This window comes from Octopus bimaculoides, chromosome 1 (assembly GCF_046866305.1).
Source record: "Octopus bimaculoides isolate indiv1 chromosome 1, ASM4686630v1, whole genome shotgun sequence".
Lineage (NCBI taxonomy): Eukaryota > Metazoa > Mollusca > Cephalopoda > Octopoda > Octopodidae > Octopus > Octopus bimaculoides.
In genome coordinates this window covers 140,490,724-140,634,902 of record NC_142928.1, presented here as the reverse complement: position 1 = coordinate 140,634,902, position 144,179 = coordinate 140,490,724, and the positions used below count along the sequence as shown (strand labels likewise).

General features: G+C 39.4%; 3 protein-coding genes across 3 annotated transcripts; 2 read left to right on the top strand and 1 right to left on the bottom strand.

Moving 5' to 3' along the window:
- Nucleotides 1–34,709: 34,709 nt before the first annotated feature.
- Nucleotides 34,710–62,981, top strand: LOC106870676 (periodic tryptophan protein 1 homolog). Its single transcript, XM_089359214.1, has 15 exons — nucleotides 34,710–34,844; nucleotides 37,231–37,280; nucleotides 40,656–40,897; nucleotides 44,018–44,100; nucleotides 46,095–46,191; nucleotides 47,428–47,532; nucleotides 50,481–50,602; nucleotides 51,274–51,335; nucleotides 52,738–52,834; nucleotides 54,555–54,616; nucleotides 56,734–56,848; nucleotides 58,485–58,575; nucleotides 60,372–60,493; nucleotides 60,945–61,047; nucleotides 62,325–62,981. Exons 1-15 carry the CDS (start codon nucleotides 34,782–34,784, stop codon nucleotides 62,531–62,533), a joined length of 1,623 nt encoding a protein of 540 aa, XP_089215340.1. The 5' UTR covers nucleotides 34,710–34,781; the 3' UTR covers nucleotides 62,534–62,981.
- Nucleotides 62,515–99,334, bottom strand: LOC106870674 (hsp90 co-chaperone Cdc37). Its single transcript, XM_014916823.3, has 11 exons — nucleotides 98,983–99,334; nucleotides 83,024–83,157; nucleotides 81,560–81,611; nucleotides 77,823–77,927; nucleotides 75,421–75,471; nucleotides 71,909–71,971; nucleotides 68,570–68,728; nucleotides 67,215–67,330; nucleotides 63,895–64,027; nucleotides 63,230–63,298; nucleotides 62,515–63,142 (listed from the first exon to the last, which is right to left on the bottom strand). The coding sequence occupies exons 1-11, from the start codon at nucleotides 99,016–99,018 to the stop codon at nucleotides 62,954–62,956; spliced, it is 1,107 nt and encodes a 368-aa protein (XP_014772309.2). The 5' UTR covers nucleotides 99,019–99,334; the 3' UTR covers nucleotides 62,515–62,953.
- An 8,679-nt stretch (nucleotides 99,335–108,013) lies between these two features.
- LOC106870675 (cytochrome P450 20A1) lies at nucleotides 108,014–136,058 on the top strand. Its single transcript, XM_014916829.3, has 11 exons — nucleotides 108,014–108,320; nucleotides 117,096–117,145; nucleotides 119,356–119,525; nucleotides 120,809–120,951; nucleotides 123,808–123,972; nucleotides 126,333–126,408; nucleotides 127,665–127,844; nucleotides 129,674–129,791; nucleotides 132,004–132,115; nucleotides 133,094–133,158; nucleotides 134,908–136,058. The coding sequence occupies exons 1-11, from the start codon at nucleotides 108,249–108,251 to the stop codon at nucleotides 135,161–135,163; spliced, it is 1,407 nt and encodes a 468-aa protein (XP_014772315.1). The 5' UTR covers nucleotides 108,014–108,248; the 3' UTR covers nucleotides 135,164–136,058.
- The last annotated feature ends 8,121 nt before the right edge of the window (nucleotides 136,059–144,179 follow it).

The following is a 144,179-nucleotide window of genomic DNA, read 5'->3' as shown; positions in this document are numbered from 1 at the left end:
TTTTTTTTGTGAAATCTCCCTATATATATATATATATATATATATATATATATATATATATATATATACCGGAATAAGCAGTTTTTCTAACAAAACTGTCCGATGAACGGGAACGTGAAACTCAGAGTAACGGTTTTTTTGTTATATTTCTGCTGCTTTTAAATAAAGTATATATATATATATATATATATATATATATATATATATATATATATATATATACACCTTCAAAAATCTACCAAAAACTCCAGATAAATATACGCATGATTGAAAGCGGAATAGTGAAAGAATATTAAAAAGTCCTCATGCTAGTTGTTAATTGGTTCCAATTTCTGGATTAAAGCAAATAATAAGCTTTCTTCCTTTGTCAATACAAAACACGGGAAAATATAAATTATTAATTTAATGTATAAATTGCCTATAAATTTTATTTGCATTTACTACTTGGCTATTCTTATAATATACACGTTGGCTGTCGTGAGGGGATTTAAAATTGACTTTTCTTGGATTTATACGTGCAAATATTTGTATATAGACGTGTGAACCTGCTTTGTACGGTATGTACAGTTATTTGAATTTATATTTCCCCGTGTATTGTGTTGACGAAGGAAGAAAGCTTATTTTTTGCTTTAATCCTGAAATTGGAACCAATTCACAATTAACATGAGGTCTTTTTAATATTCTTTCACTAGCCCGCTTTCAGCCATATGTATATTTACCTGGAGTTTTACATATATATATATATATATATATATGGGAGAATTTACGAAAAAAACAACAGACGAAGACAGGTAGTGTAAACAACAAATGGATGTATTAATTTAACGCTCGGGAATAGAGAAAGTATTTGACGTTTCGAGCTACGCTCTTCAACTGAAAGGAACACAGAAAGAAATAAGGAGAGAAACAAGGAGAAAAAAAGGAGAGAAAAAGGAGAAAAAATATATATATATAATGCTATTATAGCGTCGTATATTATCGGGTGTTATTTCCAGTATATATTGGTGCACTGTTCTACCCCCATTCTATATATATATATATATATATATATATATATATATATCTTTTACTCTTTTACTCTTTTACTTGTTTCAGTCATTTGACTGAGGCCATGCTGGAGCACCACCTTTAGTCGAGCAAATCGACCCCAAGACTTATTCTTTGTAAGCCTAGTACTTATTCTATCGGTCTTTTTTGCCGAACCGCTAAGTTACGGGGTCGTAAACACACCAGCATTGGTTGTCAAGCGAAGTTGGGCGGGGGCAAACATAGACACACAAACATATACACACACATACATATATATATATATATATATATATATATATATATATATATATATATATATATATATATATATATATATATATACATATATATACGACAGGCTTCTTTCAGTTTCCGTCTACCAAATCCACTCACAAGGCTTTGGTCGGTCCGAGGCTATAGTAGAAGACACTTGCCCAAGATGCCACGCAGTGGGACTGAACCCAGAACCATGTGGTTGGTAAGCAAGCTACTTACCACACAGCCACTCCTGCGCCAATATATATATATATATATATATATATATATATATATAGATAGATAGATAGATAGATAGATAAAAGATAATAAAGAGTGAAAAAACTACTGAAGGTTTGTGTTACATGGTTAAAGTATATATTTAAATTATGTCAGAAAAATGTTATAAAAATGTTATAAAATCCTTTTGGTATATAAACATTGTATAGTTGAAATTTACAGAAAAAAAGACAAAGACAGGTGTATAAACAACAAGTAGGTGTATTAGTTTGACGCTCGGGAAGGTGAGAAAGGAACACGATGAAATAAAGAGAGAGAATATATATATATATATATATATATATATATATATATATATATATATATATATATATATATATATATATATATATATATATATATACATATATATATACGTAAATGTCGAACGATGAAAATGAGTGCTCAACACCGCATTGAAGAATATAATTTCTTTAATTGTGTATTAAGACGAGCATTAGTTTCCTGTTAAGAAAAATATCTTAACATCTTAACAATTTTTCAAGCCGATCACATGGAGGAATGGTGTTCGTCTCCATTGTGGATAAAAACACAATATATTCTTTATGTTTTGCTATGAATAGATATAAGTATATCAGAAACTTTCGAAATATGGTGCGCACATTTGTGGATTTCTGTATTCACATGGTTGCAAATTGAAAGGGATGTAACTTTTAATTTTGATTTTATGTTTTAAAAAGGGCACAACACTTTAAAGCAAATAACCATGTGTGTGTATGCATGATTTGCTTTTTCAATGTTTTGTTATAAACAAGTATAAAATATATCAGAAGCTCCTAAAATAAGGTGCACACATTTGTACATTCATTAGATAATTTACAGGGTTTACCCAAGGCAGTTCGTAAAAATGAGCCAAGAACTCTGTCCATAAATATCGTAATTTATTATTGTTCTTTGCCCACCTTTTGTTACGAATCTTAAAAAAATATTCTAATCAGTTGCTTAATTGTTTCAATTTTACTTTGTGTGTGTGTGTGTGTGTGTGTGTGTGTGTGTGTGTGTTTATATGTGTGTGCTCTTATGCATGTATGTATGTATTTTTCATTCATTAAAAAATGCTTTAAACATTTTAATTTCATCGTTCGTTTTTTGGAGGCGGGAGAAATTAAATGGAGTCTTTGATAATTTAAATCAAAGATTGTTTTAATTTATTTTTTCAATTTATCTTTCGGTTATATTTTAAATTATAGATTTAATTAAATCCAAACTTTAAAATTTACGTTTTTTTTTTTTTAGTCGCTAGATTTAAATAATTAAATGAATAATGAATGGTTTTAATTCTAAATAATATAGTATTTAAACCAATTTCTAATTAAATGAGAAATCAGCTTAAAAATCTATCTCACACAAAAGCTCACTAGTTATTTTGTTGCAAAGTTCTTTGAAAAAATGTCGAAATCAAGGAAGAAGTATGAATTTTTTTTCTTTTAGTAAAAAAAGGGTTATGAGTTTTACAAATCTATTAAAAGTGCACGTTAATTGTATTGTATATGGCAAATATTTCTAAGAAGTCATATTTTTATTGTTTCTGTAAAAGGTAAAGGTGTCATGTAACAGTATACATAAATTTAAGGACTTTTCAAAGAAAAAGTTATCAAATAAAACATCTTTCATTAGCACAGGAACAAATAATTAACGTTAGGGAGGATAGAACATTAAATGCTAAAGTTCATCAGATTTCTTCATAGGCGCACGAATGGCTATGTGATAAGAAGCTTGGTTCCCAACCTCAAGGCTCCGGGTTCAGTCCCACTGCGTGACACCTCGGGTCGACCAAAGCCTTGTGAGTGGATTTGGTAGACGGAAGTTAAAAGAGCCTGTCGTGAATGTGTATATGTGTGTGTGTATTTGTGTCTGGTTGTGTACCGCATCACCGCTTGACAACCGGTGTTAATGTGTTTACGTCCTAGGAACTTAACGGTTAGACAAAAGAGTCTGATAGAATAAGTACCAAGCTTAAAAAATTAAGTACCAAGGTGGATCCATTATTCAACTAAAAATTCTTTAAGGCAGTACTCCAGCATGGCCGCAATCTAATAACTGAAATAATTAACAGATACAATTAACGTAATAAATCAAGACTAAGTGAAAATACTCTACCAGTTCTGACAGCAATTGAAACTAAATATTGGAATATTTCGTCTTATAGTTTTCATTTGCTCATAAATGCGCCTTGATTTGCTCTTTCAATTCCTAATAGAATCGTTGTGATATATTGTATATCATGGAAATTTTTAGACTTGATAGAGTTCATCCTCCAGTTCAACCCACAGTAAATTTCTTTCAGAAAGAGAAAGATAGACAAACAGATAGATGGAAAGTAAAGAATCAAACACAGAACATAAATATTATGTGACGAAATTTCTATGTATTCTCTGGTTTCAGTCATTGGCCAGTGACCATTGTGGGCGCCACCTTAAAAGGTTTGTCTAACAAATTGCCCCCAGTGCATACTTTATATAAGTGTATCTATCATGTCTCTTTTGCCAAACTGCTGAAGTACGGAGTTATTAAACCCCAACACCAGTTGTCAAACGATATAAGGACAAACACACACACACACACACATACACACACACATACACACACACACACACACACACACACGCACATATATATATATATATATATATATATATATATATATATATATATATATATACAACGGGCTTCCTCTCAGTTTCCTTCAAACAAATTCGTTCAGAAGGTATTGGTCTGACTGGGGTTATAGTGGAAGACACTTGCCCAAAGTGAAGCACAATAGAACTGAACTTGGAATCATATAGTTTGGAAGCCAATTTCTTAACCACATAACCATGCCTATACTTTTATATTGTTTTTATTTTAAAATTTATTTTTACATGAACGATAACTATAAATTCAATAATGAATCGTTCATGTTATACTTGTTTAATGTGTTGTTCCGTGTGAGTGTGTGTGTGCGTGCGTGTGTGTGTGATTTTAAATATTTTTGACTAATAATTTCAACTAAAAAAATATAAATTTATTAATGTTTTTTTTTAATTTATCAATTGGCTCTGAACTTTTTTTGAAAAGTGATGACATCAATCAGCAAAAGGAAATACCAAGCAGAGTTCATTAACTATGGCTTCACAGAAATACAGGAGAGAGAGAACAAATAAAGCCACAATGTGTTGTCTGTCTGAATGTTCTGACTTCAGAGTCTTTCAAAAAGAATCAACTAAAGAAACACTTTGACATTTTACACACACGTCTCTTGTCCAAACAGCAGGAATACTTTGAGACTTTGGAAATAACGTTCAAAAGGTAAACATTAGAATGAGATAAGAAAGCTGCATCAATGCTCAGAATCAAGGGTTAGCTTTGAAGTAGTCTCGTTGATGCTTTCCTTCCTTCCTTTTTTTCTGCCCTCAACTCCTGATTGAGTGACAGATGGTGTCTCCACATCTAAACATAACCGATTTCTTCCAGAAAAGAGAGAGAGAGAAAAAAAGAGAAGAATCAACCTCAATGTTGTTACTTTAAATTTCGATAACGAAGGATGAAAGGCAAAGAACATAGCTAGGCGTTCTATCCGCGACATTGCCAGAAGTTGTACTTATACTTGCGACGGCATTTACCTGTGATGGGTTGAGCCGGCTCCGACAATATTCGGACTTTCAGTTGGAATACAAGTTCACATGTGGTCCCTGGTGTCATGCATATATACTTTGGGATAGTGTGATCCGCAGCAGCACATCAAGCTGCAAAGAATTCACTAAGCAAGTCACCGCCGATTATCGGAGCAGTCGTCGCCTTGATTTAAAATGGGTTCTAGAGACATGCTTTAACAAAAGTTAAGGGATACCTCAATCTCAGTGGTCTTCCAGTACATCGGACATCAACCCGGAATTTCTTATGGCTCATACTATTGCTAGATAGTCAATGAGCCTACATCAGGTTAATCCAACCTTTTGACAGGTTTTGTTTTTTGTCCCACTGAGTTTCTAGCAACCCTCCTCACCAAACAAGCCTAATGGGAGTGCTGGTTAAGTCACCAATAACCCGACCATGCAACAGGTCATACTGGATTCCATGTTACCAGCAGCACTCATGAGAGACGTCACAAGTAACCTGAAGCATAAAGTCGATCTCAACTAAATTTGAACTCAGGTCTTCAAGAGTAGTAACTGAATATTGCAGACATTCTAACGATTCTGTTGATCCATAATTTTGGTTACCTGAAACGAAACTCCGTTCACTGTTGCAGAAGAGTTGGTCAAATCTGCAGCTGAAGTCATCTGTGACAAGAAAGAAGCCGTGTAATAGTGAGAAGAGATTCGTATCTACAAAAGTTGTAAATGAGCAAATTTCTATTTTGAGAGATCATGTGATTTCTTCAATTAATCAAAGATGGCAAATATTGTGCTTTACAAATTGATGAGATACCATAAATGCTAACAGTAATTCACAAGTGACAGTATATGTTCGTTAGAGGGATTCTCACTTATTTGAAGAACAAATGGTCTGTTCTCTATTTGCATTGAAGCCTTGTGTATTTGATGCCTTTAACAAGGTTATTAAAGCCTATTTCAACATGCAAGGGTTGATGTGAAATAGTCAAGCCGTGTCAGTGTGTCTGGTGATAGACCTACAACCATTGGGTCATGCAGAGTTTTATAAATTTGACAAAAAAGCATTATTCTAAAGTTCAAGTTACTCATTGAGTGAGCTACTGCCAAGTATTGGATATGAGGCGCAGTTGGAACCTAATTGGAGGCTGTTGTGAATGTGTGATTAAGATTTGCAACGCTGTCAAAGAGGATTCACTAAAAACGTGACGGCTGCCTCGTGATTTATGTGAGGATGAGGGAGTTCAATATTCACTCAAAGCTAAGTGGTTTCCATGTGATGTTCCTAATAGAGCTTGGGGTATCACAACTGAATTCAAAACTTTTAACTAAGACGAAAGCATACCCTTGAAAATAAATTCAGTAACTTCATTTGATTAGCACATTTCTCATTTTTAGTTGATACCTTCCGGTATGTTAATGCATTGAAGAAGAAATTGCAAGGAATAACTTATCAATGCCATTTTTTTGCAAGTGAAAAGATTTCAGCATCTGGATCAACGCTTCTGTACAGGTACAGGAAGTGTACAGATGGCTACGTTTCAAAACTAGTATGGTTTTTAGAACATTGCAAATATCAAAATGTCTGAAGGCATCTAATCAAATTCAAACGGTGATTTTCTGACTACGAAAACCAGAGTTTAGTTCACTTGCTGTCAGTTAGGTTATGAATCTCTTTCTAACAGTAAAATTGTTGGTGTAAACTGACTGTAATTTACTGAATTGGTAGAGGCACTTCTTGGGCTTCGCCTCAACAATGGAAAACCATTCATGGAATTTCAGAACAAGGCAGATTACTTATCCGTTTGAATGTTTAAGTTGAAAATACCTTCAAAACTGTGCTTATAGACATGATAAAAATATTGCTACCTTTTCCTATGACTTTGGGAAGAAAGATTTTCAGCATTTGTGACTTAAAAAAGCAAAGTACAGGAACACGCTGGGCTCTGAAGACAGCATTCCAATTGCTCTGACATCAAAGATTTCTAATTTTGATGTTATATCAAAAATTAAAAAAGCATTTTTCCCTAAATCAAAACTAAAGTTGTTTTAAATAAAATCCTTTAGGTTTTTAATCCTTTTTATTAATTTTTATTATCAGCTATTTTCATGTAAGCATCTTTCAGCTTTTATTTCTCCATGCTAAAATCTGTGATCTTGGAAACTGATCCATAATAATCTTTATGAACTTCAAAATTGATCCATAACAATTCTTATGAAATTGAATATTGATCCATAATTTTTGTCAACTTTTTTTTTATTATTTCTCCATAATAATCCTTATTATTTGAAAGAAAAGTACAAAAATTGGTTGGACATTGATAATAGCATCCAAGCTGCTCTGATATTTTAAGGTTCTGTCTTTGATGTAGCTATATCAAAAATGAAGCAACGTTATTTTTCACAAATCTGAAGCGATAATGTTTTGAATAGAATCCCTTAGTTCATCAATCCGTTTTAATAATTTCGCTTCTGTGCTATTCTTTATGTCATCGTGTTTGACTTTTTATATTTATTGATATTAATTAATCTAATAGATGACTTTTTTATAATTTAGATTTTTATATCCTATAAGAAACATTTTTAAAAGCAATTGAGATGGTCTTTGTTTACTTTGAATCCTGGGTTATTTTACGTGTTTACTTAAACAGATTTTGGAGCCTTACTTTTAAAAAATCTCTTCGCTGTCGCTCTACCTGCTAGATATAACAGCTAAATTTACCTCGACTCACACTCTACTTGTTGTTACAAAAATGGAAAGACACATTGATTAATGTAGCTCAAGATACACTATATCTGAAAATAGAAGGGATGATTATGGTTGAACGCTTTTGATCAAGGTCTGTTACAGAAAAATATTTATCAGTTTCTTTATGCATGGACAAGATTTATGAGTACCAGAATAGAGTAGAAAGGAGTACAATTTGTACAACGTGTATAGTCAAAGGCGAGGATGGATCCTGACAAACTTGTGTTAGAGCAGCGGTTCTCACACTGACAAGTACCAGGACCCCTCCTAAATATCGGTTTCAGATTTTGTCCCAATGCCAGCAATTTCGGGGGAGAGGGTAAGTCGATTACATCGGTCTCAGTGCACAGCTGGTACTTATTTTATCAGCTCCGAAAAGTTAAAAGGCAAAATCAGTCTCAGCAACATTTGAACTCAAATCATAAAGACGGATGAAATGCCGGTTAAGCAGTTTGCCTGGCGTGCAAACGATTCTGTCAGCTCACCGCCATTTCTTCTCTCCCAAATACGGGTTTCAAATTATGACACAAGGCCAGCAATTTCGAGGGAGGGGCTAGTCGATTACATCGACCCCAGTGCACAACTTATTTTATCGGCCCTGAAAGGATGAAAGACAAAGTCAACCTCGGTGAAATACTCTCACCCAAATATTTGTGAGATTTTTGCACCAGAGATTTTTCCTGCTTCTAGTTTTTATTAATGAAAATATGAAACAAAGTTTGCCTCCATATAATTCTTCTTTCTTCGCTATATCAAATAGTTGGAAGCTATCTTAACTTTATCAAACACCACAGTTTGTCCATCCTTTTTCACCTCTCACGGAAACCCTAGGTGGGCCTTCCCCTCCATATCAGAAAAATTATGGAATACAACATATGGGTACAAGTATGGCTGTGTAGGTAAGAGATTCACTTCGTAACCACGTTATTCCAGGTTCGATACCACAGTACAACGCCTTGAATATCCGTCTTGTAATCTAGCGTCAAGTTAACTATTAATTGTCTGTGGAATTCGGTAGTTGGAAACTGTGCAGAAGCCCGTCATATTAGGTTGTGTGTGTGTGTGTGTGTGTGTGTGTGTGTGTGTGTGTGTGTGTGTGTGTGTGTGTGTGTGTGTGTGTGTGTCGGCGAAAAATTATGACACCAACGAGAAAACTGAAAAACTGATGATTTATGAAAGAAAACTTTTGATGCATTTGTTCTGCAGGAAATCACTGATAGTCTCTTGTCATTGGAAACCTGTTAGCAAAGACGTTATTGTTCACAAATTGAAATATCCAGTAAATTAATTAACATTCGTTTTTATTATTCAATAAGAGTAAGGAAAAAGGTGGCGAGCTAAGAGAATCGATAGCACGTCAGACAAAATACTTGGCAGCATTTCATCGGTCTTTAAGCTCAAATTCCGCTGTAGTTGACTTTGAGGGGTCGATGAAATAAGTACCAGTCTAATCGACTTACCCTTTCCTCGAAATTGTAGGCCTTGTACCAAAATTTGAAACCAATTAAGAGAAAGGAAAGGAAATGTAACCTTCACCTTTGTAGATCATTCCTGACTGATGAGATCGATGTTGTTAGTTGATATCTGTATGAAAATATGGACGGAGAGAAAATTCCAGAGGATTACAGCTCTGAGGCGAAAAATGATTTTGGAAAATGTTTGGTGATGGACGTAGGATTTACGACAGAGCAAGGATGATTCATTGAGGGAAGTCGGGTGCATTGAAGGATTTGTTAGCCATGAACCTGGAATAATGCTAAACGCTTAGAGAAGAGGATATTGTAGTTGTAGAGAAGATAAACTGCGTGTCCGTCAGCTTGTGGTTTTGCCGCAGTGGTTTCCAAACTTGGTGTATGGTGATGTCACGAGTTCTTAAATTTAAATAACACAACTGACAGAAAATGCCATTTAGTACGTTGTGTATCTTGAACATAGAATGATATGGCGGCGAGGTTACAGAAATGCTGGGAACCATTGGTGTAGCGTATTAAATAAAATAAATGCGCCCATTTAAAGCTTAGCCAGGCTCATGGACCCGATTTCCCGGTTTCTATGGAATATGTGTTCCCCAGCTGGACGAGACGCCAGTCCATCGCAGCGTTACTCATTTTTGCCAGCTGAGTGGACTAAAGGAGCAACATGAAATGAAGTGTTTTGCTCAAGAACACAACGCGTCGCCCGGTCCAGGAATCGAAATCACAATCTTACGATCATGATGCTGACACCCTAACCACTAAGCCACGCGCCTCCACGGTGTAGTGTATTTGTGAATTAATATTTGCCTTGCTTTCGCACTACCTTCTTTCAGATGCAGCATATTTTCTATATAGCGTGAAAACGTGTTGATTAGCGGTTAGTGTATTTGACTCACGATCATAAGGTCGTTAGTTCAATACCTAATGTCGCGTTGTGTCCTGCAGCAAGACACTTTATTTCCGTTGCTCCAGTTCACTCAGCTGGAAAAAATGAGTTATACCTATAATTCAAAAGGTCAGCCTTGTCACGTTCTGTGTCACACTGCATCTCATTGAGAACTATGTTAAGGGTACCCGTGCCTGTGGAGTGCTCATCCACTTGCGCGTTAATTTAACGAACAAGCTGTTCCGTTGGTCGGATCAACTAGAACACTAGTCGTTGTAACTGACAGAGTGTCAGCATTATTTTGTATGTGGCACACATATATGTATATATATATGTGTGAGCTGTATACCAATGTGGATCTTAATTGAGATTTTGAAATGGATTTGGGTTGTAGAGTTTTCTGGTCCGGAAGAAGAAACTAGTCTTTGTGAAGTTGTCTTGGTATTGTTACATATATAAGATTCTGGGAGATCCCCTTAGGCACTGGATTGGCAGAATTGTTAGAACATTTGAAAAATGCCTTGCAGTGGGTCCCTCGAAATCCTTTGTTAGGGAATTATTGATGAATAGCGTTAGAATATGATCATGAAACATTAATAGAATAAGTACCAAATTTTAATTAGATAAGTACTGATGGTGATTTTATTTATCGAACCTTTCAATGCGGTGCCCAGTATGGCTGCAGTCCAATGACTGAAACAAGTAAAAGATAAAAGGATACTGTTGCTTTTGAAGGAGACTAAGTCGCCACATTCTCCTAGAAGAATGTTGTGATTCAGTGAATAATCAGGCATTGCGAATGACAACTATATAAGGAAGATTAAGGAGTGAAGACTATTATCTGCATCGGAGTTGTGTTAGAAGTGACAGCAAATAAGTCATAGATATACTGAAGGAATTATGTAGAGGACATAACCAAAACTCGGAGTTCACTAGAGTTGAATGTGTGGGTTTGTGGTCACGGATAGGCCTCTCGAAATGTTCTCATTTAGGAGAATCAGTCAAGAATAGGGTTTCAATGGCATACAGTATTATACGCGCCAATAGAAAAGGCAGCATTCCAAGGCATCATCTACTGGTTCGTACCCCTTTCTTATCTGAAGGAGAGTTTCTACACAAGGAAATTACCATCGGAAGGAAAAAGCGAAAAGACTCTCATCTTTAGTCCGACAAAATAAAAGCATCTAACCGCGACTATCTCAGTTTATTGATCTACGTCTACATAATCCAACGTGTAACTTCCTTTCGTAAGCTCGCCAAGTATGATTTGAAAGATATTTAGTTGTTGTTATTAGATATTCAGTGATGCTATTGTGATTTTCAAATGAATAATGAAAGGAATTACCATTTCTTAATATGGGGCTTAATCTTTTGATTTTGTTTTGTTTTGTTTTGCTCTTTACTGTTTAAGAACTAAATTTTGTTTTTCATAGAATTTTTTACACTCGAGCTCTAGGACTCATAAGGCAGATTACTCGGTCTCTGTTCTCTTGAGCGGAATGCCGATCCGTTGCAGGATTCAAAGCCAGTAATTTTTCATCGACTCCAGTCCTGGACTGGTGCTTTAGTTTATCAACCCTGAAGGAATAAAATGCAAAGTTAAGCTCGGCGGGATTTGAACTCAGAAAGTAAAGAACCGGAAGAGATATCCCTAGGGATTGTGTCTAACATTCTAACGGTTCTGCCAGCTCAGCGCCTTTTTTCACAGATTAAGAACTAAAATTTTGGTTTTTTTTTGTTTTTTTTCGAAATATAAGAACTAAATTTCTTTCGTTTATATGCTTAACAAGGCCTGAAAGATTGCTGTGTTAATTATATTTGACAGGGAAAATATTTCAGCGAGACAACTGATTTATAACTAAATACCGAAAGGAATATTCTAGACACCGGAATATATATTGGCTCATCCTCAAAAAAAAAAAGACATTAAAAAAAATTACTTATGATATTTCTAATTTGAATATTAGCAGTATAAACAAATCTGTTGCTTACCATGAACATTATCCGACGTCAACTTAAGAATTACAAATACCAGTTATTGATTATAGGAAGAAATAAAAGAAAATATGACGGCGGCGGTGGTGGTCATCGTCGTTGTCATAGTTGCAATGGTGGTGTTGTTGGAGGCGGTGTTGTTGGAGGTGGTGTTCTTGGAGGTGGTGGTTGATGTTATGATGATGAGGGGGGGAGGTGGTGGAGGGGGAGGGGGATAGGGGAGGTGGTGGAGGGGGAGGGGGGTAGGGGAGTGGATAGGGGAGGGAGGGGTAGGGGAGGGAGGGGATAGGGGATAGGGGAGGGGATAGGGGAGGGGTAGGGGAGGGAGGGGATAGGGGATAGGGGAGGGGATAGGGGAGGGGAGGGGATAGGGGAGGGGAGGGGATAGGGGAGGGGAGGGGATAGGGGAGGGGAGGGGATAGGGGAGGGGATAGGGGATAGGGGATGGGGAGGGGATAGGGGAGGGGATAGGGGAGGGGAGGGGAGGGGATAGGGGAGGGGAGGGGAGGGGATAGGGGAGGGGAGGGGAGGGGATAGGGGAGGGGAGGGGAGGGGATAGGGGAGGGGAGGGGAGGGGAGGGGACCGTTGTGGTTATTGTTGTTGCTACTCTTATTATTATTCCTAGATTAGAACTGATCAAGCAAACCTGTGCTCAGAGGCGTTCCTATCGTGACCACTTTGTCTTTTGCTCAGACATAATATATATGTAGGAGGACTACATTATCTGAATCTTTTTTATTTTATTTTTTGTTGTCGTTGTTGTTTTGGTGTTGTTGTTGTTTTGGTGTTGTGTTGTTGTTGCTGTTCTTGTCGTTGTTGCAATCGTCGTCGTCGTCGGTGTTGTTCTCTTTGTTGTATGGCCATGTTTTTTCAGAAGTTTGTATTGAAATTACAAGATTTCAAATCGAGTTCGATTCCACCGCACATCATGACTAAACCCTTGGACACATGTCTTCTATCATAGCCTCTTATACAGGGTCTTCTACTAAGCTTCTCTTTTTTAAAATGTAATTGGGTAGACCCAAGCTGTGAGGGCGGTAGATTTCATCCGTAATTCGGATTGAACCCGACCACCTGGCTCATTGCAGTCCTTTAGTGGAGACTTCTGTGTTACAAGTATCTGGTCGAGGCTTCCGGTATGGGAATTCCTTCATGTCTTGAAGGCCTAATTCTTTTTGTTGAGGCACAAGAGTAAAGGTTTCACTTCCTCTTTCGTCCCTACCAGTCACAAAAGTCCTGCAAAAGGCCATGAACGCCACCTGTCCATCTTGAATTCAGTTACATAAAAAGAAACTGCTGCTGCTATGTTATTGTTGTTTTTGTTCTTGTAATGGAGACTACTGTGTTACAAGCATCCTGTCAAGTCTTCCGATGTGGGAAATTACTTTGCCTTGAAGGCCTTGCTTCGTTTTGTTAAGACCACTTCAACTACTGGTACTACTTACACAAAGAATTTGTTTTCTTTTTTTGCTTTGTTGGGATGGAAAGTAGGACCCGTGACTCTTTACAGGGTCTCCAAGACCGGTAGGAGAGGAGAGGGAAAAAGGAATCTCAGACCGGAAAACTGGGGTCCAAATGCTTGCAACAGAGTCGACTCTGCTAAAGGAACCTAAAGTGTCAAATGCTGGTATTAAATCAGGTGATAGATTAAGTCAACGAACCAAGTAAGCCACAGCAGGATTTGAACTCAGAATGCAAGCAGTCAGAAAAATATACCGCTGGGCATTCCACCCGACGTCCTTACAATTCGTTCATACACCGCCCTCGATTGTTACTTTTTGTTATCGATCCTGAAAGGATGAAAAGCAAAATTGGCTTCTGTGGAAACTGAACTCAAAACGTCGAGTTTCAGAACGAATACCGCGTGGCATTCTATCTGACGCAGCGGCGACGGCGGCAGCAGAAGCCGAGGCGGCGACGGCAGCGGCGGCAGCGGCGGCGGCAACGGCGGCGGCAGCGGCGACGGCGGCGACGGTAGCGGTGGCGGCAGCGGCGGCAGCGGCGGCAGCGGCGGCGGCGGCGGCGGCGGCGGCGGCGGCGGCAGCGGCAGCGGCGGCAGCGGCAGCGGCGGCAGCGGCAGCGGCGGCGGCGGCAGCGGCGGTAGCGGTGGCAGCGGCGGTAGCAGCGGCGGTAGCGGCGGCGGCGGCGGCGGCGGCGGCGGCGGCGGCGGCAGCGGCGGCAGCGGCGGCAGCGGCGGCAGCGGCGGCAGCGGCGGCAGCGGCGGCAGCGGCGGCAGCGGCGGTAGAGGCGGCGGTGGCAGCGATGGCAGCGGCGGCAGCGGCGACAGCGGCGACAACGGCGACAGCGGCGACAGCGGCGGCAGCGGCTGCAATGGCGGCAGCGGCGGTAGAGGCGGTGGTGGCAGCGGCGGTAGCGGTGGCAGCAGCGGCAGCGGCGGCAGCGGCGGCAGCGAATGCAGTAGAGGCAGCGGCGGCAGCGGCGGCAGCGGCGGCAGCGGCGTCAGCGGCGGCGGCGGCGGCGGCGGTAGCGGCGGTAGCGGCGGCAGCGGCGGCAGCGGCGGCAGCGGCGGCAGCGGCGGCAGCGGCGGCAGCGGCGGCAGCGGCGGCAGCGGCGGCAGCGGCGGTAGCAGCGGCGGCAGCGGCGGCGGCGTCAGCGGCGGCAGCGGCGGCGGCGTCAGCGGCGGCAGTGGCGGCAACGGCGACAGCGGCGACGGCGCCGTCGGCGGCAGCGGCGGCAGCGGCGGCAGCGGCGGCAGCGGCGGCAGCGGCGGCAGCGGCGGCAGCGGCGGCAGCGGCGGCAGCAGCGGCAGCGAAGGCAGCGAAGGCAGCGAAGGCAGTAGAGGCGGCGACGGTAGCGGTGGCGGCAGCGGCGGCAGCGGCGGCAGCGGCGGCAGCGGCGGCAGCGGCGGCAGCGGCGGCAGCGGCGGCAGCGGCGGCAGCGGCGGCAGTGGCGGCAGCGGCGGCAGCGGCGGCAGCGGCGGCGGCGGCGGCGGCGGCGGCGGCAGCGGCAGCGACAGCGGCGGTAGCGGCGGTAGCGGCGGTAGCGGCGGTAGCGGCGGCAACGGCGGCAGCGGCGGCAGCGGCGGCAGCGGCGGCAGCGGCGGCAGCGGCGGCAGCGGCGGCAGCGGCGACAGCGCCGTCAGCCGCGGTAGAGGCGGCGGTGGCAGCGATGGCAGCGACGACAGCGGCGACAGCGGCGACAGCGGCGACAGCGGCGACAGCGGCGACAGCGGCGACAGCGACGACAACGGCGGTAGCGACGGCAGCGGCGGCAGCGGCGGTAGCGGCGGCAGCGGCTGCAACGGCGGCAGCGGCGGTAGAGGCGGTGGTGGCAGCGGCGGTAGCGGTGGCAGCAGCGGCAGCGGCGGCAGCGGCGGCAGCGAATGCAGTAGAGGCAGCGGCGGCAGCGGCGGCAGCGGCGGCAGCGGCGGCAGCGGCGGCGGCGGCGGCGGCGGTAGCGGCGGCAGCGGCGGCAGCGGCGGCAGCGGCGGCAGCGGCGGCAGCGGCGGCAGCGGCGGCATCGGCGGCAGCGGCGGCAGCGGCGGTAGCAGCGGCGGCGGCAGCGGCGGCGGCGGCAGCGGCGGCGGCGTCAGCGGCGGCAGCGGCGGCGGCGTCAGCGGCGGCAGTGGCGGCAACGGCGACAGCGGCGACGGCGCCGTCGGCGGCAGCGGCGGCAGCGGCTGCAGCGGCGGCAGCGGCGGCAGCGGCGGCAGCGGCGGCAGCGGCGGCAGCGGCGGCAGCGGCGGCAGCGGCGGCAGCAGCGGCAGCGAAGGCAGCGAAGGCAGCGAAGGCAGCGAAGGCAGTAGAGGCAGCGGCGGCAGCGGAGGCGGCGATAGTGGTGTTTCTTGTGTTATTATTGAGATGGAAATGAGGAGGAGGAGGAGGAGGAGGAGGAGGAGGAGGAGGAGCCGGAGGGGGAGATTTTAGCTATGGCAGTGGTGGTGGTAGTAATGGTTGCATGCGTGATTACTATTATGATGAAGGGATGGTGTATTTGTGATTATTGTTTCTGTTGTTGTGATGGCCATGAGGGGGCTGGTCATGATTGTTGCTGTGGATGTGGTGATGCTGGTCGCTGGTTTTCATTCGAAATTTCCGCTCGTTGGTAATCTCTATGAATAGTCGGTGTAAATGTTGGTCAATCGGCCGGTCGGTCGGTTAGTTTCGCCAGTCACGCTCTACGTCGTATAGAAGAAATGGGGCGAGGGTAAAGAAGACATACAGAACGAGTTAACATAAAAGGTGTAGGATGAGCGCACATACTAGGCTTGGTGGCAGGCAACGAGTAAAGGAATACTACACACACACGTATATGTACAGTGAGGAAGAAAGAATCATAGACAGAGCAAGTGATAGAATAGTTTTCGGAGGATTTCAAATTTTACTGAGATTGGTTTTCGGTAGACCAGATAATGATCATATTGATAAAATTTAGAAAAATAATGACAATATATTTATTGCAAAAATACAAATAAGAGATTTGTTTGATTAAATTTTTTTTATTTTAAAGTAATAAATATTTTTCTCATCACAATTAGTATTCATTTCATGATTTTGCAGAAGCACCAAGAAATTTGATAGCAGTTAAATTAAATTAATGTATGTTGTGTCTGGGGAGAATCATATTGTCTTAATGTCTTATTATCTAACACACTCACCGGTTCGATTTCCACTCATTTATTATTTATATCTTTTCTTCAAAAATTTTCGTTGCTTTTGCACCTTTGTCAATGGATACGAAGTAAATACATGCATGTGTGCCGTATTTCCTGATACTATCCATGGCAACAAATGTATACTTCCAAAGTTACCTCTCATATGATGGGTAGCAGTCTCCTTCATTAATAATTCTTTCTACTATAAGCAACGTTAGCCCTCGACGGGCATTGAACTCAGAACGTAAAAGCTGAAACAAATACTGCGCAGTATACTACTAATATGTCTACGTGTGTAAATTCCAAACGAGCCGAGATTGCGAGAGGAGGGTTTCAATCCCGATTTTCAGTCATTTCACTATACATATGCCACTAATTCCCATAATATTTAATATTCTCTCTACGAGGGTTTGCTGAAAAGTTCCTGGCTTTAAGGGTGTCGCGATAGGCCTGGCTGGAGGCCCAACCTTCCGAGTTCTTTTACAGGGCTTAGAAAACTGAAGGATTGCTGCAGCAAGTGTGTGAATCTGAGAGGGGAATACGTTGAATAAAATCATAATTAACTGATCCTTCCGTATTTTCTTTGACCTAAAGCCAGGAACTTTTCAGCTGCTCCACGTGTGTGTTTGCTTGACTTACCATGAACTGCAGCCAAATCTTTCGCAAATCACACTTTTGGAAAGAGAAGGATACATTAAACCATGTACTCTTAAATTTATAATGGCTGAGAGAAAAAAATGGGATGGTCATGTTTGAAAAGCCTTTGATCCTAGGTCTGCTCTGTTAGGGGTTGACCTGAAGCTAAACAACAGCGACAACGACGATGACGCTTGCCTAAAAAAAAGCAGAAAGTGAAATGATAAGAGAGGAGATGGCGGGGGGGGGTGAAATGATGGAATGTTGATAGGAAATAATTATATTTTTAATCAAAGACAAATCAGCTTGATCTGATGTCATGTTGGTTCATAATTAGATTTAAAAAAATCTTTTAAATGGCTCCCTTTTTAGAAATTATCAAACCCTCGAAATCAGTGAACCCTTTGATAAATGACAACCACAGAAATCCAACCAAGCTTTATTTTTATTTATATTTTTAATTTTTTGTTCAAATAATATATTTTTAGTTTGATTTTCATGTGATTCGTTCTTCTAATGCAAAATTAAATTAAAATTATCTCTATTCCGCAGCGAGTTGTATTTTAATGCAAGGTGCTGGCTTTACTCCGAGGTCATCTTTGGTTTGGGAAGAATATCAGTGGAAATGTTCTGATTGTAATAGAGAAAGGTTAATCAATGATTGAATAAAGAAGAGGAATACAGACCATCACCGAAAAACTTAATCGACTACAAGGATTTCTCGGGATTTATATAGACAGGAACACTATAATCCTTACTGCGACAATAACTACAACAATCACTGGAATCGTTAAAACTACTACAACCAGTGCAACTACAAACTCACCTACTACAACAAGCACTACAAGTCCTACATTCTCTAACTTGACCATTACGACTGTTGTTGTCTGTGTGCAATCAACTGGTTATACTTCTAATACACAAAATATTACATTTTTTTTTATATAATTCTTAATAATACTTTCTGCTATCGGCACAAATTTGGGGGATGGAGCTAGTCGATTACATCTACCCCAGTGCTCCACCGGTACGTATTTCATCGACCCCGAAAGGATGAAAGGCAAAGTCTACCTCGACGGAATTTAAACTCAGAACGTAAGGACGAACGAAACGCCGCTAAGCATTTTGCCCGGCGTGCTAACGATTCTGCGAGCTCACCACCTTTACTATTCTTAATAATACTAACTTAACCAATACAACTGTTGTTGTTTAAATTTATGTGCAATGAACTGGTTATACTTCTACAATGCACAACATATTTTAGTAGTTTTTCATACAATTCTTAATAATACTAACTCGACCGTTTCAACCACTACAAACATCATAACCGCTACCGCCACTGCTTCAATCACTACAACTATTATTACAGCCACTACAACCATTAACTCAACTACTGCAAGCACTACTGTTGCGACCAACACATCCCCTGTACTTGGCTGATCAGTCATTGATACAACAGAAGCGTGATACGTTGAATTTTCCAAAGTTTCCCACTTGACCCGTCTTGGTACAATGAACATTTGCTAGAAATGCCCCGTAAAGCGATTAAGTATTTGCCCTTTCACCTAGAACATTATTCATCCATCAGCTAATCTCAGCTTAGCAGCACCCATTTTCTGTGGTTGGTATACGTCGTTCAGTCTAGCATAGAAATTTGTACATGTCATTGAAATCGGCAGCCATTTGCAGCTCAATTGTATTGTTTGCCTCACTAGTATAATATCATTCTGCGGATATTCAGTTGCAGAACTGAATGCTGGAAGCTTGGTTACGTGGTTCTAATAGTAAAACAACAGCGATATCCTGGTAAGCAAACCAGTCTTGGTCTCTCCTTATCGCTTTAGCTGTGTCATACACTATAGTACAAAACGAGGATCCTCTTGCATTCAAACTGCCTGGTTTCCAATTTGGTTCCCACGATTCTGGAGTCTCATCCATTTCTCTTTCCAGATTGATCTGTATATTTCTATCCGCCAACGTTCCTGTTCCGTTTTAATGTGTTTGGGAAATTTGATAGTGTTTCATTTGAAAACTAATGAGAAAGTTATCTTCAATAAAAACACTCCGTGGTCTTTGCTAGAGTAGTTTCCTCTCTCAACTCCGAAACGATTAGTACATCACTTCTACCCAGCTAATTAGTTGTGATGTAGGCAAGAAGATGCCAATACATCGAGTGGGTTTGCATCAAAGGCATCTTCAGTTATTCTATTTGAAAATGGTGTTGGTAATAATAAAGTTCTTTTGGAGCGTAAATAAGGAGCAGTTCTTTTAAGATATACATCTTCATACTACGCCAGCATTGAAAATCGCTCATTATTATCAACTTGTATCTCTGAGGCACACAGCATGTGTTCATTCGCAAAGTACTGTAGAGCTCTTCCTATGCATTATTGGGATTCTTCTTCGTCTATGCTTATTTATTCCGGATTTTTCATTTTCAGTTCAAACCTTGCTATGGTCAGCTTGGTTTTTAATCCTCTTGGTGTCGATAAAATTAAGTACGAAACAAATATTTAAGTCGATTAATCGAGTTACTCCACCACAAATCTCTGGCATTGTGCATGTAAATTATTATTAACTGTAACATTATTAACTGTAAAAAATTTTAACTGTAAGTCAGATATGGTCTAGTGCCGAAAAACATTTCTGACAATATGTAATTACATCTTATCAAGCATACATACATACATACATACATAGAGACAGACAGACACTCAAAGCAGAAACTATCAAAATAATGATGTGTTATTCAAATCAATCCTTAAACAGCGAACATCATCAGCTGATGTTTCAAAAGTGTTACTTGGATACGGCCATCATCAAAGGAAAGTGAATATTTTACGGTAGTTTCGATAATGAGATTGTAAATTTTATTGTGCGAGAGACTAACAATTATTATAAATTTAGTACTTATTTAAAGTGAAAATAAATATAAAATTTTTTTTTATTGCCCGTTTGACAAACATTCATGCAACTCTTTGCCACCGTTTAAAGGTTAAAACGCTTCTGTACACCGAAACGCTCTGTGAGGGACTCTTATCTCGGAGATAAATTTTTCTCCTTACGGACTTTGTAAAAACTCATCAAGCTGAACTCCGAATGATGTATACAGACTACCATACTTGTGTTTCAGTATATTTATGCCTCCTCAGTGACGGATATCATATCAGTCGTTAACTCGATCGAAACATTTGTCCTATATGTAAACAGTAAAAAAAATACATTGATATTTGTTTTAACGCATAATCTATACATATAAATTTGACATGGGTGATTCTTTCTTGTCTTGGGATTCACGGTCAAACGGCTGGGTGGAATTATGCGAAAAATTACACAGATGTGTAGAATGATCTGGTGGTGATGCTGGGCTATGTATTTTTTCATAGCTCCCATGGTTACCGATATAATCTACTATAATAATACTCATGTGTTTATGAATGAGAAAGGAAGGGGTGATAGATGAATAAGGAAGGAAGGGGTGATGTCATATTTTTTCATAGCTCCTATGGATACCGAGATAATCTACTATAATAATACTCTTGTTATATATAAAAAATAGTCAAACATTTCACTGAATGATTAGTCGATACTTTTCAATAGAGTAGGATATTTATTCTATTTCTACAAGGAAAAGATTGACAGTAACTTCGAGGTTTCGTGGATTGTTATCATATACTCCGATGGAGGTTACACAGCCGAAACTTCATAACAGCTGTTAACCTTTAACAAAGAAAAATTATACAAACGCACACGTGTGTGTGTGTGTGTGTCTGTGTGTGTGTGTGTGTGCGTGCGTGTGTGTGCGTGTGTGTGTGTGTGAGATAGTAAGAAAAATGAAACACAATAATAGATTTAGTTGGCATTTTTAGCAGGACGAACAACCACGTGAACTGAGACTCCAAGCTGCTTCAAAGAGATTGACACGGTCCACACAGCTTTCTCGTAATCTTTTATACGAACTCTCCCCTTCTCTCTCTCTCTCTCTCTCTCTCTCTCTCTCTCTCTCTCTCTCTCTCTCTTACACGCGCGCGCGCATACACACTCACCTATATGTGCATACATTCATGTATGTGGTGGAGTGTAACTTGTTGCATTTCTCTTTAACCTTATAAAAGTTATCTGCAGTTAACTGAGTCAAAGTAGTAGTAGTAGTAGTAGTAGTAGTAGTAGTAGTAGAAGTAGTAGCAGCAGCAGCAGCGGTGGCAGCGGCGGCGGCGGTAGCAGCGGCGGTGGCGGTAGCAGCGGCGGTGGCGGCGACAGCGGCGGACGCCGCGGTAGCGGCGGCAGCGGCGGCAGCGGTGGAAGCGGCGGTAGCGGCGGTAGCGGCGGTAGCGGCGGTAGCGGCGGCAGCGGCGGTAGCAGCGGCGGTAGCGGCGGTAGCAGCGGCGGCAGCGGCGGCAGCGGCGGCAAAGGCGGCAGCGTCGGCAGCGGCGGCAGCGGCGGGAGCAATGGCGACAGAGGCGGCGGCGGCGGCAGCGGCAGCGGCGGAAGCGGCAGCGGCGGAAGCGGCAGCGGCGGAAGCGGCAGCGGTGGAAGCGGCGGCGGCGGCGGCGGAAGCGGCCGCGGCGGAAGCGGCGGCGGCGGAAGCGGCGGCGGCGGCGGAAGCGGCGGCGGCGGAAGCGGCGGCGGCGGAAGCGGCGGCGGCGGAAGTGGCAGCGGCGGAAGCGGCAGCGGCGGCAGCGGCGGCAGCGGCGGCAGCGGCAGCGGCGGCAGCGGCGGCAGCGGCGGCAGCGGAGGTAGCGGCGGTAGAGGCGGTAGCGGCGGTAGAGGCGGTAGCGGCGGTAGCGGCGGCAGCGGCGGCAGCGGCGGCAGCGGCGGCAGCGGCGGCAGCGGCGGCAGCGGCGGCAGCGGCGGTAGGGGCGGTAGCGGCGGTAGGGGCGGTAGCGGCGGCAGCGGCGACAGCGGCTGCGGTAGCGGTAGCGGCAGCAGCGGCGGTGGCAGCGGCGGCGGCAGCGTCGGCGGCGGCAGTGGCGACAGCGTCGGCGGCGACGGCGGCAGCGGCGGCGGCGGCGGCAGCGGCGGCGGCAGCGGCGGCGGCGGCAGCGGCGGCAGTGGCGACAGCGGCGGCAGCGGCGGCAGCGGCGGCAGCGGCGGCAGCGGCGGCAGCGGCGGCAGCGGCGGCAGCGGCGGCAGCGGAGGCAGCGGCGGCAGCGGCGGTAGGGGTGGTAGCGGCGGCAGGGGCGGCAGCGGCGGCAGCGGCGGCAGCGGCGGCAGCGGCGGCAGCGGCGGCAGCGGCGGCAGCGGCGGTAGCTGCGGCAGCGGCGGTAGCTGCGGCAGCGGCGGTAGCTGCGGAAGCGGCGGCAGCGGCGGCGGCGGAAGCGGCGGCGGCGGAAGCGGCGGCGGAAGCGGCGGCGGAAGCGGCAGCGGCGGTGATGGCCGCGGCGGTAGCGACGACAGCGGCGGTAGCGACGACAGCGTCGGTAGCGGCTACAACGGTGGCAACGGCAGCAGCGGCGGCAGCGGCGGCAGCGGCGGCAGCGGCGGCAGCGGCGGTAGCGGCGGCAGCGGCGGTAGCGGCGGCAGCGGCGGCAGCGGCGGCAGCGGCGGCAGCGGCGGTAGCGGCGGCAGCGGCGGCAGCGGCGGCAGCGGCGGCAGCGGCGGCAGCGGGGGCAGCGGCGGCGGCGGAAGCGGCGTTAGCGGCGGTAGCGGCGGTGGCAGCGACGGCGGCAGCAGCGGCGGCAACGGCGGCGGCAACGGCGGCGGCAACGGCGGCGGCAACGGCGGCGGCAACGGCGGCGGCAACGGCGGCGGCAACGGCGGCGGCAACGGCGGCGGCAACGGCGGCGGCAACGGCGGCGACAGTAGCAGCAATAGCAGTTGTAGTAGTAGTATTAGTAGTAGTAGTAGTAGCAGTAGTAGTAGTAGCAGCAGCAGCAGCAGCTTCAAGTTTCGGCACAAGACCTGCAGCTTTTGAGGGGAGTTGATTATATCGACCCCACTTCTTGACTGGTACTTATATCTATCGATCCCGAAAGGTTAAAAGGCGTAGTCGACCTCCAGCTGCATTTAAACCCGGAGCGTATAGAACTGCACACGTTTATTAATCCAAAAATGATTTCATAAACTTCAACAAAAGAAATACTACAGGTGTGCAAGATAATTACTCTTACGATGTAAGGAAGAAACAGAGAACTCCACGGCGTTTCGGACTGTGGTACTTCGTCAAAATACAGACAAGTCAAAGGTGAGAAGAAAATTTAAATTTAGAGTAATTGGGTAAAGACGATTCTTATCTTATGTTCAAACCCATAGAAAACATAGTCGAACTCAGTGTGATTTCAAAAAGCTTGCTTTCCAGCTATGTGGTTCCGGGTTCAGTCCTACTGCATGGCACATTCGACATGTGTCTTCTGCTATAACTCCGGGCCGATTAAAGCTTTGTGAGTGGATTTGGTAGACAGAAACGGAAAGAAGCCCGTAGTGTGTGTGTGTGTGTGTGTGTGTGTGTGTGTGTGTGTGTGTGTGTGTGTGTGTGTGTGTGTGTGTGTATGTATGTGTGTGTTTGTGTGTGGTTGTGTGTGTGTGTATGTGCGTGTTGTGTGTGTGTGTGTGTGTTTGTCCACCACAACAGCTTGACAACCCGTGTTGGTGTGTTTATGTCCCCGTAAATTAGCGGTTCGGCAAAAGAGATCGATAAAATAAGTACCAGGCTTAACAAAAGATAAGTACTGGGTTCGATTTATTTGACTAAAAAAAGTCGTTGAAGGTGGTGCCCCAGCTTGGCCGCAGTCTAACGACTGAAACAAATAAAAGATAAAAGATAAAAGAAAAGACAAAAAATATAACATCTTGATCGACAACCATCACATCATTCATGTGAACCAAAAGGGGAGCCTCAAGCTGGCCGATAGACCCACTAGAAACAGCAGCTAAATATCTCTCCAATAACCTTTTGCAGTCTTTATATATATAGCGACGACAGCGGCGGTAGCGACGACAGCGTCGGTAGCGGCTACAACGGTGGCAACGGCAGCAGCGGCGGCAGCGGCGGCAGCGGCGGCAGCGGCGGCAGCGGCGGCAGCGGCGGTAGCGGCGGCAGCGGCGGCAGCGGCGGCAGCGGCGGCAGCGGCGGCAGCGGCGGCAGCGGCGGCAGCGGCGGCAGCGGCGGCAGCGGGGGCAGCGGCGGCGGCGGAAGCGGCGTTAGCGGCGGTAGCGGCGGTGGCAGCGACGGCGGCAGCAGCGGCGGCAGCGGCGGCGGCGGAAGTGGCAGCGGCGGAAGCGGCAGCGGCGGAAGCGGCAGCGGCGGCAGCGGCGGCAGCGGCGGCAGCGGCGGCAGCGGCGGCAGCGGCTGCAGCGGCGGCAGCGGCGGCAGCGGCGGCAGCGGCGGCAGCGGCGGCAGCGGCGGCAGCGGCGGCAGCGGCGGCAGCGGCGGCAGCGGCGGCAGCGGAGGTAGCGGCGGTAGAGGCGGTAGCGGCGGTAGAGGCGGTAGCGGCGGTAGCGGCGGCAGCGGCGGCAGCGGCGGCAGCGGCGGCAGCGGCGGCAGCGGCGGTAGCGGCGGTAGGGGCGGTAGCGGCGGCAGCGGCGACAGCGGCTGCGGTAGCGGTAGCGGCAGCAGCGGCGGTGGCAGCGGCGGTGGCAGCGGCGGCGGCAGCGTCGGCGGCGGCAGTGGCGACAGCGTCGGCGGCGACGGCGGCAGCGGCGGCGGCGGCGGCAGCGGCGGCGGCGGCAGCGGCGGCGGCGGCAGCGGCGGCGGCGGCAGCGGCGGCAGTGGCGACAGCGGCGGTGGCGGCGGCAGCGGCGGCAGCGGCGGCAGCGGCGGTAGCGGCGGCAGCGGCGGCAGCGGCGGCAGCGGCGGCAGCGGCGGCAGCGGCGCCAGCGGCGGCAGCGGCTGCAGCGGCGGCAGCGGCGGCAGCGGAGGCAGCGGCGGCAGCGGCGGTAGGGGTGGTAGCGGCGGCAGTGGCGGCAGCGGCGGCAGCGGCGGCAGCGGCGGTAGCTGCGGCAGCGGCGGTAGCTGCGGCAGCGGCGGCAGCGGCGGCAGCGGCGGCAGCGGCGGCGGCGGAAGCGGCGGCGGCGGAAGCGGCGGCGGCGGAAGCGGCGGCGGCGGAAGCGGCGGCGGCGGAAGCGGCGGCGGCGGAAGCGGCGGCGGAAGCGGCGGCGGAAGCGGCGGCGGAAGCGGCGGCGGAAGCGGCGGCGGAAGCGGCGGCGGAAGCGGCGGCGGAAGCGGCAGCGGCGGTGATGGCCGCGGCGGTAGCGACGACAGCGGCGGTAGCGACGACAGCGTCGGTAGCGGCTACAACGGTGGCAACGGCAGCAGCGGCGGCAGCGGCGGCAGCGGCGGCAGCGGCGGTAGCGGCGGCAGCGGCGGCAGCGGCGGTAGCGGCGGCAGCGGCGGTAGCGGCGGCAGCGGCGGCAGCGGCGGCAGCGGCGGCAGCGGCGGCAGCGGCGGCAGCGGCGGCAGCGGCGGCAGCGGGGGCAGCGGCGGCGGCGGAAGCGGCGTTAGCGGCGGTAGCGGCGGTGGCAGCGACGGCGGCAGCAGCGGCGGCAGCGGCGGCAGCGGCGGCAGCGGTGGCAGCGGCGGCAGCGGCGGCAGCGGTGGCAGCGGCGGCAGCGGCGGCAGCGGCGGCAGCGGCGGTAGGGGTGGTAGCGGCGGCAGGGGCGGCAGCGGCGGCAGCGGCGGCAGCGGCGGTAGCTGCGGCAGCGGCGGCAGCGGCGGCAGCGGCGGCAGCGGCGGCAGCGGCGGCAGCGGCGGCAGCGGCGGCAGCGGCGGCAGCGGCGGCAGCGGCGGCAGCGGCTGCAGCGGCGGCAGCGGCTGTAGCGACGACAGCGGCTGTAGCGACGACAGCGGCGGTATCGGCGACAGCGGCGACAGCGGCGACAGCGGCGACAGCGGCGACAGCGGCGACAGCGGCGACAGCGGCGACAGCGGCGGCAGCGGCGGCAGTGGCGGCAGCGGCGGCAGCGCCGGTAGCGGCGGCAGCGGCGGCATCGGCGGCGGCAACGGCGGCGGCAACGGCGGCGGCAACGGCGGCGGCAACAGCGGCGGCAACGGCGGCGGCAACGGCGGCGGCAACGGCGGCGACAGTAGCAGCAATAGCAGTTGTAGTAGTAGTATTAGTAGTAGTAGTAGTAGCAGTAGTAGTAGTAGCAGCAGCAGCAGCAGCTTCAAGTTTCGGCACAAGACCTGCAGCTTTTGAGGGGAGTTGATTATATCGACCCCACTTCTTGACTGGTACTTATATCTATCGATCCCGAAAGGTTAAAAGGCGTAGTCGACCTCCAGCTGCATTTAAACCCGGAGCGTATAGAACTGCACACGTTTATTAATCCAAAAATGATTTCATAAACTTCAACAAAAGAAATACTACAGGTGTGCAAGATAATTACTCTTACGATGTAAGGAAGAAACAGAGAACTCCACGGCGTTTCGGACTGTGGTACTTCGTCAAAATACAGACAAGTCAAAGGTGAGAAGAAAATTTAAATTTAGAGTAATTGGGTAAAGACGATTCTTATCTTATGTTCAAACCCATAGAAAACATAGTCGAACTCAGTGTGATTTCAAAAAGCTTGCTTTCCAGCTATGTGGTTCCGGGTTCAGTCCTACTGCATGGCACATTCGACATGTGTCTTCTGCTATAACTCCGGGCCGATTAAAGCTTTGTGAGTGGATTTGGTAGACAGAAACGGAAAGAAGCCCGTAGTGTGTGTGTGTGTGTGTGTGTGTGTGTGTGTGTGTGTGTGTGTGTGTGTGTGTGTGTGTGTGTGTGTGTGTGTATGTATGTGTGTGTTTGTGTGTGGTTGTGTGTGTGTGTATGTGCGTGTTGTGTGTGTGTGTGTGTGTGTTTGTCCACCACAACAGCTTGACAACCCGTGTTGGTGTGTTTATGTCCCCGTAAATTAGCGGTTCGGCAAAAGAGATCGATAAAATAAGTACCAGGCTTAACAAAAGATAAGTACTGGGTTCGATTTATTTGACTAAAAAAAGTCGTTGAAGGTGGTGCCCCAGCTTGGCCGCAGTCTAACGACTGAAACAAATAAAAGATAAAAGATAAAAGAAAAGACAAAAAATATAACATCTTGATCGACAACCATCACATCATTCATGTGAACCAAAAGGGGAGCCTCAAGCTGGCCGATAGACCCACTAGAAACAGCAGCTAAATATCTCTCCAATAACCTTTTGCAGTCTTTATATATATATATATATATATATATATATATATATATATATATATATATATATATATATATATATATATATATATATATATATATATATATATATATATATATATATATATTCACAGGCTTATTTCCCATTTTTTAGTGGGGGTAGCCACAAGACACACACCTGGCATTCCATTCGTTTCCCAGCTGAAAGAGGCGAGTCCCGTTTTATGCTCGGGTCAAGGCATAGAACGCAACCTCCAATATCAGCAACGGGGCCCGACAACATATACTGGTTTGCCCCCGCCGCATCATACTGGTTCACTACCCCTTTGAGCAACATCAAATTCACTCATCCGTCCACAAATACTCTCCAAGCTCCCCTATCATTTATGAATTGTCTTGCCTCTCTCACTCCAACACTTATAACCACCAAAGCTTTCCTCACTCCATCCATCAACACAAACCGAGATCTGCCGCTGGTTCTGCTGCCCACCACTTCAGCCTTCATCACCCTCGCTATCATCCGCTTCTCATTCATCCTCTCCATGTAGCCAAACCACCTCAATAATCGTCTGTCCATTTTGATTGTTAGTTCACCTTCGCACTATCTCATTCCTCATCCTGTCCATCCGTGTCACACCAACCATAGCCACCAAACATCTAATCTCAAACACATCTAGTCGCCTACTTTCCGCCTCTCTCAGTCCCCACGTCTCCGCACCAAATAACATTGTCGGCACAATCACGCCCTCATACATACCTCTTTTCGCTTTCACGCTCAACCTCTTATTTCTCAGCATACTTTTCACAACTCCAAGTATGTTTGCAGTCTTAAAAACTTAAAAAGGAAAGGACACCATATTCTGATACACTGTTTAAAATATAGAAGGATAGTTAATCCCCGAAGGAGTTTAATTATGCGTCTATTCGTTCAGATCTCAACTGGAGATAAACCAAGATTAATCTAACTATAACTTGTATAATGACTTCTTTTAAACGCTAAGGAAGTTTCAATGTGGCCACTCGACATCCATGTAATACTTGCTGCATTACTCATTATTAAATTTAGATGATGTGCATAATAGTGGATGAAATGTGCATTATTTTTGCTTGAACTCCTGCTGTTTTACCTTTCATGACATTTGCACCATCAAATGTCTGTGCTATGGGGTTTTTGTCCGTTGTTCACTTACTGCCACAGAACTTATTTCTTGGGGATGCAAGGAGGTCATGGTTAAATTATTTAAATTTTCTATACAATAAAACAACAGAAGAAAAAAACGATGAATCAAATAGAAAAGCTGGAAGCGTGATAATCATCTGCAGTTTACCACATTCAAGAATACAGTACACGGTTTTCAAGCACAAAACATGCTGAGTCAAAAATAAACACTATCCTACACTCGGACAACAGGGTCAGCACTGCATGAGCGACGATGCTCCCTCTAACCAGCGTGCAGCGTCTTCCCTCGGGTATGTGCTCATGCGCACAACAGCCAAACACCGCATCGCTGGAACTGTGAAGCACACTGTTCCATACAAGGATTTTTATAATTTTTCATGAACGAGGGTATTGCTACTGACATTAAGTTTAACGATTATATAATGTCCAAGTATAAAGAGAGAATTAATGAAAATAAAGACTTATTATATTGAATGTTATCGATAATATTGAGTGAAAATAGGGGGTGCTGCAATTCTGCAGTCTCTATACACGAGTCGCCACAGCTTGATATGCTACAAATCTTTAAAAGGTGCAAGTGTGTCATTGCTGTTAAGAAGTTCGTTTCGCAAACACGTGGTTTCGGTTCAGTCCCACGGCGTGGGACATCGGGCAAGTAGCTTCTATCCTTGGGAGAGGATTTGGCTTTGCAGAAACTGTAAACTTGTTGTGTGTGTGTGTGTGTGTGTGTGTGTGTGTGTGTGTGTGTGTGTGTGTGTGTGTGTGTGTGTGTCTGTCACCGCCGCACCACCGCTTGAGAACTGACGTTGGCTTGTTTACGTCCCAGAACTTAGCGATTCAGCGTGAAAGAATGATAGAATAAGTACCAGACTAAGTAGTGAAGTTGATTTTTTTCGACTAAACACCTCAACGCGATGTTCCAGCATGGAAATCGTCCAGTGACTGAAACAAGCAAAATATAAACGATGAATGGTATTGAATAGTATCGTCTGAGATATATTTTGCTTTAAAAGATTGGACGATCACATCTGGAAAGTTTTTGTTTATAAGCCTGATCGAATACGGCTAACCAGGTTATAAACAACAGCATCTGGAACCCCTATCTTGCTCAGCATATAAATCTCCTGGAAACTGTTCAGAAACGTGCAACAAAACGAATACCCGCTTTCAGACATCTATCATATTCTGAACGTCTTGTTTCCCTGGATATGGATACATTGAAGCTCAGACGTCTGGCAACTGACTTAGTAAACACCCACAAGATTATCCACCATCTTTCCAACGACAAGCCTTGGGCACCTTTTTGAATTTCATATGACAAGCACGTATCTGTTTCAGACACATCTCTGATGAAAAATCGGTTTCAAACTCTGCCACAGGATCGCACATTCATATGAGGAGTATAGTTGTTTCAAACAGCACACAGTCATGCCTGATAATGGCTTTCGTCGGCCCAGGGCTATAATAAAAGACGCCTGCCTATGGTACCATGTAATGTGACTGAATATGAAACCACGAGGGCAGATGCCTTCTATTATAGCTCTGGGGTGACCAAAGCCTTGTGAATGAATTTGGTTGACGAAAATTCCGTAGAAGCCTGTGGTATATATATATGTGTGTGTGTGTGTGCGCGCGCACATTGCTTAACAACCACTATCGGTCTGTTTACGCCCAAGTAACATAGCGGCTCGACAAAAAAGACCGCTAGACTAAGGACCAGACTTTCAAAAAAATTTGAACTGGGATCGATTTGCTCGATTAAACCCTTTGAGTCATTGCCTCAACATGACTGCTGTCCAGTGACAGAAACAAGTAATAATATAAAAAATGATAAAAAGTAAAGAATCCGGAAAACTGAGAGAGTCACGGTTGATCCTGGCAGGATTTGAACTCACAGTATGAAATGTGACGTTACTAATTGCTTCAATGTCCTTAGTCCTGCCTCTCTATCTATTCAGCTACTTACTGCTCTACAAGAAATAAAATATAAATGCATCCGTTAACATCTTTAAAGTAAACTGACTGAATTACCCGGCGTTGCCCGGGTTAATACTGCTCTTATTCAGATTAATGAACAATAAATATGAAGATATATTATTTTCTCATAATTATTTCCAAATATGTATATTTTATTTAAAAACATCCAAATTGTAAAGATAATAGAATTTCGAAATGAAAATCTGTCAATCTTGAAGTATCTCAGGATAAACAATATTCATTGTGTAATTTTTTGTTGGCGTCCAAATGAATAAATTGTTGCTGCTTCCAACTCATGAGCAACCAACATAGAATTGGCCGTGGGAAAAGCATGTAGTAGAGATATGAAGTCCAACTACCTTGAAGGACTGACTCTGAGATTTGTTAATTGAAATACCAAAACTTAGTTTGACTGGAAACTGAAGCCTCTTAAATTCAAATGGAACATCTGTAAGTATGAGAAGAAATTCTGGAATAAAGACATTTTCTTCTTTGTGACTACCTATTATGATTGTTGCCTATAGGACATGGGGCTTCATGGAAGTAACAATTAAGTGAGTTCCATTACACAGGTGAGGTGTGTGAAGATTACTAAGCAACATAATGGGAGCATCCAGCTTTAGTGTCAAGTTATATGGTGGCATCCCAGTGGGCTTAAGTATGTTCAGAAATTCAACAGGGTATTGAACTGCCTGATTTGATCGACTATTGTGTGAATTGATGGAAAAGTCATTTCTGATGTATCTGTTAACTTTTGAAGTGCATGATTGAGTTCATCAAACATTTCATTAGTTGGAGCCAGTATAGCTCTTTGACATAGCCAGTTTGCATCAGTGTAATTGACAATCACACATACACTGACACACACATACACTGACACACACATACACTCTCACATACATTGACATAGACATACACTGTCACATACACTCACCTACATATATTAAGACAGACACAGACATACATTTACGTGATGAACGCGCAAAAACACACACTCACAGACACATACGCATTCATATACCAAATGTATCGTGGTAGTGGTAGTGGTGGTGGTGGTCGTCGTGGTGGTCGTCGTCGTCGTCATGGTGGTGGTCGTGGTTGTGGCGGTGGCATAAAATCTCCTTTACTATGTCGTACGTAACGAACGCGCAAACACGCGCAAACACGCGCGCGCGCGCGCACTGACAGACACTTACACACTCGTATACAAAATGTCGTCGTCGTGGTAGAAATGTCCTTTACTATCTCATACATAACGAACGTGCATAAACATACACACTGACGGACACGTACACACACATATACAAAATGTGTCGTAATCGTCGTCGTTGTCGTGGTTTAAAATGTCCTGTAGAAAGATTATTTCCGAGAAAATATTATATTGTTTTAATCCAAACGGAAATAAAAATTACATGTTGACACTCGTGGGGTGTAATAGTATTACCTTGTAAAATTTGATTTGATTTGGTGGAGCCGTTTGAGAATGCATAGGGAACAGATAGACAGACAGACAAACAGACAAAGAATTTTGAGAGATAAGAACTTCTGTCGTAATCACATAATAAATTAGCAGGGTTGTTTGAACAGTGGGTAGAATTCCTTGCAGTATATGTGTTGGATCTCTACGCTTTACGTTCACATCATGCCGAGGTCAACATTGCTCTGCATGCTTTTGGGATCGAAAAATGAAATTGCAATCCAGGAAGCAACGAATTGGTGTTACCGAAGTTGTGGGTTCAAATTCCGATGCGATACCATTGCCCAGGTTAGTCACAGCGGTATCTCATTCCACTCGAAATCGACCAGTGTGAACAGGTAGGACTACTGTACAGCTGGCCGTCAATCGCAAAAGAGTATGGATTGATAACATGCACCATGCTTTCGCTAATTGTTTTAAGTCCCTGTGTAGTCACGAGTAGACCTAGACACCCTCTTGACTCTCTCTTCACAGTGAAACATCCACGATGTTACCACTGAAATAAGAGGGGATTGCGCTTGCAAACGACTGGTACTCGTTTACAGGTTGAGTACGTAAGAACTTAAGGGCCTTCTTTAAGAACAAAACGCACTGCCTGGTCTGAGAAATGAATCCACGATCTTCGATCATAACCCGAACACTTTAACTATTAAACCACGTACCTTCACTACAACCATGATAGAGAAGCCATTAATGGGATGTCGAGGCTTTCATCCAGCAATTCATCGATCATGGTTGAATGGAATAGAATGTGGGTTTGAAAGGTAGCTACAATCGATCAAATTGAGCAACTCAATACCTGATTTAGTCCTTTATTTTATTGATCCAGAAGGAGAAAAGACCAAGTAACAAAGTTAAAACCTTCAGGGAAAAATAACTCAAATCATAAAGAGGAGTAAATAAATACGGTAAGAAATTAATGTCCGACACCATATTGATTATGTCAACCTGGTAACCTTTATCTCTACTTCCAGAGGAGACCCTTATGAAACCTTTTGGCAAGATCCTTCAAATTGCCTCAACTTCATCGTTTCAAAATACTCCTGCTTCCTGCAGAAAGTAACTCACTCATTCACTTATTTCCTGATTTTGTTTTGTTTTTGTTGACTATTTGGTTGTTCTTTGTTTTGTTTTTACTTTATTGTTTTGGCGGGGGGTGTTTTTTGTCGATCATAATTATAGTGAACATATTTCGGTATCCCCCCCCACCTCCAACAAGAGCTCTTATTCCCTTTCTCCCTCTTTCATTCTCTTATATACGCATGCATACATACATACATACAGCATTTCCTCCATTGCTCTAATCTGCTAGAAATACTAACCAAATTCCTCTTATACCACACGGAACTCTTTGAAAAGAAAAAGAAAGTAACAATTATATAATGATACAGAAATAAATTTATTTCTCAAACGCGTGATAATGCTATAAATAGCGTGATCAGAATAAACTATCCATACATTGCAGAAAAATACGCTACTGGCCAGCCATGAGACTTGAACTCACATCTCTGTGATTACGCGTCAAGTGTTTTTGGCGCAGAGTTAAGCAACAACAACCAGCTTGCACGATAAAAGTAGGTACCAGTCTGGTATATAAATACAAAGTTGTTTGTAAATAGAGAGACACGGATCAAGCAGATTTTAACGCATTTGTAAAGTTACACTTGAACTGGAGGTTAGCGCAGGGGCTAGCAGTATTTTCAGATATTCCTGGAAAATTATTTTTAACATCGGCGGCAGAATGCTGTCGGTCACAAGAGCTAACAGTAATTAGGTTCGCCAGTTACTTATCAGATATTTTCAATATTTTCAAGGGAGGTAACTCGTTATAGAGTGGCTTCCCCTGAATTTAAGCTGACGCTTTTTTTTCCCCCCCATACAAATGATTAATTAGCGTAATTGCGAGCTCATATGATAGTGTGCCTTATGGTAATTATTCTACATCTCAACGCGTTGAGTTCAAATCCCCCCCGAAGTCGACTTTGCATTTCATACTTTTAGGGTTGTTAAATAAAACGCCAATCAAACACAGGGCGTTGGTTTATATTTCTGCAATGCATCTTATAATAGATGAGTTTAATTTCACGATGAAGAGGCAGCTGATTTCAGATTCTCAAAAGACACTCTACAACAAAGGAAACTAATTACATTACCGAATAGTTTTTTTTTTTAAGGGAAGACTGTTAGATATGGAAATCTTAGTGGCTGGTTATAAAAGGCCAAATGATTTCGTAGAGCTTCCCTCGTTAGTTCAATCTATATAGTTCTTGTTCGTTAACATTAAGTACTTGTTTTATCTACTTATGCGGAAGAAATACCAAAAATCACTCTGGGAAGAATCGAACTCAGAGGAGTGGCACAAAGTACTTCTCACCTCTCGAGACCAAGGGAAGTAACTCTAAAGATTATTCAACGCATGCGTATTGCTGTCTTTACCTTTCATCTTGCTCCTGACTACACGTGGTAATTCGTCAACACTGAAAAATATTGCGTTGCTGCTATGAGTGTCGTTCCGTGCCTTGCTTGGGTGAAGAGAGGTATTGCTAAACGCATACCTGATAAAGTGAGTACAGTTATAATCCTCTTGTTTCTAGTTTTTATTCGTCCTTTAAAATTAATGAACGTAAGTTATTTTCCACTCCCACAAAAAGAAAACTTTTCCCCTCTACCATCTTGCCAACAGAAGTTGTGTGAGTATATATATATATATATATATATAAAGAGTTCCTGCCTTAAAAACAGGAACTGAACCACAGTTATTTTGTGTTCTTTGCTACATTGGTTTCTATTAACCCATTCATTAAGATAGAAGAAATACACATAATTATATATATATATATATATATATATATATATATATATATATATGTGTGTGTGTGTGTGTGAGAGAGAGTGCTACGATGTGAACCAAAAGAACCTGTACATTCCATTGTACTATCAACTCCGCTCAGGACCGCTGGACTAAGTGACTGTCGGAAGATGCCGGTCCCCGGGATGGTCTCCAGTCTGAACAGGGGTGCAAAACTCTATGTAATAGAGTGTTAGGCATTAAAAAATAATTATAAATATATGTATGTTTGTCTGCATCCCCACTATTTTCTTAAATTCGATGAGACAAACGTCCGGACAGTGATACGATGCGAACCTTCTAGAGGCATGTTCAAAAGCTTGTAATTATGATCAACTCTGCGTACCTAGCTCAACGGTGATCTTTCGTATTACGACTAAAAACTGTATTGGTAACATTCAGTTTTGTAAAGAAGCAAACAATAAAACTGCCAATACGTGCATTCAACATTGTGTTTTTTAAGTATGAAGATTAATAGATATATTAACAAGGGTGGTCGTCGTAATATATATATATATAAGCATTCTGAAGAAGTAACTACTATATTGAATCGAACCATACTATCCATGTTAATTTGTTTTATACTTAAATATTATTAGTTATACATATTTGAAGCATTGTTTCTTGCGATTTAATATCATTTGTGTTTGAATTGTAGTTTATTCTAGTTTCATTTTGTATTTCATTCTGTATTCACGGCCATAATATGAAACATAGCTGCATCAGCTTGAGCCTATGAGGGAGCCTAAATGGTTGAACGACCATGTTAGAAATCATACCCTACCGTCTTAACTAAGGAAGTACAACACATCGAACATTGTCTATAGAACCACAAACCATGATGCTTTGGCCACTACATGTCTCTCCATGACATATGCGTTTCTGTAGCATTCACCCCTTCCTATGTCCTACCCTCACTTTTTCATCCAAGGTGGAAATGCAGTACCGGCTCTCGTCAGAGAAGACTATCGACTTCCATTCTTGATGCTGACAATGTCAGTGCTGTGTAGCCAACTGTAGTTGTGGCAGGCGGTGAGGACAGGCCCTCAAGGAGGATGACAGCAATGCAGGTTGTTGGTGGCCAGTCAGCATCTTACCGTGTCAATGCTGATGGGTCGCTGTCCAGTGACAATGGTCTCATAAGCTGTCACTCTGGCCAGTCTGAGCGATTGCAGAGGTGTTGCAGGTAGATGAAGTGGTCCTGTCTGGGTATGGGCACCTGGGGGGAGCACCCTCTGTAGGTACAGTCAGCAGTGTTGTATCGCTGTTGCAGGCAATAGATGGTGCTGACATGGACATTGTAAGCTTTCACAACAGCCCAGACATGTTGCCTTACTTGCAATCAGCAGATAGCTTGTTCTCTGTGCTACTGACAATCAGGTCATACCTGATGCGTTCAAATTACGAATGCCAGGAAGACGGTTCAAGTTGATTTTTATACCCATAACTTCCATGAGATGCACATGCATTTCGGTTTTCATGACAATTGTTTGCGACTGCCACCCACAGCATTCAACGCAGCTGCATTTTGGCATCTCGTTTCAGGGTAAGTTGGAAGGTTACCTGCAATTTGGGTTTCAGCCATAAACCAGAATGTCTTGGAATATTTACACTTACATCCATGAAATAAATTTTCAGAATTTACCATATAAAAATGACATTTGAAAAATTTGTGTTTCTATTGCGGTTCAGTGTACATAAACCAACATCAGTTGTCAAGTGGTTCAGACATACATACACAAAGCCACATATACATATGACAGGCTTCTTTCATTTTCTATCTATCAAATCCACTCACAAAGCCTTAGTGTCAGCTGGTGCTGTTGTAGAAGAACTCAAAACCATGTGGTTGAGAAGCAAGTTTTTTACAACACAGCCATGCCTGCACATATAATGACATCTTCAAAATTAATTGAAACAAGAACAGTGCATTTTAACAAGAATATCGTAGCAAGGGTTAAAGTGAAAACCCCCTAATCACCTGTTGGCAAATGTGTCTGATCACAAGAGGTTAGGCAATTTGCTGGATTTATTAATTATGCTAGTACTTGGAAGAAATATATATTTATCAATTATTCTTACTTCTGTTTTCTTTTGTTAGGTTGAGCTTGAAAAAGAAGAACTACGAAGAATTATTAGAGAAACAAGAGAGTAAGTTGTGTTTTCATCATCATCATCGTTTAACGTCCGCTTTCCATGCTAGCATGGGTTGGACGATTCGAGTGAGGACTGGTGCAACCGGATGGCTACACCAGGCTCCAATCTAATTTGGCAGAGTTTCTACAGCTGGATGCCCTTCCTAACGCCAACCACTCAGAGAGTGTAGTGGGTGCTTTTACGTGTCACCCGCACGAAAACGGCCACGCTCGAAATGGTGTCTTTTATGTGCCACCCACACAAGAGCCAGTCCAGGGGCACTGGCAACGATCTCGCTCGAAAACCCTACAAGGCCGGTCAGGCGGTACTGGCAACGGTCACGCTCAGGATGGTACATCTTATGTGCCACCCGCACAAGAGCCAGTCCAGGGGCACTGGCAACGATCTCACTTGGCTTGCCGGGTCTTCTCACGCACAGCACATTTCCGAAGGTCTTGCCTCACCACCTCAGCCCAGGTCTTCCTGGGCCTACCTCTTCCACGGGTTCCCTCAACTGTTAGGGAGTGGCACTTTTTCACGCAGCTATCCTCATTCATTCTCACCACATGTCCAAACCAGCGCAATCGTCTCTCTTGCACACCACTACTGACGCTTCTTATGTTCAGCTTTTCTCTCAAGATACTTACACTCTGACGGGCATGCACATTTACATTACACATCCAGTGGAGCATACTGGCTTCATTCCTTGCGAGCTTACGCATGTCCTCAGCAGTCACAGCCCATGTTTCACTGCCATGTAGCATGGCTGTTCGTACACATGCGTCATACAGTCTGCCTTTTACCCTGAGTGAGAGTCCCTTTGTCACCAGCAGAGGTAAGAGCTCTCTAAACTTGGCCCAGGCTATTCTTATTCTAGCAGTTACACTTTCAGCGCACCCACCCCCACTACTAACTTGGTCACCCAGATAGCGGAAGCTATCAACTACCTCTAGTTTTTCTCCCTGGAATGAGATAGAAGTTATTTCCTGTTTGTTTACAGTGTTTATTGCACCTGAACATCTGCCACATACAAAGACTAACTTTGTAGTTAATCTGCCTTTGATATTGCTGCACCTCTTATGTGTCCATAGCTTGCACCGGGTACATCTTATAGAGTTACTACCTACTCCTTTACTGCATACTGAGCAGGGCCATCTACCTGAAGGGGTTTGTATTTTATCTACCTTCCTACTTATTAGGATTTTGGTTTTTGCTAGGTTGACTCTAAGGCCCTTCGATTCTAGTCCTTGCTTCCACACCTTAAACTTCTCCTCTAGTTCTGATAGTGACTGCGCAATTAGTGCAAGGTCATCAGCATAGAGGAGCTCCCAAGGGCAACCTGTCTTGAATTCCTCTGTGATCGCCTGGAGGACTATGATAAATAGGAGGGGGCTGAGGACGGAACCTTGGTGGACCCCTACCTCTACCCGGAATTCATTACTGTACTCATTTCCAACCTTCACCTTACTGACAGCATCTCTGTACATGGCTCGCACAGCTCTCACTAACCATTCTTCTATCCCAAGTTTCCTCATTGACCACCAGATAAGGGATCGGGGGACCCTGTCAAAGGCTTTCTCCATGTCAACGAAGGCCAGGTACAGAGGTTTATCCTTGGCTAGATATTTCTCCTGCAGCTGTCTCACTAGAAATATGGCATCAGTGGTGCTTTTACCTGGCACGAACCCAAACTGCATCTCATCTAAATTGATTTGCTCCCTAATTAGTTGGGCTATGACCCTCTCCGTAACTTTCATAACCTGATCTAACAGCTTGATGCCTCTGTAATTATTAGTGTCTAAAGCGTCACCTTTACCTTTGTAGCAGTTTACTATGGTGCTGCTACACCAGTCATTGGGTATGACTCCTTCGTGTATCACCTGGTTCGTAATACGGGTGACTAGGCTGTAGCCAACACTGCCAGATATTTTGGGCATCTCTGCAGTGATTCCTGATGGGCCGGGGGCTTTCCCGGTCTTCATACTATTAATTGCTTTATCTACCCTGGTACTGTCAACTCGGATAGCTGGTCCCTCTGTTGGGTCGACATACGGCAGGCTCTCTTTCTCCCATTCATTCTCTTTATTAAGCAATCTATCGTAGTGGCATCTCCAGACCTTTTTCTCTGCAGCCTCATTTAGTGCAAGCGTACCATCATCCATGCGAACACATTTCTCTCCTACAACATCACTATTCTCTCTCCTACACTGTCTTGCAACACGAAATACCTCGAGTCTTTGGTCCTCATGGCGCAGAACATTGGCAAATCTTTTCTTATCTGCTTCCCCTCTGGCTAAATAAACCTGTCACCTAGCTTCCCTTCTGGCAGATTGGTACAATTCCCTGCTACCACCATTCTTCCAGTCCTTCCAAGCCTGTTTCTTTTGTCTAATAGCCCCATCTACATCCTTGTTCCACCACCACGTTACTCTGGGTCGAGAGGGGACTTTACACCAGCCACAGATCTGGTCTGTGGCTCTCAACAGGTTGTCCCGCAGAAATCTCCAATTGTCTTCCACGTTGTATGATGCTATATCCCCTTCTATTTCGTCAAATGCTTCAAGTAACTTGTCTCTAAATCTCTGTCCATTTGCAGGGTCTTTAAGTTTCCATACCCTTCTCCCCCAGGCCGATCTACTTCTGGGCACCCATATTTCCTTGATCTCGAAGTCGCTAACTACTAATCTGTGTTGGGGTGTACATTCTTCGCCAGGGAGGGTTTTGGCATTTATAAGCCTCCCTCTTTCTCTAGTTCTGGTGAGGATGTAGTCGATTTGGCTAAAGTGTCTGCCGGATTGGTAGGTGACTAGGTGACAGGCAGGTTTCCTGAAGTTGGTATTGCAAAAATAATAACTTGATTAGTTATATATATTTGTTTGTTTTTCTAACCATGACATGTAAAAGCACCCATGTGATGTCAGGTAAATGTGTCTCTGCAGTGCCACGTAAAAGTGCCCATGCAGCACCACATTAATGCACTCATGTGGCGCCACCTAAAAGCACCCAGCACACTCTGTAAAATGGTTGGCATTAGGAAGAGAATCCAGTCGTAGAAACCATGCCAAATCAGACTAGAGTTTCAAGGTGGTGCCCCAGCATCGCCACAGTCTAATGACTGAAACAAGTAAACAATAAAACATGGAAATAATAAACACAGAAAATGTAATTGATATTTTAAACTTTATAAAATATACATGTATTTTAGTGACATGACCACCCACTTCAAATAATTTTCTGCCATTTTGGATTGAAGAATGGTAGAATACATTAGTTAATGTTGTTCTAAATACTCGAAAAAAGATGGAGTGGTCACAGGTGGGATGTCTTGGGTTATAGATCTGCTTGATGAGGGTTGGTTCCTTAAATAATTGAAACAAAATTTTCTTGTAGAGAAATTGATGCCCTTGACATCGAAGCTAATGAAGATATAGATAGCGACACTAGTGATGAGGAGGAGAAAAAAGACAAAGAAGAGAAAGCAGAAGAGGAGGAACCCAAGCCAAGTTCCTCAGGACTTTCGCAGCAGAAACAAACCTCTGTTCCAGGCAAAAGGAAACATGACGAGGATCTTGTAGATGATGATGATGACGACATTGTTGAGAAATATGGACTGGAAGATTACGATGATGAAGGTCAGAGAACTAGATTATTCATAACTTTTCTTTTAAGGATTTTGCAAAATCCATACTAATGACAGTCTTAAGAAATTTGTTATTCATAATTTTGTGAAATACATGTATGATTAATATTGGTTTCAAATTTTGGCACAAGACCAACAGTTTCAGGGAAGAGCCTAAGTTGATGACATCAACTTCAGTGCTCAATCGGTATTTATTTTATTAACCTGAAAAGGATGGAAGACAAAGTCGCCCTTGGTGGAATTCAAACTCAATGCCTCTAAGTATTTTACCCAGCATACTAACACGATAAGCAATAGTTGCTTTTTGTTTTTCTCTAAATTTTTAACCCTTTCACATTCAGATTTCTTTGTCAAATGTAATGATTTTTTATTCACATTATTTTGAATTAATCAGTGCATTATCTTGTAGCTTCAAGATTTCAATGATATGATTGTTTATTTTTAAAGTGACATTGTAAGATAGGTGTAAGAGGCCAAATCTTGCTAGCCTGAACATAAAACAGGTTGAATATTTGGGCCAGCTATGCCCAATGTTAATGCTAAAGAGTTAACTTAACCCTTACTGCATAAGAACCAAGTATACTTGGTTCTGTGCATGTGCACTTGAAATGCAGGAACAGAGTTAGCTCATTTTTGATAGTGGAATTCTTCACATTTCGTATAACGTTAGGAAGAGCATCCAGCTGTAGAAACTCTGCCAAATCAGATTGGAGCCTGGTGTACCCATCTGGTTCACCAGTCCTCAGTCAATTCGTCCAACCCATGCTAGCATGGAAAGCGGATGTTAAACGATGATGATGATGATGATAACATAGTACACAAAAATTTAATCAGCGCAGTGAGGATTAAAACAGTTTTTTAACTTTCCTTTTGAAATGCATCTATGTTTCACTTCAGTCCACCATGGAATCAAAAAAATTAAGATCCACTGTTGCACACAGTCACTCGAGAAGCACATTAGATAATATAGTCCCTGGTATACAAAAATATGGGGTTTTCATGTCTAGATTACTTTTGTTCCTAGGACTACTCAATTAGAACTAACATAGCAACCTATATAAATTACAGGTGTTGCAGACCCTCCTTTAACAAAATTGTAAAAAAAAAAAAAAAAATTAAAAAAAGCTAAGAAAAAAGTGGGAAAAAGAATAGCTTCTGGCTCGTTAATTTATCCTCAATATAATACTTATAGATAGAACTTTTATTGAAAACTCAACAATAGGCATAGGAGTGGCTGTGTGGTAAGTAACTTGCTTACCAACCACATGGTTCTGGGTTCAGTCCCACTGCGTGGCACCTTGGGCAAGTGTCTTCTACTATAGCCTCGGGCCGACCAAAGCCTTGTGAGTTGATTTGGTAGACGGAAACTGAAAGAAGCTCGTCGTATATATGTGTATATATATATATATATGCATGTGTGTCTGTGTTTGTCCTGCCATCATCACTTGACAACCGATGCTGGTGTGTTTACATCTCCGTAACCTAGCGGTTCAGCAAAAGGAGACCGATAGAATAAGTACTAGGCTTACAAAGAATAAGTCCTGGGGTCGATTTGCTCAACTAAAGGCAGTGCTCCAGCATGGCCACAGTCAAATGACTGAAACGAGTAAAAGAGTAATAGTAAGGTATTAGAAGGAAAATAGAAAGCTTGTGCAGACCGTTGTTGTTGTTGTCGTCGCTTAACCCGAAGTCAACTTTGATCGAGCAATCAAAAGCATTCCATGACCATCATCATGTCTAATATTCATTTTCCTATGTTTTTGTGGATCAGATGGAATTTGTTGAGGCAGATTTTCTATGGCCTGTCACCAACCTTCACCTGTTTTCAAGCAAAGTGATATTTCTACTTGACCAGACATATAATAAAGGATATTGTTTGTAATGCTTGCATACATCCGTCAAATTTAGAAAGCACAAACACATACAATTGGCTTCTTTCATTTTCCATCTACCAAATCCACTCACAAGGCTTTGGTCATCCTGATGCTCCTGCAGAAGTCAATTGCTTGCCATGTGGTTAGGTAATGAACTTCTTAACCATACACCCATGCTAGGTTTTGGGGGTTTTTTTGTTTGTTTTTTTATCATGAAATTACCAAATATATCACCATCATCGTTTAATGCCTGCTTTCCATGCTAGCATGGGTTGGACTAATATCACTTCTTTATTTAATATATAAGGACATTGGTGCCCCTGGGCCGGCTTCCAGGCGACACATGAGGTTTTTCGAGCAAGGTCGTTGCCGGTGCCCCCTGGACTGGCTCGTGTGCGGGCGACACATGAAATCTTTCGAGCGGGATCGTTGCCAGTGCCCCTGGACTGGCTCTTGTGCGGGTGACACATGAGGCTTTTTCGAGCGGGATCGTTTGCCAGTGCCCCCCCCCCCCCTGGACTGGCTCATGTGCGGGCGACACATGAAATCTTTCGAGCGGGATCGTTGCCAGTGCCCCTGGACTGGCTCTTGTGCGGGTGACACATGAGGCTTTTTCGAGCAGGATCGTTTGCCAGTGCCCCCCCCCCCCTGGACTGGCTCATGTGCGGGCGACACATGATATCTTTCGTGCGAGATCGTTGCCAGTGCCCATGGACTGGCTCTTGTGCGGGTGACACATTAGGTTTTTCGAGCGAGATCGTTGCCGGTGCCCCTGGACTGGCTCTTGTGCGGGTGGCACATAAAAGACACCATTTCGAGCGTGGCCGTTTTCGTGTGAGTGACACGTAAAAGCACCCACTACACTCTCTGAGTGGTTGGCGTTAGGAAGGGCATCCAGCTGTAGAAACTCTGCCAAATTAGATTGGAGCCTGGTGTAGCCATCCGGTTGCACCAGTCCTCAGTCAAATCGTCCAACCCATGCTAGCATGGAAGGCAGACGTTAAACGATGATGATGATGATTTGAGGGAGATTTAGCTGCTGTTTATGTCTATCAAGTTGAGTAACCTTGTCAAGGCTTCCTTATGCTAACTCCACTGTGTGTTGTTTCCTGAAACAGTCTTTGCTTCAAACTTGTTAGTCATCATTTTTTTTGCTTTGTTATTTACTTTTCAAATTAAATTTTTTAATGTTATTTTTTTTTTCAAATCTTGCCATTTCTCGTATCTTTTTCTGATAGAGTTCAATTTCCACAGTGGTATTGGTAATCTGGTGTATTTTGCTGACAATAAGGAAGATCCTTACATCAATGATCATGATGAGGTTAGTTTTCATGTTCAACAAATTTACATCATTATCATCATTGTCCTTTAATATCTGTTGTCCATGCTGGCATGGGTTGAATGGTTTGACCAGGGCTGGTAAGCTGAGGCACCAGACTCCAGTCTGATTTGGCATGGTTTCCACGGTTGGATGCCCTTCCTAACGCCAACCACGCCGAGAATGTAATGGATGCTTTTATGTGTCAATTTCACTTGGCTTGATGGAATAAGTAAAAAAATGTGTTTTCCAAGGAAGTTGATGATTGTCTAAATTAGAGACAATTATTTCATAGAGGAGTTCAATTCCTACAAGGAGTGAAGAATCTACCATTCTGGGCCCTCATTCTTTGTCTGAGAATGCAGAAGAGAAATAAAGTGATGTTGATGCTTTTTGACTGTTATTTCAATTTTACATTAATTAAATGGAGTTGCATTTCTTATTGTCTTTGTATAGCCCTGATTTGGCCTTGCTCAAGGGGACTGTAGTTTAAGACATTCCAACTTCAACCAACCTTTTGTATATCAGGATCTACATTTTTTAATAAAGCAGTACAGTATAATGTGAGAGATGCTTGGCTGCTATTTCTCGCATGTCAAGCCACTCTCTAATACCAGAGAGGCTCCCATCCTGGCTTAACATTTCTTGTGGTTGTTGAATGTGCTAAAGCTGTTATACCTCAGTAAACCAGCAATCTTTGTTGGTTAGGAAACAAACTGGAATATAATCTTGGAGAAGAATTTAATTACCTGCTATATAATCCAATACTCTGGACATGTTTATGTCTTATTAAATTGGTTCTTAGTTGGAGAGCAGATATTTATGTACTCTTTGAACTTTTATCCCATTAAGCTTGATGGGGTTGCTGCTAAATCTTAAGCTGTTCTGCCTAACTTGACAGAATTTTACTGACCAGGGAATATGCTATTTTCTTACTTCAAGACATTATATACCTCCCATACTAGAAATAAAATGTGTGATGCTTACATATGTCACAATGTTGATACTGAAGTGTTGATAATTTAGACATGTTTATGGAAACAAAGAACTTAAACAGCTTATGTTGTTATAACTACAGACAGCACTCTATATTGAGCCTTTTCGTAACACTAATTGTTGTTGCAAGTGTTTTTTTAATTGTTCCATGATGTGTTATAAAGTTCCCTTTTTGTGTTCACGTGAAACATTCTTTCTGCAGTATATGCAGCTTTCGTTTCCAATCCTCTGAATTTATACGGAATGGTTAGCACTCTGGATTCTGAATCCAGTGATCCGAGTTTATGTCTCTGTAGAACCTGAATTTCTTTTCTCTATAGGCACAGGCATGGTTGCGTGGTAAGAAGCTTCCTTCCTAACCATGTGGTTCTAGTTTCAGTCCCACTGCATAGCACCTTAGCAAGTGTCTTCTACTATAGCCTTGGGCAAAAGCCTTGTAAGTGGATTTGGTAGGCAGAAACTGAAAGAAGCTCATCATATATGTGTGTGTGTGTATAAATTTAATTAGAGGTTGTGTTAACCTCCTGAAGGCAGAAGTAAATCTCCCTACAACTCAGTCGCGCACCTGCATTTCACATTTTTTGTGTTTTATTGCATAAAGGTCACCAACTGCCTACCCTGAGTAATTACTGACAGCACCAGTACCGCCTGACTGGGCTTCGTGCCGGTGGCACGTAAAAGCACCCACTACACTCTTGGAGTGGTTGGCATTAGGAAGGGCATCCAGCTGTAGATACTCTGCCAAATCAGATTGGAGCCTGGTGTAGCTATCTGGTTCACCAGTCCTCAGTCAAATCGTCCAACCCATGCTAGCATGTAAAGCGGACGTTAAACGATAAGGATGATATATATAAATGTAATATATGTCTTATCATGCTGGTTGTTCCTGAACCCATTTAAATGTTAAGAACGATTGTTACACGGTAAAAACTTCGTTTGTAATCCATATACTCTTGAAGGAAATAATATGAATTGATTTGTTCTACATTTTTCTTTTTAAGCCTGACAGTGATGAAGAAAATGTGATGATAAAGCCAACAGACAACCTTATCGCTGTTGCACGAACAATAAAAGATGCCAGCTTACTAGAAGTTTATGGTAATTAAATTTGGTACTTTTTTTTAATTTGCTTAATAATTCTGCTCAACACTTTCTGGAAAGCCTATTTGTGTGTGTGTGTGTGTGTATCCAGTGCTACATAAAAAGCACCCAGCACACTCTCTTAGGTGATTGGCATTAGGAAGGGCATCAAACTGTGGAAACCAAACCAAATCAGACTGGAACCTGGTACAGCTTGCCAGCTCTGGTCAAATGATCCCAACCATGCTAGCCTGGAAAACAGACGTTAGATGATGTTAATCATCATCATCATTATTTTATGTCTGTCTTCCAAATGGCATGGGTTAGGCATTTGACAGGATCGAGGATTCTGCTGTGCTCCAATGTCTGCTTCGGCATAGTTTCCATGACTGGATGCTCTTTTTTATGGTCTTATCACTAATGAGGTTGCTATGTAACTCACAAGACTAGGATTCCTTTCAATGGAGTGGAACTATAGTAAAGAGAGAGGTGGCTTTATGTTATGCGATAAGAGGTTAATATGAAAGAAGGCTGCAGAACAAGTTTCTTACTGTAGAAAGGGTGCATGGCTTCTAGCATTATTCAAGAGTTGGCGAGAGTAATCACAGTGAAAACAGCAAATATATATATGTCCAGGCATGGCTGTGTGGTTTTGAGTAAGTGTTTTCTATTTTAACCTGAAGGTGGTAGCCACCAATACCTTGAATGTTTGGTAGATAGAAACTGTAAGAAGCACATCACTTATGTTTATATATATATAGTTTTTAACTTTTTTTTACCTAATATACAAGAATTCATAGACAAAAATTAAATATATCTCCTTATGGAGAGCATGATGGTTAATTGGTTTGTGTGTATCATTATGATGCTGTAGTGCATAAATATGAAACAATACCATTGAGAGATTTTGTCAGAATGAAAAATTGTTCCTAATCATGTTAGATAAATTTACAATTATGGACCATACTAGTCAGCTGTGTGTATATATATATATATATTTATATATATTGTGCTGGTATCACATCAAAAGCACCCAGTACATTCTATGGGGTGGTTGGTGTTAGGAAGGGCATCCAGCCATAGAAACCATATCTGAACAGAAAATGGAGCCTGATGCAGTCCTTGGCCTTGCCAGCTCTGGTCAAACCATCCAGCCCATGCCAACATGGAAAATACATGATGATGATGTTCATATGTGTGTGTGTTGTAGTTATGATTCATCTTATATAAATTCCTTACTTTATTTCTTTTCAGTCTATGATGAACCGGACAGTAATTTATTTGTTCATCATGATATCATACTGCCTTCTTTCCCACTGGCCGTAGAATGGCTGGATTATGATCCTAATGAAGAAACAGGTTAGTATAGTGTTTCTCTTATACTGTACCACATGTGTCTTTGTGTGTATGTATTTCTTAGCTTGCATTTATTTATATACCATATTTTAACATGTATAAAGAACCCTTTTTTGTCAAAAATTAGGTTGAAAAATATGGGAGTTTCTTATACATGGATAGTATTATAATCCTTTACAAAACCATTTTTTCTAAATTGCAAGCCCAAAAAATTAGGGAGTTCCTTATACACATTAATATACAGTGTGTGTGTGTGTATATATATATATATATATATATATATAGATATGCAGGGCAGGGAATCGTCAATTAGTAATAAAATTAATAATCAACAATTTTGCCGGGTAGCTCAGTATGAAAAAACCTTCTTCGGTAAAAAATTTATAATCATAAATATATAGGGATTGACAGTAACCTGCTTCTCCAACATACTGAGAATTCAGAAATAGCAGTCAAAGAACTACTGATTTCAAAACTACAAATTATTACTCCAGATTGATAGCGATATTTTTGATACACATGTTCACATGGTCAAAATTAACGTGAGTTATTTAGACATTAACAAATTTATTAGAATATTTAGCTGAAGATCAGAATAGAGTATTTTACTCTTAACTGTGAAACAATTGTACTAAATTAACTAAAGGCAAGTGTTTTTTACTCTTCTCTACTGTTTTTTGTTCTGTGTGTATCAAAAATATCGCTATCAATCTGGAGTAATAATTTGTAGTTTTGAAATCAGTAGTTCTTTGACTGCTATTTCTGAATTCTCAGTATGTTGGAGAAACAGGTTACTGTCAATCCCTATATATTTATGATTATAAATTTTTTACCGAAGAAGGTTTTTTCATACTGAGCTACCCGGCAAAATTGTTGATTATTAATTTTATTACTAATTGACGATTCCCTGCCCTGCATATCTATATTTTAATAATAACTCTAAGGTGGATAGTTTAACCACAGGAATTCGTACGAGTCTCTTTCCTGTGCAGGACTATTTCTGATACACACTGAATTGAAATTCATTAGGGCGAGGGATTTTGAACTTACTGGCCGATAAATTTCTTAACGTCTTCCTCACGTGGTATTGATGTTCACATGGTCAAAATTAACGTGAGTTATTTAGACATTAACAAATTTATTAGAATATTTAGCTGAAGATCAGAATAGAGTATTTTACTCTTAACTGTGAAACAATTGTACTAAATTAACTAAAGGCAAGTGTTTTTACTCTTCTCTACTGTTTTTTGTTCTGTGTGTATCAAAAATATCACTATCAATCTGGAGTAATAATTTGTAGTTTTGAAATCAGTAGTTCTTTGACTGCTATTTCTGAATTCTCAGTATGTTGGAGAAGCAGGTTACTGTCAATCCCTATATATTTATGATTATATATATATATATATATATATATATATTTATTAAAGATTAATAGAGAAGACAAAGTGTACCAGAAAGCAATTTATTGTCACAACAATTGTTTGGTCTTCATGATGCACTGCTCTTTAGTGGATGTGGAATGATGCAATGTACAGTACAAAGAAGACTCCTCAGGTGTATAATATGCTTTTAAGTGTAGAGATTTACACTTCAGTTTCATTGTATTGAGAGATTCTGTCATTTCAGGTAGATGTTTTAAAAAAAAATACTCATCCACCTGAACTGACAGAATCTCTCAATACAATGAAACTGAAGTGTAAATCTCTACACTTAAAAGCATATTATACACCTGAAGAGTCTTCTTTGCACCGTATGTTGCATCATTCCACGCCCACTAGAGACCAGTGCATTTTGAAGACGAAACAATTGTTGTGACAATAAATTGCTTTTTGGTACAGTCCATCTTCTCTATTAATCTCTAGTCTGTACCTTACATGCACCTTGGAATTCTTGGAAGTTAATCCAACGATGACCACAAAGTATCACTGATGACCCCTGGTAGCCATAGGTGGTGAATGTGCTCCGCAGACACATGACCTGGGATTTAACTTGAAGCAAGGTTTTGATACTGTGTTTAATGCATAATTTCAAAACTTTTAAATTCGACTTATATATTTATATATATATATATAACTATATATGTGTGTGTGAGTATATATATATATATATATATATATATATTTAATTATATGTATTTATTCTATCCTAATAAATAATAATTCGGATAGAATAAATGGGTTAATAGAAACCAAGGTAGCAAAGATCACAAAATAACTGTGGTGTAATTCTTGTTAGTGAGGCAGAAACTCCTTGATATTTTGGGTATTTGAGTATATTTAAAAATTTAAGGAATGGAGAAAACGCATGTTATAACTGCATACTTTATTCCGACATATGTTTCGAAGAATTACAATTTATGCGATCCATAGGAATCGGCGATGTTAAAAATGTAAACTTCTCCTCAGGGAAATGTATGGGAATCATCTTAAACGTAAGATGATTCCCATACATTTCCCTGAGGAGAAGTTTACATTTTTAACATCGCCGATTCCTATGGATCGCATAAATTGTAATTCTTCGAAACATATGTTGGAATAAAGTATGCAGTTATAACATGTGTTTTCTCCATTCCTTAAATTTTTATATATATATATATTTTTTCACATCTACATAACAGTCTCAGAGACCCTGCAATGTCCATGGCTACAGCCCTTCTGTCTTTGATTAAGCTATTAAAGCAATGCTGATTCTGCAGTGAGAGCTGGGTTATTTGTAGTCTGGTGTAGATATAGATTGAAGAAAACTTAATGTTTGCTTTACTGACGTCAGATAAACATATGTCAAAGCTTGAGGCAGTAAAGTTTATAAAAGTGTAAGACAGGTCCCTGAGACAGTTTGGTTTATTGAAAGAGAGACTGTAGGGACCTGAGACTGAGTTACAGGAGAAACATGAAAATTGAAACACTTTGGTTTACAGTGTTTTTATCATGTTTAATGTTTTTTGTTGTCAGGTAATTATGTAGCCCTTGGTTCCATGAATCCAACTATTGATATTTGGGATCTAGACTTGATTGACAGTCTTGAGCCAGTTTTTACCCTTGGCACCAATCAAAGTAAGAAGAAAAACAAAAAGGTATGTCTGGCTTTTTTTTTTTTTTTATAATGCAAATCACAGTTATTTCATCCAAAATTCTCTCTCATTAAACTCATTTGGTTGTTGTTCATCTTGAGCTTCTGTTGGTTAATGCCCATACGAAATATATAGACAGGTGAAATTTCTAGAAGGCACTAGTTCTAAGAAGAAAAGTAGAAAAGAGTTTGTATGAAGGTGATGGTGTAAGAAGGAGGGGTAACTGCATTAGATGTAGCTATAGTTAAAAGCAAATTAATATGCTAGATTAATGAGCTTAGTGAAATGAAATCTTTAGCATTAATGACTATTTTTGTTAATGAAACAAGGGAAAAGGGAACTCATTTATGATTATGGCAAACAGAAGCAAGTAGCTGCAGAAGACAACATTTTTTTTTTTTTCCTGCATAGAAACAACATAGGATTAAGAGGATGCTTTAGTCTTTCTAAAAGCATAGCAACCTCTCGTACCATTACAAGAACACCCAGTATTCTCTGTTGGTAGGAAGGCAATCCAGCCATAGAAACCATGCCTAATTTTGTCTATGTTTTAGATTTGTGTACAGTTAGAAGTAATAACAATCAAGTCAAATCTAATATATCAATCTTCATTTTAAATATACATCATCATAGCTCTTACATGAAGAGATTCCTTTTTATATTTTTATTTCCAGAAAGGTTCTGTGCTGGGACATTCTGATGCAGTTCTAGATTTAGCATGGAATCAAAACAGCAGGTCTGTAAACATAATATATGTTTATAATATATACATCTTTTGTACATGTGTGTGCTTATAATGTATATCTTTTATATATGTGTAGCGTACTTCTCTCTCTTTTTCTCTCTCTCTCTCTCTCTCTCTGTTAAATATACACGAGTGCGGACGTAGTGGTTAACAGCTAGCCTTCGGCCGTATCTTTGGACCCTGTTGTATCCACCACTCTGGTTGGTTGGTATTGGCATATTTTTGTCTCTTGTTCTATCTCGCGCCAGGGTGCAACCCAACCAATCACAGCCTTCAGATAAGGTTGCATGGGACAGTCTTTCTGAACCCTTGATTTGGTAGATGGAAACTATGTGGAAGCCCATTGTGTGTGTGTGTGTTTGTATGTATATATACATATGTGTGAATCTTTGTGTCTGTGTTTGTTGCACTGCCTCCCTACCCAATGCTTGACAACCAGTGTTGGCTTTTAACAGCCTCATAACTTAGCAGTTCAAGTGAAGGCATTTGACTTAGTGTTTATGGTGTTTGACTTGCAATCGGAAGGCTATCAGTTCCATTCCCAGTGGTGCATTGTGTCCTTCAATAAAACATTTGATTTCACATTGGTCCAGTCAACCAAGCTGGAAATATTAAGTCGTGCCTCTATTTCAAAGGTCCAGCCTTGTCACACCAAATCTCCCTGAGAACTAAATTAAGGGCACACGTGTCTGTGGAGTGCTCAGCCACTTGCACATTAATTTCGTGAGCAGGCTGTTCTATTGATTGGATCAACTGGAACACTCGTCATCATAACCAATGGAGAACTTGGCAATAACACAGTAATTCAGCAAAAGAGACTGATACAATAAATGCCAGACTTAAAAAAAACCTAAATACTGTGGACGATTTGTTCAACTAAGATGCTTAAAGGCAATGCAAGACTACATGACTGCAGTCCAGTGACTGAAACCAGTAAATGATACATACTGGCTTGTCCTTTACAGGTGCCAGTGCCTTGTACAATGCACTCACACTGGTGCTGCACAAATGCACCCAAGCTGGTGTCACGTAAAAAGCACCCAGCACACAGTGATGTGGTTGGCACTAGGAAGGGCATCCAATCATAGAAACCATGTCACGACAGACAATTGTAGTCTGGACAGCTGACCAGCTCCATGTCAGACTGTCCAACCCATGCCAGCATGGAAAACAGATGTTAATTGATGATGATGAAAGACGAAGTTGACCTCAGTGGGATTTGAACATGGAAAACAGATCAGAACAAACACAATAAAGCTTTCTATGTAACATTCTAATATGATTCTGTTAAGCTACTATCTTGCTTTATTATGATATTCAATTATAGTTGTTTTTATTTAATGCTGTATAAACTATATATTTCTTAATGGTACCAGCCTTTTTATTTTTCTAGAAATGTTCTGGCCAGTGCATCTGCTGATTTTACTGTTGGTTTGTGGGACTTGACAGAGGCCAAAGCTGTATCTTCCATCAGAAAACATGAAGAAAAAGTAGGATTTATTTTTGTTTTCTATATCATTGAGAAGATCAGTTCAAAGATTATGCCCTTATCCTCATAAATTTATAGATTTATGCAAATAAGAGAAAAACACTTTATCTTCATTATGTTATTTGCTTAGTGGAATGGTACAGTTGGTAAAGTATCCAGGCAAAATACCTTACAGTATTATATTTTTTAACAGTCTAGTGAGTTGTTCCTCTTTGTCAGTCTCTATATTTGTTTCTCATTTTGAGTGTAGTTCTTAGCACCTACAACATCATCTAGCTTTTCAATTTTATTTCAAATGTGGCTTTGTGGTTAGGCACAGGTGCAGTTTTTTTTTCCCCTCCATCACATTGTTTCAACTTCTGCCCCACTGCATGACACATTGACCAAATGAGCCGACCAGAGCTTTGTGAGTGGATTTGGTTGACAGAAACTGAAAGAAGCTCATCATGTGTGTGTGTATATATATATATATATATATATATATATATATATATAGTTTTTTTATTAAGCTGCAAAAACATCACAAAAACTGTTGGACAGTTGTGATCAAGAATCACAATTGTTCAACAAACAGGAACGTGAAACTCTGAGTAACTGTTTTTGTGATGTTTTTGCAGCTTTAATAAAAAACATATTACTCTACCTTTGGTATTCAGGTGCCATTTGTAGCACCTTGTTTTGCATTTATGTACTTATTCGTGTATATATATATATATATATATATATATATATACACACACACCTGTGTGTGGTTAGGTGTCTCCTAGTCTTGACATTGTTTGATAGTTGTAAACAAGTGTCCCTGTCATGGTGATAGGAATTATAATCAACCATAGATCTACCTTGACAAATTCCATCCAACCCATGCAAGCAAGGAAAAGAGGATATTAAAACAATGATGATAGCCAAGGAGTAGTTGTGTCTATGATCCTCACAGGTGAGAGTTATAGAGAAATCGTTGTAGTGCAAAACTTTTTCTTAATATTCTTAATTATTGTTTTTATCATGTTGTGAAGCAAGACCAGTATCTCTTGTTGGAAAATATATTGATGGCTTCTGTTCGTGGTTGTAGGGTAAGTGAGGTCGTAGGTTACCTGTGCATATGCGAGGGCTGAGTATCTGTAAGCCGACATGAATAGTAAGGAGATGTTAGATGGAGGATGAATAGAGCATAGCAGTTTGTTTGTTTGTGACAAGACACGGTATTGATGATGAGTAGGAGTGGACCCAGGTGCAGCTGTATACAACAAACTAGTTCAGGGGAAATGCAGTGATGAGGGGACAGTGTGTCTGGGCCAGAGGTTGTAGTTTATTGGTGGGGTCTTTGACATGTTACTACACAGTGTTGTGCTCCTGGATAAAGCACATTAATCAGTTCATAACATTCTGATTGGTCAAGAAGCTCCATTGTTATTTAGACCCCAGTTAGTTCTGACCAAGTATGATGATGATGTGTCTTGGACTCTAAATTATGTAATGCGATTTTTTTTTTATGCCCTATTGAAGATTTAGCAGAGGTTTTTTCTTTCGCTGATGGCAAGTAATAGCTTGAAGAAAATTCATATATAAAAAGCTTCAATAGTGTACATTTTTTTTTTAATTGTCACACTCATGCCCTAATAAAGAAGCTTTAGAGAAAGCTTTTTTTTTTTCTGCTTTTATTTGCTTTATATAAATGTAGTCTTCACTTTGATAAATATTCCATGTTTTCTTTATTATAGGTGCAGTGTGTGAAATGGCATCCTGCTGAACAACAGACCTTATTAACTGGTTCTTTTGATAGGTAAGCTTTCCCCTCTTTTTCTGTCCACCCATCATTATCATCATCATTCAGCATCTGTTTTCCATGCCAGCATGGGTAAGACGGTTTGACTGGGGCTGGTAAGACAAATAACTGCAATGGGCTCCAGTTTGATTTAACTTTGGTTTTTACAGCTGGATACCCTTCCTAATGCCAACCACAACCACAGAATGTACTGGGTGCCTTTTGTGTGTCACTGGTACTGACCACAACTAAGATTTCACTTAATTTGACATGCTTTCTCAAGCGCAGCAAATCACCAAAGGTCTCAGTCACTCACCATCACCTCCATGAGATTCAACATTTCCCTCCACAGTTATACACAATTATATTTTTGCCTTGTTGGTAGCAGGGTCTTCATTTGTATATTTAGCCTTTTAGTTGCAAGGGGTGTCAAACCATTCAACCTATGCCAGCATAGAACTTTGACAATAAATGACAATCATATCATCATCATCATCATTGTTTAACGTCCACTTTTCATGCTAGCATGGGTTGGACGATTTGACTGAGGACTGGTGGACCAGGTGGCTACACCAGGCTCCAATCTGATTTGGCAGAGTTTCTACAACTGGATGCCCTTCCTAACGCCAAACACTCCAAGAGTGTAGTGGGTGCTTTTATGTGCCACCAGCACGAAGGCCAGTCAGGCAGTACTGGCAACAACCACGCTCGAAATGGTGAATTTTACGTGCCACCTACACAGGGGCCAGTCCAAGCCAAATGAGACCATGGTCATGGTCAATGCTAGTGTTACATAACTAGCACCTATGCTGGTGGCATGTAAGAAGCATCCACTACACTCTTGGAGTGGTTAGCGTTAGGAAGGGTATCCAGCTGTAGAAACCACGCCAAATCAGATTGGAACCTGGTGCAGCTCCCCAACTTACCAGTTTTCAGTCAAACTATCCAATCCATGCTAGCATGGAAAACAGACGTTAAATGATGATATGAATATGTGTGTGTTATTGTGTCTACTTGTTTTGGCATCATGTGATAGTGGTAAATGAATATCACTGTCATATAAGCAGTGTCATTCATTTCCAGTATTTTGTGAGAACTTAACTGGCTATGGGGAAATATTACATGTCTGTATGTATGAACTTGTTACCAATCCAAATACGCTTGAGCCATATTCGAATCCATAAGAAAGCCATTCGCAATATTTTTGTCATGGAGACAATTTCTCTCTGTAGATTTGTTGTTGGCACTCCGTCGCTTACGACGTCGAGGGTTCCAGTTGATCCAATCAACGGAACAGCCTGCTCGTGAAATTAACGTGCAAGTGGCTGAGCACTCCATAGACACGTGTACCCTTAACGTAGTTCTCGGGGATATTCAGCGTGACACAGTGTGACAAGGCTGACCCTTTGAATTACAGGCACAACAGAAAGTAAGAGTGAGAGAAAGTTGTGGTGAAAGAGTACAACAGGGTTCGCCACCATCCCCTGCCGGAGCCTCGTGGAGCTTTAGGTGTTTTCACTCAATAAACACTCACAACGCCCAGGCTGGGAATCGAAACTGCGATCCTACGTCCGCAAGTCCACTGCCCTAGCCACTGGGCCATTGCACCGCCACTTTTGACTTTTGTCATGGAGACAATTTCTCTCTGTAGATAAATAGGTGTAAATGCAACAAGTCATATGGATACATGCATTTCAAAGCCATCATCTCCTCTTCAGCATCACTCACTGGAGTTGGGTGGCATTGCAAACTGACAAAGAAATGGGTCTCGTTATATTCCAGTTAGCATACAGGGATTGGTTGTGCTAATCAGCAGCTTGGCCGTAATAAAATACAAATTGGAAGTGCTAAGCAGCAGTATGTACAAATATAAACTTGTTACTAGTTGAAATATGCTTGTGGCACATTTGAAACCATAGGAAAACCATTCACTGTATTTTTTGTCATGGGGAAAATTTCAAAGATATTCAGTATCATCATCATCTTACGCCCATTTTGCATGCTGGCATGGGTATGTATGTATATATATATATATATCAGTCTCACTGTGTGGATCCTTGAGCAAGTGTCTCATTTGTTGATTCTACATACATATATATGTACATTGAATATCTTACATTTTTTATCTTCAACAGTACTGTACGATTATTTGACTGCCGGGATGCTGGTTACAACCACAAGACTTGGTCATTTTCTGGATCAGAAATAGAACGCGTTGTCTGGAACCATTACAATCCTTATTTCTTTTATGTAAGTATTTTGGGGTTGGTGTTTTTCTTCTTCTTTTTTTAGCATCTTTGAAATAAAGGCCTCATAATGAGGTATGTCTTTTGATTTAAATTTATCATCATCATTTAATGTCTGTTGTCCATGCTGGCATGGGTTGAACAGTTTGACCAGGGCTAGCAAGCTGGAAGGCTGCACCAGACTCCATTCTGATTTGGCATAGTTTTCTATGGCTGGATGCCCTTCCTAACACCAACCACTCCAAGAGTGTAACGGGTGCTTTTGCGTGGCACCGGTATCTTCCACGACTGCGATTTTGCTTGGCTTGATGAGTCTTCTCACATGCAACATAATGTCAAAGGTGTTGGTCATTGCCTCTGTGAGGCCCAACACTCAAAAGGTAATCAGCCACTTTGCCTCCGTGAGGCCCAACACGCAAAAGGAACTCAGCCACCATGAGGCCCGCTCAATAATTTACTAAAATGATGTTTTAATCAATTACAATATGGGGATTGTAAACCTGATTAGCTCATTGTTATTGTTTGGTCCTGCTTCAGCTTTCGTCAAGTTGGTTGCTGTAATTAGCAAATCAAGCAATAGTTTTATCGTTAGTTTATTAAAATTATTGCTGACAGAATCATTAGAGCATTGGAAGAAATGCCTTGCTATTTCTTCCAGCTCAGTTCAATTTTGCCTTTTACCCATCCAGGGTTGATAAAATAAAGTAACATTGAAGACCTCGGGATTGATATAATTGACTAACCTCTCCCTCTCAATAATTACTAGACTTGTACTTAAATTAGAAATTGTTATAGTTGTTGTTATTGTTCTGCAGTGTTGTTTATCACCAGGTAAACCTAAGTTCAGCTGGCCTATGATCAGAGGGGTTCTAGCCATGGCCATCTCAATATCCCTACATTATCCAAGTTGACCTTCATCTTTGTAAGACAGTACTAGACCTGTCTTCCACAGCAGAATTGTCCGTGCTGCTTCTTTTGCTAAAGAGACTTGCCAGTGCCACACAAAAGCACCCATGCTGGTGCTACATAAGAGGCTTTCTTGCCAGTGCCATTTAAAAAAGTATCCGGCACAATCTGTTAAGTGGTTGGCATTAGGAAGGACATCCAGCTGTAGAAACCAAGCCATATCAGGCTGGGGCCTGGTGGTCAAACCATCAAACCCATGCCAGCATGAAAAATAGACATTAAAGAATGATGATGAGGATGATTTCCATTAGCTCATGAAACTTTTAAGTTTCTCTCATAGGATCAGTGATCTTTGTCAAAGTTTCCTCATTGGTTACATATCCACAAAGGTACCACTTTTAGCATACAAGCACTGGAAGTAGTGCAGCCTATCTAAAGAAGGTTTGGCAAAAGTGCAGATAATTTTTGACTGCTCCTAATAGAATTCAATATATAGGGCATTTATTTTATCTTATAATAGAGAAGTTGCTACAGAGACTCAAGAGCTAAGAGTTAAATACAAATGCTTTTATCAGTCTGCAATTTGTTTAGTGTATTCACATGAAGTTCTCAGCTGTATCAGTCACTGATATTAGCCTCTCAGCTTTACAAAATATTTTATAACATAAGTGTGTTTTGGTTTGTGTGGGTGTCTAAATATGTTAGTTATACGTTTTCTTCTTGCTGTTCTGTAGGCCAGCACTGATAAAGGGAATGTCTACTACGTTGATGTCCGTTATGATAAACCTATCTATACAATATCAGCACACACTGCTGCAGTTTCTGGTAAGTTGCATACTGTTCATCTTATTGAAAAATATCTGTTAATACCTCACACACACAGGGATATACCCTCTCTCTCTCATATGCACACACACACACACACTCCTTGAAATGTCATGATTAAGAATAGTATCATTTATTTTTCCTATGTTTGTATGAGTTAAATAGGTCTGTTTCAGCATGTTGTAACCACTTGACAAAATGATTGTACAAATATCAGTATGTATATGTCAGTATTGGATTTTTTTTTAAGTTTGACACCTTTGTATATGTATATGCATATATATATATATATATATATATAATAATAATAATCAATGAATGAAATGGAAGATGGATTTGGCTTGAGTCTTTATTCAGTATGATGATCATTTCAATGGTGTGATTGTTTGTTTTTAGAATGACATAAGGTAGGTTTGAGAAACCAGTCATTGTAGGTTTGAATGTAAAACAAGAATATTTGGGCCAAATATGGCTGATTTAAATACTAAAAGATTAAACTACAGACCCATTGCTTTAATATATGCCTTGAACTTCTCTAGAATTTTGATAAGGAAAGAAGTGCAACGCTCCAGGGATTTGTGTTGTAACCCTTCTAATACAAACTTGATGTTTTTTTTTTCAAAGTGATGCAAGTTAAAGAGTATTCATAGCTAAGTGGTAAGAAGTTTGCTTTCCAACTACATGAATTTTAGGTTCAGTCCCATGTGTAGCACTTTGGGCGAGTGACTTTACTATTGCCCCAGAATGATTAAAGCCGTTGAAGTGCATTTGGTGGATGGAAGCTGAAAGAAGCTCATCATATATTGTGTGTGCTACTGTTTCCTTGCTTTGGCATGTGATAGCTGTCAGCGATGTCCTTTATTTCCAATTTTCCATGATGAAAATATGGGTCATGGGATAATGTTGCCTGGCTTGGAAATGTTTGAGAGTTAGTGACCAGAAGGGCTTCTGGCCATAGAAACTTCTCTCCAACAAATTCCATTCAGCCCGTGCAAATATGGAAAAATAGGCGCAGGATGGCAAATTGAATGAAATAAAGTAGCTTGCTTACCAACCACATGGTTCCGGGTTCATTCCCACTGCGTGGCACCTTAGGCAAGTGTCTTCTACTATAGCCTTGGGCTGACCAAAAAGTACTAGGCTTACAAAGAATAAGTCCTGGGGTCAATTTGCTCGACTAAAGGCGGTGCTCCAGCATGGCTACAGTCAAGTGACTGAAACAAGTAAGAGTAACAAAACAATTATGATAATCAAAAACTGGTATTAAATTATGTTCCAAACACCAGCATAATAATGAAAGGAGTCATTTTACTATTTTCCAAAATTAATCAAAACAAAGACAGTGTACTTCAACTGAAATATGGTACAGAAAGCATTGATCATTTTTAGCACCAAACGCATCACATTCTTACATTGTAGAGTCTTTGTGGTCCATGGAAGTAAATGAACAACTCTGGTATTTCATCATCGTGATCATCATTTAACATCCGTTTTCCAGCTGTCCAGGATCCAATTGACTATTTTGGCATGGTTTCTACAGCAGGATATCTTTCCTAACGCATGTATGTGTGTCTTGCAAACAACTTGCACATGCAAGTGCTACCTGTCAAGAACTCCGCATACCGGAAGCCAGTAAGTGTATGGGGTCAACCTCTTGACAACATCAATGCACACCAGCCCCCCCCCCCCCTCACTGATTATACAGAAAACCATCATAAATCATTGCTTATTTTGATAATTATAAATTTATCTTTTATTATGATTTCTAAACTTACTTTTTTTTTGGTTATGTCCAGGGCTTATCCTGAGTTCAGGTTTAGAGCACATGCTTGTTACTTCTTCATCTGACCAGACAGTCAAAGTATGGGATGTTAAAGACAATGAGCCAAAACATATTGTCACCAAAGACTTGAAATTGGTAAGCTTTTTGTTTCTAACTTAACAAATCTTGTTCAAGTAGTTTACTTTCATCATCACCATTGTCTTACATGGGTCTTCTATGCTGGTTGGATGGTTTTGGCAGGATCCAGTGAGCAAGAGGACTGGTGCCTGTTTTGACAACTTGGTTTCTGCAACTGAATGCCCTTCCTAACAACACACAGGGTGCCTTTTCTCAGAGCTCCAGCATTAGTGACATTACCAAGTAAAAGCCCTGCATTGCATGTGGTAGATGGGAGTAAAATAAAAAGAAACAAAGTTGTTAAATACACGCCCATGTTTGCACCTATTAAAACTGGTACAGAGAACAAGCTTGCTACTCTCTTGCAAGGATTTCATGAAATTGTTATTTTATCAACTTTCAATTAATTGCAAAATGATATTGAAGGTTTTCACAGTAACAGTTTTTTTTTTAATTTCGTCTTTTACAGGGAGAAATTATGTGTGCATTGCCATGTCCAGATTCACCATTTGTCTTTGCTTTTGGTGGGCAAGGAAATATGAAAGTTTGGGACATTCGCCAGAGTCCTGAGGGTAAGGAGAGTCATTTGATTTACTCGTGAATGTTTCAGATTGGTTTTTCTCAGCATATTTTACTTTGACTGATCGTGAAAAATCAACCAGCATGGAGAAAACTGATCGAGTCATTCCAAATTGCATTGATAAGAAATTATAAAACAGTATTAATAGTTATCACCAAGCTAACATGGCAGTCCAAGAAAATAGGACGAATGCTGTCAAATGTAATGTTTATATTGTTTTGGGTTAATTGTGCGTTATCTTGCAATTTAGAGATTTCAGTGATGAGATTGTTTAGTATTAGAATGACTTAGTAGGATTGAGGTAAGAGGTCAGGGCTGGATATGGGCCAGTTTGAATGCTAAAGGGTTAATGAGGACAGCAGCCAGCTCCAGACATACATTGAGGGTGATTCAAGACAAGAATACTCTCAACCTGGTACGTGTGCATAGTGATGAGCCTGACAAAATGGAAAGAGTTGGCAACTAATCAGTTTTAGTGTGTGCAGTTCTTGTAGAGAATTTGGTGCAGTATTTCCATTGAGTAATCTTCTAAGGAATAAAACAAGTTAAGGTAGAAAGTTAGCTGAAGATCACAAAGGGATTGTTTCATCAGTATGGAATGCCTAAGTCCTGATTGAATAGCTTTATCAAAGATGTTCTTGCAACCATGTTAAAAGTTACCTGGTTTGCTCAAAGTTTTATAATTATCTGCTACATTATCAATTACGTTTTTTTTTTTCACTCAAAAAAAAAAGAAAAAAAAAAAAAAAAAAAAAGCAAAGCTGTATTATCTAAGATTTACACTTATATCACAAGGAGAAAGGGCCCTTCGTGAGAAATGTAGAAACTTCTACCCAAAAGTTCCCTATCACACTGTCTGCTTTAACTATGGAAAGAACATGTTAATGTAGTCTTAAACATAATCCCTGATAGGACAAGTTTACAGTTGAGTACAACACTCATCTCTTTTTTTTTTATTTCATACTGGCATGGAGTAGAGAAGACTTATTGGGCACATTCTTGAAATTTTAAGTTCCGTTATTAACATGAAAAGCAGAAAACATTTTTAATTCCAGATCTTTATCAAACAACTGATTTTTAAAAATGCTTAGTTGTAGCATATGAAGGTACTACAGTATCCAATGTAGAACTGGGGCAGGAAAGGCCATCTGGCCATAGGAAACTTAAACTCTGCTAATTGTAATTTTCTATTGAGCTTGTGTATTTTTTTTCTTATATCAAATATCTACTATATTAAATAAGTTAATTGCGTTTGATTTTTTTTTTCAGTAAAATCCTATTTCAAAACTGGAGAAGCATTCAACATTTGCTTAGAAGATCACGGAGGAAATAAGAGTAATGATGAAGAGGATGAAGTTTTAGTAAAGAAAACAAAAGGACTGAAAATTAAGCATCCCAAAAAAAAGGGTAAAAAGAAGATGAAAGACAAAAAGGATAAAAAGAAAATTAAAGACAAAAAGAAAGACTCATCACTTTAATAAAGACCAAAAAAAAAAAAACTCTTGAATGTGTGTTTTATCATAACTCAAATTACTCATTGAAAATTTTTTTTTTTCCAAAACTTTTTTATTTTCACAACCCAATTCAGAGAGAAGTAGCTGAACCAATATGATTCACCATCTACTCACCCCAGGAAGAATTGGGTGTTGAGAAATCAGAAAAGTTCAGTCAAACTAGTAATATCTGAAAAGTCAAATACTTCCTTCCCCCAACACTGACTTGGATTGTTAGCAGAAAACACCACCACCCCCTCCCATCTCTTTTTTTTTTTAAAGTTCTTGTAGAGAGTGAAGAGAGAGAGAGTAACCACTGCCATGAGATTTCAATTTCATTCAGTATCATGGCTTCTTAAGGGGAAGAGACACCAGTGGCAAAGTTAGTATTCAGAATTAAATCAATCATTCAACAGTACTGGCTTCCCCTACATTGCTTTCCTCCTCTTCACTCTTGTTGACCCCACCTTCAGGCACCCATAAACCAGAATCAATACAGCGTTTCATGTGATATTCAGCATCTTTGGGCTCCAGGGTTACAATTGTGTCTTTTAATTTCTGGATATCTTTCTGTTCAAAGCATTCTTTCAATACCTGCCAAAGAAATATGAATGAAAATCAGGTGACGTTTTGAACACTAATTCATCAAATTGTAGAGCACAACAAAAATTGTTTACATACATCAGGTAAAGACTCGAACACTTCAACTGGATCCAAGCCACCAGGTCCTAATCTCTTTTGTCTCTCTTCCTGTAAAGAAAAAAAATGGGGGGAAAATGAACACTTGAGACAAGTGCAAAAATTAATTATAGAAAAGATTAAATCATATTTAAGTACCACTTCAGCACTGGAATTGGTGTATTCAACTTAAGTACTCCTGGGTAAAAGTATAAAATCTGCACCCCTCAGCCTGGCCATGTTTAGCCAATGTGGCAGAGTCATCATTTAACGTCCGCTCTCCATGCTGGCATGGGGTGGACGGTTTGACTGAGGACTGGCAAGCCATGAGGCTGCACCAGGCTCCAATCTGATCTGGTAAGGTTTCTACGGCTAGACGCCCTTCCTTATGTCAAAGACTGTAGTGGGTGCTTTATATGTGCCACCGGCATGAAAACCAGTTAAGGGGCACTGGCATCACCCATGTTAGGATGGTGCTTTATGTGCCAGAGTAGCCTCATTAAACCAGTATAAGCTCAAGTTCATAGCTTCTACATAGGACTGTGGTTGGAGGAGAGTATATGCTGAGGCTCTTGTCCTGCAGTGAACTGGACATGGGCAATCCAATTTATATGAAATTACTTTTCTTTTTCCAGGTGGAATTAGAAGCTTTAAAAGGAGTCAAATACCTCTTCAATCTGCCTAATGCTTTCTTCCAGTTTTTCTTTGGCTCGGGCACGAACCCTACCCTTGAAAGCATTTAACTCATCTTCAAAAGCTGCCATGTATTGTTTCTCTTGAGCAGGATTGGAATTTGTCATCCTATGATTTTAAAAAATAAAATAAAATAGTCTTAGATTATACAAAATACACTTTTAGGGATAGATCCAGGAGTTAATATCTTGGTGGCTGCAATTTACAACTATATTCAGTATAATGCCAACATCAAAATATTATCAATTTAGACATACACAAGACTGATAAAAAAAAGTACAGGAGTTTGTTGTTGAAGTGATAAAATATCAGCATGACAGAATTGGCTTCTGCAATCAATAAGCATGGCTTGGCACTTAGCTGATACAAATGAATGGATGTTGAAGTAAAAGTTCTCTGGAACACACACACTCGAGATGAAGCAATTTTATCTGGTTTTAGATAATTGGGTCTTGCAGATAAGGTAGCATGAGTTTTTATTTATGTCCATAGAAAAAATGGTTTAATTCTTATTGCAAATATTTTATCACTTGATTGCCCTCGTTAACCACGTCATTGAAACAAATTACTACATTAGAAGATTCACATAGGTTGGACCTTTTATGTATGAATGAGTGATTAAGTAGCTTGCTCTGCAACTACCTTAGGCAGGAGTCTTCTACCACAACTTCAGGTTGACAATACTTGTGAATGAAATTTGGTCAATAGAAACTGCAGAATATCATGTGTTTGTTTTTTTATGTTAATGTACACTACCAAGAAAATTGGTGTTTTTTGAAAATTCCTTGCATTATTCGTTCTGCATTAAGACACTGTCAGAAATGCAGTGAATCAATGGTCAGTCTGATGGAAACCTACAGCTAAATGATACATTTGTTCAACAACTGAAGTCATTATCTTACATTCATTTTCCACGCTGGCATGGGTTGTCTTGAGCCAAATCAGTTCAGATTTGGAGCCACAGCCTTCCTAGACATGCCAAAAAGACCACATCTCACTTGTACAATCTACTTTATAACAGTTTCTACAGTTGGATGCCATTCCTAACATTAACCACTCTACTGAGTGTGTTGGGTGAATTTTACCAGGGCTATGATAGAAAAGAAACTGTCACATCCTTGACAAGACTAAGCAACTCTCAACTTTGTAGCAATTTCATTTATTCAAGTTAGCGTAACCACGAAGTTAAGAGAAGGTAGCGCACAATGATATAAGGACCAGAGTTATGGTATGAAGGCAAAAACTGACAGCATAAGGCTGGCAAAATAGAGATCAAATGGTGGGTGATAACATAGATGAGCAATAACAAGAGTGATGATGAATGGCCAGAACAACAGAGTGATAGCTGGCAGCACAGAAAAGGTGATGGTAGGGTATATCAGATATTAACAGACCCAATGCTTTCCCTCATTGGTATATAGGCGGGAGAGAAAAAAACTAGAGCAGGCACAATTCCAATATTATAACTTGCTGAGATGATGAAGGAGAGTCAGTACCATCTCAAATACGTATTATGCAATAGGAGAGAAAAAAGTGATGGGGAAATGGGTGACAAATAAATTAGGGGCGGGGCATCATATGGATGCTTACCAAGAATGTATTAGTATGGCTATGGTTAAGAAGCTTGCCTGTCATGCAGCACTGGCATCAACCACATTTGTTTCACCATGCTTGACCCAAGGGATGGATTTTATCCAACACTTTATCACCCATCATTGCAACCCTTTCTCATCAAATGGATATGTGCTGAGAGGAAATGTCTTTCAATAGTTAGGTCTTACTACCTAAACATGATGCTTTAGTTTAAGAAATAAGAAAAAAAGACAGAGAGTATGAAGGGGTCAAGATACACCAATGCCATTCCACTGGGAGCTTGAAATTTCTAAACAGCCATACATGTAGACAGAGAGAGGACACCAGCAAATTGATAGTCAGCAACAAGTTCAGCAAGTTATTTAGCATGCAGGTAGGTATTCATTTGGGCTAATTCTCAGGCCTTTACTGAGGATATGATCTCTCTCTCTCTCTCTTTCTCCAAGTGAAAGAAATTGATGATGCTTGAGTACAAAATATACTATAAACATGATGAGATAGAGCAGCGTTTCTCAACCAGGGTGCCTCGGAACCCTAGGGTTCCACAAGAAAGAGTGAGATAAACTAATGCTAATTTCATGATTGTAATATTACTATCCATGCACAATATATTATTGGTTATTGTAATACAGACATCATCCTATCTAACCTATTATGTTATCAAAAGATATAACAACCATTGGGGATATATAAATATATATATGATATTTACCACGTAAACTACGATGAAAAAAATATGAGAAAGATATGGTATATAACTTCTTTTTTTTTTTGTGTAAGGGGTTCCTCAAGACATGTAATTTATTTTAAGAGTTATGCAAGGGTAAAAAGGTTGAGAAACACTGAGATAGAGGATGAGCAAAACAGGAAAGAAATGCAGTGGACACGTAAAGTTAGTAATGCAGGAACACCAGAGCACAATTGAAATGAGAGGAAACTGGGTAGAAGAGAAGAAAAGACTGACGTATACAGTGAAAGATAGCTGAGTGAAGAAGTGCTTAGCAGCTGATAAAAGAACCATGGGAAGAAGTAATGAGAGCTGATTTTAAAGGAAATAAGAAAGGTGTATAACATATAGGGAGACACTATGCTAAAGAAGACCGATCCAACCTGTGCCAACATGAGAAAGCAGATGTAGAATGATAATGAGGCAATGCTCAGTTATGTGGAAAAAGTGATTTTAAATAGCTTAAAGATTCCATTCATAAAGGCTAGACAAAACAGCCTTATATAGACTAAAGATGTTTGATAGCAGAAAGGTCAAGATCCTATAAGATAACTTTGCTTTGAGAATTGACATAAAATGGAACAGAAGACAAATGTGGAATGTGATGGTAAGACAAAAGGGGCATCAGAGAATATAGCACAAGCATAGAAATTTGGTTCTTATAAACTACTATTCAAAACCTGCATGTTTCAGTAACATCATCATCATCATCGTTTAACGTCCACTTTCCATGCTAGCATAGGTTGGACGATTTGACGGAGGACTGGTGAAACCGGATGGCAACACCAGGCTCCAATCTGATTTGGCAGAGTTTCTACAGCTGGATGCCCTTCCTAACGCCAACCACTCAGAGAGTGTAGTGGGTGCTTTTACGCGTCACTCGCACGAAGGCCAGTCAGGCGGTAAGACTTTTCCACAAATATTCTTATCTAAATTTACAAAATAATATAAATAAATCAAGAAAAGCCTACTTACTTGCCAAAGAATGTTCTTACACAGTCTCTAGGATCACGGTCAAGCTGTTTAGCAAGTTCCAGAATAAATTGCATCACAATTGTCTGATGGGAAACGTGTTCCATTAAATTTTTTTTCTACAATAAGAAAAGAAAACAGACTTAGAGGCCAAAAATTAGTGAAAAATCGAATTTCACCAATAACTCTAAACCCTTCTCAAAGAATTCAGACATACAGTGTATTATAAAACAATCTAATATAATCTAAAGGATGGCAGCAGACAACCCAACTTTCAATTAATGAACCAAAATACCTTGCAAAAGAAAAGGTTTGTTAGTTAGTTATTCCTTCTGCTTTTTATGTTGTTTAACCCTTTAGCATTTAAACTGACCATATCAGGTCCAAATATTCTACCTGTTTTATGTTCAAACTGGCCAGATCCTCCCTATCACACCAACTCTAAAATGTCATTCTAAAATAATCACATCATTGAAATCTTGAAGCTACAAGATAATGCACGATTAACTCAAAACAATATGAATGAATATTATATTTGACAGAGTAATCATCATCATCGTTTAACGTCCACTTTCCATGCTAGCATGGGTTGGACGATTTGACTGAGGACCAGATGGCTACACCAGGCTCCAATCTGATTTGGCAAAGTTTCTACAGCTGGATGCCCTTCCAAACGCCAACCACTCCGAGAGTGTAGTGGGTGCTTTTACGTGTCACCGACATGACGGCCAGTCAGGAGGTCAGAACATCAAATAACAGCTCTGACCAAAACAACACAATTCAATTCGGTCACAAGTATTCCACTTTCTGTTTAATTCTGATGCAATTTTAACATTTTTTTCTTAATTATTATTACATCTTACCATATGGCAGCATTGTCTGGTTTCTACATTTCTAAGCAGTAATGGTAATTATATAAACATTATATTATTAACTTCTTCAAGGTACAAACATTGCCATTACTTTTCTCATTCAATCTAATAGTTAATATTAAGAGAAGACTACAAAGATAGCAGATATAGTAGAAGGCCAGACTAAAGTGCTTAGCTAAGCTCTAGATTCTGAATTCTACTCTATCAAGTCCAAAGTTGCCTTTCATTTTTTTTTTTTTTGCATTGGTAAAATAAATCAAACTGAAGTTGATTCAGCCAATGAAAAATTAGCATTTTGCCCCATGAAAAAAAAGCTGACATTAAGACAAAAACATTTGCTCCAGTGTTTACAATAGGTATTTGTAGCTACCTTCTATGTTAAGCCAGGATCTAAAACTAAATCCAATGACTCAAGAAATGTAACTGAACACCTTTACACTGAGAGAACATTTCCTTTCTCTCCAGTTAAAACCTCAAAACTCTTACCTCTTCCATCTCCAGTTCAATACACCACATAACCAAGTAATTAGCTGTTTCTTCACACACCAAGTGATTATTATCTAACAAATATTCCATACTATCCTGAGGTCTTTTAATCATGCCAAATTTTTCAACTTCTTTTTTGTGTTCTTTTATGAAAATTTCCTTAAAAGTAGAGAGAAAAAAAAAAACAATCACAATTTAAACTGAAAGAAGAGTAATAAACAAAATATATGATGGATAAAGGCAAATGAATATTATTTGGCATGCATTGGACAGTTTTACACAATGAGTCCAAGGGCTGCATCATGTTCCAGTAGCTGCTCTGACATGTTTTCTACAGCTGGATGCCCTTCAATAACTTTACAGCATGTACTGGATGCTATGTTCCGTGCCACCAGCATTAGCAGGGGAAGGAGAGTAACTTTATACAAGGGGATGAAGGATTAAAGTATGGGAGAATGGTGGGGGAGTCACAAGCACTATTGAGTCACTATAGAAGAGCAACTTGGTTACTCAGATTTAGAAGAGAGGTGAGAATGCTCATTTGAAATTGCCTCTACACTTATGTATGCTCTTCATTCAATCCTAAATTAGTCCTTATATATATATATATATATATATATATATATATATATATATATATATATATATATGTAAACGCCAGTGTTACTGCCCTAACTCTTCGAAACGCCAGTGTTATAATGGTGGCAGCTGATGAAGGAAATGTTCTCTATGTAGCCTGTGTGTTTTCTGTATCCTGTTTATCATTTTGTCCACGTCATGTACCCAGATATGCATCTATATATACATGTAGATGAAGGTATGTACATACATGTACATATATATGCATATACTCATATATTATTTATATATATAAGTAAATGTAATGAGAAGCAAGTTAAGCTAGTCGTTTCACACAGAATATTAAATACATTTGATGGAAAAAAATGTAGATATGTATGAATATAGTCTGACTTACAGTATATAAAAGATACCAGGAGTTAAATGGGTAGAGTTTTACCCATTTAACTCCTGATATCATTTATATTCTGTAAGCTGGAGTATTTTATATCCATACATATATACATTTATTTTCTATCAAATGTATCTAATATTCTGTGTAAATTGATTTGCTGAACTTGCTCCTCCTCATAATTACTCATCTACTGGCTCAAGTTCAAATCTCTTGAGCACTTTGAAGTGTACTCTATATAGAGAACACCTATCTATAAACTATATATATATATATATATATATATATATAGATAGAGAGAGAGAGAGAGAGAGGGAGAGAGAGGGAGAGAGAGGGAGAGAGAGGGAGAGAGAGGGAGAGAGAGGGAGAGAGAGAGGGAGAGAGATATCATCATCATTTAACGTGTTTTCCATGCTGGCATGGGTTTGACAGGAGCTGGCCACCCAGGGAGCTGGCCACCCAGGGAGCTGGCCAGATTCCAATTGTCAGTTTTGGCATGGTTTCTATGGCTGGACGCTTTTTGCTCTTCCTAATACCAACCACTTTACAGAGTGTGCCATGTGCTTTTTACATACTATTGTAAAAAGTGCCCAGCACACTGTAAAGTAGCTGGTGTTAGGAAGGACATGCAGTCATAGAAACCATGCCCCGCCCACCCCTACACACACATTAACATGTGTGCGAAGGTGCATGACCTAGTGATTATGGTTTTTGCACTAACAATCGCTAGATCATGGGTTTCATTCCCGGACCAGGTGGCACATTGTGTTCTTGAGCAAGTAGTTCCAACCCACTCAGCTGTAAGTGCATCACCCTGCCAGAGAATGAACCTTCCAATCAGGGAAAATGTTGGTCTGCTCGTCTAACCAGTAGGGTAGCATCATTTGAAACCTAAAACAATGCAAAGCACATTGTGATCAGTGGTGTATAACAACATACAATAGCATGGTCAATCACGGTATAACAAATAGTGAGGGATTATCAATCCAGATAAAATACTTCATAAGTTTTCTGTTGGCACGCCTGGCTAACAATATTACTTAGTACAGTTCTATATTTAAGAGATGAGGAATTATTAACATTATTTACATTATTTACATTTGACAGATATTTGTCCTCATCTTGTTTGTTGTTAACGCAACGTTTCGGCTGATATACCCTCCAGCCTTCGTCAGGTGTCTTGGGGAAATTTCGAACCTGGGTTCTCATTCCTAACGATGTTACTATTATTATATTATTATTTTTATTATTATTATTACTATTATTAATCAGGTCGCTTATTTTTAACTTGTTTCTTACCATATATAGGCACAGAAGTGGCTGCGTGGGTTCAGACCCCCCACTGCATGGCACATTGGACAAGTGTCTTCTACTATAGCCTCAGGACAACCAAAGCCTTCTGAGTGGATTTGGTAGACAGAAACTGAAAGAAGCCTGTTGTATATATATATATATATATATATATATATATATATATATATATATATATATATATATATATATATCATCATCATCATTTAACGTCCGCTTTCCATGCTAGCATGGGCTAGACGATTTGACTGGGGACTGGCGAACCAGATGGCTATACCAGACTCCAATCTGATCTGGCAGAGTTTCTACAGCTGGATACCCTTCCTAACGACAACCACTCCGAGAGTGTAGTGGGTGCTTTTTACATGCTACCGGCACGAGGGCCAGTTCGGTAGTACTGGCAACGGCCACGCTCAAATGGTGTTATTTTACGTGCCACCTGCACAGGAGTCAATCCAATGTTTTGTTCACATGCCACCTGCACAAGTGCCAGTAAGGCGAAGCTGGAAACGATCACGCTCAAATGGTGCTTTCTACGTGCCACCGGCACAGAAGCGAGATCGCTGCTCTGGCAGTGATCCCGCTCGGATGGTGCTGTAAGCGCTCCACTGGCACGGGTGCTAGTCATCAGATTTGGTTCAGATGGATGGATGAATGTGTGTGTGTGTGTGTTTGTCCCCGCACCCCAACATAGCTTGACAACCGATGCTGTGTGTTTACGTCCCTGTAACAGTGGTTTGGCAAAAGTGTCTGATAGAATAATTACTAGGCTTACAAAGAATAAGTCATGTGGTCAATTTGCTCAAATGAAGGCAGTGCTCCAGCATGGCTGCAGTCAAATGATGGAAAGAATAAAAGAAAATAGATATATATATATATATATATATATATATTTCTTAATTCCAGCTGTTTTCATCTCCTTTTAGAAATTTACAGTTTGTATAATCCTGGATTCAAATAACTGTCTTATATTGATTTTTAAATACAATTTTTAGATTGTTTCCAATGTCTCAGCTTGGCTACAGGACACAAGAAAAATAGAATTGAAATATACTTACTTGCCTTCTGGTCTTTTCTTCTTCACTCAGTTCTTGTCTTTTTGGTTGAGTTACATTAATTAACTGTTAGAAGAAAACATAGTTTCACATTTTTATTAAACAGAAAATTTAAGAAGACAGAATTGAAATGTGCACCCAATATGTCACCCAGTTTAACACATCATTGCCTGGCCTTTAGTTGTTAGTAGTGGACTCTACTTAGCTGCAAACGTTCTGACTAAACCTCTGATCAAGCGAATTCAATACTACTGTCTACAGCAACAGCCATGATTGGTACCATTAATCATAGAGGCTCTGCAAAGATCATTTCCCTTTGTCTTCTGACTAATCAACAAAAACATCATCATCATCGTTTAACATCCGCTTTCCATGCTAGAATGGGTTGGACGATTTGACTGACACCTGGTGAACCAGATGGCTACACCAGGCTCCAATCTGATTTGGCAGAGTTTCTACAGCTGGATGCCCTTCCTAACGCCAACCACTCCGAGAGTGTAGTATGTGCTTTTACGTGCCACCAGCACAAAGGCAAGTCAGGCGGTACTGGCAACGACGACGCTCAAAATGGTGTATTTTAAATGCCACCTGCACAGGAGCCAGTCCAGCAGCACTGGCAATGATCTCGCTCGAATGTCTTTACACGCGCCACCGACACAAGTACCAGGAAGGCGACGCTGGGCACAGGTGCCATCACGATTTCGCTTTCACTTGCCCCAATAGGTCTTCGCAAGCCGAGTTTAGTGTCCAATGAAGGAAACAACGTTGGCATGGGTACCAGTCGTCGAATTTAGTTCGATTTCGATTTCACTTGCCTCAACAGGTCTTCACAAGCGGATTGTTGACTTTCTTTAATCTACACCACTGAATTATGTATTTAGTGTCTCATTCATCAAATGAATAAAATAGGAACTTCATTGAATTTTTGAATCTATATAGAATCAACAGCTCAGAGCAACTCGTATACATCTTCTAAAATGTTTAACCTCGTTGGTATCAACTTGCTGGGGACAGTCTCTAGTACCCTAATACAAAGATTCCCCATTTTAAATTATTCACAACTAAATTTTTTAAAAATCAAAATAATTAATATAGGACCCTTTTATGTCGTAGACACCAGTTTAAAAAGCTATTTTACTAGATCTCTTCAAATTCTTAATTTCAAAATTAATTACCAAAAGCATAGCTATGTAGTTAATACTTCATTTAACAACCATTTGGTTTTAGGTTCAATCCCAATGTATGGCACCTTAGGCAAGTACCTCCTAAACTGTCTCAAGTTGATCGATGACTTGAGAAAAATTAGATGGAAACTGTGCTTAAGCCTGATAAAAGGGGGTTTATAAAGCCAAGCTGTATCCACACATTTATATTCATGATGTATCTGAACCATGTATTATTGAAACCCAAAAGAAAGAATATGATACTGTAACTTCCATTCTTGGACTTATATATATATATATATATCCTAATAAGTAGGAAGGTAGATAAAACACAAACCCCTTCAGGTAGATGGCCCTGCTCAGTATGTAGAAAAGGAGTAGGTAGTAACACTATAAGATGTACCCGGTGCAAGCTATGGACACATAAGAGGTGCAGCAACATCAAAGGCAGGTTAACTAGCAAGTTAGTTTTTGTTTGTGGCAGATGTTCAGGTGCAATAAAGACTGTAAACAAACAGGAAACAACTTCTATCTCATTCCAGGGTGAAAAACTAGAGGTAGTCGATAGCTTCCGCTATCTGGGCGACCAAGTTAGTAGTGGGGGTGGGTGCGCTGAAAGTGTAGCTGCTAGAATAAGAATAGCCTGGGCAAAGTTTAGAGAGCTCTTACCCCTGCTGGCGACAAAGGGACTCTCACTCAGAGTAAAAGGCAGACTGTATGACGCATGCGTACGAACAGCCATGCTACATGGCAGTGAAACATGGGCTGTAACTGCTGAGGACATACGTAAGCTCGCAAGGAATGAAGCCAGTATGCTCAGTTGGATGTGTAATGTCAATGTGAATACCTGTCAGAGTGTAAGTATCTTGAGAGAAAAGCTGAACATTAGAAGCATCAGTTGTGGTGTGCAAGAGAGACGATTGCGCTGGTATGGACATGTGGTGAGAATGGATGAGGATAGCTGCGTGAAAAAGTGCCACACCCTAACAGTTGAGGGAACCCGTGGAAGAGGTAGGCCCAGGAAGACCTGGGCTGAGGTGGTGAGGCAAGACCTTCGTACATTGGGCCTCACCGAGGCGATGACTACTGACCGAGACCTTTGGAAATGTGCTGTGCGTGAGAAGACCCGGCAAGCCAAGTAAGATCATTGCCAGTGCCCCTGGACTGGTTCTTGTGCGGGTGGCACATGAGATGCACCATTTTGAGCGTGGCCGTTGCCAGTACCGCCTGACTGGCTCCCGTAGGATTTTCGAGCGAGATCGTTGCCAGTGCCCCTGGACTGGCTTGTGCGGGTGGCACATAAAAGACACCATTTCGAGCGTGGCCGTTTTCGTGCGGGTGACACGTAAAAGCACCCACTACACTCTCTGAGTGGTTGGCGTTAGGAAGGGCATCCAGCTGTAGAAACTCAGCCAAATTAGATTGGAGCCTGGTGTTGCCATCCGGTTTCACCAGTCCTCAGTCAAATCGTCCAACCCATGCTAGCATGGAAAGCGGACGTTAAACGATGATGATGATGATGATGATGATAAATGCTTGTTTCCATTACAAATTTTAATAAAAACTATTTCACATTAAATTGAAGGATTACTCTTACTCTTTTACTTGTTACAGTCATGTGACTGTGGCCATGCTGGAGCACTGCCTTTAGTCGAGCAAATCCATCCCAGGACTTATTCTTTGTAAGCCTAGTACTTATTCTATCGGTCTCTTTTTGCCGAGCCGCTAAGTTACTGGGACATAAACACACCAGTTGTCAAGCGATGGTGGGGGGACAAATACACATACATATATATATATATATATATATACACATGTATACGACAGGCTTCTTTCAGTTTCCGTCTACCAAATCCGCTCTCAAGGCTTTGGTCGGCCCGAGGTTATAGTAGAAGACACTTGCCCAAGGTGCCACGCAGTGGGACTGAACCCGGAACCATGTGGTTGGTAAGCAAGCTACTTACCACACAGCCACTCCTGTGCCTATACTCAATACTTTTTTGTAAAGTAGATTATTATTCTTTTACAAGTATTGACAATGACTTCTATCAAAACTGTTCAATGAAAGCTAAGCAGGTAGAAACTTCCCAGTTATTGCTGACATTATTCTTGTAAAAGAATATGTATATATCGCTTAGAGGGAATGAAAAAAACAAAAAAAAAAAATCTGTGCATCAAACAACAAACATTTTGTGATACTTTTGTCTGACTCAAGTCCCTGACATTGAGATAAGTTAAGTATTTGACAGACTGGTAAAATAATTACAGCAGACTATAATTGACTTTGAAGGTTTTACACTTCAAAGAAAGAAACCAGTAAATGAATATGATTGTATTTTTAAGAGAACTTACAGTTTTAGAAGATTTATCATGGCACAAGGTATCAACATTCCAAGGAGTAAGCTGGAATAGAAAAGAAAATTTAAGTGTATTAAATTAATAAACCTAAATTAAGCTTCAAAAAATATATACTGTACCTATTTTCTTAAACACAATTTCAGAAGATTTATTTTTTAAAATTCTTTTTGCAAAATTACTTAATATACAATACACCACAGTATAAACATACTATTTCAAGAAAACTGGAACATGAAACTTGGTAAAATTCAATCCCTATTCAAGTATTAAATCATAATTTGTCTAAAATCATACTCCTTTAATACATTCCTATAATTTTCAAAATAAAAAATAATTTTTTAAAAACTACAAAATATACCTTGAAAATATCTAAATATCCCTTACTGCCTCATAAGGCAACTATTTATCAAGTCGCTCATCTTATGTTAGTTCTTGTCCTATGGCAGCTGTTGTCTCCTCTTGAAAGAAGTGTTTCTACTCTAGTAATCCCCACCACACCACAAACATTTGTCTTCTCCATGTTTCCCCCAGATAAGTTCAATCAAAATTCTTTTCAATTTTGCATCAATTGTTTCATGATTTTTAAGGCAGTTTCTCATTAGCTTTTTCTTTCCTTTTCTAACTCCAAACAAGTTGCTTTATTGCTAATTACCACGTACAATCAGTAATTTTTAATGGAAACCATTCCTAACTTTGTTGGAGTCATGTACAATAATAAAAAAAAGTAAAGAAATATTCTTTTCTACTCTAGGCACAAGGTCCGAAATTTTGGGGAAGGGGGCCAGTTGATTAGATTGACCCCAGTATGCAAATGATACTTAATTTATCGACCCTGAAAAGATAAAAGGCAAAGTCGACCTCGGCGGAATTTGAACTCAGAATGTGAAGTCATTTCGCCTGGCATGCTAACGTTTCTGCCAGCTTGCATCCTTAAAGTAAATATATATTGCAAGGAGTTTTCCATCTGCAAGGGAAAATGCTACTTAACTATGATTGCCACTTCTATTATGAATGAGTTGGTATCAAGAAAAGCATCTAGGTATAGAATATTGTCTCAAGAAACAGGAGTGGCTGTGTGGTAAGTAGCTTGCTTACCAACCACATGGTTCCGGGTTCAGACCCACTGCATGGCACCTTGGGCAAGTGTCTTCTGCTATAGCCTCAGGCCGACCAAAGCCTTGTAAGTGGATTTGGTAGACGGAAACTGAAAGAAGCCTGTCGTATATATATATATATATATATATATATATATATATATATATATATGTTTGTGTGTCTGTGTTTGTCTCCACAACATCGCTTGACAACCGATGCTGGTGTGTTTACGTCCCCTTAACTTAGCGGTTTGGCAAAAAAGGCCGATAGAATAAGTACTAGGCTTACAAAGAATAAGTCCTGGGGTCGATTTGCTTGACTAAAGGCGGTGCTCCATCATGGCCGCAGTCAAATGACTGAAACAAGTAAAAGAGTAAAGAGTAAGCCTCACCCAACCTAAGTCACTATGAAAAAAAAAAAAAAAAAAGCATCGAAACAAAAAACAGTCTGGAACGCCTTTGATTATATTTCTGTTGGACCAAGGCTGCTCTGAGGCAGAACATCAACAAGTACTTTGGTTTAATTGTAAACAAACAAAATTTCTAAACACTAGTTTGTGGGTTACATTTAAGTCTAATAGTTCAACTCAAACTACATATGCAGCAGTGTAGAAATACAATAAAAACAGTTGAAAATATGGAAATGGAATGACATACACTAAAGTCGTATTTCTGTCACCAAAGCTATAAACCATTTGAGTTCTGTCAATGATTTTGTTCCTTGTTTTTGTGTCTCATATTCTTATACTAGTTAGCCCACATTACTCTGTAAGGAGCATAGGGCCAATTTCCCAGTTTCTCCGACATGCATATTCCTCCCTGGACAGAACACCAGTCGGTTGCAGGATTACTCAAAGCACTACTCACCTCACCAGTGCTGTGCTTGTGCCACATAAAAAGCACTAAGTCTACTCTGCTGAATGGTTAGTGTTAGGAATGGCATTCAGCTGTAAAAATCCTGCCAAAACAGTTACAGAAGTGTGGTACAGGCTTCAGCCTGACCGGCTCTTGTGGTACCGCCCCACCTATGCTAGCATAGAACATGGACGTTTAATGATGATAGGGATGATGAATGGACTGGAGCAATGTGAAATGAAGTGCTTTGCTCAACACTTAATTTCACACAGATTAATGCTTATTATGTCCAATATTTAATTAAAGTGTGTCAATTTAACAGAAAACTTCTGAAATAACAAAAATATTTAATATAACACATTATGTTAACAATTAATTCATAAGTTTGCTGGAAAATAATTTAATGACATGCTTCACAAACAGATCCAATTCATACAGTTTACATACTTTTTCCTTCTTCTTAAGAGCTTCTTCTTTGTCAAAGAATTCTTTCTCTTGTTTTTCAAGTTCAGAAATTTCAATCTTAAGTTTGGCTAATTCTGCTGAAGGTACCTGAAATGAGAAAACAAGCTTCAATTATTTTTTAATTAAGTTAAAATGCAGCCTTCCTACACTGTAAAAACATTTAGGTGAAGAGAAAATATCTAAGCATAATAAAATCCCAGGTATGGCTGTGTGGTAAGAAGCCATAGGTGCAGGTATGCCTTCCTTCCCAACCATTTAGTTCCAGGTTGTCCCACTGTGTGGTACCTTGGACAAGCGTCCTCTGTTATAGCCTCCTTGTAAATGGATTTGGTAAGATGGAAACTGAAAGAAGCCTGTCATATATATGGATGTATGTGTGTGCGTGTGTGTGTGACTGTACCCTATGCCTACTCAACACCACTTAACCAGTGCCGGTGTGTTTATGTCCCCGTAACTTAGCAGTTCGGCAAATGATATCAATAGAATAAGAACCAGGCTTACAAAATAAAAGTACTGGGGTCGATTCATTTGACTAAAAAATTTTCAAGGCAGTACCCCAGCATGGCCACAATCTGACTGAAACAAGTAAAAGATAAAAAAAAAATATAAAGGATAATCTCATCCGGGATTTAGTGTAACTGTTGAAGGTTCTTTATTTAGGATTGACACATATTAGCTCTGTCCTGCATTTCTCTGCTGATAGCCACAGCTTCACAGCAGCATCCCTACTCTTACTGTCTGCAATGTCATTTTTCTTTTATATAATACTAAGAACTGGCTGTTGATCAGTTTATACAAAACCAAAACCATACAGTTTCTAACAATCCGGCCAAATCTGGCCCAAATATTCTTCTTGTTTTATAATCAAACTAAGCTGATCTGGCTTCTCATAGCTACCCTACAATGTCGTTATAAAAATAAACAATCACATCACCTAAATCCCAAAACTATGGGTTAATGCAGGATTAATTTAAAACTCTCTGAGTGGTTGGCGTTAGGAAGGGCATCCAGCTGTAGAAACTCTGCCAAATCAGACTGGAGCCTGGTGTTGCCATCCGGTTTCACCAGTCCTCAGTCAAATCGTCCAACCCATGCTAGCATGGAAAGCGGACGTTAAACGATGATGATGATGATGATGAATGTGAATGAATGAGTATTACATTCGAGAGAAAAATCTGAGTGCTAAAGGATTAAGTTGGCAACAACCCATGTGATGGTCAATATGATGTAACATACATGGCTTAGTAGTTGCCACATGGAATCATTGAATACAAATCATCACATTACATATACAACCAATTTGCAAAAGATGTTTACAGCATTAACTGCTTGTTTATTTCCATCAATTTTCAATATCAAACAAACCTCACATGATAAAAAAGCTTAATTAACAGCTATTGAAACTACCACAACTTGCTCAGACTTGTTTCAACAGCAGAACACATTATTCTTGACTGGACAAGATTGTTCAGAAATAGAAAGGAGAATTGTAGACTACCACTTTAAAAATAATAATTATAATGTGAACAAGGTTGCCATTATGTAATCACATTACTTGCTAGAAATATGTCAAAACCTCCTGAAACTCACCCTTACTATCTTAAAAAGAGGAAGGCTACATTGCACAATGTAGTCCTCAATATATAAAGAGATGGCATGGTTATAGTTTGAATGCTTTTAATCAAAGGTTTGCTTAATCAGAGCTGACTAGGGACAAAACAACAATTCCATTCCACATTATCCCAATTCTTAAACTAAAAATATAAACTATTTCAACCTGTTACTACATACCAAAATTTAAAACAAATCAAATCAACAGGAGTGGCTGTGTGGTAAGTAGCTTGCTTACCAACCACATGCGTGGCACCTTGGGCAAGTGTCTTCTACTATAGCCTTGGGCCGACCAAAGCCTTGTGAGTGGATTTGGTAGACGGAAACTGAAAGAAGCCGGTCGTATATATGTATGTGTGTGTGTGTGTGTGTGTGTGTGTGTTTGCGTGTCTGTGTTTGTCCCCCCAACATCACTTGACAACCGATGCTGGTGTGTTTACGTCCCCGTAACTTAGCGGTTCGGCAAAAGAGACCAATAGAATAAGTACTAGGCTTCCAAAGAATAAGTCCTGGGGTCGATTTGTTCGAGTAAAGGTGGTGCTCCAGCATGGCCACAGTCAAATGACTGAAACAAGTAAAAGAGTAACAACTGAGAGTAATTACTCTCAGTGAGACACTTTCTTCTAAGCAAAAATTAAATAAGAATAGGCTATTGAGCAAGTTACATGACACTACAACTGTACAGTTATCATTAATTGAAAACTACACATTAAGAGGTAATGAGGTTTTGTATATTAAAAACAAAAATTCCCTCTAATCTAAATCCTGTTTATCCCATGCAGTTATATCATTCTGGTTCATAGCGATGGCAAATGGAAATGAGAATAGTTATGAAAGACTTTATTAATTATCAATGGATAATTGATGGAAATCTGAGAAACAGCTTATAATATTTTTTTTTAAGACAAGTTCATGTACCATGGAGGTTTAATGAACATATTTTGGATAGGGCCCTTCTTCAAAGCAAACAATTAATGGATCAAAAGTACAACACTGAATACATTTATAAATATTTACTGAGTACTAATTTACTGACCATCATCATCAGTTAACATCCAATTTTCATGCTGGCATGGATTGGACAGTTTAGCAGGAAATGGCCAGCCAGAGAGCTGCACCAGGCCTCAATTGTCTGCTTTGGCATGGTTTCTATTGGCTGGATGACCTAACATCAACCACTTTACAGAGTATACTGGGTGCTTTTTACAGGGCACTGCCACCTTGTGTATTTAAATACAACACAAATAAGCATTTCGATGGAAAAACCAGTAGATGGCAGGATAAAATATTTTGTAATATTTGATTACAACTCTTTACTGCCAGATCAATTCTTGCCCAGTTCAATAAAATAACTGCTTGGGTTGGTATAATTTACTATATTCTAGAAGGCAGTGCCCCAGCATGGCCACAATTCAGTGGTTGAATCCAATAAAAGAGCATGTAGCTTATGGACATATAAATTTATTACAATAGCAAAGCAAAATTTCAAAAGACAGTAAATATATTGCCATTATAAAAAACTAGAATAAGTAAAATACATCACAATAAGATCTATCTCATTACTTAAATCAAATGTCCTCAACCAGGGTCCATATAAGATTTGTGGGGGGGGGTTCAAGCGACAAAATAGTAAAATAGGGATCCACAATACTATTTTAAGAGCCACTAAAATATTTTTACTTTAGATGCATGCATTGGTGTGTATGGCAAGAAACAAATAGGTTTCTTTTTCTAACAGTTTACATAGTTCAATCTACACAAGTGAATGTGGGAAAAACAAAATAGGAACTTTGAAAGAAGTTTCTATAAAACTAGTTTTGGCTATCTTTTGATTTGATGTGAAGAAACTTCAAGTAAAAGCACATGGGTTTTGTTTACATCTAATTGGCCTGTTAGGGTTAGGGTTAGCCGAATAAATGTAAACAAAACCCATGTGCTTTTACTTGTCGTTTCTTCATATCAAATCGAAAGATAGCCCTAGTTTTTAAACATAGAATGGATACGGTAGTCCACTAGAAGATAGTAACCAAAGAGGTTCATAGGTAAAAAATAGTTGAGAACCCCTGATTTAAATCATAAAACCTGGTGAAATCTTCACAATTACTTACCTTATCAGCTTCATTGAGTTTCTGTTTTTTTTCCTCTAACCTTTTCTTATTTCTGAAATAGTTATAAGGAAATAAATTATACTACAATTGCCCTAAAACCTGTATTGAACTCACAATTTAACCCCTATTGAAATACACAACCAATAAAATTTCAATTCAATTTATTTTGGAAATAGACTGAGAATTTAGATGTAGTGAGTAAATAGCTATAATTTATATTAATTGGTTGTTTTGTTGAGTATTTTCAAGACCAGTTTCACTCAAGAGGATATTTGTCATTGTAGGTAGTTGGTTAAACAGGCAGAAAGCCAGAAATATACTGTCACTGCATCCAACTAGGTGAAGATTATATTGCACACTCCAACATATAAAATAACATGGAGTGCCACACAAAACGTGTCACACAAAAACGATCATGCCAGTGTCAAATTAAAAGCACTGAGCACACATTGTAAAGTGGTTGTCATCCAGTCATAGAAGCCATGCCAAATCAGACTGGAACCTGGTGCAGCTCTCCTGCTTGCCAGCTCTGGTCAAACTGTCCAACCCATGCCAGCATGGAAAGCAGACGTTAAAGGATGGTGATGTGTTGTAATCATCATCATTTAATGTCTGTCATGGGTGGAAGAGCTGCACCAGGTTCCAGTTTGTTTTGGCATGATTTCTACAGCTGGATGCTCTTCTTAACGCCAACTACTTTACAAAGTGAACTGGATGATTTTTTTTTTACCACAATTTACTTAGCTTGATATGTCTTCTCAAGCACAGCAAATCACCAGACATCTCTGTCACTTGTCATTGCCTCTACGAGGCTCAACAACTGAAGATCACATTTCACCACCTTGTCCCACATCTTCCTGGGTCTACCCCATCCATGATTTAATCTCTCTATCGTCCATTTCATTTCTAAAGACAGGGTAGCTACGGCCGGAATGTCCTTGATCAGAGGTCAGCTGAACAACATAATGATTCCAGTGAGGGTTTGAAATAAGGTTAGTGGTCCAGCAACTTCTTTGTAGCTATGCCTTCATGTGTAAAGAATGAGCCAATGAGGAAATTGTACACAGAGGCTCAAAATGCTATAAACATTAAATCTCACTCAAATATACACTACTTTTGTGTTTCTCCTCTTACCACCACCACCACCACTTAACAGATGCTGGTTTGTTTACATCCACATAATTTAGTGGTTTGGCAAGAGTCCAATAGATTACATACCAGACTTAGAAAATAAGTACTGGGTGTCAATTTATTCGACTAAATCCTTCAAAGCAGTACCCTAACATGGCTGCAGTCCAATGACTGAAACAAGTAAATGATAAAGGTTCCATTATTAAGGAGACATAGGCAGTGTAGACTCTGGTTTACAAAATGACAAGATGGTTATGGCTAGAAGAGTTTTGACCATATGGTGGTTCCACATGGAACTAAACAACAACAAACAATGAAACATTGTGTACATACGTTTTGACACTTTCTTCAAAGCTTTCTCTCTCCTTTTTCGCTTGTTCCATCTTCTCAATACGAGCCTGGTGACGCCAGCGGAACAAGCTGGCTGTGTCAATATTTGGATGGGTGTCATCTTCATCATCAGAAATCTGAATATAAAATTAAATAAATTTAAAACAAATTCAAACAGCCAAATTTTATTAGAAAATGGATTTTTCAATCAAAATCTAAACACACAAATATGTATACGATGGGCTTTCAACAGTTTCAGTCAACCAAGTTTCACTCACAAGACATAGGTGAACCAGGATATATGGTAGAACACAATTGCCTAAGGTACTACATAGTGGAATCAAACTCAAAACCAAACGGTTGCAAAACAAACTTTTAAAATTGCTGAGTCAATATGATGCAAGATTCTTAAGCTAAGCAGAATTCTGCCAGATCAACACACCTTAAATACTCTACATGAAGACAACATATAATGAAAGCTACAAAAAAAGATACATTAATAGGTATAATAATCTCTGATATACAGAAAAGGATGATGAAGGCTGGAATGCCCTTAATTAAAAGCCTGCTTAATAAGAGCTGATGATCTGGCACTTAACAAAAGCTAGTGAAGACAATACCATATCCAATATTATAAGTCCATGCATACACGACAGCTGGTAAATGGCAAATTCAATGAAAATACTGACATTACACCATTACTGTGTAATTACTAACTTGGGTCTGTTTCAGTGATTATGTTACATTACAAGTCAGATCAAAATAGATTGTGTGTATATTACTTCATCAGATCAAGTTACTTAATTTGGAAAAGAAATTTTGTCACATCATAAGTATGAATTTTCAACTCAGGCAGAGGAGAGCTCGGGCAGAGGAGAATTTTCAACTCGGACAGAGGAGAACTCGGGCAGAGAAGAATTTTCAACTCGGGCAGAGGAGAACTCGGGCAGAGGAGAACTCGGGCAGAGGAGAACTCGGGCAGAGGAGAACTCGGGCAGAGGAGAACTCGGGCAGAGGAGAACTCGGGCAGAGGAGAACTCGGGCAGAGGAGAACTCGGGCAGAGGAGAACTCGGGCAGAGGAGAACTCGGGCAGAGGAGAACTCGGGCAGAGGAGAACTCGGGCAGAGGAGAACTCGGGCAGAGGAGAACTCGGGCAGAGGAGAACTCGGGCAGAGGAGAACTCGGGCAGAGGAGAACTCGGGCAGAGGAGAACTCGGGCAGAGGAGAACTCGGGCAGAGGAGAACTCGGGCAGAGGAGAACTCGGGCAGAGGAGAACTCGGGCAGAGGAGAACTCGGGCAGAGGAGAACTCGGGCAGAGGAGAACTCGGGCAGAGGAGAACTCGGGCAGAGGAGAACTCGGGCAGAGGAGAACTCGGGCAGAGGAGAACTCGGGCAGAGGAGAACTCGGGCAGAGGAGAACTCGGGCAGAGGAGAACTCGGGCAGAGGAGAACTCGGGCAGAGGAGAACTCGGGCAGAGGAGAACTCGGGCAGAGGAGAACTCGGGCAGAGGAGAACTCGGGCAGAGGAGAACTCGGGCAGAGGAGAACTCGGGCAGAGGAGAACTCGGGCAGAGGAGAACTCGGGCAGAGGAGAACTCGGGCAGAGGAGAACTCGGGCAGAGGAGAACTCGGGCAGAGGAGAACTCGGGCAGAGGAGAACTCGGGCAGAGGAGAACTCGGGCAGAGGAGAACTCGGGCAGAGGAGAACTCGGGCAGAGGAGAACTCGGGCAGAGGAGAACTCGGGCAGAGGAGAACTCGGGCAGAGGAGAACTCGGGCAGAGGAGAACTCGGGCAGAGGAGAACTCGGGCAGAGGAGAACTCGGGCAGAGGAGAACTCGGGCAGAGGAGAACTCAGGCCGAGAAGAATTTTCAACTCGGGCAGAGAAGAATTTTCAATTTGGACAGAGGTCCACTTTTTTTTTTTTTCTTTTCACTCAAGGTTTTAATCTGAGCCTATGCATAACCCCTCATACATGTTATTAGCTGAAAATGGAAGTTATTTCACCATTTGCAAAATGTTTATTAATTGCAGCTGTATTATATAAAAATGGAAGTAGTTGTAGTAGCTTACAAAAACAACCATTTTTAGGCAAATTAAATGGTGTATAAGCAAAAGTCATTGCAAAATATCTAAGACATAGGTTATTCAATGCTGTTCTTGTTCTGTGATTAGTTTTGTATTTCTAGTGGTTAGATAGTACACAAAACTATAGTTATGTAATGTAATGATCAATATTTATCATATTGCATTAGCACAAAGAATGACATATGAGGATAATGACAAAGTTAATTGCATGCTTGTTAACATCTTTTTTTAAGTTTACTCTTCCATGCTGGTATGAATTAGAAGGAAGTTATTGAGGTGGACTTTCTGTAGCCAATAGCACTTCCTGTTGCAAAACCCCAACATGTGTATTTTTTAAGTAAAATCAGCAGTTGAACTTGCCTATTATTCCTTAGAAACCTCTGTACCACCTATATGTCCCAGCTGCATTTTAGGTAGCTCTGAAAAATGTGGTATGGACCCCTTAGAACTATAAAAGGACAACGGCCCAATAGTCAACACGGCAAAAATTAAAAGTGCTAGTTAGTAAAAGAAGAAATTTCTGATACCATCTCGGTTGTTTAGTATAAATAGTTTCAGTGTGATATAACTACTGTCTTCCTACTTGTGTTCTCTGTACTGGTTTTACAAAAGAATGTGCTGTGTATATTGACTTATTCCTAAATTAGGAGTTTAAATTCTATGATAGGTTCAATATGAAGGTAAAAAAATAGGTAAGAATTTGATACTGTGTAAACAATGTTAACACAGGTATAGGCATGGCTGTAAGGTAAAGAAGCCCAGACCCACGCAAGCATGGAGAAGTTGATGTTAAAATGGTGATGATTATTGAATGCAAAAAAGCTGTAGGAGTTGCAGATAAGTGAGTCACATATACTCCATTGGATGTGCAATATTAAATTGCATAAATTTAAGGCGGCAAGCTGGTAGAAACGTTAGCACACCGGACGAAATGCTTAGTGGTATTTCATCTGTCTTTACATTCTGAGTTCAAATTCTGCCAAGGTTGACTTTGATTTTCATCCTTTTGGGGTCGATAAATTAAGTACCAGTTGCATATTGAGGTTGATCTAATCAACTGGCCTCCTCCCCCAAAAAATTTCAGGCCTTGTGTCTAGAGTAGAAAAGAATATTAAACTGCATAAAATAAGGAGCACAAATTAACTGAGATAACACTGGACAGTGCATGCTGGAGAGACAACTATATGGACATTTACAAGTGGTTCTCAACCGTTTATAACCCAGCACCATCTTTCACAGAAGGGCATTTTACAAGTGGTTCCTCCCCATATTTGGCCAAACAAGCTAATTTTTCACAATGCTTTATCATTGATTGAAGAAGGCAAAGACTTCTATAATGAAATCATATGGATAGTGGTACTGTCCATATGTTCACTCATTACCCAATGTTATATTGATATTTTAATTGTGACAAAGACTTTTTGTGAATAAGTACTGTACTTGGTTTAAATATTCTATTTCTAAGAAATATGCCCTCTAAACACTCAGCAACCCCCACAGCAAATGTTATTCCCTTAACATTTGCTGTTCCTCATGAACTCACAACACCCCCGTGGGGAGGTTACTACCCGTATTAAGAACCACTGCTGTAGACAATGGCTGCAAAGTGAAAAAGTCCCAAATGCTGAGAATGAAATGAAAGAAACCAAGGTGACAAAAGTTTGTGACAACTGGTAATATAATGTATCCAACCCACGTTGCCATGTTAAAAAAAATAGAAGGCTGTCATTAAATTGCCAATGAAGTTGGTAACAAAATTATCAATTTGCTATTAAGCCAGCATTTCACTCAATATGAAAGAATAAAATAAATCAGAGATCCATTCATTTACAACATCAATGAGTATGTTATTGCTAATATATTTAATGTAAAGAGCATTAAAAGGCTGAGTTGGAATAATTAAGCAATGAAGAAAAAAACAATATTGTTTTTATCAGATTAAGACAACTCCAGACATGTTTTGCTCTGACAAGTGAAGAAAAGACTTTGTAAATGAAAATCCTTTTCATTTACAAAATCTTTCACACAAGTATAACAATAGACATCATACATGAAGAATAAACTTCATATCTGTTAATGTGCAGATGAAGGAATCAGAAGACATCGTCATTGTTACATCTGCTTTTCCATTTCGGCATAACCAAATGCTCTTCTTGATGCCAGCCCTTTTAGCTACCCCTAATGACATGCAGGGATACCAATTCTAAAACCATGATATACACAACAGGAAATAAAAATCACTCAGGTTTGTCATAATTTTGAGTGGACAGGACATGGGATGAAAAATGTATTAATAACAACATACAATTAATTTACTTGTCATTTGCCCTTCTACAAAATCTAAATGTGGTAAGATGACACTGAGAAGGAAGAGTACTGCACTAAACGCATTTTAGTATGTGGTTTGGGACAGGGGTTTTCAAACTTTTTGACTTGCGGACCCCTTTATATTTCAGACTTTACCTTATAAACGCTTATGAAATTTATACATAAATATTTGCTTAAGATAACATATTTTTACATTTATTTATTTTTAACAGTATTTAACAAATAGGTTTATTGTCAATTAAAAGATTTCGATTAAAAAACATATATAAAATCAAATTGCCCATAAAAAGTATTTGCTGTCCACGGACCCCCTGTGGTCCAGGGACCACAGTTTGAAAACCCCTGGTTTAGAAGATAGGCACTTACACCTGGCCCTTTCACAAAAGTACATAAACCTAGACCTAAAACCTATGTGGCTCACCAACAACTTAACTAGTCATTCAAACTACAAAAAAAAACTGGAAATTGGACAAATTATAACTCGAAATAATTAAAAAGAAATAATCAACAGAAGTAGCATCTAGTTACAAACATTCCAGTCGAAACTCTGGTCTTAGTATAACTTTCTCCCTTATTCTCACCAGTCTCAGACATCCTGCAAAGGATCACAGATGTTGCCCATCCTAATTCCTCTGACTAAACTTATAAAAAAGTTTCATTAGCCTACAATCCGAGTTCATATCTCCACAGTTGATAAAATGAATATTTGTTGTATTTAGTTGACTATAATCCTGCTCTATAACTATGTGCAGCCATGTACCAATGCAATAAAATATTATTATTATTATATTAACAGTAACATTTCACCTGTAGTAAAACCAAGGGTATTACAATATTTTAATGTTCCTCTCCTAAAGCTCACAATATCTACTTTGATGAAACTATTAATATTGCTACATCCCAATAGAATAAGTCCCAAGCTTACAACAAATAAGTCCTGGGGTTGATTTGTTCGACTAAAAGGCAGTGCTCCAGCATGGCTGCATTCAAATGACTGAAACAAGTAAAATACCAAGAATAACCTCACTAACTGCCCCACCAGACTACACGTAAAATTTCATGTACACAACACATCCTGGTACAAAAACAAAGCAGATAACATAAGTGGAGGCACAATTACATTAAAAGTAGGTTATTTATAACCTAAACAACCCACCCACATACCTCACCAAGTTAACTGCAACTTGTCTCCAGACATTACTTTCCACTCCATGCACCTACTTATTACAACCAGCCGACAAACAACCCCATAATTCTCCTCCAATTAACAGTCCATCATCACCACAGCAGATTGAACAAATCAAGCAAATATATAGGCACAAACTTTAAAAAACAATAAGTTTACCAATCCCAGAATTTAAAATTACAATAATCAACAATATAGACCCTACACAAGCTAATGAAGGAGCCCCTTGTTAGAAAATGCAACCAACTATCCTTTAATTACACCCTATAATCTAGCAAAGGAGACATTGGATAATGTAATCCTATATATCAATACTTAAGGGGAAGCTGGAATGCTTTCTTTGTTCATTCACGGACGACCTGAGATTGAACAATAACCAATACAGACATTGCATGAACCAGCTATGTGGTTGTTTATTCTCCAAGAAATAGCAGTTAAAAACTCCCTGAAAGGACACAGGATAATGTAGTCCAAGATACCACTAAAGTGACAGGATGTTCGTGACTGGAATACTTATTCAATCAGGGTTGACCAGAGGCTAAACAAGACCAGTAACATCACAATATATACAATAAAACAATTATAGGCCAATTAAAAAATATCCTACAACAGGCAAACATTCATGATGGATATAAACCACAAAACAAGCAGTAACAAATCATACAAAGTCAACAACAGCCACACAACCTTGCACATGACAACTTCAAGTAACACACCCATACACCAATAGCAAGTTAACTCACATAAGATAAAAGCCACAAAGGGTACACAGAAATACAAATGCAAGATATAACACAACACAATATATACCTTCCATCAGAAACAAAAGCAATAGAGAAATACAAAAACCAAAAAATAAAAGGAAAAAAACCTTCAAAGCTTGGCAAAATCACAAATATACACCTTCAAACTGTGCTCATCTAGTCAAACACTGCAAAAGATCTGGAAATTGAGCAACATTATATAACAATTCTAAAACAAAACAACAAAAGCAACAACACACAGATGCATCACCTTCCCACCCCCACATGCAATTCCTGAAATGACTTGCCCTTGACATCAATCTGCAGATTCCTCTTTCCAACTCAGATCCTTGAACACCACACAATATAGGACAGCTTAAAAATAAATTCTTTTATACACGCATTTCTGACAACCATTAACAGCAAGACAATTTTTAACTTCATCTCCCATGACACACCTCTAAAAATATCTGACAACTTCCAAAACACAAACTTGCAGTGAACTATCTTTAACATTATAAAACCTATCGTCACTATTCTTTGACACCACCATCATCATCATTTTAAAGTTTCATTCCCATGCTTCCATAGATCAAACAGAGTTCATTGAAGCAGATTTTCTATGACTGGATTCCCTCTCAGTTGTACACCTTCTTTTAGTTTGGAAGGAACTCTGCCCATGGCCTTTGCAACAATAGTGACTGTTGAAAGTCAATGGCTACGAGAAAACATGACAAGATATGAAATTCCAGAGAGTCAAAGTTCCAAGAGAAGGAATGGGTAAGATGTATGGCCTGGGGTGTTGACAATATAGATGATGAGAGAAGTTAAGTGAATCAGAAATGGCTGATGAAGCTCTGAGAAGCAGAGGCAACTGTATAACAGTATAAAAGAAAGACAAGATAAGCTCCAAGAGAATCAATACACAAAAACTTTAAATAGAAATTGCAATGGACTTGTGCCACCAGAAATCTGTTCATTCACTTCATATTAGTTGGTACACATCACACTGAACTTATCTGTATCCAGAATAAATGCACTGAGCTAAAAGATCAGGCCATCCATACCACAAAATTTCCAAAAAGGTGCTGGAGGTCAGTGGATACTCAGTATTCCTTACCTTCATGGCTACAAGCCCAGGAAACGGAAACTCTTTAAATGCTTGTTCCTTGAAATTACTGGACTTCAACAAAAATACAACCACTGCCATCAACACAGTCAATCAAGCACGACTAAATATGCAGCTGGTCTACTCAGAAATGGCTCATCAACAACAGAAATCTATGAGCACTAACTTCCACATCTACAATATTAACACATGTTTGCAATGTTACATTGTGTAACACAATTCAGCCATTATACATCTAAATTAAAGAAACACCTTGACAGATGCACCTGCATTTATTAAGAACCAGCACTTCACAACCACCATCATAGCTACAGCCCATAATATAGAACACTGTGGACTGAAGTAACCATTCTGATTAAAAAAACCAAACTAACTTGAATGAGAAGTAGTAGCTCTTAATCACCATGTATGATAATGTGACTCAATTCCTCACAAATATACTAGTCCATGGAGCACAATCCACAGCAAAAAACTGCATAACTCATCACACATGGTCTTTTGATCACAACATGCAGGTATGCAAAAATAACAGATATACTACTCTATTGATTTTTAACACTTGAAAAAAAAAATTTTTTTCTTTTTTTTTTTTTTTAATAGTAGTTTACTTGAGATATCAGGACTAATTAAAAAGTTATAAGGTGACATTACAATATATTTGATAATGTTATTGACATTTAATGTTTGATTCTCATTGCTTACAGCCTTCCGTAACACTAATGTTCCCACTTATTCTGCAAGGCTTCAAGCATACTGCAGCTTCAGCACAGGCTTCCATTTTGTTGTTTTTAAATCTTCCATCCTTTTCATTGTGTCGACATGTGTTATTTTGACTGAACAGTGACCCACCTGGTATTTTACAATACTCTTGGCAACAAACAAACAAAGAGTCCATGTTCGAAGAATTATAAAAAACAAAATGCTACACTCGAGTCCACAAGTGTTCACTTAAACCTTTAGCATTCAGATTGCTCTGTCAAATGTAATACATATTCATTCACATTCATCATCATTGTTTAACGTCTGTTTTCCATGCTAGCATGGGTTGGACGGCTTGATGAGGTCTGGTAAGCCAGCAGATGCACCAGGTTCCAGTCTGATCTGGCAATGTTTCTACAGCTGGATGCCCTTCCTAACGCCAACCACTCCAAGAATGTATTGGGTGTTTTTTATGTACCACCGGCACAGGAGCCAGTCAGGTGGCCCTGGCACCAATCATATTCAGATAGTGCTTTTTATGTGCCACCAACATAGGGAGCCAGTCAGGGGATATTGGCATTAACCACATTGATTTGTATTAATCATGCATTATCTTGTAGCTTTGAGATTTCAGTGATGTGATTATGTTTTTAATGACATTGTCGGGTAGGTGTGAGAGACTAGATCTGATCAGTTTGCACATGAAACACATAGAAAACTTTGGGCTGGATATGGCTCATTTAAATGCTAAATAGTTAATGTTTATAATTACTGTGTTGGCAAATATTTGAAGAGTTTTGTAAATGTTTATGGTTTCAAATATTATTGTGAACCCTATAGTAGCAGAAAACCTTGTGCCTTTGTTTTTTACGTTTTATTTTTAAATAAATGAGAAATCATTTGCACATTCACTATCAAATTTTTATAAGTCCAGATATTGTATAAAAGTAAAAACCCCCTTCAGTAATGAATGACCATGGGGTTGCATCTAGAAAGTTTCCCTCCAAGGAACAAGTCTGGGCAAGGTTGTTTGTAGAAGACCAACAGTTGCCCATGTATACCAGCCGCCCCTCTCCGTTTCAGTAGCTGAGAATAATACGTTCAAATGGTGCTTTTTACATGCCACCAGCATGGAAGCCAGTCAGCTGCTCCGGCAGCGATCACGCTCGGATGGTGCTCTTAGCGCTCCACTGGCACGGATGCCAGTCATCGAATTTGCAAATTTGATTTGAAGCTATCAACTACTTCTAGTTTTTCTCCCTGGAATGTGGTGGAAGTTGTTCTCTGGCAGAGTTTCTACAGCTGGATGCCCTCCCTAACGCCAACCAATCTGAGTGTAGTGGGTGCTTTTACATGCCACCGGCACGAGGGCCAGTCAGGCGGTACTAGCAACGGCCACGCTCAAATGACGTTTTTACGTGTCACCTGCACAGGAGCCAGTCCAGTGGCACTGGCAACGCCCTTGCTCAAATGCTGTTTTTCACGTACCACTGGCACAAGTGCCAGTAAGGCAACGCTGGTAACGATCATGCTCGAATGGCGCATTTTATGTGCCACCAGCAGCCCTGGTAACAATCATGCTCGGATGGTGCTCTTAGCTCTCCGCTAGCACGGATGCCAGTCATGCAGTGCTGTCATCGAATTTGATTTCAATTTCACTTGCCTCAACAGGTCTTCGCAAGCAGAGTTTAGCATCCAATGAAAGAAAGGTACACCTAAGTGAGCTGGTTACTCCATTGGCAGAGGCCACGGGTTATGGTCTCACTTGGCTTGCCGGGTCTTCTCAAGCACAGCATATTTCCAAAGGTCTCGGTCACTAGTCATTGCCTCAGTGAGGCCTAATGTTCGCAGGTCGTGCTTCACCACCTCATCCCAGGTCTTCTTGGGTCTACCTCTTCCACAGTTTCTCTCAACCGCTAGAGTGTGACACTTTTTCACACAGCTATCCTCATCCATTCACACCACATGACCATACCAGCGCAGTCATCTCTCTTGCACACCACCTCTGATGCTTCTTAGGTCCAACTTTTCTCTCAAGGACCTTATACTGTCGAGTATGCAAACTGACATTACACATCCAGCAAAGCATACTGGCTTTGTGCCTTGCAAGCTTACGCATGTCCTTAGCAGTCATGGCCCATGTTTCACTGCCATGTAGCATGGCTGTTCGTACACATGCATCATACAGTCTACCTTTTACTCTGAGTGAGAGGCCTTTTGTCACCAGCAGAAGTAGGAGCTCTCTGAACTTTGCCCAGGCTATTCTTATTCTAGTAGCTACACTTTCAGAGCACCCACCCCCACCACTGACTTGGTCACCTAGGTAATGGAAACTATCAATTACTTCTAGTTTTTCCCCTGGAATGTGGCAGAAGTTGTTCTTTGCACATTTTCAGTGTTTATTGCTCCTGAGCATCTGCCACATACAAAAACTATCTTCCTAGTTAGCTTTACTTTGATATTGCTGCACCTCTTATGTGTCCATAGTTTACACTGGGTACATCTTATAGAGTTTCTACCTACGCCTTTTCTACAGATCGAGCAGGGTCATCTACCTGAAGGGGTTTGTGCTAACGATTCTGCCTGTCCTCTACCTTCACTGGCGTAATAATAAAAATGTATTACTGTCATTCAGCCCAGACCAACAGAAGAAAACATTACACATTGAAATATTTATAGTTTTAATAAACAGAAGCTCTGTGCGAGGGTGCACATTTTATTAATGACAGGACCCACGATCAAATTTAGCCCAGCTAACCAACATCAGATTTTGTCCCCTCTTCAATCTGTTCTACGAACCAACGAGGTCTACTCTACTTGGTTGCTAGATCTGCTTGAAATAGCAGCCTCTCCATATCACACACTGTTCTGTTTTAAAAAAAAAACGCAATGATCACAGCTGGAACACCATTAAGTAACCAAAAGTGTAAGATCATAGATTTTGGAATTTCCTTGCGATAGCGAAGTTGATACCAAAGAAATTGAAAAACTTGAGAAAGATCTGGTTCTAACCAGAAAGCTGAGGACACTCAGGTCAAGACAATTATTCCTGTAACAATTGGTGCACTTTGCACAACACCCAAAATGCTACCTAAAAGACTGAAAGAGACTGGAAATGAAGCTCGATTTGGGCAGACCTGGAGCAACAACTGTACAGAAAATAAACTGGACAGTGGAAAGAGTAAGTGTCGAGTCTACGAAACTGCACACAAAACAAGTAGCCAAGCATATCTGAGCGTGAAATCTACAACAGTAAAGATGTGGATACTATCAGAGACGTAACAATGAGTCAACGATTGAGTCTCTAATAGTCGTTCAACGTAAAAAATAACTACACATCTCCATCAAATTACCTTCTACCGTCTAAAAAATAGAACAGTGTCTTAGTTTTGTTTCGTTGTTTTAAACGGAATAAACTATGACTGGAATGCCTTTCATCAAAGACCTCCTGGATCATAGCTGACAAGGGACAAAAAAACTAGAACTACGTGACTTTTATTTCAATGGTGCGGAAAAACGATCAGCGTCTGTAACAAATAACTTTTTTCATTTATCTGTTTATTTATTTACACGAGTTTCAAACTGTCTCCCAGAAATTAGAAATAACTTTTCAGAGTTTGTATAAAAATAGAGTTGTTCCATAGACGGAACGGTTCTAACTGGGCCATCTTTCATCATAGGTCTTCTCGTAAAAAGACTGACTAGCATGGAACTATAAACAACAATGTCCCATTGATACACAACGAAGGAGCGAGCTAGAAATAGCAACCAACTCTCGCTCCCCAACTTACATCCTCGGCTATGTCTGGGGAGAAAAGAGACGACATGGTTACAGCTGGGACGCCTTTAGACAGAGGTTAGCTCAATCAAGATTTTACTGGAGACTAAACAACTCATAGTTACCTATAAACAGATGATTTTGTTTCGCTTTGTTTACATTCTCAAGAAACTTGAAATATGGGAACAAATAACAAAGTTGAAAACATTAGCTATATTCAAGCCAGCAAAACCAGAGCCAAATACCTCCCTCAAATGACACCCTACTGTCTTTTAAGATAACTTGAAAAAATAAAAAGAGAGAGAGGAGGACCTATTATATCGGAACAAAAATGTACTTAATAATTATCACTAATATTTATTGCTATATGACAAAAATGGTCGAAGGAACGAAAGGGATTCTTTCCGTGCCTTCACAAGTCACAGTTAAAAAAAAAATTTTCGTCTACTACGGTGGATTCAATGTAAAGCTCAAACGCTTTCAGTAAGGAATTTCTCCATGTAGTAAGATTATGAAACCTAGAACGTTAATGCAAACAGGTCTTCCCTCCATCACCACCTTTACTTCTTGATTTATAACGATTTCAAATTTTCGCACAATGCCAGCAAATTTCGGAGAAGGAGTAATTCAATTACTCAACTGGTACTTATTTTATTGACCCCGCAAGGGATGAAATGAAAAGTCGGCGGAGGAAAAGAATACGTACACCACCCGTTTTCGGCCTAACAAAAACCCTAGCCTTAAACCCTAACCACCGGGTGTACGTATTCTTTACCTTGGTCGAGAATTCGACCTCGGGGGAATGTGAAATTAGAACGTAAAAATGGACGAAATGCCGCTAAGTATTTTGCTCGGCATGCTAACCATTCTGCCATCTTGCCGCCTAAATCTTGACTTGTAATAATGTCAGAAATATAACAGACATAAATGCATATCCAATTAAAAGAGCAGAATCTGAAGAAACTTGTGATGCTTTGCGTCGGCAGAAAGTAATACCAATAATTCACACAGTGGAATAAGTTTTATGTCGTGAGGAAGACGAGAAGTCGACGTTTCAGACGAAACCCTTGGTCACAGAGAAAAATAATTTTTAGTGATAATATATAAATATAAAATGAAGGTTAGTTTAATAAATACACATATCTAATAAATATGCATATCAATATAACCATACGTATCTATATTACCAACAAGACGGACTACACGTGGTTGCTTGACTTGCTAAAAATATCTCATGAATCGTACTATACCCCTTAAAAAAAGATGGGAGGGGCCGTCCTCTGATATGTCTGTTCATATACAGCTGATCTGGAGCTAAAAAACACAATGTTAACAACATGTACGTCAACAAAAGATTGAACTTCTACGTAGTCGCTCAACCTGTTAGAACGAAACAGCAAACAAATCTGCAGTCTGTTTTAAACAACACTTTAGACTGAAGAGGAACGGAAAGAAATCCTGTTGTGGAGCTAAACAACAACGTCCATATTCTTCTGTCGACTTTAATAAATGACTGCAAAATTTCTGAATGTATTGCAAAACTTTCAAAATTTGAAAAAATCTTGAAATAGTCTTTACTAAGACAGCGAGTGGAGGGGAATGAATGTAAAAATTTACTCGAGACGTTTCTATGGTGGACGAGTAGCTTTGGAATGGTTTAAAATTAAATTGACTTAAATTTTTTTTTTCCAGAGAGAGACTAAGTACAAGATAACCATGAAAGATATTTATTACTTTATTGCCCACAGGGGGGTAAATAATAGAGAGAACAAACAAGGGCAGACAAAGGGATTAAAGTCGATTACACCGACCCCAGTGCATAACTGGTACTTACTTAATCGACCCTGAAAGGATGAAAGGCAAGTCGACCTCGGCGGAATATGAACTCAGAACGTAACAGCAGGCGAAATATCGCTTAGCATTTCGCCCGGCGTACTAACGATTCTGCCAGCTCACCGCCCTCGATAACCATGATAGATATTAATTATCTAACCCTAACCCTAAAACCCTAAACCTAACCCTAACTATAAAACCGTAACCCTAACACTAACCCTGACTATAAAACCGTAACCCTAACACTAACTCTAATCCTAATCCTAACCCTAAAACCCTAACCCCCTAGTGAAAATCGTGCGGGTATTAATCTGAAAAATTACCTAATTCTCTAATCTAGTATTAAAAAGCTTGTTGTTTGGCATGGGCCAATTGGAGACCGCGTATTCGCATAAGGAAGCAGATATTTTAGTGCAACAAGCTTCAGTGCCTGCAGAACTGCAGATTGCGAGAACCACCGTCGGAGACTGCGGCCAAAATGTCCTGTGATTTGACGCCCAGTCGTCTATCAAATGTTGCCCGTATATGCAGGACTATGTAATCCAATGTGTCCTACTTTTCATAATAAATAAAATATAAAAAATACAGTAAGAAATGATTTGATATAAATTTGCAACTTTTAATAGGTCTGGTATCCAGAATAAGATTTACGACGTTGGATCGATTTAAATGTCAATTTCTGATTTTAGCAACAAGTCCACACACACGCCCATTTTAGTTCGCAGGGGTGTAATCACCTTAATCGACTTTCCCTCTAGAACTCCATTTATTTTATCAGTTCCAAAAACGATGAGATTTTCCTATGGGGTCTGAACGGAGAACTTAAAAAGTCCGCCGCACTCAAAGAACAATATACCCTAAATATTGACAAACATAAATTAGGAGATAAGAAAAAAGAAAACAAATAAATAAATCCGAGAAGAAAAGGTGTAAGAACATCGTTAAAAGAGAATATAGTCCAATCACTAACCAACTAATTTGGCGTATAAAACCTCATGAGTATGACAGACATTTAAAAGGATCTTAATCCATTTAAAAATCAAAATTAACTATAACAGACTTCAGATAATTTGACTGTCAACACTGATCTATAAATAACTGGAAATTCCAGTGCGTAATTTCGAATAGATTTTTTTTTTCGTTGTTTACTTCCAGGTCAATCCTGCTCCAACAGACTGACCTAGACGATCAAATACATTTCAACTGTGGCCATCCCATCCTTTTAAGATATTTAGAACAGCTGAGGTCAAATGCGCTTTAAATATTCTTCCAGAGATATATATAAAACGATATTCCTGTCAAGTACAGATAGATGGAATATTCCTACAAAGCATCTTACGTATGAATGGAAGACTAAGATTAGTTTTAATGTGTCTTTCCCCACTTCTTAAAGACGGGGAGGGTGTGACTTCTGGGAAAATTTGGTTGCTATTTGTAAAAGGCTGAGCATCCGCGCTGAGGGTTTGTTCATTATTCAAGGGAACGCATGTGTACAGAGTGAAAAGGGTTATTTTTTATAATTCGAACAATCAGTTCAAAGCCCCTTTTTTCTGGATTTTTTTTCTTTAACTGTAAGTATGACGACTACCAACAATATATGATTAATGTGGCTAAATGCAGAGCTAAATAAATTCAGAAGAGATATACACACCACACGCATACATGCACCTGTATATACATAGCTACACATATATACATAGTATACACACACACATATATACATACAGTATACACTCACACACACAGGTGTGTGTGTGTGTGTACGGATAGATAGATACGTGTGTATATGTTTTGCCTGCGTGTACTTGTTCTCGTACTTTGAAACGGGCATGTAAGCAATGCGTATATATAAATATAGGTATGTGTCTATATGTGTATATATATATATATATATATATATATATATATATATATATATATATATATATATATATAGAGAGAGAGAGAGAGAGAGAGAGAGAGAGAGAGAGAGAGAGAGAGACAGACAGACACGTATAAGTATATACATACACACAATCCCGTTTCAAAGTATAAACGAAGAGGAAATAAAATAAGAGCTTACTACTCGACACATGCAGTTTACTTGTTCGAAGCTACACTCAACGTTAGTTAATTCTCTTCGCCGCTATGTATAATGATACTTCATGGTGACAAAACTATATCTTTTTTTTACTTACCTCAATATGATCCCACTTGCTGTAGTTTATACTCATTTTGTCTGCTACTTTTTTTTTTATGCGTTCTTTTCTACCAGTTTTTGTTTTGTTTCGTTCTGTTTATTTTTGAATCCTTTTTCCTCTTTCCTCCAACAGATAAGTTATATATATATAACCGGTAAATATATATATGTATATAGATAATTCGATATGTAAAATTAGCAATGTTACAGTAATAAATAATAATAAACCAAGAGAGAAGTTTGCCTTATAATGTTTCCCAACTGATTGAATGTCGTTATGGTATAACAACGTTGAAAGAGGGAGGAGATACGGTACACTGGATGTATTAGACCTACAACTATTCCGCACTGAATGTTTCAATGCCGCAGCATTCATTAACCATCCAGAATATTCTGGAAGAAGAAATAGATTTTTCTATGATCATGCAAACTTCTAAATTTATTTATTTATTTATGATTATTATATTAAATTTATTTTGCTTTTAGAAGTACTTGAAATTGAAATAATTAAAGATATTTTATTCATGACATTATACATAACTTTTTAAAATTTTTAATTTTTGTTTGTATTATTTTTATTATTGATTTTTTTTAATGTTAGGTTAACTTATACTTGTAATTAGTTAAGTTAATGTTGACAGGTTCCTTTCTGTTTTTTCGTCAAGGAAAAAAGTGTTTTAAAGCTAACTGGAAAGAATAATTATTTTAATATTTATAATCTTCCATCAATATAGTCAACTTGAAATCTATCAATAAGACAGGGGTGGGATTTTGTGAGGAGGTTTGCATTATTTAGTCTCAGGTCTGTATAGGCTAACAGCTTCATGTCCGCGTTTATCAAGCCGGCCCTTTGATCAAAGCGTTTCAGCCATGCCAAGACTATATTATTTTCAGGCATGTCTATATGGTTAACAAGTCGCTAAGCAACCACGTCGTTGCTTGTTCAGTTCCACTGTGTGATAGATATAGTACATGTATCTTTAATAGTAACTGTCGATTGACCAGTTTTTTTCTGAATGGAACTTCTGAAATAATAACTACAGAAATACTTCACACTCATACACATATATAATGCGTCTGCATTTATGTTTACATCGGTTCAAAAACCGGTGTGGCTGTTTATGTTGTATCCCTTTATGTCCCCAAAGAAAGATCGATACAAGTAGTCCAGTCGGTATCATCGTCTGAAGACCCTTAAAGGTGATTTTCCAGTGTAGTTGCTGTCCAATGACTGACACAAATGATATATGAGCATATGCATGTATACATACATATATGGGATCTTTTTAAAAACGGGGGCCACATTTTTCATTAATGTTTTACGTAGTGTTTTTGGTACCGAAAGACTTTCAAACTTCGTATACTTATCTATTTTGTGTTATAGAACAGAAAAATATTTTTGTATTCGAATTTATTTCATGTAAAAAATTGTCTTATTTCGATCATTTCAACCAATCACTGACAAGTATTCAGTTGTTTATATTTACTCCTTTGGCTGATTAAGCCATAGCTTCGTTTTATTTGCTTTTTTCATTTTCTTTTTTTTTTTCCTCGTTTTATTTGCTTTTTTCTTTTTAAATTTGCTGTTTTACCCTAACCCTATCACCGATAGAATTGTTTCAGAATCGTTTGTTTATGTAGTCGGCACTTAATGTATATCGGCTGAATGGACGTCAGTGATTGGTTGAAATTACAGAAATACGACAACTTTAACATGGAATAACTTAGGGATTTCTTTTTTTTTTAAAGAAGACTAAGAGAAAAAGATGTTTTATATGACACATTCTACCAGTGTTCCAAGTTTCAAAGTGTTTCGTTAATGAAAAATGTGGCCCCCGTTTTAAAAAAGATCCCATATATGTACATACCTACATCTACATGTATATATAGATGCATATCCGGGTACAGGACGTCAAAAAAGGAACGGGAACATAAATAAAGCACAAAAAAACGGACTTTTTTTACGGACAACAAAATGAACACATAGGAAAACAGACGAGCCACTTATGGAATTTTTCCTTCATCAGCTGTCTCTATTCTAAACTAGGCGTTTCGAATAGTTTTAGGGAAAAGATATATATATATATATATACATATATATATATATATATATATATATATATATATATATATATATATATATATATATATATATATATACTGGTAGGGGTACCCGGCGATGTCCGTTTATGAACGTAGCATGATGTTTAATGGGCAGATTTGCACACACATTACGAACTATAAGTAATAAATACCGAATAAAAATGTATCCTCAAAAACCTTGCAATAAACAATGTTCTTGATTTTTACTCTGTGGTACTATAATAAAGAGGATCGAGTTTCCCAACTCTTGAAGTAATCATCACAAATCTTTGCACATGAGAATTTAGCATCTGCCAGGTTCAGTTTAGCAACTTTCAGTGATTGCTCTAAATATTGATTGGTAGTCATGGCAGACTTGAGTGTGACAGGAAACGGAAAACTTTGTCAAATACTTTGGCTTCAGAAGATCTAGACTAGGGGTTCTCAACCACTTTTTACCAATGAATCCCTTTGATTACTATCTTATTCTGATGGGCCCCTATACCCATTCGATGTTTAAAAACTAGTTTTATAGAAACTTCTTTCAAAATTCCTTTTCTGTTTTTCAAAAATTAACTTGTGCAGGTTGAACTATGTAAAATTAGAGAAAGAAGCCTCTTGCAATAAATACCAATACATATATCTAAAGCAAAATCTTTTTCAGAGCCCTTAAAAATACTATTGTGGATCCCCAATTTACTATTTTGTAGCATGGACCCCCAAAATTCTCATATGGACCCTTAGGGGCCATATGGACCCCGGTTGAGAACTCCAGGTCTAGACTAATAAAGTAGCATACTCGATGCTTCAACATTAGATGGTGTGAAAGGGTTCTTGTAGCTTCCATTAATTTTTCTCACTGTAACAGTTTTCGTGCGGAGATGACTCGCTCGCAAAGCCATTTGGAATCAAACTATCGAATATAAATGTTTGAAAAGATTAACAATCAGCTCGTTCTCTCTCAGTGATCTGCCCTCAGGACAATGGAATATGGCCACTAGAATCCCTGTCAAGAAATTCATTTCCCACTAGGAGTAGCTGGATAGCAAATTCACCAACAGAATCCTCAATACTCAAGTGCACAAAGTTCGTTAGAAATCCCCAGCTAGAACCACGGTCACTGTTCCTGTTAGGTGTGTGTTGTCTTTCAAATCCTGCATTGAGCAATCCAAAGCGTCAGTTGCCCACCTTCGGCTTGCCTTGGGTAATTTGTTCATGATGTTTCATAGTAGTCATGTCGTGTGAGGTCTTAGGGAAATTTAGTGATGGTGTGTGCAGTTTCCTCCATCAAAACGTGTTGCTACAATGCCATTTGATGCTACTGTCAGAGTAATATGCTGCCCTTAGGGAACTTTCGGGTGTAGGTGTTTCTTAAGGAAGGGTTTGCTTGTGCCACGAGAATCATCAATAAAAATTAATCTTCCTTTTATCATTGTCAATGCTGATTATGCTGCTGTGATAGACATGCATTTGTTCATCCACCAAGTAAGATTCATGCTCTCTCTCTTCTCCCTCCCTCCCCTCTCTCTCTCTCGAACACAGATTGCACGCATGCATGTGTGTGTGTTGCGCGCGCGTGCGCCCGCCCGCAAAAGAATGCAGGCAAGTTTTCCTGTTTATTTAATTCTTTCTTACACTTATTTGTTTTTGCAAAGTATTAGCTTACAATCAGATTGCACCATCAAATCATCAGAGTTTGTATAACAAAAGAAAATTTAACCGTATGACCCTCTATAATAGTTCGCCAGATTTAATGTTTCAACAGAATCTGACTTCTGTTCAGGACATAAGATAACTGATTTGGTTATGTAATGTGATTTTAAAGTAATACCTTGCATAATGGATATTTTCATTAATGAAATATGTGTAGGAATGTATTGAATAAACGTGAAATGCAGAAGTAACCCCATTTGTGTCAAACAAATAAGGCCATCGGCTTTGACTACATTAAAACTCGGCACCATAGAACTTGTTTCTATATCTACCAAATTCTTTAATTTCTTAATGTCTACGGGGATATACACTGATATGTGGAAGTACATAGTTATGTGTTCCAACTTCAAGAAAAGCAATATCTTCGATCCAGGTAAGGGAGACAGTCATTAACAATGATGTTCTGATATCTTAATTTCCTTTCTTTCTGTCTCCTCTCCGTAGTGACCTCCTGTACGGCTTCCCACAAGAGAACTCGTTTCATATGTTATTCACCAGTAGGTTTTCGATTTAGAGAAGTTCGGCGAAAGCAATGTTGCTACTCTAGATATCACCAAAGCCTTCGGCTGTGTCGAGAAAGCGAATCTCCTATCAAAATTTCACGCTTATGAGTTCCATCCATCTCTCATTACCTGGACCATTGGCTTCCTATCAGATAGCACCGTTGCAATATGCATTGATCAAGCCCTTTCTGTGCCATTCTCAATCAATTTGTTCTTTGGAATTCGGTTTTGTCCCCCACTCTCTTCGCCTATAAACAATGATTTTCTTACCGCTACATCCAACAATGCCTATTCTTATGGAGATGACACAAGCCTTCATTCATCCCTAATCTTCTCTAACTATGCATCATCCACACGCAACCTAGACACCACACACCAGCCTGCATTGCAGCAAAATCCTGCCTGAGATTTGAACCATAGCTCTAGTTTTTCCAGTCGACAACCACGAGCTAATGTATCTCCATAAAAAGAAAAGTGTTGCCATAAAATGCATTAACGCTTACGTGAATATGGTTCGACCAATTTGCAATGGTTGACCTATGGCTGAGGCAAACTTCTATGGAAGCGTTTGAGTTGTCCTGCCAAACAGTTTGAACGAAGATTCTGAACGAATTCAACTTTTAGCAAGGTTATCTCAAGTTTATACTGGTCATATTGCTTTACACTCGCATAATAGTGTCTCACCTATTTAACCTCAGGCTAAAGAGCCACTAGCTGTCTAGTGGAATCTATGTCGCTTGTCTCAACGACTTGATCTCTCTCCACCTCTTTCATTTAACATCTTGTGCAGTACTCGACAAAAGGCATTCACCCTAACTTTTAATGACGAATAACCCATATTAATTATATGTCGTGATTTATATTCCTTTCATTATTTTCAACTGAAGATTCCTACTGTTATGTTCATTGAACATTGTTCCTGTAGCAAGAATAATGGCAGAGTCCCAAACACCATCTCACTGCATAGGAATCGAACCCGAATCATTATAATCAAATGTAAAAAGAACTAAACTAAATTATAAACAGGATGCTGTCAAAGATTAATGACGTCAGCAAGTTTGTGATAAACACAAAACTTTTTTTTATCAGTTGCTAGTTTGACCGGCCCCCCGCTAAAAAAAAAAATCAGAACTAACTCTGATGTTGTGAACAAGCGTTTTTTGGACAAACAGCTTATTGAAATGTCGTTAACAATTTCGTATTTGGCGCCTTTTCTTTGACAGACATTAGCTATATATAGATGGTCGTGACAGCCAAGATTAGGAATTTACACCAATTCAACTTCGGCTATGAAATTCGACGACGACTACATCAGTAATTCAACGATGGCTGCTATCATTACAGATTCACTTGGTTTAAATATCTTTTTCTTTTTTTCTCTGTCGTTCGTCGCAACGACAGCACATTTATGTTAACGATAATAAATATTTCGTGTTTATAACTTCATATAGACTTCTTGTTCTTCCATTTACCAACCAACAATTATTTCTTCGTTACATTCCATTAATTAATTGGATATATATGTAAGGAAACGACCGTGCGAACTCAAAAAGGAGATATGGTGACGAATGGAAAAACAGAGGACTCCTTTTATTTAAACGTGTCACACGGTCGAACACAAAATATATATCAAATGATGATATACAAATAATGTTATGCGACGATAACATAGATGACCAGTAATGAAAGACCACAACCGTATAAGATGAATTACAGAGATATTTATTGTAGCGTTAAAGATGTGTCTGTGTGTGAGTGTGAAATGCGACATATAAGAACATAATCAAAGATAGGCCGTCATACAAAGAAAAGTGTGTATGTGAGTGATACATGTGTGTGTATGTGAAATATTACAGCAGATGGAAAGAGAGTCAATAACACGTGAGCAATTATACCAGTTCTTTAGTACACTATAGGAAAAGTTCTGTATGGGAAAGTGAGGGGGATGAGTGTGGCAGAGCTGATCACTAGTGGTGAAGCTGAGTCACCTAACAGAATCGAAGAGAGAGATGTGCCGCGGAGGTTTGGTTTGGTGTACATAGTAAGTCGTGTTGACGCTGGTGGAGATTGATGCTTGGTAGTAATCGTGTTGGTCATGACGATGATGCTGGATAGTAGTCGTAGACTCTTGTTGCTGATATGGCGACGGCGGTGGTCATCGTTGGCTGGACGAAGCTGTTGAAGTGGTCGCTGGCTAATTGTTGCTGCTGCTGTCGTGTGGTACACGGAACAGTCTCTAAGAGAAACTGAACCGAGACAAATTTGTTGGGTATGAGTTGATCTATTTAAAGCGTTAAGAGGGCTCCAAGACGGTGATAGAAAAACACTATCACGTGACCTTATTAAGGGCTGTGATTGGTCAGTTTGCGTTCTGGCGGGAACGGTTCGAAGAATTTGCCGCTTCAAATAATAATCAGTCACGTGATGACAAGGCTGGTGTTTTCCCCTACGTTCGCGTTTGTTTATATTTAAATGAGAAGAATGGCGATAGCAGTTTTGTATCTAGTGACGATAGGTAGTTTCACTACATATATTTGCCAATGTAACAATGCAGTTTAATAAACTATTTGAAAACTCAATTGAACTTTAACTGTCATTGTCTACACACGCAAGCTACCTCACATTGTGAATAACCAAAGAATATATAGATAACCACCATATAAACGGAAACGTTGGGAACATCTGGTGGGGACATGCTAACGTTGCCTCTTTCAGCAGCCAGAAATCAAGTACTACTTCTATGAAAAAAACACCACTGCACCTCAGCCCTCTAAACATGAGCTGATGTCAGCTAGAGCCCTCACAGTCACTCCAAATACTGGGCCTCACTATCATGAGCCTCTCTTTGAGTGAAAGCACATCCTCAACATAGCAAAGACCACGTCCCTCAAATTAGCGCCTCTCTTCAAGGTTAGAAAATATCTTTAGCAGGAATATCTGGCAGAGTCTCAAACATAAACTAGCTTTTAAGGAATCATATCCGAATCACTATTTTCACACGTAAAAGTAAAAATACCCGAAAGTGGATGCTGTCATGGTTTGATGACATCAGTAAAGAACTGACCACTCAAATCAATAGACCAAGCAGAGGTGTAATTCATCATCCCGGTTTTGTAAACAAGCATTTTTTCTTCTTTTAGAACATTGTCATTTTATAAGATTTTGGTGGCAAATTCTTAAACTAACATAATTATTTACACGAAAGAAAATGACCGGAGAACTTTCATCTAATTCTTCCAAATCCTTCTGTTAAAACTGTAACAAGCATTTATTTTCGGAACAACATATTAAATTGTCATTAACAATTTCGTCCTTAGCGTCCATTTCTTCGCAATATAGCAGCTTCTTTTTGCTTTCCTGCTAACTGGCCAGTGATCGTAAGACAAACAAGGCCAATCGCTGCAGGAATTTACGACACGCAACATCAGCTAAGGTCAATTACGACAATGTCAACGACAGTGGTCACGATACAGCCTAAGCCAGCTCACTGCTAGAATACATACAACGACGATTACTATTACTGGCAACATCTCAAACAAACTGTTGGATTGATTAATTTGGCTTAAATATGTTTCTTTCTTCTGTCGTTCGTTTTAACGACAAATAAATATTTTATCTTTGGAACTTCACACAGACTTCTTGTTCATTCATCTCTTAACTCAACCAAAGTATATCGTTGCTACACTGACGACAACTGCATTGAAATATATTTATCTTACATATTTTAGCTTTCAACAGCAGCTGAAGGCTCAAGTAGATTCATAACTGAGAACTGCTTCCATTTCTACTACGCACACACATCTTGGATCGCATCCAGAAAAGAACTAGTCGGCTGATTGGTGCTCCATCACTAAACGACACATTCCAGCTTCTCACCTACAAGAGTGCTGTTTCCTCTCTGTCTTTTTTTTTTATTGTTACTATTTTCCTATGCTCCTTGGAATGGCTAGTCTCGTACCTCCACTACTTAGGTATTCCCAACGTTCTTGTTTCTGCATCTTCACCACTCCAACTTTCTCTGCACTAATCACGATGTCCAGTTCTTTATCTCAAAAACATCGACCCGCTGGAATTTCCTTTACATTCGTGTCTTTCCTGCAGGTACTGACATGCAATAGTTTAAACGAACACGAACGGCATTAATCTCACTATCTCGAAGGGCCTGTAAGGGTCATGGGCTCTCTGTCACTTCCGGCAGACGCAGCAAGTTCAAAAAAGAAAAGAAAATCTCATGCAAAGACTAAAATGCAGTAGGCAATTAACATTAATAAATAAAATGCCAACAAAGAGTTTTTTTCACTCTAAGGCAATATCTAAAAGTATTTTGAAAAGAAATATTTAGATATTTTACCGCTTTAGTCAGGCGGACGAAAGTACCAACATACTGTTCGGAATCATGATTTGCGGAGAGAAAGTTTTGAATAAAAATGATCTCACTCCACTCAACTATATTGAGTTTTGTTTAATTGCGTATGCATTAATTGTATATTCTAATGTGTAACCAGTTTTTGCTGTGTGTGTGTGTGTGATACGAGATCGACGACCGGCGAAACTTGGAAGCGACTGTCAATAAATTTATTTAAAATATCTGGCTCAACGTTTGTAGGGAGTCCTTTATTCAGTTAATATTTACTTTTATATATTTAAATTGCCGGTACAAGAAATTAACAATAATGATGCGTGTACGTGTTTTAAACCTTTTTCTGAATTAGGAACTTTTCTTTGGGTTTCACCGGCAGCTAAATATTTTGCTGTCCACGCAGCAGCGGCTGCATCCCATTGATACGTTGCAGAATTTCGTGGGAAAACCTGATAACACTAACGAAGTAAAATCAAGATTTGCAACGAAACTGCTAATTTTTTTTCTTTATATTAATCAGAAGCAAATAGACTTTCCTATATTTATATTTCAACTTCCGATTTTGTTAACATTTATGAATGCAAATCTAGGAGGCTTTCCACGACCATGCTCGACTTCGTTATATTCGCTGTCTTTTTCGTTGTGACTTTAATAATTTCAATAATTTACCTTTATCCAGTAAGTATTATCATTTTATGCAATTCTTCTCGTTTCCGATATGAAATTTTGTCTACTCTCACTGTATAAATGAATTATCGTGTAAGTAGTAAAGAATTGTCATTTATTGTTTGGCTTTCCATTTGTTTTTGTTGACTGAGAAAATATTTGATACAATGACGCAAACCCCAACACACTTAAATTCTCTTGACGGACTTCGTGAGTTTTCTTTTTTTTTTTTTTTTTTTTGTTAGCTGAGAATTAAATACGTACTCCTTTCACGCAACGCTTTCCAATTACCAATACAGAATGACTATAATAAAAAAAAAATACTTCATAGTTTACTAATACTTTCATCCAAGTTACATGTCTTCCCAACTTACCTTTTTTTCCCTTTTACCCTTCTCGTAACTAAAATAGTCTAATGAATAACTACCACTCTTCTACTATGATCTTATTTATTACCTATTGCTATTAATCGATCTCCGTTTAAATAAATTGCTAAATTGTGACTGGCGTAGTTTGAACACGAAACTAAACCAGTGAAACTATTGCATCTAGTTTTCAAACTACATAAATTCCTTTGATACGTGTATGATTAAGTGAAGTTTCATTTTACATTTTGAAGAAATAAAAAAAATTTCTGCTGGACATTGACCATCCGTTTTCTAAATATAGCTTGTTTTCAGTATTATTACTTACCGTGGGTACTGATGTAAATATGAACTGTCTTTGGTAAACTAATATAATCCTTTCTACTATAGATAGGCACAAGTGGTAATCTTCAAGTTTAGGGGGGTAAAAAAAAATAAATAAAAATATTCAAGGGAAATAACTGAACGACTTACCAGTATTATCCGTTTTCTTCTAGCTGTTTATAAATAAATCACACCCTAATCCTAACCCTAACGTCAATCAAATCACGTGTGTAATTTATTTATAAACAGATGTACGGAGAATACTGGTAAGACGTTCAGTTACTTCCCTTGAATATTTTTATTTATTTTTTTATCCCCCTAAACTTGAAGATTACCATCCTTTCTACTATAGATAGGCACAAGTACTTGACTAGTACTTATTTTATCGATCTCGAAAGAATGAAAGGCAAAGTCAACCTCGGCGGCATTTGTACTCAACGTAAAGACGGACGAAATACCGCTTAGCATTTTGTTCGGCTTGATAACAATTCTGCCGGCTCGCTGCCTTAATATGATCGCCAGAGCTCTCTAAATTTGGGAATTTGCTTTAGAAGTCATGTATCTCACGTTAACGTGGGAGCCTGTACATGATCATCTGATATGCTAGAAATAATCATCTCTCTCTCTCACATACACAAATGATACCCAACTATCTTAAAAAGACACATTGGATAATGTCCACTATGCATGAAAGAAAAATGCTGAGAGGGTGATGGCTTGAATGTACCCGATTAAAGGTCTGCACTATTAGGGGCTAAGCAACGCCCTTGTTTATTATCACCAACGAAGGGATGCAGTGATTTGACCTGTTATAATTAGTAGCTAAATCTTGTTCGAATCGCACTCTGTCTAATGAAAAAAATATGGGTGGTGTTTTGATTTAGTGCTCCACCCAGTTATATTTTTTCCATTTAAAAAATTTTTCTTTAAATGTCTGTTTTAAACATCAAATATTGTGAGTTTTACGGAAAGAAGAAATCAATTTGTATTTTTTGTTAGCTCTCCCTACTCTCGTTTCGTAGTCCTAGACCGGTTGTAACTTTTTTTTAACTTTCTCGAAAGTTGTTTTCTGAATTACATTTTGATTTTGTAAATGGGAAAACATATTACAAATTCAATTTTTTAAATCTCTTCTCCATTTCGGATTACACAATCGACCGCAAACTTATTTATATTTAACACACACCACCAGTTTAATTTTTCTTAACGGTGTGTTGCTTATTGAAAAAGACGGTGGTTACAGCTAGAATGCTATTGATCGTTGGGTGTTGTCCTGGACTAAACGATAACAAATAGGAATAAATGACTAATCACCGGAAATAAACTAAGTGCCATTGCACAATTTATTTAGTTTCTTTGTGTTAAGACAGTAAGCTGCAGAACCGTTAGCACGCCGGACAAAGTGCTTATCAGAATTACGTCGCGGTCGACTTTTACCTCTCATTCTTTCGAGGTCGATAAAATAAGTACCAGTCCAAAACAGAGCAAGTCAGTGTAATCGACTTTCCTTCCCCTCAAAGACTGCTAGCCCTGTGCCAACATGTAAAACCATTATTTAGTTTGCTTATTGCTGTAAATCCTTTTTGGTGTCCCCTCAAATATTAGTGGACTTTACTAAATCAGTTTTTCCAACACAAGACCTCGACTAGTCTTTTTTGACATCAAAAATGCCTTATTTGATGGCATAAAAGACGTACACTCATATTAGATAGGGTGACCGGTAATAAAGTCACAGAGAAAAAGTCACAATTAATTTATGGGATCTGGACAAAACCCCTCTAACTTACTTTCCTGTAACTTTTTTCTTACCTGGATTCATTAGATATAGCCCAATTTCAGCAGTTCATATTCAGAATTAAAATGTTTTTTGTGCATTAAAACGTATAATATAGGCCTAACTTCATACATAGAATCGATTTTTTTTTTGAGATTTCTTTTGAGGAAAAATGTGCACATCGTATGTGTGTGCCATGTAAAAAGCACCCATACCGGTTCCATGTATATAGCACCCATGCCAATGCCACGTATAAAGCACTGATGCTGGTGCCACATAATAGCCCTGGTGCCGGTGCTATGTAAACAGCACCCAATACACTCTGTAAAGTGATTGGTAAACAAAAACTAGAATTGAGATGAAACCTGCTGCCATCAGAGAAATGCTGTGCACAATACACAGAAAAGAAGTAGGTAGTAATTGCAAATAATGTATTCAGTGGAATCAAAGGCAAACTGATAATGAATAAACACTTTGTAGCAGACGACAGACTTAGTTATCAATAAGAGTACCAGTAAGATAATTCCACTGCTCAGAATGTTCCATATCAATTTTTGGTAGCTTCTGTACAAAGGTACTTGGAAAGCATAGTAGCTTGAATAAGATGGAAAAAGTAGCTAGAATAAGACATGGAAAAAGTTCTGGGGCTTATGGCATCTGTCAACAAGGGGATTCGCTTTGAACAAAGATGAGATTATCCACTGCTTGTGTACAAACTGTGATGCTGCATTTTGGCAAAATGTGGGCACAGAATGCAGAGAATCCAGTTAACTATGTGAATATTGCCGATGAACATTCTGTATTATAGCCACATGTTAACGAATCTGTGTGCATGAAAATAGGAAGCAGGAAATGAAGAAGTCTGTCATATATGTTTAAATATGTATGTTTGTATGGTTTGTATTTTCTCCTTGTTTTACACATGTTCATTAACCATAAGTGTAGGCGCAATGGCCCAGTGGTTAGGGCAGCGGACTCGCGGTCATAGGATCGCGGTTTCAATTCCCAGACCAGGCGTTGTGAGTGTTTATTGAGCGAAAACACCTAAAGCTCCACGAGGCTCTGGCAGGGGGATGGTGGCGAATTCTGCTGTACTCTTCCACTACAACTTTCTCTCACTCTTTCTTCCTGTTTCTGTTGTGCCTGTAATTCAAAGGGTCAGCCTTGTCACACTGTGTCACGCTGAATATCCCCGAGAACTATGTTAAGGGTACACGTGTCTGTGGAGTGCTCAGCCACTTGCACGTTAATTTCACGAGCAGGCTGTTCCGTTGATTGGATCGACTGGAACCCTCGACGTCGTAAGCGACGGAGTGCCAACAATTAACCATAAACAAGACAATAACCTCACTACTGAATATTGAATATAGGCAAAGTCATATGCTTCAGATATTCATGAAAGCATGTCTGAGCATCTTGACATATTGTTTGATCTTTATACACAAAAAGACTCATAACTTGTGTCTGGGCTGTTTGTTGCTTGATAGACTAGGGGATTATTTCTTTGCATAGAAACAGGGCGGAGGGGTTGGTAACTGGAAAGGCATCTGGTAGTAGAAAAACATACTTCAGTGAATTCCATCTGACCCATGCAGGCATTGAAAAGTTGATGTTAAAATGATGTACTTGTTGAACAGTAGTGATTTATGCCTCACACAAAGTCCAGCAGTTTGAGATGTTAAGTATTACAAAATCTTACTTGTAAATATGGGCTGATATTAGAAAGAGTACTCATCTTTAAATACTGTCTCAAGAAATCTTGTTTAATGCATGACAGCATAGAAAAAAGATGGCATAGACAATAAAAAAAATTATAAATTTCCATGGCATAGCTATGTAGTAAGAGATTTGCTTCCCAACCACATGGTTCCTGGTTCAGTCTCACTATATGGTACCTTGGGCAAGTGCCTTCTACTATAGCCCTGGGCCAACCAAAGCCTTGTGTGTGGATTTGGTAGACAAAAACTGGAAGAAACCAGTCATGTTTGTGTGTTTGTGCTTGTCCCCCATTGGCATTTGGTAACTGCTGTTGGTTTGTTTACAGCTCTGTAACTTAGTGGTTCAGCAAAAAAGATCAATAGAATAAGTAAAAAAATATAGAGTTAAGACCCCCCTTCGGTTGTGAATGACCATGGGATTGCACTTAGTTCCCCTCCGAGACACAAGTCTGGACAAAGTTGTTTGTAGAAGACCGACAGTCGCTCATGCATGTCAGCCTCTCTTCTCCATGCTATTGATGCTATCCAAGGGAAAGGCAAAGCTGATACAGCTTTGCACTAGTGATGTTGAAACTCATTTCTAGAGCTGAGTGAACTGGAGCAACATGAAATAGTGTCTTGCTCAAGAACACAACACACAGCCCAGTCTGGGAATCAAACTCACTACCTCATGATTGTGAGCCTGATGTTCTAACTGCTGAGCCATGCAAATATCAAGCTTAAAAAAAAAGTACTGGGGTCAATTTGTTTGACTAAATCCTTCAAGGCAGTGTCCCAGCGTGGCTGCATCCAATGTCTGAAATGAGTAAAAGACAGACATTAGTAATGTTAGTATTGTTACAGTGCCAAAGATAAGGTCTTCACGTATCCTCTGTATTCCTCTGATCACTCTTTAAGTGCAGCTAATGTCAGAATATTTTTTTCCTCTCTCTATATTACTCACATTATTGGTTCCACTTATTTTTCAGCCTGTTGATGCTGAAACACTTTTACTTCATTTGGTTGTATGAATGCCAAACTAGGAAATTTGTTTTCATTCTTTATCCCTGTCCAACAACTGACTAAAACACAGCATTATCCTGGGCAATTGCCAAACCGATATGCTGCTGCAGCAGCCATGTGGTGGAAGCTACTTCACCTATCTTCACCTCGATGGCATTGATAAAAACCTGTATGGAAAACCCAGCCGTTTTGTCTTGTAGTATTTTCTTTAGATATTTTTAGTGCATGCTGGAAATATGCATTAAGTTGGTTTTTGAGATTGTGATTTCTGACAAGAGCACAGGGCCACATTTTGTTGGGGAGAGGTATATAATGAGTCATACGGAATTGCTTGCAGAATTTGGTGTTGCTCTGACCTACTATCCTTTCAGGCTTGATTAGAATGTTGTCCTGTCAAGATTGATTAGAAAAGAAAAAAAAAAGTTTCAAAGTAGTAGATTGCCTGAATTATTAGCGTTGAAGAATATGAAGTATCTATTCTTACTCTCTGTGTTCTGAAGGAAATGCCTAAGACAACACTGATTTCGAACTGTAGGGATGTGAATTTCTCTTGGAAAATTTTATCAAGAAGAGAATCTTAGATGTTTGGGCAACTGCTAATCTTCAAAATCCTTACCCTGCACCTTGGTGCAGGTCCAGATTCATAGTCAACTGTGACCAACCAAAGCACCTTAGTACTCGCCTAGTACATTTTCATCAGCCCTTAAAAGGTTGTATGGCAAGAATTTCAACTGAAATAAATTTAATGGGGCATCACTGAATACGACAAAGCATTTTGTCCACCATTCTACTAAGTCTGCCATGCCACACACTACTTTTTGTTGGCAATATATTAGTCCAGTTTGAATAAGGAAGTGACCAAGATTTTGAAGCATACAAGTGAAGGATGACAACTGCTCACGAACCAGTTTCATCTAATTCACGTTGGTTTTGTTACTGCTTATTTAGTCCCATTTCAGTCTCTATTTAGCAGATCTGTAAGCTGTTCAAGCTGGGATCATCTTGTCTTTGTTTAACCCTTCTGCATTTAAAATGGCCATATCTGGCCCAAAGATTCTACCTGTTTTATGTTCAAACAAGCCAGATCCAGCTTCCCATACCTATTGTAGAATGTTATTTTAAAAAGAGACAATTGTATCATCAAAATATTGAAGTTACGTGATAATTAGGTGCAGCAGTGGCTGTGTGGTAAGTAGCCAGGTGCAGGAGTAGCTGTGTGGTAAGTAGCTTGCTTACCAACCACATGGTTCTGGGTTCAGTCCCACTGCATGGCACCTTGGGCAAGTGTCTTCTACTATAGCCTCGGGCTGACCAAAGCCTTGTAAGTGGATTTGGTAGACGGAAACTAAAAGAAGCCCGTCGTATGTGTGTGTGTGTGTATATATATATATATATATATATATATATATATATGTGTGTGTGTGTGTATGTACATGTTTATGTGTCTGTTAGTCCCCCACCATTGTTTGACAACTGATGTTGGTGTGTTTACGTCCCTGTAGCTTAGTGGTTCGCCAAAAGAGGCCGATAGAATAAGTACTAGACTTACAAAGAATAAGTCCTGGGGTCGATTTGTTCGACTAAAAAGGCGGTGCTCCAGCATGGCCACAGTCAAATGACTGAAACAAATAAAAGAAAAGAATAATGTATGATTAACCCCTTAGCACTTAAACTGTTAGAATATTTTCTGGTCCAAGTATTTTACTTGTTTTAAATTCAAACCAGCCAGATCTGGCCTCTCACACCTTCTAAGAAGCACCAGTACTGGTTCCACGCAAGGAGTGCCTGTTCCACACAAGGTGTGCCTGTCCCACGTGAGGAGTGCCTGTCCCACGCGAGGAGTGCCTGCCCCAGGCGAGGAGTGCCTGTCCCACGCGAGGAGTGCCTGTCCCATGCAAGGAATGCCTGCCCCACGCGAGGAGTGCCTGCCCCATGCGAGGAGTGGCATTCTAAAAAATGTCATTCTAAAAAATACACAACCACGTCATTGAAATTTCCAAAGTATGAAATAATGTATGATTAATTTCTGAACAATATGAATAAATAATCACTACTTTTGACATAATAATCTGAATAATTGAGGATCAAGGTGCAATGCATCTAGGAATACACCATCCTGCATGCATATGTCTTCTGCCTCTTTCTAACATAATGTTTAAGTTCAAGCTGTCCCTGGCTTAACAAACCTATGATGACAATCATTCTAGCCTTAACTATCCTGCCTTTTCAGGGATATAAATGTTGCACTATATTATTGTTTTCTTTTTCAAGATGGTAGGGTGTTGAGAAAGATTTTGGTGATATTTCTTGGAGGTTTAGCAATTGTGCAAAGACTTCTGGATGCTTCTTAGTTGGGTCATAAGTTGGTTATGTGTTTCAGGGGCTAATTTAAGCAATGTTTTGTTTCGGAGTACAGATATGTGAAATTGTGGCCCCAGTCTAATTCAAAAAAAAAAAAAAAAAATGCTCCTAACATTAGGAAAGGCATCCTGTTGTAAAGACCATGTCAATATAGACATTGTGGGGGTAAGCGCTGTCCCCTGGTTTGTCAGCTCCTGTCAATCCGTCTAGCCCATGTCAGCATGGAGACAGATGTTAAATGATGATGATGATGAAGATATGCAAGTCATGGGGATGGCATCATTTGAAAAAATTTGAGAGTATTGTGTAACATGTAGTAGCAGTATGTGTTAGTTTTGTTACACTTAATTAGCAAAACTACCTCTCAGAGTGGTTGGTGTTAGGAAGGGCATCCAGCTGTAGAAACTTTGCCAGATTGGACTGGAGCCTGGTACAACCTTCTGGCTTGCCAGCCCTCAATCAAACTGTCCAACCCATGCTAGCATGGAAAGTGGACGTTAAATGATGATGATGATAAGGTGAGATGAGCCAAAGAAAACTTTTTGGTGGTTGCTTAATCTGCTTGAAATAGAAGCCAAATTTCCCTCAAATCATTCTCTATCTTTAAAAAAAAAAAAAAGACAACTATATCTTTCTTACATTATCTTTTGTTCTAGTCATTAGACTGTGGTCATGCTGGGGCACTGCTTTGAAGAATTTTAGTCGAATGAATTGACCCCAGTACTTAATTTTTTAAAGCCTGGTACTTATTCTATCATTCCCTTTTGCTGAACTGCTAAGTTATGGGAATGTAAACATACTAACACCAGTTTGTCAAGTGGTGGTGGTGGTGGTGGGGGAACAAACACACGGAAACGCACGCGTGCGTGCGTGCACACGCACACACACATTTATAGAATGGGCTTCTTTCAGCTTCCGTCTGCCAAATCCACTCACAAGGCTTTTGTTGGTCCATGATTATAGTAGAAGACACTTGTCCAAGATTCCACACAGTGGGACTGAACCCGAAACCACATGGTTGCAAGCAAACTTCTTAACCACACAGCCAAGACTGCACCTAAAATATAACCAGTGCCTTCTCAGCTGCAGTGTCTTTGTTCATAGGTTTGTTTGGTCAGTGCTGACCTGGGGTTGAACATCAAGGATGGAAAGTTGTAATGCACATCTGGCATCAGCAAGAAAATGTTTTTTTCGTTTGTTTTATATCTTTATATTTAAATATTTTTTAAAATTCTCTTTTTAGGGTTCAAGACGGCCAACTACAATCCTGGGACTTGAACCGTCTTCCAAACAGTATGTTCATTTTTGTTGTTTTATGAAAAAAATATACAAGAATATTCCTGTCTGTTCAGTGGGAATGGGGAATTACTGTACTCTTTACTCTCTTTACTCTTTTACTTGTTTCAGTCATTTGACTGCGGCCATGCTGGAGCACCGCCTTTAGTCGAGAAAATCGACCCCAGGACTTATTCTTTGGATGCCTAGTACTTATTCTATTGGTCTCTTTTGCCAAACCGCTAAGTTACGGGGACGTAAACACACCACCACCGTTTGTCAAACGATGTTAGGGGGACAAACACAGACACACAAACATATACACACACACACACACATATATATATATATATATACATATATACGACGGGCTCCTTTCAGTTTCCGTCTACCAAATCCACTCACAAGGCTTTGGTCGGCCCGAGGTTATAGTAGAAAACACTTGCCCAAGGTGCCACGCAGTGGGAATGAACCCGCAACCATGTGGTTGGTAAGCAAGCTACTTACCACACAGCCACTCCTGTGAAAATTTACTTTAGCCCTGTATCTAAAGGCAAAAATAAGATACTTCAATAAGTATCTGTCTAACCCACTGGTTCTCAACTGGGGTCCATATGGCCCCTGAAGGTCCATGTAAGATTTTTGGGGGTCCATACAGCAAAATAGTAAATTGGGAATCCACAATAGAATTTTAAGGGCCTCTGAAAAGATGTTGTTTTAGATGCATATATTGGTATGATTTGCAAGAAATAGCTAGGTTTTTTTCTCTAACGTTTTACATAGTTCAACTTAGATAAGTTAATGTGTGAAAAACAAAATAGGAATTTTGAAAGAAGTTTCTATAAAACTTGTTTTTTTAATATAGAATGGCTGTGGGGGTCCACCTGAATAAACTAGTAATCAAAAGGGTCCATAGATATAAAATGGTTGAGAACCTCTGGTCCAATCCATGGAAATATGGAAAAACATGTAAAAGAACAAATAGTATCATAAGGCTTAGAATTTATAACATTCTTTGTGTTAGCTCTTTTGTAGGTATCTTGCTTAAGCAGTTCACTCTTACTTCATGTTCCAAACACTGGTTTAATAATAACAAGAGTGCTCAGAGAGCACAGACCTCTGCCAAGGCAACACTAACGTCCTCTCAACGATTAGCCAGAGATGATTTTTAAAATGAGAATATCTGAAATAAACTCGACTGCTCTCACAAATGAGAATACTAAAATTGAACTGGACTGCTCTCAAAAATTAAGTAAAAAAGGGAAAATAATCCAGAATCTTTATCCAGTACCAGATCAATCCTAAAATCTAATCAGTTTGTGCCAGTCACGAGGCCAAACATCCCTGAAAGTTTCATCTGAATCCATCCAGCAGTTCTTGAGATATCTTGTCCACGGACAAACAAAGAAACAAACATGACTGCAAACAACACCTGTGCCTTCACTAAGGCAGAGGTAAAAAAGATATTTTACCAAATACTTGTTTATTTATGAAATAATTTGTAACAAATGGTGTATCTAAATTAAAATATGACCTTGAAAAGAAAGATTGTAGAGGTTTGTATGGAATTCTGCTACTTATTTGTAAGTTGTTTCATTGTTTATAGAGATGCTACTTCAGTGGCTTAATTGTGTTAGTTAAACCACTTGAAGAGGTGCTACTTGCATTGAGTAGAAAAGGGATTTTTTTCCAAATGAAATTTATATGAGGCATGTGAACGAAGTGATTTACAGAATGTAAAATAGCTATCTATGTATCATACCTAAGGTATATACACTGTTGAGAGGTCAGTTATTGCAGTAACATCTCTTATGGACATATCTTTTAATAAAGAGAAACTGTAACTACTAAAAGAACAAAATATAATTGATAAAATGATAGTAGACATTTTTTCTTTTGACGATCATAATTCAACAACTTTATATCTCTATTCCCTAACATGCTTGAATGAGAAATCTTTGTCTTTGATATAGAGAAAGATGAATAAAATGCTAATATTGTGAATAGCCACCTGGCTGAATAAAAATCTAGTATGCCAGATTTTAATTCATACAGAATTTAGTTTTTAGGTTTTATTGATGTGAAGAAAAATGATGTAGTCGTTTCCTATTTCTTGACATAATATCCATAATATGTCATGTCTTTTCTATTTTTCTCTTCCGATTTGAACTTTAAAAAAATTAATGATGTTTTAATAATGTAAATGACTAAACCCTCTTATTTTACAGAGATGGAAATTTGGCTGACATTATTCGCTCTGGAAGTCTTCATGAATTTCTGATCAATATACATAAGCAGTATGGTTCTATCACTTCTTTTTGGATGTCAAATTATCAAATTATCAGTCTGGCATCTCCAGAACTTTTCAAGAACCAGAAGAAAATTGTTGACCGATCAAGTAAGAATTGTTTAACCCTTATTGATGAGGAAAATTCTAAATCTATAATATAAATTGGACATGGGTGATCGTTGTATTCTTTCTTGTCTTGAGGTTCACAGCCAAATGGCTGGGTGGATTCGCGTGAAAAATGGCACACATGTGGAGACGGGTGCATAGATTGGAATGCGGTTTGTATTTTTTTCCTAGCCCCCATACTTACCGAGAAAATTGATTAACACTTTTTCTAATGGAATTCTCCTGTTTCTTCCGCCATTAAAACAACCAGTTGCTCACAGCCAGCATATACCATTTCGCTAGCAACATGGGGAATACAGGATGACAGTCAGCCAAAACTTTCGCTATGCTATCTCTCTTTCACCTCTTTGTGGAGTTAATAATCTTAATCTTTAGTTACAGTTTCTCATTCAAACTACATAATAGGCAGAATTGTCAGATTAAGACAGTAGGGTGTTTTGAGGGAGATTTGGCTGCTATTTCTACCAGGTCTAGCTACTATGTAGAGATCTGAACTTAATTGTCATTTACATATTTGCATTTCAAAAATTTAATAATCTTTTCCATAAATCAGCTATCATAAGCATACACCCACGCAAGTGTGCATGTGCGCACACACACGCACATACACACACGTCCATTTCATATATCTTCTTTCAATTTTTGCTCTCTGCAAATAAAATTTTTACAGATACAACTGCTTACAAAAATAGGGAATAATGTATAATTTCTTTCTATGTTCATAATTAAATCAATGTTTCAATGATTAGACAGAGGTCCAATAGAATAGCTCTCAGAAACAGACTACGTACAAATTCGTTCTTCACAACTGTTGAAGCTGTTTTCTGACAAGGGGTGGGGTGGGGTGTCAGGAAATTTTCATGCAGCTGGAGGCTCCAATCGAAACAAGGGACCCAAAATGATAAGATTGAGAAACGCTGTTATAGATTATGCCTTACCGAAAATGATCACAGCCACATCATCCAAACAGACCGGGTGAAACCGGGCTTAGCTGCTAGTATCATATAAAAAGAAGAAAACAGTCCTTTTCTAAACCTCGGGGTTCCATGATACCTGTTCACAGTAGACTTTGAACTTGGAATTTTAATGTAATAGTGAAATAATCCACATATATCTGAATTTAAAATTCTGAAGTATTTATTATTAAATATTTACCAACCATTTTATTTTTTTAAATTTCACTTATTTTCTATTTCTGCTTGTGGTAGTTTGTGTTATTGTTGTTTGCTCAATATTTCTATTATAATTTTTTTCAAACATTTTAGGTGAAGTCTACTTGCTGTTTGAACCACTTTTGGGATCAGAAAGCCTTTTTAACGGTGATGAATCAGGAAAGCAACGCAGAATTAAGTATACAAAGTCTTTGAATGAAAATTCTATCAAAATCCATTCCACCATTATAGCAAAGGTATTTCATGTTCTTAAGTCATTTGAAATGAATTTTCATAACCTGAAACTCTCAATCATGCATTTTTATACCCACTTCATACTGAGTCAACCAATTCTTACTTGAATTATTTTCATTATACTATACAATAGATCACAATTTTGCTCCTGTTTATCTCCCACTTATCAGAAAACTTTCTATAACTTTTTCTCTAATAAATTTGTTCATTATCACTTGACAACTGATGCTGGTGTGTGGTGATCCTTTGGTAGTAGTCCGAAAAATGTCATTTAGACCACGTGTGTTTATTTACATCACTTTGGCATTTTCCGTAAAAAGTGTTGGGTTAGGGAAGTGGGAAAGGACTCGAAAGAGATAGAGAGAGCGCAATTTCTTTTGAAGTTGGCATGCTACTTACCACAGTGGCTGTGGTAAACAGCAAACAACAAGCAAAAACAAAAAAAACATACCTTCCCTCTCTCTCTCCCTCTCTATCTCTCTTAACCCTAACCCTAACCTAACTCTAAAACCCTAACCCTAACACCCTAGTGAAGATCGTGCGGGTGTTACGGAAAAGGCCGATATTTCGGACTGGTATCGAAAGATCGCCCTGGTGTGTTTATGTCCCCATAGCTTAGCAGTTTGGCAAAAGAGTTCAATAGAAGAAGTACTAAGCTTATAAAGAATAAGTCTTGGGGGTCGATTTCTTTGACTAAAGCCCTTTATAAGGCAGTGCTCCAGCATGGCTACAGTCAGATGACTGAAACAAGTGAAAGTGCAAGAAAAATTATTGTGTCTGGAGGAAGGGAGTGGCTTGCTCATACATTTCATAGCCTTGTTGAGACTGATGAAATCTTGATGCTGTTGAAATTTACGAATGCTTGCAAGTTGATTGCTGCAGAAGAAAGCCATGAGTATGAAGGGAATTTTGAAGGGCTAACATTCTGGAAAGAACAAAGTGGTTAGTGCAGAGTTGACTGGAAGAAGAAGAAGCAGATGATATATTAAGGTTTTGTAACTTTGTTTCAATCATTATCCAAACTTTTTTTTTTTTTTTCAATATTTTACAGGGCTTCTGAAATGGGGCAGTAGGGGTGTGTGTGTGAGGAAGTTACTCTCAAACTGGACACTTGACCTGACCGCTTGCAATTGAGTAAAAAACAAAGACCAGGTGATGGTGTTAGAATGGGTGACAAATTTAAGTTTACTATGTGGGTAGGCATAAGAGGAATTTGAGCTCAGAATGCAAAGAGCTGGAACAAATATGGCAAAGCATCTTGTCCATTGTTCTGACATTTCTGCCAGTGCACTGCCTTAGACCAGCACTTTTATATATTGACCATAGAAGAATAAAAAGTAAAGTTGAGCTTAGCAGGGTTTGAACTCAGAAAGTAAGAAGCTGGAAGAAATTCTATTAGGCATCTCATCTGTTGCTCTGATGACTCTGCCAACTCACTCACTAGAAATTAAATTTACATCTACAGTGCTTGTTCTCTGATTATATGAATAGATATTTCTTCCTTAGACGACAAGGTTGCTATTTATATGGGGATAGGAAATGTGATAGTTGGATGGCTTATAACAGCTTTGGAACATATTTCAGCTTGGCATAAGTTCACTCTGAAACCCAGTCTTTGATATAACAGTAGTAATTATAAAACCCGTTTCCGTTTTATTTTAAATGGCCTTGCTCTAAGTTTGATGTGAGTTACCTCCCTTGAAACGTTCACCGCTTTTCTTGTGAATGGAATTTGGTAGAGAAAAACTAGAAGGCTATTGTGCCCATGTGTATGAATACGTTGTATAACCATTGTTTTCATATTTGTTTTTCCATGCAGGCATGGGTTGGGAGAGACATTGTAGTCGTGTTTTATAGCTGGATGCCCTTCCAGACGCTGTTCTTTCTAGTACTGTTGTTACTGAGGGACATGATGTACCTCTATTAACAAAGAATGTAAACTTCGAGAAAACTGGTCAACCAGTACTTCTTGAATGAAGTTCTTGTGATGTGTGTTCTACACCAAGATACAGGCACTCCCTTGTTGCTCTTGCCAGAAATGCAGTGAACCAGTAATCGACTCATTGGAAACATGTAATTTCTGATGTCCACTTCACCATTTACAATACAAAATAACCAGGATGGCTGACATGGAGTGTTTGACGAAATGCATTTAGTTAGATCCTTTTCTGTTACAGTTTCAAATCTTACCAGAGCTAACTTTACCATTTATTTTTCTTGAGTCCAAGAAGTAAATTACATTTTGATACTAGAATTAAAGTTCACTTAACTGTTCTTCTCATCACCATCATTATCATTGTTTAACATCTGTTTTCTGTGTTGTCATGGGTTGGATGGTTTGAGAGGATTCGTTAAACTCCAATGTTAGATTTGGCTCTTCCTACTACCAACAACTTTATAGTGTGTGCTGGGTGCTTTTTTCATGCCACTGGCACTAATGTAGTTGCTAAGTAACTTGCAAGATGGAAAAGATCCAGAAAAAGCTTCTTCGACAAGCAGGGGGTAGTATTTGAGAGTGGCTTTGTGCCAGGTATTGAGAGGTTTAAGTATGATAGAGGAACAAGCACAGGTGTCTTGCTATAGAAGAGATACATGGCTACCTCATATTATATAAGAGTGGGTAGGAATAGCTAGGAAGAAGATAAAGATTGTAGTGTTGTGGTGCCAGAGCAAACTTATAAAAATTGGTCTTCTCCACATGTAAAATAAAGCCCATTATCTTATTTTTCAAGAAGTTATCTTATTCATCAGTGAACTTTTATTTCATTTTCTTGTCATTTCTCTCTGAGTTGTACAATCTTTCTTGATGAAAGCAAATGAATGTTGAATTATCCAATCTAAACTGTTTCTTTTCTTAGATTACTGATGAATTACTGACAAAATGGTCAGTGATGAGCGATCAACATATTCCTGCAGAGGAGCACATGATGGCTTTAGCAATTAAATATCAAGTCCTTAGCACAATTGGTGACACCTTCAAAGACAACATGGGGATTTTCACATTGCGGAGGAATTTTGATACGGTAAGTGATAATGCCTCATAGTCTAGCTACACGGTGCATGCACATATCTGCTCTGTACATTCAAGAATGCTTATCTACCATTTCTGTTTGTATGTCCTTACCTGCCCTAGTATTGTATTTCTTGTCTATATATTGGTTTCAAATTTTATCACAAGGCCAGCAATTTGAGTGGGGTGGTAAATCAATTGCAGGTACTTATTTTATAAATCCTGAAAGGATGAAAGGCAAAGGCGACCTCTGCAGAATTTGAACTTGGAACACAAAGATGGATGAAATGCTATTAAGCATTTTGCCTGGCATGCTAATGATTCTGTTGGCTCTCTTTCTTATTTGTTGTTGTCTATATATTACTTGAAATGTTTTCTCCTGCCAGATTCTGAATTTCTCTTGTATTACATTAGATTGCCATAATGATGGTATATAACCATATATGTAATAGTAGAACTACATGTTAGCATGTATCTGTATTAGCCTTTCGATGGTTATTTTAGATGACTGTCAATATCCTCTTGGTCTTTCCCATCTTTGACTCAGCTGAAACATCCAGGATGTAACAGTTGGAGAGAGAGGGAGAGAGGAGTCGGGGTCTGATTCAACACTGGGCTGTTACTTATTTCAACTGAGTAAACTGGAACAATGTGAAATGAAGTGCCTTGCTCAAGGATGGAATGTGCTGCCCAGCCCAGGAATTGAGTGTATGGTGTTAGGATTAGGTGCATAACATCGTAACCACTTGCCTACACACCTTCACTATTGTCCTCATATATATTCAACATACTAAAATGTGTATACTTATTTCATATAACGTACATGTTCAGTGTTCACATGTATGGGTGCAGGCATGGCCATGTGGTTGAGACTCACTTTGCAACCACAAGGTTTCATGGTCAGCCGCACCATGTGGTACCTTGGGCAAGTGTCTTCCATATCTCTGGGTTGACTAATGCCTTGTGAGTGACTTTGGTAGACAGAAACTGTGTAGATGTTTATCACTTGTGCGTGCATGTGTGTTTGTACATGTGTGTGTATTTGTATGTGTTTGTATATGTATGTTTGTGTGTGTGTGTGCGTGTCTATATATATATATTTATGAGTATCCTTTTTCTCTCCACACCATTGCTTAACAACCAGTATTAGTTTGTTTATGTCCTCACAACATAGCAGTTTGGCAAAAGTACCCAACAGAATAAGTGTAAGTCTTCAAAATTAATTACTGATGTTGATCTGTTTTATATATATATATATATATCAATCGTCTCTCTTGCACACCATCAGTTGTGGTGTGCAAGAGAGACGATTGCGCTGGTATGGACATGTGGTGAGAATGGATGAGGATAGCTGCGTGAAAAAGTGCCACACCCTAACAGTTGAGGGAACCCGTGGAAGAGGTAGGCCCAGGAAGACCTGGGCTGAGGTGGTGAGGCAAGACCTTCGTACATTGGGCCTCACCGAGGCGATGACTACTGACTGAGACCTTTGGAAATGTGCTGTGCGTGAGAAGACCCGGCAAGCCAAGTAAGATCGTTGCCAGTGCCCCTGGACTGGCTCTTGTGCGGGTGGCACATGAGATGCACCATTTTGAGCGTGGCCGTTGCCAGTACCGCCTGACTGGCTCCCGTAGGATTTTCGAGTGAGATCGTTGCCAGTGCCCCTGGACTGGCTTGTGCGGGTGGCACATAAAAGACACCATTTCGAGCGTGGCCGTTTTCGTGCGGGTGACACGTAAAAGCACCCACTACACTCTCTGAGTGGTTGGCGTTAGGAAGGGCATCCAGCTGTAGAAACTCTGCCAAATTAGATTGGAGCCTGGTGTTGCCATCCGGTTTCACCAGTCCTCAGTCAAATCGTCCAACCCATGCTAGCATGGAAAGCGGACGTTAAACGATGATGATGATGATATATGTATATATATATGGTATGTAAAAAGCACCTTTCGAGTGTTGGGCCTCATGGTGGCAATAACAAATGACCGAGACCTTTGGCAATATGCTGTGGTTGAGAAGACCCATTAAGTCAAGTAAAATCATAGTTGTGGCAAATACTTGTGTCACGCAACTGGCACCTGTGCTGGTGACATGTAAATGCATTAGGAAGGGCATCCAGCTGTAGAAACCATGTCAAATCAGACTGGAGTCTGGTGTAACCTCCCAGCTTACCAAACCGTCCAACCCATGCTAGCATGGACAACAGATGCTAAATGATGATGATATATTTTGTATGTACTGAAATCTATATACACTCTTAGTTCACATATTACATATATATCTATATCCTTTGTTCACAGATATTCAAAATCTTGAACTGTGTATATAGCAGACACTTGTGTTTAAGTTGTTTTATATTTCTTTCCATTTGTCCAGTGTTGGTATGAAATCCAGAGATGCCTGCAGGATCTGGCTGAACCGGAGTCTCATCGGATACAAGCTTTTAAAGAAGGTATGAAAATATTTTCCACATTTACCATGTTTTTTTGCTTTTTTGCTTTGTTGTTGTTTGAATATGGGTGTGGCTGTCTTGTGAAGAAATTCGATTCAGAATCATGTGGTTGTGGGTTGAGTAGAATTAGGTACATCATATGTGGCTGTGTGGGTAAGAGGTTTGTTTCCTAACTATATGGTTTTGGGTTCAGTCCCACTGCATGGCACCTTGGACAAGTGTCTTTTATTATAGCCTTAGATCAGCCGAAGCCTTGTGAAAGGATTTGGTAGATGGAGACTGAGAGAAGCCCATTGTATGTGTTCACATATGTTAAAATGTGTGTGTGTGTGTGTGTGTGTTCATATATGTGTGTACTCTTATCTTGACATCACATAACGGTTGCAAATGAGCATCACCATCATACAAGTGACGCTGTTTGTTTCCAGACTCCTGTGAAAAACACATCTGGCTATGATAAATACTCCCCTGCTTGGAAACAGGTGATGGTTGGCAATAAGAAATGAATCTGGCTATGCAAACACAAAAAGGTGGATGTTAACTGATGAGGATGTTGTACTCACTACTGCAGTGACCCATTAGTCATGGCTGCTTTCCTTTTCTTTAGTACTTTTAGCGTCTGTTGCAAAATTAATGGGCTAGCTGTCTGCCTTTTTCCCCCGAATTGTGAATGATAATAGATAATGTCCATTTCATTTTGTTATTGTTATATTTAGGAATGATGATCATGATCATGATCATTTAACATCTGTTTTCCATGCTGGCATGGGTTGGACTGTTTGACTGGGCTGGCACATGGGAAGGCTGTGCCAAGCTCCAGTCTGATTTTGGCATGGTTTTCTACGACTGGATGCCCTTCCTAATGCCAACCACTCTGAGAGTGTCATGCGTGCTTTTGTGTGCCACCAGAAAGGGTGCCATTTGCGCAACACTGGTATCTGCCACAACTGCAATTTTGCACGGTTTGATGGGACTTCTTCTCAAGCATGACATAATGCCAAAGGTCTTGGTCATTGCCTCCATGAGGCCCAACACTCGAAAGGAACTTAGCCACCTCACCTCTGTAAGGCCTGCTTGAAAGGAACTCAGCCACCTTGCCTCTGAACATTTTGTCTTATTTCTAAAAAAAAGCTAATCACGAGAAATATTTTGTTAAAATCTGATTTTTTTTTCTTTTAATAAAGCATAATTTTTCATTTTAACCAGTTTTATGTATTTATTTACTTATATATTTTTTACTTTTTTTTTGTTTGCAGCTCAGAATTTTCTTGAGAAATATCTGCAAGATGCTGTTACAAAGCGGCGTGACCAGCCAACTGTTTCTCCAGAGAATTCCTTGCTAATTGATTTCTTGTTGAAGACTGATGCAGCTGATAGTGAAATAGTTATGGACCTCTTCATGACAATGATGTTTGATTTTCATACTCTTGGCTGCTGTAATGTCTCATTTAACATCTTTTACCGTTCTTTGTTTTATTTCAGTTTTCAAAACTTTATTGCTCTCCTTGTGCCACACCCTACCACTATATTAATACTGGCATTGCTTGTTGTGGTCTGTTGTGTACTCTTACAATGAGGTTGAGAGACCTGCTTTAGTCTCTCTATAAGTTTGTTGCATAGCATCCGGCCATGGATTTCTAGTAGTAGCAGCTCTCCATGGATCTGTAGGGGTAGCATATCTCCATGGATCTGTAGTGGTAGCATCACTCCATGGATCTGTAGTGGTAGCATCTCTCCATGGATCTGTAGTGGTAGCAGCTCTCCATGGATCTGTAGTGGTAGCAGCTCTCCATGGATCTGTAGTGGTAGCAGCTGTCCATGGATCTGTAGTGGTAGCAGCTCTCCATGGATCTGTAGTGGTGGCATCTCTCCATGGATCTGTAGTGGTGGCATCTCTCCATGGCTTTGTAGTGTAGCAGTCCTCCATGAATTTGTGGTGCAGCATCTCTCTGCAGGTTTGGTTAGCTTACAGTGCAACATCATCGTTTTTTTGGCTTTTAGTGCAACATCTTGCCAGGGGCTGCATTAAACTGCATTATTCTCTACAACTTGTTCCATTGTGATCTCTTCTATAAGAACATCTTTTTTCCCCATGACTCACCTAATTACTCTATCTTAAGTCTAGCTCTGCAAATAACTTACAAGTTTCCTGTCAATTAGTACTATCAGTAAAGGTAACATTTATTAACATTGGATTGAATAAAATAAACTACGCGAAACTTTGTCAAAAGGATTAATTTAATCATAGAGAATATATAAGAAGTATATATTTCTATATTTCTGCACACATCATCTTTATGCCTTTACATTCTGGTTGTTTTGGATGTTTTCATGTAAATTAATGTTGCATGTCCAATAGACTATATTCTGTTTTTCGCCAGCCTCTGCTACCTTCCACATTCTATGCTTATGCTCCAGTATTATGCAGCATCACATTCTTTTTAAATATCTGTTTCACAGTCACAAATTTATCTAGAGATTGAAATTCATTGCAAACAAAAATGTAATGATTCATCGTCGTTTAACGTCCGCTTTCCATGCTAGCATGGGTTGGACGATTTGACTGAGGACTGGTGGATCAGGAGGCGACACCAGGCTCCAATCTGATTTGGCAGAGTTTCTACAGCTGGATGCCCTTCCTAACGCCAACTACTCTGAGAGTGTAGTGGGTGCTTTACGTGCCACCGGCACGAGGGCCAGTCAGGCGGGTACTGGCAACGGCCACACTCGAAATGGTGTATTTTACGTGCCACCTGCACAAGGGCCAGTCCAGGGGCACTGGCAACGATCTCGCTTGGATGTCTTACTGGCAAAGGCCACACTCGAAATAGTGTATTACGTGTCACCTGCACAGGAGTCAGTCCATTGGCACTGGCAACGATCTCGCTCGAATGTTTTTTCACGTGCCAGGAAGGCAACGTTGGTAACAATCCACGGCCATGCTCGAAATGGTGTATTTTACGTGTCACCTGCACAGGAGCCAGTCCATCGGCACTGGCAACGATCTCCTTAATCTTAATCCAGGTGTCATACTTTCACTACAACCACATCTGGCAGTAGAGAACCTCTGCATTGTTGCTTGATCTGTTAGACTTGTTTCCAAATCTGCATCAAGTCACACTTTTCTGTCTCTGTAAAAAAAAAAGGAAGAAAATATTAGATAATATAGGTCTATTCTTAAACCCCAGTTTCGTCTCCCTTTAACTTAGCTTCTTTGTCTCTAAACATTTCTTTTGCTTTAATGCTTCTCAAACTTTTGTTTCAGTGTTGACTTGGTTGTTATATTTCCTTGCTACTCATAGTGATGTACAAACCAAACTTACAAAAGAAGTACAAACTCTGAAAGATGATGAAATTACTCCAGAGAATCTTAAAAAATTGAAGTAAGGAATGCAGTTTTCTGTTTTTTTTTTTTCATCTATATTCCCTCTCAAACTTTATATATCTGATTCCACTTGCTTGGCATCTTGGGTAAGTGTCTTCTGTAACGTCAAATTGATTAAAACCTTGTAGGTTGATTTGGTAGAGGAACTGAAAGAAACCCATTATATATACAGGTTGTCATCAACTTAGGACTACAATTGGTTCCGACTGACTGGTCGTAAGTCAGCTTATAGGCCTACATAGCTTTGTTTTATATTTTTACATTCTTAAGGTATATTCTCAGGTAAAAGTCACACACAGCATTCTGTATTATACTATTATGCCGGCATTAGTCAAAAATTTTGGAGTCTCAAGCAGTCGCCTTATAAACAAATATGAGGTTGCCTCGATGTCTCCACGACGGGATAGTCATCCAACATACTGGCGATTGATAACCAAACCTAGGAGAAGCGTTTGTTACCTAACATCATCTGTAGACGGGTTAATTTCTAAGAAATTAAATCCATTAGATTTTAGCTGGACTATTTAGTATTGCTTCAGGGAGCTGGTGCACCAATCATTGTAAAGTTGAGCAGTCATAAGTCGATGATGACCTGCATATGTGTGTATGAGTTTGTGGTGATGTGTGTGTTTTTGTGTACTTTTGTCCTGACATCACATGATAGTTGTAAACAAGCATTGCCATTATGCAAGCAGTGTCTTTGTTTCTAATCTTGTGTTGCTTGAGAAGACCCAGCAAGCCAAGTGAGACTGTAACCATGGCCTATGCCAGTGTAGTATAACTGGCTCATTTAAGAGTACCCTTCAATCATTGAGCAATAAACTGTGCTTGAGAAAACCTGTTGAGTCAAGTGAAATCATTGTTGTGGCCAATGTCACTACCGCCTGACTGGCACCCGTGCCAGTGGCAAGTAAAAAGCACCATTCGAGCGTGGTCGATGCCAGTCCCACCAGACTGGCTCCCGTGCTGGTAACATGTAAAATGCATCATACGAATGTGGTCGTTGCCAGTGCTGTCTGACTGGCTCCTGTGCCAGTGGCTTGTAAAAAACACCATTTCAGCATGTAAAAAACACCTACTACACTCTTAAAGTGGTTGGCATTAAGAAGGGCATCCAGCTGTAGAAACTTTGCTAGATCAGGTTGGAGCGTGGTGCAGCCTTCTGGCTTGCCAGTCCTGTCAAACCGTCCAACCCATGCCAGCATGGAAAGCGAACGTTAAATGATGATGATGATGTATTGAAACATGTCTGGTTATGGGGAAATATTGACTTTGCATGGAAACAGGTGAAGGCTAATGAAAGGAAGTGTATCCAGCTGTAGAAAATCTGCCTCAACAAATACCATCTGACTCACGCAAGCATGGAAAAGTGGACATTAAAATACTGATGAGGATGTTCTAGTTCTGAACTTTATACTGCGTAGAGGTTCTTCATTGAGAATTTTGAAGAGAAGGCAGTAGATTGTTGATTGGCAGTGTCAGAGAAGTTATTCTAATCGATAATGGGATCCATTAAATTTGTAGCACAGGCATGGCAGTCTGATTAAGAAGTTTCTTTGTCAACATCAACCCTTGGACATTAGTGTCTCAAGTTCTAGGACACATAAGGCTGGTCACATAGTTTCTATGGCATACAAGTGACTGAGATCACAACAATCCTCTAGAACAGGATGCCAGTTTGTTACAAAGTTACTCATTTACAGCTTGAGTGGATTGGAGCAATGTGAAATGATGTGTTTTGCTCAAAAGTACAATATATCACCTGGCCCAAGAATTGAAACTGCAATTTTGCAATCATGAGTGCAACCACTAGACCATGTACCTAAAAGTTACCATGTACCTTAAAGTTACCATGTACCTTAAAGTTACCATGTACCTAAAAGTTACCATGTACCTTAAAGTTACCATGTACCTTAAAGTTACCATGTACCTAAAAGTTACCATGTACCTTAAAGTTATCATGTACCTTAAAGTTACCATGTACCTTAAAGTTACCATGTACCTGTTGCTTGCACCTACAAGTTACACTACACCCAAATCAGATGGTCTTCTGTGTTGTTGTGTGTGCAAGACGATACAGATTGTGATGACCCATCCTATCCATTTTGCAAATTAAAACACAAAGGCTATTATATTATATTCTTGTTAGAAATATGTCTGCAAAACAATGGAATAAATTCTCTGTTTCCATCTGTTTCTTCTTTACTCAGATATCTGAAGCAAGTGTTGGATGAAACTCATCGATGTGCTGTGTTAATACAATGGTCTGCTTACACCCAGAGTTTTGATGGAGAACTTGAAGGACATAAAATTCCCAAAAATGTAATATATTTATTTTACAAATTTATCTTTAATTTAATTTATTTTTTAACTTCCTAAAATGTTATATTTATTTCAACTAACATTCAATTTTTAAGTTAGAATTTTAAAATCTTGTTCTCAGGCTTTAATGATGATAATAGATATTTGTAACTGAAGGTCTGTGTTCTTATCTCTTTCAATGGATCTGTATAAACATCTATATAAAAAAAATAGCTGCAATTGCATTCATGGGTTCATTTACAATTGCACCTAAAGGAAGGGGTTGTTTATTTTTGCAGGGTTTTAGGATTAATGTGGTTTTTCTCATTCTTTTTCCTCAATCTCGTGAACTTAGCCACCTACTTACTCTTTTCTATCCCCTGTCCACTTCACATGATACACATCCCTGTAACTTGGGTGTATGCACCCCTTCCCCACCACATCCTCACCATCTCTCTCTCTCTCTGTCCTTCTCTCTTTCCACTTTTTCTCCACCTGAGATAGCCATGTTTCTCTTCTACTTCAAGACAACAGTTTCTGCCCCTCAGTACTACTCCCACTTCCCACTTTAGTTGAGGGGTCTTGTCCTGCAAGTTACTTGGTGACCTCACTGCTGCTGGTGTCATGTAAAAATCACCCAGTACATTTTGTAAAGTGGTTGGCATTAGGAAGGGCATCCAGCTGTAGAACCCATACTGAAGCCCAAAACAGAGCTTGGGGTAGTCTTTTGACTGGAAACCACCCAACTCACAACAGTATGGAAAATGGATGTTAAATGATGATGATTATGATGAATATTTATTTTTGGAAAACTCTTTTACCTTGTTGAAATAAATGTGTAGCTATTTTATAAACTGTTATCTGTTCATAGCTCCATGTTTTAATTGTCTTTTAAAGCATACACAAGAATATCACTTTAAATTGTTGTTCTGCTTTCATTAAATGTTTTAGTACAGATCACTTTATTTATTTATTTATTTATTTATTTTCTTTCTTCAGACTCCTATCCTTCATGCTATCGGTGTCCTAATGCAAGAAGAACAATATTGGCCTCTTCCTACTCAGTATGTTTAAATTTTTGTGTTTTTAGTTAGCATTATTAGTATCTAATAAGTCAATTGCTGCAATGTTCTGTAATGATGGTGTCCAAGTTCATAGAACAGCATAGAAACATACAAATGTGTGACAAGGCCTGGTTAAACCTTTACATCCTGTGCCGGTAGCACGTAAAATACACCATTTTGAGCATGGCCGTTGCCAGTACCTCCTGACTGGCCTTCGTGCCAGTGGCACATAAAAGCACCCACTACGCTTTCGGAATGGTTGGCGTTAGGAAGGGCATCCAGCTGTAGAAACTTTGCCAAATCAGATTGGAGCCTGGTGTAGCCACCTGGTTCACCAGTCCTCAGTCAAATCGTCCAACCCATGTTAGCATGGAAAGCGGACGTTAAACGATGATGATGATGATGATGATGATTATAGAATTTTGGGGGTTAAATTCTTATAAAACAAGGTTACTGTCATAGATATATGGTTAAGAAGTTTGCCACCAATTTCATCTTGGTTGAAAAAGATATATGTAATTGAATAATAGTAATCTGTAACTGATTGTGTAAGATTTAGATAAGTGGCATATTGCTGTACTCAAAGCCCACCCACCACAACAGAATTGATACCCTGAAACCAAGGTGCCACATAAAAAAAAAACATTGGTGTGGGTGTAATGCCATATAAAAAGCGTTGTATGATGATGTGACATAAAAAGTACTCAGTACACTCTGTAGAGTGGTTGGCATTAGGGCATTCACCTATAGAAATGAAGCCAAAACAAATTATGGAACCTGGTGCAGACTCTGGCCTTGTCAGCTCCTGTAAAACCATGCCAGCATGGAAAACAGACATTAAATGATGTAGAGAATAATAAAGTGCAACTGAGTGGTAATGATGTGTGATTCAGTAATAATAAAATATATAAATGAATAATCACGCATTTTACACTGCAGCCTTTTAAAGTTTTGAGCATGGTTCACAGACTCCAGTACAAGTCTTGTGGATCTCAGGTTGAAAAGCTGCAGGTCTTGATGGTCACTGAATTGATTAGCTTTGTGATAGATCTCATCATGATAGTTTTTATTTACGTATGAAGGTGCTGGCATTGGCTGTGTGGTTAAAGAGGCCTGCTTCCCAACCTTGGAAATTTGGATTCAGTCCCACTGCATGGTTCTTTGGGCCAGTGTCTTCTGTTATAAACCTAGACCGACGAAAACCTTATGAGTGGATTTGGTAGATGGAAACTGAAAGAAGCTCATCATGTGTGTGTATATGTGTATATATATATATATATATATATATATTTATATATATGTGTATATGTATATATGTATGTAAATATATATGTGTGTATGTATATGTGTGTATATATATGTGTGTGTGTGTGTATATATATCTATATATATATATATGTATGTGTGTGTTTGTGTGTACCCTTGTCTAGATATCACATGATGGTTGAAATGAACATCATTGTCGTACAAGCAATGTTGTTTGTTTCTTGTCTTCTGTCAAAAACATGTCTAGCTGTTGGGAAATATCACTTTGCTTGGAAGCAGGTGAGAGTTGGCAACAGGAAGGGTATCCAGCTGTAGAAAATTTGCCCCAATAAATTCCATCTTACCTATGGTTGCATAGAAAAGTGGAGATTAAAACAATGATGGCAGACAATATTCTCTTCATTGATATTGTTAAGATGTTTGAATGGTGAACATATACAGTATATAAGGATTCTAACTTTATAATTTTTATTTTTGTTTCAGGTTTGATCCAGAAAGATTTGCTGAGGATAAGGCCAAATCTGGTTTAGTTTTCCAACCTTTTGATATTTATGGCAAAAACGGAGATCCAAAGCGTGCACTACTTTATTTATGTGCCAGCATTTGTATCACAAAGATTTTGAGAATGTTCCGCTTGGGTCTTGTTAAAGGTCAGGTTGTCACTCCTGTTTATGGACTGGTTACTAAACCAGATGATGAAATCTGGATTACGGCACAAAAACATACAAAGCAATCCTAATGACTAATTTACATAAACAAATTTTATTCTTTCTTATTAAGAAAAAAAAAAAAAAGATTTATCCATCAAATTAGGCCCTGCAAACAGAATGACGAAAAAAAAAAAGAAGCCAATTGTTCTTTAAGTATTAACCAGTTGCTGAAAGTTCCACATGTAATGCATCAGTGGATTTGTTGATTATAAGTTTGAACTTTTGCATACATGTGTGTGAATATTGCCAAGTTGAACTATGCAAAATTGAGTGGCTGTTCATAAGGTAACCAAAAGGTCTTAGGCTAATACAGAGAATGATTAAAAAGCCTTAGACCTTTTGTGGTGAATTAACTTGAAATCTTTTGCTTATGATAGGGTGATCTGTTTTCATTGTTTTGGCGCTTATACAAGCATATATGATCTCTTAAACACAAAACAGATACGCACGAATGAATACACGTTTATCTTATATCTATTTTTTTTTTCTTTTTTACTTTTCTTTTTTCTTTCTCCTTTGCATTTGCTATTCTCACTTTTTGACTGACTACTTCAAAGGAATCATTATCACTATTTTTGGAAGTTTTCTGCGATTGGGTGACGTAAGGGATGCTGCACCCGTCTCATTCCTTTTCACTATTATTTATCAGTTTAAAATGCTTGTTAAAATGAAGTTTTTTCTTTTTTTTCCTCACCTACTGAATCAGTTTTTTTCACTTGTTAATTTGACATTTTAGTAAACAAAAGCATCTTGTACAAAAAAGAGAAACTATTTTGCTTGGATTATATACATATAATATACATTTATAAAACTTTGTAATTGTCATTAGTAATCTTCTTATTTTAATTTTTGAAAATTTTTTTAAATAAAAAAAAAAAAGGGTTTCTTGTGAGAAAAATACAGTTAAAAAGGAGTGATCATAAACAGGTTTTCTTTTTTTGTTTTATACACAAAATATTTCTGACTTAATTCTGAAATACTATTTCTTTTGCTTTTTGATAAAGCTGTAATTTATTTTTCTAATTTAGGGGATACTTTCCTTTTTATTATGTATTATTAGCACAAGGCGGTGAGCTGGCAGAATCGTTAGCATACTGGACGAAATGCTTTGTGGTATTTCGCCCGTCGCTACATTTGGAAGTTCAAATACTGCCAAGGTCGACTTTGCCTTTCATCCTTTTGGGCTCAATAAAATAAGTACCAGTTGAACAGTGGGGTTAATGTAATCAACTTATCCCCACCTCCCCTAAGCTGCCCTTGTGGCAAAAATTATGTATTATTGGCACAAGTTTATGAATCGTTTGAATAATGAACTTATCTACAGAAAACTTATTAGGGATAAAAAAAGAAAAATGTACCTATTTCGTATGAACTTATTTTGCTTTTAGCCGGTTGGTTTTATTTCAGTCAATCAATATCTGAACCATAGCCTGTTTTTAAGGCTTCCAGTAACACAATACTTTCACTAACTTTTACGGAATAAACAAAAAAACCACAAGATGACGAATAGGTCTATGTGAAAAGTTCCATTTTTGTTTTTTTCTATTTAGAGAAATCTTAGCTTGCTTGATCAGTTCTCAGTTAAATCCTGAATCAATGATTATTATTTTGCACCTCTTTTTTTTTTAGCTTAACGGATTTAACTTATCTGATAGAGCCATCTATGTTACGTTAATGAAAACGAACTGTTGTAAGGTATATAACTCTGACTACTCTGGTTATTTATTAGTCACATTCAACCATTCATGCTTTTAGTGTCATTAGTTGTAAAGTTAACTAGGGGAAAACGTCAAATAACCACGCCACCCATGTTAATTATGAAAACGGGATTAAAATAGTGAAATAGAATCATGTAAAAAAAAAAAAAATTTACATTTCTTTTATGGATTACAGACTCTTACAGAGAATAAATCTAACGGAGTTGTCGAACTTTGACCATTTGTTTCACTGCAACGCTGGTTTAATGAAATAATAGAATTCATTTATGAAAAGAACAAAACAAAAAACAAACTATAGAATGTTAAGATATATAGAAAGATAAGACACCTTTTAGAACTTATGTACTTATATATATATATATATATATATTGGAAGGTTTGGAGGTGATGTACAGAAATTATATAGATAAAATTAAGGTACTCAGAAATCTGGATGTTTGTACATTTACAGATTTTTATTAATGTCACATATTAAATAAAGCGCTTTTCACCTAGTCGTGTAGGATTTTCAAATTGTATATATATATATATATACATACATACATATTTATAGAAACCAAGAATAAAAGAGCTTCTAAGAAGTTGTTGATCTGTTAGAAATAACAGTCAAATCTTCCTCAAATAACACCATACCCACTTATTGAAGTACTGGCATGGCTGTGTGTTAAGAAGTTTATCCCTCAGCCACATGGTTCTGGGTTCAGTCCTATTGTGTAGCATGTTGAGCAAGTATCTTTTACTATTGTCTTGGTCTGACCAAAACGTTGTGAGTGGATTTGGTAGATGGAAACTGAAAGAAGCCTGTCATGTGTATGTGTATATATATATATATATATATATATATAATAATAATAATAATATGTGTGTGTGTATCTGTCCCCCACCAATGCTTGACAATTGGTGTTGGTGTGTTTACATCCTCATAACTTGGTGGTTTAGTAAAAGAGACCAGTAGAATAAATAGGCTTAAAAAAAAAATTATTATTATAGCTACAATCTAAGGACTGAAACATGTAAAAAGTAAAAAGATATATATAATATTCATTCTGAATGTTTATATTAATATACACTCGTGATGGTTGGGTGGTTATGTTTGAAAGGTTGACTTGGAGTTCTGTACCAATTCATTTAATAATTATAAGACTGAAAATGCAACCAATTATCCTATGATGTGACAAAAGGATTTTTCCTTTTAAAAGGGGATGGTAATGTCCATGAATCTTCTTTACAGAGACTCTGTGATCAGAAGAAAGTATTTTCAAACTGGAGATATGGCCCGAATGCTTGCACCAATGGATTCCATTAAAGGCAGCCTACTACTATGGAGTCTAGGACATTTACCCCCCATTGACAATAACCCCTCAAGGACAATTACCCCTGAGGACAACAGATGATGATTTAAAACTTAATATATTGGACGTGGTGGTGGTGGTGGGGGTAATTGTTCTAGGAGGTAGTTGTTGTCAGGGGGAATTGTCCTTGGGGTCAGGGTAATTGTCCTGATACACTATGTGGTGATGTTAAACTGGGCAGTGGATTAAGTCTAGCACAACAATGCTGATGTCTTTTTAACCTTTCAGCATTCAGATATCTTTGTCAAAGACTCTGCTTATTTGTTCTCAATGTTTTGCCCATCGCTACCTTCTGAGTTCAAATTCCACTGAGGTCGACTTTGCCTTTTATCCTTTTGGGGTCGATAAATTAAGTACCAGTTAAACACTGGGGTCGATGTAATTGAGTCAACTCCTTCCCCCAAAATTTTGGGCCTTGTGCCTATAAGTAGAAAGGATTATCTTGCGAGTTTCAAAATTTGAATGGTATTTCTGTATATTTTTAGAATGACATTGTAGGGTAGGTGTGAGAGATTGTATCTGGTCAATTGTAACATAAAAGTGGTAAAATATTTGGGCCGGATATGACCGGATTCAATGCTAAAGGGTTAAAAAAAGAAAGAAAACTTAAGCCTTTCGAAAAAGGCTTAATTTGGGAACATTAAGCCACTCCTTGTTTTTATATTTTAAGAAAAAAACGACATGCCATACCTTTGTCTGGTTTGCTTTATTCTTTAAAAGATCTTGATTCTTGTTTTCTTTTATGTCTGATATGAAACCTGAAAATGTGCTTTGTAAAACTTGGCACATTGGTAGTAAAAGGTGTTGAGAGTGAATGTATTGTTGATTTAACACAGGTAGGTTGGAATGGAAATTATGTTTGAAATTTCTTTTAATTATTTATTTGAAATATTTGCAGTAAGGACATCCAGCCGTAGAAATTATGGCAAAGTAAACACTGAAGCTTGGCACAAGGCCTTTGATTTGTTGGTCCCTATCGAACTGTCCAACACATGCTAACATGGGATAAAGGGATGTTAAATGATGATGAGTGAACAAGTAAAATTAAAATCTTACATAAACATAATTTGTGAATATAGATACAAGCATTGTTGTGGGAATAAGAATTTTGCTTTGCAACCATATGTTTCTGGGTTCAGTCCCATCATGTGGCACCTTAGGCAAGTGTCTTTTACAATAGCTAACCAATATCTTGTGAGTGAATTAGGTAGATGGAAAGTGTATGGAAGCCTGTCATATGTGTGTGTGTATGTGTGTCACCATTTGACAACTGGTGTTGGTTTATGTTCTCATAACTTAGTCTTGGTTAAAGAGATAAAATATGTACCATTAGCTAGAACTCTTTAAGGCAGTGCTCCAGCATGGCTACAATCCACTAGCTGTAATCACTAAGAGATAAAAGGATAGGGGCTGAATGAAGAGAAATACAAACTCAAAAACAGAAAAGTTTCCAGTATAACATTAGTAAATGTTTGAGAAATTGGGAACTAATTAAAACCAAAATTATTCTAATTATAAATTTTGATTCTCTGTATTGCGATTCTATGTCTAAATCTATTTTTGATTCTAGTTTATGAAAAAAGAAAAGAATCTATTCTATAAATGCAAAATTTCATTAAAAATAAAAATTTGAAAAATCTCCACTTCTTTCAGCAAAGTTGTAAAATTAAGAATTTCTTATTGATTTTGATGATTTTTTTTTTTTTTTTTTTTTTTTTTCGGAATTTTTGAATTTTTGAATTTTCTGCTTCTGCAATTGTAATTCTTTTATTGTAACCCTTTAGCATTTAGATTATTCTGTCAAATGTAATATTTATTCACATTATTTTGAATTAATCATGCATGATCTTGTAGCTTTGAGATTTCAATGACGTGATTGTATATCTTTAGAGTGACATTGTTGGAGGGTAGGTGAGAGAGACTGGATATGGCAGATTTTCAAAACATAAAACAGGTAGATTATCTGAGCAGGATATGGCTGGTTTAAACCTTAGGCATTGAGATTACTCTGTCAAATGTAATATTTCTTCACATTATATTGAATTTATCATTTATTATCTTGTAGTTTTGGGATTTCAATGATGTGATTGTTTATTTTTAGAATGACATTGTTGGGTAGGTATGAGAGGTTGGATCTGGCCAGTTTGAACATAAAACAGGTAAAATATTAGGGCCAGATAGGGTTGGTTTAAATGCTCATGGGTTAATCCTCTACACATTTATCTTAAGTTGGCTTTATACAATAACCTGCAGATTTTCTTTAGAATACTATTTGTCATTTTGGAAAATGAAAATATATATTTAAAAAAAAATGTATAGAAGGGCAAATCAGGTTTTTTTTCTTTGATTTTTTTTTTTTTTGGAAGAATTTTTTTCTGGAAAACTTTTAAAATTTCTAATTGTTCACTCAAAACACACCATTAAATAACTTCTATGAAATTAAATATTTTTTCCAAATTTTTTTTATTTGTTTTTTATTAGCATCTTTATGATGTGCACCCATAATGTAACATATACATATAGACATGGCTGGTTGGCAGAGTCACTGGAGCATTGGATAAACTTATTGTGGTAATATTTGCTTTGGCTCTCTAAAGTCTGAGTTCAAATCTTGCTGAGGCCAACTTCACTTTTCAGGTTTTTGGTCTTGTTAACAAAAGTACTAGCTGAATACTGGTTCATCTCTCTCTGTCTCTATCTCTCTTAACCAAGCCAGGTGGCACATCCTAGCTGTTCTGTTGGAACAAAAACTACATGGGACCTAAAATAATAAGTAAAAGAATGGTGCATGCAGCCAAGTCATCCTCTACTCTGATGAAAACTGTACTTAATAATATATATTTATGCACAGGAGAGGCTGTGTGGTAAGTAGCTTGATTACCAACCACATGGTTCCGGGTTCAGTCCCACTGCATGGCACCTCAGGCAAGTGTCTTCTACTATAGCCTCAGGCCGACCAAAGTCTTGTGAGTGGATTTGGTAGATGTAAACTGGAAGAAGCCTGTTATGTATGTGTATGTTTGCGTGTCTGTGTTTGTCCCCCACCATCGCTTGACTAGTGATGTTGGTATGTTTAGATCCCCATAACTTAGTGGTTTGGCAAAAGAGACTGATAGAAGAAGTATTAGGCTTACAAAGAATAAGTCCTGGGGCTGATTTGCTCGACTAAAGGCGGTGCTTTAGCATGGACGCAGTCAAATGGCTGAAACAAATAAAAGGATACGCACACACACACACACATATCTTACTTGTTTCAGTCATTAGACTGAAGTCTGGCTGGAGCACTACTTTGAAGGCTTTTAATCAAACAAATTGACCCTGGTTGTCAAGTGGTGTGTGTGTGGGGTGACAAACACAAAGCGACATACGTATGTATGTGTGTGTGTGTATATATATATATATATATATACACACACTTATAAATTGAGGATATAATTATATCAGTGGCTAGCGTATAAAAAATGATCATACTGGTAAAATTAATTTTGAAGTATATAATTATGAATGTACAGTGGGGGAAATAAATATTCGTACTTGTCAAAATTCTTTATTTAATTTCTAATGAACATAAATGGGATATACCAATACTATATTTCCATACACATACATAAACTAAGAATATGCAAAAGAAACTAATAAATTATAGTAACTAATGAATTCATATACAAATATAAATATTTAGGGGTGAAAAAGTATTCATACAGAACATAAATAACTGATAATTCTGATTTAATACTTCGTAGCATAACCATTATTCAGTTCCACTTCAACCAATCTCTTCTTGTAGTTCTTAATCAATGACTCGCATGTTTCTTTAGGGAATTTTTCCCATTCTTCTTGACAAATTTTCTTCAAATCTGGAATGCACATTGGGGCTCTTGAATGAATTTTAATTTTCAAATAACGCCACAAATTTTCAATGGGGTTCAAGTCAGGTGACTGGCTTGGCCATTCTAATAATTTTATATTGTGATTGACAATCTATTTTTGGTAGACTTCGCCGTGTGCTTAGGGTTGTTATCCTGTTGTAAAACGCACCCTTCACAAAGCTGGAGCTTTTCTACAGAGTCCCATAAATTATTGTTCAAAATATTTTGGTACATCTCTGCATTCATTCTACCATCTATCACATGTAAATTGCCAGTGCCATTTGCAGAGAAACACCCCTACACAATGATGTTGCCACCTTCAAACGTCACAGTAGAAATTGTGTTTTTAGGTGAACAGGTGGCACCATCTTTCCTCCAAGTATGACTACGCGAATTTCGTCCAAACAATTCAATTTTCGACTCGTCTGTCCAAAGAACATTTTCCCAGAATGTATCAGATTTATCGTTATGTTCATAAACAAATTTTAAACGGGCGTCTCTATGCCTTTTAGTTAACAGTGGAGTTTTTCTAGGAGAGCATGATTTCAGTTTATTCCTATGAAGTTCATTGCTGATTGTTCATAGTGTAACACTAGTCCCTGCAGCTAAAAAATCTTCTTGCAACTCCTTTCTGGTGATCATTGCGTTTTTTTTCGATACTTCACTTCATTTTTCTTAAAGATCTAGGGGAAATCTTGCGTGGTGCACCGGATCTTATTCTGTTTTCAACAGTTCCCGATTTTTTTATATATCTTTGAATAAATGAAGATATGGTAGAAAATAGAATACAAAGGGTCTCTGATATTTTCCTGTAGCTTTCACCTGCTTTCCACTGTGCAATAATTAAGTTTTTCACTGAATTTGTGAGTTCTTTACTTTTCGCCATTATTACGACACTACTTTATGTTGTCTCAGTGCTGAATGAAGAAGCTAACGTTTTGACACTTAAAAATGACCACTGATAAGATTATTGGAACAAACGAGAAAGTTCTAGTAAAAAAAAAAATTATTTTAACAGTATTTTGTGGCATAGAAACTCATAAATTTATTCTGTACGAATACTTTTTTCACCCCTAAATATTTATAATTGTATATAAATTCATTAGCTACTATAATTTATTAGTTTCTTTTGCATATTCTTAGTTTATGCATGTGTATGCAAATATAATATTGGTATATCCCATTTATGTTCATTAGAAATTAAATAAATGAAGAATTTTGACACGTACGAATCTTTATTTCACCCCACTGTATTAATAACGGTACTGGAATGGTAGCGCCTACACGCAAGAAGAAGATGTCAAATACCTACAACCCACTCTAAATTTGTTTTCTGTTTATAACCCCAGGTCGAATGCGAGGTAATGATTTACAAAATTTCGGATAAATACTCTGGCTCATTTCCTTGCATTCCACTTTGGGTTATAAATAGAGAACAAATTTTGTATGGATTGTAGGTATTTTACATCTGCTTCTAACATATAGGAGCTGGCATTCCATTACCCTTAATTGTAATTATATTTATTTTATAATTATGTGTATATATATATATATATATATATATATATATATATATATATATCTTGGTTTTCGAACAACTCACATCGCGAATGAATCGTGCTTTATATATATATAGATATATATAAAGCACAATTTATTCTTCATCAGAGTTGTTCGAAAACCGAAGTTCTACTGTATATATGTATATATATATATATATATATATATATATATATATATATATATAGTCAATTTAAACATGAACAAGCATGAAAGAACACGAAAAAACAACGCGAGGACGTGGAATAAGTACAGTGTTATTGGACGCTCAGGAAAGGATTTAACGTTTCGATCGGAGATCGTCAGAAATATAGGAAAAGTCCAAAGAAGGGAAGACAGAGAAAGAAAATCGCCAACGATGCACACACACACACACACACACACACACACACAGACACACACACACACACACACATACACACACACGCACGCACATATATATATACACATACATATATACATATATATATGTACGCATATATATATACATATATATGCATATATATATACATATATATATATGCATATATATACACACATATATAC

Coding starts and splice junctions, on each gene's coding strand:
- LOC106870676 (XM_089359214.1), top strand. CDS start 34,782: ATGAGTGTCGTTCCGTGCCTTGCTTGGGTGAAGAGAGGTATTGCTAAA. Junction 47,533..50,480: donor TGATCCTAATGAAGAAACAG/GTTAGTATAGTG, acceptor TTTTGTTGTCAG/GTAATTATGTAGCCCTTGGT. Junction 56,849..58,484: donor ACAATCCTTATTTCTTTTAT/GTAAGTATTTTG, acceptor GCTGTTCTGTAG/GCCAGCACTGATAAAGGGAA.
- LOC106870675 (XM_014916829.3), top strand. CDS start 108,249: ATGCTCGACTTCGTTATATTCGCTGTCTTTTTCGTTGTGACTTTAATA. Junction 127,845..129,673: donor TTTTCATACTCTTGGCTGCT/GTAATGTCTCAT, acceptor CTTTTGTTTCAG/TGTTGACTTGGTTGTTATAT. Junction 133,159..134,907: donor TATTGGCCTCTTCCTACTCA/GTATGTTTAAAT, acceptor TTTTTGTTTCAG/GTTTGATCCAGAAAGATTTG.
- LOC106870674 (XM_014916823.3), bottom strand. CDS start 99,018: ATGAGTATAAACTACAGCAAGTGGGATCATATTGAG. Junction 68,729..71,908: donor AAGAAAAGACCAGAAGGCAA/GTAAGTATATTT, acceptor TCTACTTTTAAG/GAAATTTTCATAAAAGAACA. Junction 67,331..68,569: donor TTGAACTGGAGATGGAAGAG/GTAAGAGTTTTG, acceptor TTCTTATTGTAG/AAAAAAAATTTAATGGAACA.